Source organism: Scleropages formosus, chromosome 16 (genome assembly GCF_900964775.1).
Source record: "Scleropages formosus chromosome 16, fSclFor1.1, whole genome shotgun sequence".
Taxonomy (NCBI): Eukaryota; Metazoa; Chordata; class Actinopteri; order Osteoglossiformes; family Osteoglossidae; genus Scleropages; species Scleropages formosus.
The window spans coordinates 5,480,824-5,596,887 of record NC_041821.1 but is presented as its reverse complement, the minus strand read 5'-3'; the positions used below and the strand labels follow the sequence as shown (position 1 = coordinate 5,596,887).

At 46.2% G+C, this 116,064-nt stretch overlaps 6 protein-coding genes across 13 annotated transcripts; 4 read left to right on the top strand and 2 right to left on the bottom strand.

Moving 5' to 3' along the window:
• The first annotated feature begins 51,342 nt into the window (after nt 1-51,342).
• Nucleotides 51,343-64,147, top strand: psip1a (PC4 and SFRS1 interacting protein 1a). Of its 6 annotated transcripts, none has more exons than XM_029258938.1 (17): nt 51,343-51,363; nt 52,318-52,410; nt 52,936-53,012; nt 53,149-53,287; nt 53,407-53,517; nt 55,142-55,225; nt 56,823-56,885; nt 56,990-57,053; nt 57,150-57,246; nt 57,475-57,679; nt 57,779-57,882; nt 60,976-61,031; nt 61,491-61,561; nt 62,146-62,247; nt 62,372-62,573; nt 63,122-63,221; nt 63,304-64,147. In XM_029258938.1, the coding sequence occupies exons 2-17, from the start codon at nt 52,339-52,341 to the stop codon at nt 63,332-63,334; spliced, it is 1,578 nt and encodes a 525-aa protein (XP_029114771.1). In that variant the 5' UTR covers nt 51,343-51,363; nt 52,318-52,338; the 3' UTR covers nt 63,335-64,147. The 6 variants fall into 6 exon arrangements, with proteins under 6 accessions (XP_029114771.1, XP_018591465.1, XP_018591469.1 ...); XM_018735949.2 differs by lacking the exon at nt 51,343-51,363 and adding an exon at nt 51,573-51,851; XM_018735953.2 differs by lacking the exon at nt 51,343-51,363 and adding an exon at nt 51,575-51,851 and having other exon boundaries at nt 57,782-57,882.
• snapc3 (small nuclear RNA activating complex, polypeptide 3) lies at nt 62,581-69,515 on the bottom strand. Of its 2 annotated transcripts, XM_018735955.2 has the most exons (10): nt 69,174-69,515; nt 68,947-69,018; nt 68,547-68,628; nt 67,238-67,342; nt 66,950-67,099; nt 66,760-66,842; nt 65,871-66,029; nt 65,684-65,791; nt 65,141-65,314; nt 62,581-62,901 (listed from the first exon to the last, which is right to left on the bottom strand). In XM_018735955.2, the coding sequence occupies exons 1-9, from the start codon at nt 69,428-69,430 to the stop codon at nt 65,167-65,169; spliced, it is 1,164 nt and encodes a 387-aa protein (XP_018591471.1). In that variant the 5' UTR covers nt 69,431-69,515; the 3' UTR covers nt 62,581-62,901; nt 65,141-65,166. The 2 variants fall into 2 exon arrangements, with proteins under 2 accessions (XP_018591471.1, XP_018591472.1); XM_018735956.2 differs by lacking the exon at nt 62,581-62,901 and having other exon boundaries at nt 64,174-65,314.
• A 2,322-nt stretch (nt 69,516-71,837) lies between these two features.
• Nucleotides 71,838-79,139, top strand: LOC108924418 (tetratricopeptide repeat protein 39B-like). The gene is made up of 19 exons (XM_018735740.2): nt 71,838-72,096; nt 72,772-72,806; nt 73,130-73,234; nt 73,925-74,056; nt 74,299-74,375; nt 74,755-74,822; nt 75,051-75,115; nt 75,264-75,366; nt 75,551-75,616; nt 75,805-75,913; nt 76,248-76,315; nt 76,398-76,457; nt 76,564-76,725; nt 76,920-77,011; nt 77,093-77,213; nt 77,564-77,675; nt 77,798-77,915; nt 78,338-78,454; nt 78,662-79,139. Exons 1-19 carry the CDS (start codon nt 72,052-72,054, stop codon nt 78,756-78,758), a joined length of 1,752 nt encoding a protein of 583 aa, XP_018591256.1. The 5' UTR covers nt 71,838-72,051; the 3' UTR covers nt 78,759-79,139.
• A 485-nt stretch (nt 79,140-79,624) lies between these two features.
• On the top strand, nt 79,625-88,020 carry dnajb14 (DnaJ heat shock protein family (Hsp40) member B14). The gene is made up of 8 exons (XM_018736104.2): nt 79,625-79,816; nt 82,046-82,220; nt 84,677-84,822; nt 85,218-85,406; nt 85,902-85,987; nt 86,104-86,213; nt 86,414-86,586; nt 87,113-88,020. Exons 1-8 carry the CDS (start codon nt 79,684-79,686, stop codon nt 87,235-87,237), a joined length of 1,137 nt encoding a protein of 378 aa, XP_018591620.1. The 5' UTR covers nt 79,625-79,683; the 3' UTR covers nt 87,238-88,020.
• Nucleotides 88,021-90,771: 2,751 nt separating this feature from the next.
• On the top strand, nt 90,772-92,953 carry pla2g12a (phospholipase A2, group XIIA). Its single transcript, XM_018736052.2, has 4 exons — nt 90,772-91,284; nt 91,774-91,850; nt 92,308-92,473; nt 92,620-92,953. The coding sequence occupies exons 1-4, from the start codon at nt 91,050-91,052 to the stop codon at nt 92,736-92,738; spliced, it is 597 nt and encodes a 198-aa protein (XP_018591568.1). The 5' UTR covers nt 90,772-91,049; the 3' UTR covers nt 92,739-92,953.
• Nucleotides 92,954-93,678: 725 nt separating this feature from the next.
• On the bottom strand, nt 93,679-104,700 carry LOC108924565 (calcium uniporter protein, mitochondrial-like). Of its 2 annotated transcripts, none has more exons than XM_018736050.2 (8): nt 104,252-104,700; nt 96,118-96,187; nt 95,730-95,900; nt 95,539-95,643; nt 95,181-95,341; nt 94,884-95,090; nt 94,481-94,597; nt 93,679-94,377 (listed from the first exon to the last, which is right to left on the bottom strand). In XM_018736050.2, exons 1-8 carry the CDS (start codon nt 104,363-104,365, stop codon nt 94,300-94,302), a joined length of 1,023 nt encoding a protein of 340 aa, XP_018591566.1. In that variant the 5' UTR covers nt 104,366-104,700; the 3' UTR covers nt 93,679-94,299. The 2 variants fall into 2 exon arrangements, with proteins under 2 accessions (XP_018591566.1, XP_018591567.1); XM_018736051.2 differs by having other exon boundaries at nt 94,884-95,087.
• Between the last annotated feature and the right edge of the window lie 11,364 nt (nt 104,701-116,064).

Below are 116,064 nucleotides of genomic sequence, written 5' to 3'. Positions count from 1 at the left end.
CGCTCCTGAGATCTCCGCAGTCCCGGTGACAATGGAAGCCCCCCCAGGCCCCTGTCCTTTCCACTGCTCCCTGGAAGGAGGAAGCGAGGATGTTATTATTATTGTTACGTTATTATTATTTCATACCTCAAAAGGGCCCAGGCTTCACCTCCCAGCAGCACTTACAGGAGCGCCATTGTTCAGCTCAGGGACCGCGCTCCATATCCCCAACGGAAGGGCCTTGTTGTTGTTCTTGGCATTTTTTTAAAAAAAAAAATCCCTGCTCTTAGGCCAAAACATCTCAGGGTACCCAGCGAACTCAGGACAAAGGTGTCACATGCGGAGAACATAATTTCTACATCGGTCGCTGCAAATACGAGCAGCCCTAACGGTCGCAGGCGTGTAACACACATCCGGTTTGGCCTACGCTCCTAAAACACAGCTCGGCAAGTCCGAGCAGGGCGACACAGCTCCCGCTAACTACCTCAAGTCGAGCACGATGCTCCTTGAGGGAGGGGGCTCGTCTGCAGCGTCCACGCGCCCTGCTGACATCTGAGTAGCTAATTAGGGAAAAGAGGCGCGCGGTGACCTTTGGGCGGAGTGATTGACACGGACAGGCAGGTACGATCCCTAACCTTCACAAATGCCAGGAAGCACCTAGATTGTCTGCCACAGCGGACGGCAAGGCGGCGACCATCGCTGAATATTTAACATTTCCATTCGTACGATTTCCTTCCCAGAAGACGAACAGAACACGTACGCCCGAGTCTCCGGTGTTGGCTTATCAGTGATAACGGTCGAAGTCTTCACTCCAGTACATCAAAAACGTCCCTTATCTGTTCGGATAGTTAACGCCTTTCCGAGACCTTGAGCTCAAATAGAATCGTTTCTGGTTATGGATCCTTCCGTGTAGCGTGTGTCCTTAGCGCTATGTGCACATGTTGATGTTTGCGTTGAGTTTTAGTTGACTGTTTTACACGACGGTAAAACCGTGCTCTTGGCCGACTCTCCCGGCAAAGTTTAAACTTCTGCTGTGTGGTCCAAACTCCTCTTCTGCAATTTGTTCGCTCGCTCCGTTGTTAAAAACTAAAAACTCGACGAGGCAGATTAAAGAGTTCCCTCACTCCCCCCCCCCACCACCCCCCTCGTAATCCGGAAGCTCCCAGAAGGCCATGCGCTGAGATCTGCGCCACCGTCAGAGTGATTAGGTGTGGCTGCCGAGACCAGAGTTACTCCGTGGTCTTCAGCTCCTAATTTTATGTGAGTTGCTAAAAGGATCCGTTTGCTTTATTTGCACTTTTATGTCGAAAAACTTCAAAGGATCTGTCTCCTCTTCACTCGTCATCGATGACAGATGTTGCATCTTGGGAGGCGCAGGATCGCACTTTTATTTATTTATTTGCTCTCCATCTGAAGATGAAATATGCCGCATACGTTCTTAAAAAGCGAGGCGATGAGTTATTGGGAGCGATGTATCGCACGGCGAGCCGGTAATGTATTAATTTAATCCTCCTGTTCGGTGTCTCCTATCCCCAGAAGATCAGCGGTAATCAGTTTGTTCCTATCTGCCGGTCTTCGCCAAGGGGAGGGCAGCGCTAATCAGTGATGGCGTAGCGCTCCTCAGCGTCAGCGGGATAGGAGGAGAATGACACGGCGCAGATTTATTACCTCTGAGTCTCCCAGTTGAGCGGAAACAAGCTAAACAAATAAAAACATCCTTGATGAGGAAAAAATGAAACACAGGAAGTGGCACCTGCTTAAATAGAGAAAAATACTTTTGGACTTGATCAAAATTTTGCCAAAGCACAAAGTTGCTGGACTGTAACTTTTGTCTGCAGAAAAATTCTATGTGAAATTTCACACAGGTTGTGTAGTTGTCTGTATTTAGTTTTTTTTTTTTTTTTGAATCTTCAGAAAATTTAAAATTTCTCTACGGTGCATCGCGTAGGATTTGCTACTCGGTCGTCCGCAAAATACTACTTCAGTTGAAACATTAAAAGGTGCAGGAATTTTCTTTCCATCATTTTTTTGCTTGGTTTTGCCTAAATACCATCCCATTTAATACAGCCTCATAAAATTCCTCCTTATTCATATAAAAAAAATATATACAGCCCATAACAACAAAGACAAAGTTAGACAATGAAGTAGTTTTTTTACATGACCGTTAGGAATGACGTTCTGTTTTGGTGTGGCTTCCTCTCAGTGAGAGATTGATTCCCACAAATGTCTACCATGATGGTTTTGACCTTTGAGGTGTCACAGAAGTGACCTTTCACCCACCCTACTACATGTGCTCTGACCTTGTCATCTCCCATAGTTTAATTGGCCATGGATATTGATTGTGTTTCATCCAGAAGAAATTAAATCCACTGTCGCAGTTGGCTTTCATCCTGCATGCATCCGACTTCCCCCCCATTCAGCACTTTTCGTTGACAAGCTGCTCAGGACTAATTCCTCTGAGGAATTAATGTTTCGAGAATAATTCATCTTTTTTCATACGTTCCTTTCAAACCCGTGCTGGACATAATCAGACTAATGTGACCCGTCCAGTTCGTAACAATTTGTTTTCGTTGAATTGGGTTGTAATAATCATGCAATTGTTGTGTAGTTAGGCCATCCAATCATTTATTTAAACCATTCTGAATAGAATGTATTAATTTCTGGATATGTGTTTCCTGGACTTCTGTGTTTTTGCAGTCAGTTTGCAGTGCAGCCGATTGACTGATTGGCCACTGGTTGTTTTGTTATCCAGTGACCTGGCAGCTGGACTATGTTATAAACAGCATCCTTTACATGAGAATGCTGTTTCCATAGCAACGCCTATATGTACAACACACCTGAGCTGGGTGGTGTACTGATCTTCCTCTGTGCTTTGGGTTCTTCAATGCTGCCTTTGCCATGTAACTATATAGAATGTAGGTGGTCAGATGGCTTGATGACTTCCCCTGTCCTATTACATATCTGTGTCCAGAGGGAGTGGGGCTCATGTACTCTTTGCTCTGCAGATAGTGAAAATGATGACACTTCCTGTGTCCAGCACATTAACCTAGACCTCCATTGGCATCGGAGGGCCTCAGTCAACGCTGAGCCCTTTGTTGGCCTACAATGTGGTCTACAGGGCAATCAGGGTGCTAGGGGCTGAGACACAGGAGGCTGAGGCTCTAAAGACCATTGCAGGCTAACAGTAGGAGTGGGCCACACTGATCCAGAGAATTCATTTTCATGGCTGATGTCCATCTGATAACCTACAATTGGGTCTTGTATCTGAAGAGTGCAGATCTGTAATTAATTAACTGGTTTCTTCTAAGTGAATTAAAGACAGACATGACTTTCTAAACCCTAATTCCTCCTCGGGGTTTGTGATCTCCTAATGATTCGTTCCACCGTGTCATCGTGTTCTGTTGGTTGTGTTTTCCGAAATGATGCCGTGACTCCCCGAAGTTCAGCTGATCGCTGCGCTCTTGCCAACTCCAAAGCGGCTGACAGTGCCGAGGAGCGACTCCGATAAGCCTCTCTAATGAATTCCAGCATGCCGGCGGCCCGATCCGGTGGAGAACCCCAGTGTCGAGCGGAGGCTCATTAGCCTATGCTTCTGCCTCACTTGGCTGCTTCACTCGCCATCCGCACTGTTGGCTCGTACCAGCAGCCCAGACAAATTTGCGCTCTTGGGATTCCATTGCGCAGCTGGGTCGAGTTGTCCACTCACTGTGCCACACTCAGCGCTATATGAGGATGACCCCTGACCTGCTAAGGGCATTGTGTGTTTTTTTTTCCCACTGACTTGCTGTAGCCTTTTGAGCCATCAATGTCCTACACCGGGATCAGCACTGTAACTCTTCCACACAACACAACCCAGCCCAACCCAACCCACTGCTCATATTCTGAACTATCTGTTCGTTTTTCTGACATTACCATACGAAGTAAAAGGATTTGTCTTACAGAGGACCACAAGCAGTGTGGTACTTAAAGCCATCGCCTTTTGACTTGGAGGCCCACAAGATCTAATCCCACCTTTTCGCGTGGTACCCTTGAGCAAGGTAAATTTATCCCCTCTTATCCAGTTATAATAGAGTTCTGCAGATGGACTGAATATAAAAAAAAGACGATGAAATAATTTATTTCATTATTTCTTATGGGAAAGAATTCCAATTTTTTTCCTAGCTTGTCCCAAGTTCACCTAAAAATTGCCAGAAATGATGCCTAGTGTCATAAAGAAAGTTGTGCCACACATTTAACTAGAACGAATAACAATCAGCAACATTAGATGTAAAATAAATAACATTATAGATAATTAACGGTAACAGAACATCATGTATAAAATTTATAAATATAATGATTTCATAAAATAGGGGTGCGGTGGCGCAGTGGGTTGGACCACAGTCCTGCTCTCCGGTGGGTCTGGGGTTCGAGTCCCGCTTGGGGTGCCTTGCGGCGGACTGGCGTCCCGTCCTGGGTGTGTCCCCTCCCCCTCCGGCCTTACGCCCTGTGTTGCCGGGTAGGCTCCGGTTCCCCGTGACCCCGTATGGGACAAGCGGTTCTGAAAATGTGTGTGTGTGTGTGATTTCATAAAGGAAATGTACTGTGACAGCGTGTGCAGATGAGCTTGTGGAAGACATACGTAGGGTATATGTCACATTGAAATAAATGAATAATTACAAAACAACGCATGACGGTACAAAGGAAAGGATATCCACAGAAACACGTGAGGACGCAAGGCAGAGTGCTGAGCGACAGAAATGAGAGCATCCACGTTTCCCACAATGCAGTGCATCCCAGTCTCTCACACTGCTGCTTGGCGCAGTTTCCAAACGCGGTCTCCGTTTATCGCACCGGGCCAAATGTCCACGCGATGTGGCATGCCGGATCGCTCCAGTAAAATTTACCTATCTGCATAAATGGGCAAATAATTCTAAGACGCTTAACATTAAGTAACTCTAAAGAAACACGTTCGCAAAGTGGATAAATGTGAATGTTATGGTGGTCAGAGAAAGTCACCGTCGAGAGGCAGAGCTGACCATGAGCAGCATTTATAGCGATGTGACTAAATAAGCAGTTTTAACCCATTTGCCTCGATGACGTATCAAATAAACCGTAATGAATGACAAATATACGAGCTGGTAAATGGGTGGATGCATTACAGGGTTTTATAGGGTTAGAGGTCAAGGGGGGGAACAGGTTTAAACAAGTCGGCCGGTGGATCCCGACACACTGTCCGGGAGAAGCTCAGTCTTTGACAGGTTCGTTTCACTCCTCGGTAATGATTTATGGAAATGGAGGCTAAACAGTGGTGTCACGCGCTGTGGAGTTGCTTTGGCGCTACTCTGAGACTCCGGTCCCCTCCGCCAGCCCCCTGTCCGTTGTAATCGTGGCCATGACAACACGCGCAGGTCGCCCCAGATTAAATATTTATGTCGGCGAGTGCTCACGGGTGATTGCTATCAACCCTGACGCATCTGTCTGTCTATACTCCGTGTCCGCTGATCACCATTAATTAATATTCATAAACACCCGAACGTTTCCAGCCGAAAGTATATGAAGAGGGCGATCTCATTTCGAAAAAGATTTTTTTTTTCAAAAGGAAAACCCACTACATGGCTGCAAATATGAATAAATACATTATTTAAAGAATATATTAATTTGAATATAAGCAAATTGCATTCATACATTCTTGATTTACTTAACTTTTAAGGATGGAAAAAGTGGCGCACTAAGCATTTTATGGACTTGCTAACCATCAGAGCCCATGAATCATACATAAATCGGCCCTTTGAAGACATGGGCCCATCAGGACGGCGAAAGGATCCGGCTTTAACAATCAACGGCAGGATTATAGGCAGATTGTGAGGTGAGGGACATACGGAGCACTTCTTCTCACCGGTCCTCCTGAAGGAAGCCTTTGAGGTGGTACCATGCTGGTGTCACACCGGTTTGCACCCCTTCTGGGCGACCAAACATTTTACAGACCACAGCAGGCCTCTGAAAGGGATCTCAGACCACGGTGCTCCCGCATTTGAGGAAGGACCCGTGATCTCCTTCTGGAAGGACATCAGAGGTGGTGTTCTTGACCGCGTCGCAGATGACCGCTGGAGGAGGTGTCTGAGACCACCACGCGGAGAGCCCTCCGCCTCCCGCTTGACCTATTCTTTGATATTTGACCGGTCGGTTGTGAGATACTTGCTCTTTCGAGCCGAAATGCCACCGGGGCATCATGTCAGCGCCTCGACACCCCCAGCCTGCACAGCTTTCGGCTTTGGAGTCTTGCAGGATCCGGGAGCTCAGGGCAGTGGCCCCCACGAAAGAGCTATCAGACACCGGGAAGCAGCGTCCAGGACTCCTCAGGAAACAGGAAGTGGCATCGGCTCTACCCGGCAGCATCGGTTGCCGTGCTTCCCTTACCCTCTCTCACCATCAGTATCCTTCAGCACTTCACAAACGGCAAAGATCACCGGTGTTTTTTTCTCCCGACTTTCCCCAACTTGCTCGTCCTCACCCGGACCAGACGCATCAGCCTGTCCCATCATCTTTCGACAGACACTCCGAATCCCGTTAAGAAGAGGGGCAAACGGACCCCCCCCCTCCCGAGAATCAGAGTGACACGCGAGCGGAGCGGGTGCGGGGGCAAGGCCGGGGGGGGGGGGGGGGGGGGGGGCGGTGGGGGCAGCAGCCACATCATGTCTGGTTTGCAACCTGCTCAAAGTTTGCAGCTAAACGCTCGTCTCGGGCCGCGCTGACAGCAGCGGAGTGGGCGCTCGGTCAAGCATGGCGAGGCTGCCACGAAATGACAGGAATCATTGGCATACATTTCAAAGAGAGCCCGACGATCCCATTAAAGTGCCACATTCCCGCCTTTAAACAGACAAGTATGAAACACCTCTGATAGATAGAGTCTAAAATGGCTTATTGATTTTTTTTTTCCCTCCTCTGTTTTAAGGACATTGGAAAATTACCTAATTCCTCTGTTCCTTAAACTATTAATATAAAAAAATACGGTAACCAAAGGTTTATAATACAGACATTTTTTTGGCGAAATCTCATCTGCACAACTAAGCTGATCTTCTAGAGTTTTTAAATTTAGCAATCTTCCAGGTCAAATACATTTAGCTGCTTCAATAACTATAATTTGGATAAAACTTGAATTATGGCAATTTATGCAGAAATACTGTTTTCACAAAACTTTCTCCAGTGAAGTGGAGAAAAAGGAAACCTTTCCAGTCACAAAGCTTTTTATTTTTCTGTCGTTCGCCATTTAACAAAGATCTGCTTATAAACAAAAAGTTGAAATACGGATGTGTTGCGTGGACTGTCTGAAAACATCTAATGGGTCTTCACGGAAGTTGAAGTCTCAGCACCACACGGGACCGGTTGCTGACTACAGGAGATGGAAAGGTCTCCAGAACACTAAAAATGTCATGTACCTCTGCATCTTGGCAACCTTCCCTGGTCGACTTTAGTGACACAAATACGACCTCAGAGAAATGAGGAATCTTCCAAAGCGAACTGGGAACGTTATGCTCCTTGGAGGTTCTGGATGGGCCACTTTGTAAATGGAAACACATCGGATCACGATAGAAACACGCGGAAAACACGTGCGAGGTTTTCCGAAGAGCCGAGACGGGAGAGGCGGAGGGTATTTGAGTAGGCGAGGGTGCCGAAATGGGCCGGTTTCCCTCACCGAAGGCGCCCAGGTAGGAGCGGGAAGTACGCCGTCCTGCTAAAGGGCCATTTCTGTAACAAGCTCCTCCACGCTTGACCAACTGGCTGTCCTATTACACAAGGTACGTGCCTCCCTCTCCTCTTCTCTACCTGGTTTCCTTAGACTAAACTCATGTTTCCAAAACTGCGCACGAAACTTCTTTTTCTGTCACAGAGGAGCCAAGCCATGCGCTCCGGATGGAAATCGAACCCGCAGCGGGACCCTCGAAGGAGACCATCCTCCGCTTCTAAGAGTGCCCCAGTCTAAATGAAGGGTTTCGTGAAGACAAGCAGGATGAAGATAGAGTTCCGGCCCATTGCTCCACGTGCGGCGCCCGTGACGCGAAGCCGCCGAGGAGGCCGAGCTACCTGTGCGGGAGGAACAGGGTGTCAGCTGGCGCAGGAGCACGCTTAGCGCAAAGGCAATTATCTTCACGGAGACCTAATAGCCATCTCTCATTCGACAGGGATCTCATGTCTCACCCGAGGTCTGAATATCACTTAGTAGAGGGGAATGGCGAAAAAAGTGTCCCGTGTCCGGATCGAGCATCAGAACGGAAATTAAAAGTGAGGTTTGAGAAGATAAATGGCCCCTTCGCACCACAGAGACACCGTCAGCGAGACGCGGATGGAGCTGCGCCGCAATATCGGGGCAAGGTTCGCTCACAAAACACCTCGTTTTCAACCTAAAGCGTTGTTGACAAGCGGTCGAGAAATGAGGCCGCGGCCACTCTTGAGGTGGAACTGGCAGACGGGTAACGAGAAATGCTGCAGTACAACGTATTCGGATGGAATAGCGACTTACCCAAACTGCACATCTTGCTAATTCGCGGTTCACCCCTTGTGCAGCACTTCCCTCGTGGAGGAGCCGTACATTTCAAAACACGTCTTTAAAATACACTCACTCCCCATCTTACCGACACAGCTGGGACCAGGAGCCTATTTGTAATTGCAATTTGCAATAAAAACTTAACAGACATCCCTCTATTTTCCAGTTAGGTTGTGTGACAATCCCAGATTTGGCTAAAATAAAGAAAAATCGGTTGTAAGACACTTTATTTTAGGGATTTTATTAACTGTGAGCTACATCGAAATGATAAGGGGTGCGGTGGCGCAGTGGGTTGGACCACAGTCCTGCTGTCCGGTGGGTCTGGGGTTCAAGTCCCGCTTGGGGTACCTTGCGACGGACTGGTGTCCCGTCCTGGGTGTGTCCCCTCCCCCTCTGGCCTTACGCCCTGTGTTGCCGGGTAGGCTCCGGTTCCCCGTGACCCCATATGGGACAAGCGGCTCTGAAGGTGTGTGTGTGTGTGTGTGTGTGTGTGTGTGTGTGTGTGTGTGTGTGTGTGTGTGTGTGTGTGTGTGTACATCGAAATGATGGAAAATGATATTAAGATATGTCGTCTTATTTCAGTGCTGCTTGTTCACCCATTCGTCCCATAAACATACGTAACTTGCCAGCTCTTGCTGGTACTGATCACAACACTCTGGAACCTGAGCCATAAGCAGTAAACCCTGTGGGAGTCGGTTAAATGAAGTCGGTCCCACACTCCTGGATGCTCTTTACTTCCATCTAGTGGCTGGGAGGGTGAATACAGGTGGCATTTGCTATGCTGCAACCTGAAATTTGAGAAAATAGATGAATGAAGAATATGGAACTGAAGACAAATAAACTAGAGGGCTGTTTGTGCATTTGGGAAATCATAACTCGACCGTCCGAACCAGTGCATACGGAAATATTCTTTACCGCCCCCCACCCCCCGTCCTGCACACAGCAATAATGCGAACAATCGAGGCCTAATTTTAAGGGCTTTTTGAATATGTGCGTATATTCCTGTTCCATATGTTCTGTAATGTGCTCAGAGTAATGTGGGGAGATCATGAATGGGGAGAAACAGGAGCGGCTAATGGGTACAAAGGAATCGAGTGAAAGGGTGAAAAAGTGAAAAAATGAGAGCTAATGTGAACAGTGAGAGTGCGCGGGGGGTGGGGTGGGGTGGGGTGGGGTGGGGTGGGGGTGCTCTGGTTATCCACGAGGGCCCGGTGACAGGGCGCTGTCTCTCAGCCACACTTGAGCGCTTCCCGCTGACACGCGGCTGTCAAGCCGGCAGCCCCTCGCCGTGGCCCCAGCATGCTCTGCAGCCTCACCCAATTAACTCGCCTGCGCTTGACACCGCGGCGCCGGGTGCTGTAATAGGTGGTCAAGGTGCGGCTGCGGAAGGGGTTAGGGGGCGGGGGCGGCGCTCTCGCATACCCTCTGACCGCTCGGCCGCCCGGCGGGCAGCTTGACGGCCTTCCCTTTCCGCCTCCGTGACTCGGCCGCATCGGGCTCTCCTTTCTCGCTCTGACTGGGGCAAGGGGAGGAGTGTGTGTGTGTTCCCCGCAGCCCAGGTGTGTGATTGTTCTAACTGTTCAAAAGGTTAAGGTTGAAGGCCCTGGATGGAAGAGGCTTGACCCCCCCCCCCCCAGCAGGGCAGCTTTATCAAGCCCAGGGCGATGAGGGCCAGCGAGTCACGGAGTGTGGACGTACGGGTCGGTAGCCACCACTACGTGTCTCCTTCTGTCTCTCTCCACGCATTCAGATGACTTTGCAGGACTCCCCCAAACCCTAAAGGATATTCTGCTATTTATCAAGCGGTGGCCTGAGGTGTCGCCCCCCGGCACAAGAGCGCTTTGGGACGAGGCCAACGCTGAGACATTCTGCGTGCCGTTTGGCTTAACACAGAGCATGGGCAGCATTTCACACCCAAGCGAACCGTTCACATGCCAGTTGACTAATTGTACAAACATGGATGAGGTAACAGTGGCCGACACTGAAAATTAGTGATTTTCACATATTACATTTATTCGTTTAACTGATGACTTTCTCCAAGGCAACTTGCAATGTTAAGCCACTCGTAGTTTTTACCCATTTACACAGCATGTTAATTTTGGAGAAGGGGAGAAATTTAGAGTGAATACCTTGGTCAAGCACAGCTATAAGTGAGATTCTAACCTGTGAGCTTTGGGTCCAAGGGCAGGAGTTTGAACCATTCTGCTACCAGCCACCCATCATTTTTGGTGTGAATTAATGCGAACACACACACACACACTTTCGGAACCGCTTGTCCCATACGGGGTCACAGGGAACCGGAGCCCAACCCGGCAACTCAGGGCGTATGGCCAGAAGGGGAGGGGACACACCCAGGACGGGACGCCAGTCTGTCGCAAGGCACCCCAAGCGGGACTCGAACCCCAGACCCACCGGAGAGCAGGACCCGGTCCAACCCACTGCGCCACCACACTTCACACTAATGCAAGCACATTTATACAAATAAAAGAACGCAATCGGGGCCGCAAGATCATGTAGCTCAGTCACGGTGTCTCGGTGTTTATTTCAATGAGTGACATATTGATATTTGTTACGCTGAGCATCATTTTTACCTGCACTCTGTCTCAGGAAGAAGACAAAAATCAACTAGGAAGAATCCAAAGACAAGAGCTACACAGTCCCTTCCTAATAACGCGAGCGGACTTAGCCGAGGATCACGGAGAAGGAGGATTTACGCAGCGAATAAGCATGAGGGTGCTCACGCAACGAGGCGTGTTCCCAAACGACACTGGAAATGCAGCTCGGATGCCGTGAGATGTACTCGACTCTGTGATATTTGTATAAACCCACAAACACCACACTCTCCGTCACCCCAGGTCCCTGGAAAAAAAAAAAGAAAAGAAATGGAAGCAAAAATGCGGACTCAAATAATTGCTCCCGCTCCCTACAGAACACACAACCCTCCCCTGACCAAAAAATAATAAAATTCCAAGCGACCGAGCCCTCTGGCATCCCGAGTTTTTAACGGTATCGATCTGGGGTATTGACCGCGTGCCAGATGCGGTCGTGCCGTTCCATAAGCATCCTCGAGCTGCCGGGAGACGAAGACCGCTCCGGTTCAGCCCAGTCTTCTCTCGTGAAATTCAAAGGGGGCCAAAAAAATAGCGTGGAGGTGCAGCTGCCAGACCACCGAAGAGTGGAAGGACAGAGACGGCGGCCCCCACCCTTCGGTCCCCGTTCGGTAACCAAAATAAGTTCTCGAGTCGGGTGTCTGGTTGCTGCTTCTCTTGGACTCGACGCCGCGCAGCTAATCAGTGCTGCTTGAATTGCATTACACGCTCATTGCGGAAGCGCGGGCCGGGGATTACTCGGCGCTCCTCGATAATGGCCTCGGCGCGCAAAGCCATGGGACCGAACCTCACGAAACGCTTCTGGTGGGTGGGGGGGACGTTTGGTGTGGCATTCGGCTCCCGAAGTGAAGACGAACAAAAAAGGAAGGACTCGAGGCTTTGAGACGTCGTGTGGACGGGCTGCCCGGGAACGACGGCGCACCGCGGAGAGCGAGTCCAAGCAGGAGAAGAAGCGCCGTAGCGCTCAATAACCAAACCCCGCAGCAGCGGCTGCGACAATAATAGCAATATCTTATATGCATTAATTATTTATTCTTTTAGCTGTTGTTTTTCTCAAAGGCAACTTACGGGTGCTTTGTTTGCTCACCAGCTTGCAATGATTTACCCGCTTACACAGCTTACTGTATCTAAGTACCTTGCTCAAGGGTACTGCAGCAGGAGTGAGGGTTCGCACCCAGGTCCTTTCTAGTTCAAAGCAACGATGCTGAACACTACACTACCTGCTGCCCTGAACTGCCTCTGTTCCCTATATAAGTAGTAAAGTACTCTATGAATCTCGCTGATGGGAATGTTTTGCGGTACTGCGTACCGCACTGGACGCCGTTCTAAGGCAATCTCCGAATTCAGAGCAGTCGTTCTCTGCGGTGATTTTTAATTTATTGGAGAAAGCAAACTTTCTTCAGCGCTCAGTGTTCTGCAGATTATTTATCGCCGCAGTCATATCCCGCTGCCTCTATTTTAAAGACAAACGCTGCAAAAACGTGTTTGCCTGCTTTGTTTTTTAGCCACTGAAAATCCCCCTCTGTGAAAACAGAGGAAAATGTGTTCCCTGATCAGACCGCTTGGCAGCGCCGGCCTCTGAGTTTCCCATGAACTGGGGATATTCTATGGAAATGTCACGCCTGCTAAATAATTTTAAAATTTGTCTGTAGGCCCATCTCATAAAATGTGACATACAGTTGATACCATTCAGTCACTTACAAAGAGAGGTGTGTACACTCCGTCATACGAAGGGCACTCGGTAGCATTCGAACCCAGCTTTTTACACGCACTCGGCCAAATGAAGTAAGCAGAGGCACGCGGTCTAACTACAGCACCCTGTGCTCAAAAATATAAATTTTCCGCTTTAATCACACCGTTACCAAAAACCAGGAAAACTGGTTAGACTAAATTATTATTAAATGATTAAATGCTGATAGTGTCAACACAGCAGATCCAGAAGCAGTAACTTTATCATTAGGGACTTGGAGCGAGGATCCTATTTTTGTTTGTCTCCTGTTTCCGTTGTGCCGCGTAGCGTAAGTATTAACACCGGCGCGTTGTCTGGTGTGGATTCGAGGGATGTAAGAAACGCTGCGTCTCTTGCACGGCCTGCAGGCCCGGGAGTTTGTCAGATGAATTAAAAATAACACGGCCCACCTGTGGATGGGAGTCTGTTTAGGGCGCCGACACTTTTTCAAAAAGGAGAAACGGGAGGCGGCTCCGAAGGCCCCCGGCACCCGGCACCCGGGAGAGGCTTTCGCTCGCCGCCGTTTCGTAACGCGGAGCGCGGCGGCCGCCTTTGGTGCCGGCCATGCCGCCGTTTGAAAAGGGCGTGTTTGGAAAGACGGGGAAGCGGCCGGCGCGAGTCATTCAAATTGAATGAAACTGGAGCGGAGAAGTGTGGGCCGAGTGGCGTTCGGAGCGCGGCGCCCTCCGGCCCTAAGAAGAGGCGGGCGATTGTTGTATCTCTGCTCAGCTGGGGGCTCCTCCACCTGCAGCCGCCGCCGTGCTGACGAAGCGGGGGGGCGCTCCGGAGGCTCCCTAGGGGGTCGGGGCGATCCCTGCGGAAGGCCACTCCCATCGACCTCAAGGTCGATGTTATAGCAAGCAGGGGCGCAGCTTGAACCCGAGAACCTCGGTTCGTGTGGAGACTTAATCAAATATGCAGCCAATATATGCAAAAGTTGTGAGAATTTTTTTTAATTATATTTTTTTTGCAGCCGACCCTTTAAAGGAAGATTCACCACGCAAAACACCCGCCGATGAAAACTCATCTCGGATCGTATCGCATCGTAAATGGTATGGCGAAGGCACGCTTTCACGCTCGCGTCGGGCCGTTATAAATCATTGAACAAACGGCGATGAGGAGCGGCCGCCACACCCTCCGGCTCTCCCCGGCGCTCGCTGGCTGCCCGCAGGCCGTTTCTCACATCCATGTCAGCAGCGCGGCCAAAACACACCTCTTTCTCAGACTCTCCGAAAGCAAAATATACAGCTCGCTTCAAGGGAAAGTATTCTGGAATAAAATCTTAGACGCTAAGTGAACATTAAGCCACAGACGGAACAGGAAGGGGCTCATTATTTACCTCGGGATCTTACCGTGCCGAAGAGCCGAGGGAGGAAAAATAGGGTGTGTGGTCCAAAAGTCCCCAACTCTTGAGGCTGTTTTGTCAATATTATATAGGTGCCTATACTATGTTTACCGGGGTATATGTTAATAATTATACACCGTGGACTTCCATGTGGAACTCTTTAATATAAAAAAAAATTGAGAGAAAAGAATACATGAATTGGAAGTTCATTTGTAACAAATGGGAGGGAGAGCCGACGTGGCTGCGTTGAGACTGCGACCGCAGACCTGAAAGGAACCGCCTTGCAGGAAAGGACCACAAATCAAGGCAACTTAATCCCCCTTGTCACCAGTGCCCTTTGGTGGCAGTAGTGCTGACACAGGGAAACGGAGGAAAAGTCTCCCAGAACCTCCTCCACCGTGCGGGCGGGCGAGTGGGGGGGGTGTTCGCATCTCACGTCTCCGCTTCAAACTCGCCCAAGACGCGGTCCGTTCGCTTTTCACCCAAACGCTGGTTTCAGCTGCCCTTGCGTTGTTCCTTGGGACTTTTGTTTGTAACGTGTTCTAGATTTATGTGATTTTGCGCCTCATTTCACTGACCTGTGCGGTCGGATATCTTTTCTAAAAGTGTTTTAGATCCGTTTCTAAAGATCCCTCCGGGGCCTTGGAAGCAGCCATTTTCGGCCCAGTTCCTTAACCGCGGCACCACCTGTTGGCACGATCTGAGCCGTGCATCCCGAATGCCTGAGATGTTTATTTCCCCCAGACATGCAGTACATTTTCATCCATCGTTGAGACGTTTACTGCCGTTGTAACCGGTTGAAACAAAGAGTCCTGGTGAAAGAAGACACCTTGTCTCGCTCCCCAAGTGTTTGTCCCAGTCCAGTCCCGAGCGCTGACGTGCTCTCTTTTCCATTCGGCTCCTTTTCCTCCCAGCCGGGCCCCTGTGACTCCTCTTTCTTTTCCATGTCATCATTTTTCGGCGTGCGCTTGTTTGTTTGTTTCTGCAAACCACATGTCGGGGCCCCCGCCCAAGCCTCTGGGGCAACAAGTGGCAGCCTTCCGTTTCTGGTGAGAGGTGGACCGGGGGGGGGGGGGCAGGGGGATCTGCTGTGAGACCCCAGCGGAGGGCGGAGTCCTCCGGTCTCCCATCAGGGGCCTGTCGACAAGAATTTAGCGCTGCTTGTAACATCTGAACCCTGCAGTGTGGCGGGCGGGTGGAGGGGTGCGGGGTTCGGCAGAAAACAGAAATGTTTCTCCTGTCATCAGAGGGCGTCCTCCTCTGTCATGGACCTCATGCTACTACCTGTGGGACACATCAAGAGTGTTTGTGTTCTCCTGAGCACCCCCACACCCCGTAACCCCACAACCCCCCCACGCACACACACTCCAGCTCTTTCCCTTGGCTGTCCACCCTGAAGGCCGACACCAGTCACAGGGTCAGACCTGTCCCATGGTCGGCGCCTTGGTCCCCTGCCCATCCCCCCACACCCGCCCGGTCTTGATTAAATCAAGCTGAAGGCTGCTGGAAGAGAGCAAGAGAGGAGAAGACCAAGGAGAGCTGCGGACCCTAGCCCCCCCAGCGACACACCACTCCAGTCACACCAGCAGATTTTCCCATAAAAAAGTAAAAGGAATAACGTGTCATTCATGAAGTGGGAAAGCAAAGCAGCGCCTGGAGAAAAACATATAAATCTGAACTGGGCTAAAGGACGGAGTGAGAAGACCACGTCTGCGTTCGTGCTGAGAGAAACAGGACACTGAGGGTCAATAGGCCTATTGTGTTGCACAATGGAGTAAGGTCAGAGGTCAGTTCAGGATACCATCTGACATGTAGGATAAGAACATTAACATTTCTTTTCTTAGTGCTTGTTATTTATAGAGTATTAATTAATAGTATTCATTTCAATAGCTAATACTCGTCAAGTGATACATGAGCAAAATATAATTGACAAAAGAAGAATAAATGGAACTGAACAGACTTTTCCGAAGAAAAGTATGTCTGACTGTTACAGTTAAAATTTTTGTAAAATGGAAAATATAAGAAATGTGAGTGTATTGTGACTGTAAATGTGTTTGTGCATAATAATAATAATAATAATAATAATAATAATAATATTGGTGGAAAGGGCACCAGCATAAGGGAGCGAGGCAGGCGGGAAACCTAACCCCATTAACCTCTCCATCCGCCAGCCATCAACCCTCTCGCTCGCCAACAGACTTGAAAACGCCACTTCACGTGCTCTAATGTAAACAGGCAGACTAGAAGACAAAGACACCGGCAGGCAAGCTGTGCTTCCTCGAGGGCGGTGACACCACAGAGGTGCGTACGCTTGCACCCGTCCCAAGCAAATGAGCAGATAAGGCAAGGAAAGAGAGCGGGCCATTGTCCCGCTCCCACCCAGAAGTCCTCCTTGTAATTTGCACACAAGCTCCTTCCACCTCCTTATACCATGATGTTTAAATTAAAAAGGTCAGGGCTGGTGGGTTTTAAAAAAAAGGAAGAAAAAAACTGTTTCCTGTACATAGTAGAAAATTATTTTCTCTGGACAGTTCTGAGAGCCTACATCCTGTACTGGAGTTCTCTAATCATCACCAGTGCAATTTACAATGAGAACACACAGCGCGCCAGCTCCGGCCAGCTCATCTGTTGACTTTGGCCTGAGCTCCTCCTCGCACCACGCACAGCTGCCACCGGAGACCAGGCGACTCAGCAGTGGGCTTTGCAAGGGCTGGGGTCGGGGGGGTGGGGGGGGGGGGGCAGCCAGGCAGACTCGCACACATCTGTGCGCACACACACGCCCAAATACACCCATTCATAGACACACATATGCATGCATTTACATACAATCATGATGTATCAACACATGTAAAGCCATAGTGCATACCCGCATACTCGTATAACCCGAACACATGCGCTTACTGCCATATACTCACAGATACGCATCATATGGACAAACACACGCAGGCGCATGCTGACACACACCCTCCCCAGTTTGGCTGCAATGTGCCGCCGCCGCAGCGTGAACAGGAACCCGGTCGCTGCCCTAAACGCAGGCCCCCTGCCGAACAGCACTCGCAGCGTCTGAGTCGCTGCAATGTGCTCCTGATTAGGTGGCTTAATTACAGCTGTAAAAACAATGTTGATTTAGGCCCTGAGGTTCCACAGTGTGTCACATGCCATTAGCTAACCTTGGAGTGTAGCCATTGTCATGCAACCCTTCCAAATTCCTCCCCTACCCACTGAACCCAACCAAGCCGCCCTCCTCCCTCTGCTTCTCTTCCCTCTTGTGTTCACGGGCCGTGCGACGCGTTTATTTTCAGGGGGCCGAAAGGGCTGCAAACAAGCAGCGGTTGGGTTTTGGCTGGGGGTCGGGGGGTGTACAGCTGCCATTGTGTCAGGAGGAGCAAAGTGAGACCTCCAGAGATGGTCACGTGTGGGCCCACGGGTGAGAGCAGGAGCGCGGGTGTCTCGCTCCTCCAGCAGGTGTGGATTCCTCCTCATCATGCTAAAAGGCTCTTTAAGTCCAATTAGCTGTGCTTTTCTCATTTTTCCTAAAAATATCCCATGTAGGAATGTTTGAGCAGAGATGTTGACATTCCTGCAATTTTACTGGTTCATTAAGTCCTTGGGAAGGACCTGATTCTGCAAGACTGAAGTGTAAATACCGCTCGCAAATCCCCCCTTATTATTACAAATTCCAGCAAATATTGAATACATACACCGTAATCTTGTGCTGCTAAACAGCAAGTTTCTTGAATGGTGTGTATTTAATGCTGAAGGGTGGCATTTATCTTTCACTGTGCAAACAGTGCTGCGGAAAAGTGCAATTTGTCCTGTGATGCGTACCTCTCAACATCACAGCACCACACTTTCCTCTCGGAAATCAGGAGAAGCCAGTCTAACCGGCAGCCAGCCATCGCTACTGTGAATTGTAATCCTTGGATTTAAGGCCCAAACTACAATTTATATTTTTTCCTTAATTAAGGAATCCAAAAACAAATCAAAAACGGGATATCATTCCAAATAAGAACAGCATTTTCCACTTCTCACAAAATCGAGCTTTACAGTCCTCATTTCGAACAACTGTCTCACATCAATGCAAATGAAACACATTCCATCCTACAACCCAAAACTCTCAAGCTGCACTTAATCAGCAAAAAAAAGAAAAAAAAAAAAACAGATCTCAAGTGCAAACTACCTTAACATTAATTCATGCAATAGCCTCCTTTTAGGTCTATAACCCAATACTTTCTTTCAATACTCACTATTATTAACCGCTTATCCAAGTCCTTTAGGTGTGTGTAGTCAGTACACCCTTTAGGTTTAGAGTACGTGTATATAATGACCGTTGTAATAGTAGAGCGTTGTTGGTTTTATGTTCCATCCAACATGTTAGAGCGCCACCTTGGACGACACGCTGAGTCAGCACTGCTTCTTCTGCCTCTGTGGTCCACATATCATCTGCGTGCCTCTCTAAGTCGAGCCCTCAAAAGCACACGGCCACCAGGAGGGTCGGAGGCGGAAATTCCAGAGAGCTTTCGGCTCGCGAGTTTATGGGGTCGCGCCTCCCTGCACACCTCTTTATCTCTCACTCGGCGAAAGCCCACCTCGCATCTCTCTGTGGGAGTCCCAGCGAGCCATCGCCGCTGCTGCCTGCAGATCCACCCACCGATCTCCCATCTGAGCCCCTCGTCCCTTTGAACTAAGCAATAAACACAAAATGCCAAGTGAATTCTGCAGTGTTTTATTCAGAGCCTGTGTCGTAGGAACATCGACTTAAAATAATGTATTTTTCCAGAGAACACTTTCTGCATGGAACACTTTTAGCACATTTCTTGCTCTACGATTGGGGTAACAGGTGGCGTAGTGGTTAGCGCCGCCACCTTGCACCTCAGGAACACGTTTAAATCTCACATCCTTTCATAGCACCCTTGATCAAGGTATTTACCCTGAACTGACATAGTACAAACTGATAAACTTTAGTTCCGGTTTAAGTGAAGAAAAGTGCCAGCTAAGTAAATATAAAACAGCTGCTAAGTAGGTCTAGTAATTTTGCACTAATCTCTGAATTTCATAATAAAATTAAAAAATCAATCTGTGTCAGGTTTATAGAGCTGGACTCTTGTCCTGCAGAAAAAAAAAACGTGTAAGATTGCATCAGCTCATCCGCCCTTTCAGCCTGCGACCATTTCATTGTGTCTGTTTGCAGAATGAATAAATAATGAGCATCCCAATTTCACTGAGGTATGCTAATGGTGTGAAAAGTATGACCTTAACAGGACAACATTTCAAAACAGCACATTTTCTTATTCTGCATTTCTCACCTTCTTGGTTTGCATATTCATGGGGCAACTCGCTCAATGTCTTGTCGTATAAACCGCCATGCAGAACGAGGGGACGGGGGGCAACTTCAACGTTTCCCACCGCCAGATGTAATTCGGGCCAAAGGAGACAGCTGATGTAATCCAGCAGGCCATCGGGTCGCATGGCAGCGACTGTCTCCTCTCCATGTCCACCAAAGCCAGAGACACCGCTAGACATAACCGGTAGGGAAACACATCGAGTGATTTCCCAAACCCCTGCATGTCTTCATTAAAAATCTGCGGTATAAATAACCCTAATGACTCTATTCCCCCCGTGACAGTGATGCGTGACAGTTATCCTGGTGATGGGTTCCCCCTCCACCGCACACCCCAGGGGTGTGGTAACACAGTCCCGTGGATCAGCCCTTTGGCCGCATTGCGCTCGGGCAACCTCTGCCTAGCAGCTGATAGTAAAGTCAGTAGAGCTGCAGGTTCAAATTCCACCCTAAAAATTGCCCAGCTGTACAAATGGCTAAAAAGTTAGTTATAACTGCCTTAACAGTGTGAGTTGCTTTGGAGAAAAGCGTGAACTACATGAAGAAATGTAAATGTAGTGGTCTCCCTGTCCCGGGGGGGATCTTCCGATGAAAACCAGAACGTCGGTACCTTACCGTGCCAGAGCGAAGAAAGACAACAACAGCAGGCTGCAGGGACTCTTTGATACTCTATACACACAAACACGATTGATCCGCCACCGCTCACATGGAGGGGAAAGTCTATACTCTTCACTAATAGCCTGCAGGGCTGCAGACTGGAAGGTGGGATTGTCTGCTACACACTGTGGGACAGGCTGGAATCCACCTTTCTCACCAGGCTTCATTTTAAGGGTTACCGACGGCCTCGGGGGAGGTGGGTTGACGAGGCTGCGGTCCGGACTCCCGGTTGCACCACGAGCGGTCGCTTCCAAGATGAATTATAATTTGCCAGGGTCATTCTTCCAGGTGAAGTATCAAAGTCGTGCGTTTCAGGTGAACTGGTCGCTCTGAAATTGTTGAGTGTGTGTGTGTGTGTTTGTGAGAGAGAATGAGTGTGCGTGTGATCACTCTACAATTGACTGGCATCCCTTCCAGACGATCATATATTTCCAGAATAAACTCCGAATCGCTGGGACCCTCAATAGGACGGCGCCTGGATTTGCAGAGGCCTCTGCCCGCCCGATTGAATTTTTTCGACCAAATTTGACGCGTACCCACTCGCCACAATAAATACTGACTGAATGTTGACTACAAAAGAGAACTGAGTGACTGTAAAATGCTGTATACAACAGTACACAGAATATCGCGAATTACACACTAATTGCACAGAACTCTGCTTTATTCCTGCCAAAATTCTCAAATAATAGTGTCTTTTTCTACACTATTGGCAACTGCTTTAGAATAACACGGCAACATAATAGAGCTATTATGTTGTTATAATGCTGCTATTATATTCAGTTGACTTTCCTGGGACACTTTATTGAGAGATAATTACTGTACTGTAATTTACAGCAATTCACCGTGAGACCCTGGGGGGAATTAAGTCTAGTGGTAAAAATATTAATGTTAATAAAAATAACAGTATTACTGGAACAAAATATAGCTTGCTACCAGCTGTGACAGTCACTTGCAGTTAGACATTCAAAAATAGTGGGGACAAGTTCGGGAAGATTTTTTTTAAATAATTTTCAATTTCTAAATGCGTTCTCTGGCCTTGAAGCCAACGCTTGATTTTATTTTTTTGTTCTGGAAAGGTTGTTAGATACCACTGAGTACTCTTATGGTAAATTCACAGCACCACAGAGTTAAGTGTTAGCAAAAAAAAAAAAAAATGAAAATAATTATTTGGCAACATTCCAGGGTTAAACAATTTGACTGGCGCAGCAAGATGTTCAGAGGAATAATCACGTTCGCGTCGGTGACCCCAAATAATTTACCAATTCATGTGCAACAAAGAGGCTTCATTTACACGGCTACAAGACTTACTTTAAATGACATGATGGGTCCTACCATTCACAGAGACTTTCCTGATGTGTAGTACGTGTGCCATGTTACTGAATTACATTTTTTAATAAATGTTTTTAAATAAATGTTACCAAAATCTACACATCTGCTCAATATTGGATGAAAAAAAAAAAAAAAAACGTTGTTTTATTTAACCGTTTTATTTATTTATCTGGGTAATAATTTAAGATCTTGGAAGTATTTAAATGCTGGGTGGCAGTGTTTTTTTATTTAATTTATTAAACTGTCCAGGTATATGTGCTGCATGTTGTGATAGGAACTAGAAGCCCGGCTACAGACGGCCTCTTGAAAAATAAGACATGGTGGTTAAAAAAATGACGAGTGTTGTAGTTTTGAAATGGAAATTAATTTTTGCTTTCGCGACCTGTCGGGGATGATGGTAAAAATTACAGGATATATTTTAAATATTTTTATGTTATGATTCCAAGCACAAAATGGTATTACTATAGACTGTACATCTGAAAAATGTTCAAGAGGCTGTGAAGTGCAGGAGGTTGTGGAATTAATAACACATTTTATATAACTTCTCCACTTCAAATTTTTGTTTATGTGATATAACAGTTTTCTCTCATTTAGCCTGTTGAGGCTTTATTTATGATCTGGTTTCTCACACTGTACAGCCCGATGAAGTGTTTGTACATTCTTTTTAAACTAAAAAAAGAATAATGAATATCCACAGTAGCAGTGGAAGTGTAAATTCATTGCTCAGCTTCTACTCTGCAGTCTGGATTTTTTTTAACAGTATCCATATTTTATCAGTGACACATTTTGATCAGTTGAAAATACAGTAATTTGGAGTAAAAATAAGTTAATTAGACGTCAGCCTAAATTATAGCACGTCGGCATCTTCACAATTGTGTAACAACAATAAAAAAGATTGGTCTGACGTTCCCTCCATATGTTCCGAAAGCGGTGTCAGGACTGATTTTTTAGCGCAGTCCCAGCTGACAGGGTTTCCTGGGAAAAATATATATTTATAGGCGCGGAATATTTGTTCTATCAAATCCCTTTAAGCTCGAAATTGAACGTTTTCTCCAGCCTCCTGCTTCTGAAACGTATCTGATATTGAGGGTGAAATGTTTTCGGTGAAAAAATGCAAAGCAGCAAAATCCCTTTATATGAAGGCGAGACTGGAAACACTCATCACCAAGCCGCTGAGTTGCCCGTCTTTTCTGCGTGTGAAGGAAGTGTACCTGCGCAGGACATATCACACATTGCATATTACCGTGTAATATTTTACTGTACATTGTAAATATGTAAAAGCACCAAGTAACAAAAGTGGATATTTACTAAATCCATTTTTTGTGCTTATAAACCTGCCCTTGTTGGTCTGTAACACTGGCTGTATAAAAACACTAAATAATTAAACACTCAAGCGACACATGTAATTGCAGAAGGTTTATCCACTGCCTCATATTTATTGCTCTCATCAGACATCTCGTGTCATTTAATGTTCTCAGACATCACTTTTCTTTTGTCCACCCCGAGGTTTGAAGAGCACACGTCGGCCCCAGGTGAGGACCCCATCGGGGGGCTGACTGTACCATTTTTGGAATTAATCCGCACCTTTTTATTACAGGTCCATCAGGTTAATCTCTGCTGATCCAAACCTGTTGGCATTTGGCGCTTTTTTTAAAAACAAAAACAAAAAAAAAAAAAAACGCTTTGAAAGGTATGCGGAGCATCTCCTCAAACCTGTCCCCCCTGAGAAGTGTTTTGATAGTAAATGTCAGTGATTTATTCTGTGCCCCGGGTCAGACAGTCAGCCTCCCCGATGGGGTCTTCAGCAACATCTGGGGCCGATGTGTGTTGTTGAAGCCTCGGCTCGCGCTAAAAGTACATCCCCACGTCCAGATGTTTCTGACGGACGAGGACGTGGAATGCGGGGCAGTGGATACATTTTCTAAAATTGTTTGACGCTTTTGTGTTTAATTATGTTGTGTCTTTAACCGTTAGAGACCAAAAAGGGCAGGTTTGTAATCTGAACAGTAAGAATTAGCTAAAAATACTGTGAGGCTCCAGTTTTGAGATGTGATCTCCGAGTTATCTGTCGAAGGCCCTTCTCCAGATATCTGGTGACAAGCTGTGCTCTTTCAGCTCTCCGTGCGACTCCTCCGATGCCATCGCCGTGGAAACGGCTCGCTGAAAACCCTTTTCTTTGTTGGAGACGAGACACCCCGAAGCACGGCATTCGCCGTCAGGCAGGAGACGTGGCCTCGTCCACTTGTTTAACGAGAACTTCAGCTCCGACGAGTGACCTCCTCGGGGGTTTTCTTCATACCCCCCAGGCAGCCCGGCCGCGCAGCCCCCCCGCCCCCTTCGGCCCTCGGCGACATCGGCCCCTGACAGCGCGATGTGCTGTTTGACCCGAGCGGAGGCAAAACAGCATCAATGGTAATTCCCCTTCAAACACATTAACTGGGATGAACTAGTCCCACTGAGCCCGCTGAGTGGACCCACATTGATCGCAGGACCCTGAAATCCATGAATAAATTTAGGACTAATTGATTTTTTTTCCTCCAAAATAAATCTGTAATTCTAAGCCCAGTCTGTCGACGTCGAGGAGGGAAACCGACCCTTTTTTCTCCCGCTCAGAAATGAGAAGGAAATACATTTACAGCATATTAAAAAAAAAAAAACACTCCAAAGTTATCTCAGTTGTCAACCTTCCCCTGAATCATTTCCTCCTCTTTCACCCCAGTGTACTTTACTACAGTATATAACCTCATCATACAGGGAGCTTGATAAAAGTCAATACATGTAATTGACTTATCCAAGTCAATATGAAGTCCTGTTCGTTGTTATGAAGCAAACAAAGAAAACTCATCGTACGGGACGGCCGAGGCGCAGCCCTCGAATTTAACCCATTAAGTCCTGCGGCTCTCACCTGCTATGTAATTGCTTTCAATGGGGATTGAGCTAATGGCTGCGAGGAAAACAGTGTCACATCTGCATTACAAGGCGCTCACTTTCATTTGCCTCCCAGTTAAGGGCTCGCACTGTCGATACCGGAATGTGTTTTGTACCCGACTCACTGGTCGGCACGGCGACAGCGAAAGGCTTGAAATTAGACGCAAGGTTGGGAAGGCCCTTGAACCTGTGGCTATGCTTAAAAGGCAGACTTAGCGATGCTGGGTCCGCCTGTAAGAGCAGATCATGTAGCGGAATCAGTGACTTTACTGCTCATTCAGTTAACGTTGAAAGTATGTGTCCCTTGTGAGCATAAATATTGTCCAAGATGCATTAGCGCATAAAAGACGCCACTGACATTGTGACAACATTTTGCAAGCACAGCATCGAAATAGTGCAATAACTAGATGATAACAGAAGAAATGTTTCAAATGTATCATTCAGGGAACCAGACAAGAAAAAACTCAAAACCAGATATTAATAATCCTAATTTCACTGACCCCTTTCTCCAAGGCAATTCATATTTTCAGGTAATCAACTTTACAGTGACTTGTCCATTTATATGTGAGGGTGGGTGGTTTTAGTGTGGGAATTCAGGTTAAGTACCTCCATCAAGAGTACTGGAGGGGACTCGAACCAGAGGCCGTGCGATGCAACAGCCTCAAACACTGAACTACTTGCCGGTCCACTTGGTGTTCTTGCCCTCGAGTCTGAACCCAGAAAGACGCTGTATACGCAGAGAGATCCTCGAGTCCAACAGGAGAGTTCGGGAGTGACGGTGCGCTCCGTGCTGTGCCGTAGCAGCGGACCATTCCAGTGTCGCAGTGCCACCTATTGGACAACAGACCCCAGCAAGAGTGGTGATGGAGAAAGTCGCTCCGGAGCGCGACGGGTTTGCGTGAACAGCCGGCTGGACGGTGAAAATAAAATATCCGAGTAAGTCGTGTCAAACGACCTCTTCCACCCTGGACAGGAAACGCGAGTTGAACAGGAATAGTAACACACTGTGATTGATTCACATGGGTTTAATTCAGCTGATGGAACCAATCAATCAGAAACAGCATTGAGTCCAGTTGGCTTTAGACGATATCACGTTATTCCACCAAAGCCGTTTTGATGCTCGGTTTGAATTTCGAGAGGCACCGAATCAGCCAGTTTGATGGACAGAGGGACTCGGTTCACTTCGAACCGCCCCTATGCGCCCTCTCGGAATTGGTGGGCTTGTACTGTCAGCATGCAAGGCTGTGCGTCCCGGTCGACGCTGAACACCGTTCTCGAGAGTCGTGGAGCCGGCCGTTCCCGCTCTTCCTCGAGGCCCTCAGACAGCGTCGACCTGTCAGAGCTTCCTTTTATTGCATTTTATTTATTTGCATCTAGCACGCGTTCTTGAGCTATACACTCTCTATTTTTGGCTCCATTTCTTTATTCCAGTTTTTTCTAGGCTCTTCTTTTACTACTTGTATGTTTGCTGCTCCAGCCTCACGCTATTTTTCCGGATCAATAAGGTTTCTATCTATCTATCTATCTATCTATCTATCTATCTATCTATGATTCCTCCATGTGAAGGACAAATAATCAAGTTAGTGGAGGAGACAGACAGCACTGTGTGGTGGTAATAATAATAATAATAATAATAATAATAATAAATGCTCCTCAGCCCGAGACCCAGGCCGTGAACCATACGTGACAATGACCCCCCCCCCCCCCCCCCCCCCCCCCCCCCCCCACACCCCTCATGTGAAGACTGGCCTCCTGCGCCAAGCAGATACACACTCGCATGCAATCCGCAGGTGTTCTTTATTACAGGGCAGCCCTGTCTGGCGATGAGACAGCGTATCACACAGCAACTTGTCACGCTCTGATCCAGAACTTCACCTCCCTTCGAGTTCCTTCATTTTTTAACTTGCGCAGGGATCTCATTTCACCTGTTTGATACCACCCCTGCGTTTTTTAATAGCGGGCCCTCGGACCGTGGTTTGCTCCTCTTTATTTGCTTCGCTCCTCCCTTGTTCTTATCTATTTATTTATTTGCAAACTTTGCAGGTCAACTTAATGAAGGTCTGCCAAAACTTCTCGGTGCACCAGTTTGGCCTCCGTCGATGTGTTACGGTGATGTTTTCCACTGTTGTTTCCCTCTCTCTTTCGCTGAGGCGTCAAGACTACGAGGTACAATTAAGAAAAAAATTCTTCTGTCTAAAGATGGCTTTTAACGCCCCGATGTAGGTGTAGCTTTAAAAGTTTGCGCGCGTCTCAGAATATTCTTTAGGCTCTTTTCCCGTCTTTTTTGAGAAACCTAGGCAGATAAAAGGAAACACTCATGTGGATTAAAGTGCTCAGAATGCATCAGCGTCAAACCACCAGAGTTTTTTGCCTTCTACATTTTTTAACCGCAGTCAATAGATCTAAATATTTCACTGCACCCTCGCCAATTTATTGTTTGATGTCTAAAAACTCGGGCGGAATGAAAGAAAATTCATTAAAGTCCAGGACCCGAATGGGCTCCGAGGGTCTGGCTCGAGCGGGGGATTATCGACCATTCTCTTTCTTCTGCGACAGCGGCCACCGGGGAGGTGTCGGGCCATAAAGGTGCGCCGGGGTGCGTCGGACACGTCGGGGCCCCGGGGTGCATTCAGGTGCGTCGGCTGTGTCCGGGTCCAAAGGTGCGTCCGGGTCGGGGCGCAGAGGTGCTTCGGGAGAGCGGCTGATATCTCCGCGGAGGTGGAAACGGGCAGGCGGGGCGCTGGTCCAGGGACGGCCGATCATATAGTACAACACACAACAGACACCTCCGGGTACGATAGGTGCGGCCGAACTTATTCTCCAAGCTAATTAAATACATAAATACACCGAGAGAGGCCCTACTTCACATGTGCGTTCCACCCCGCATCACAATTAATACTGTATAAATGTTGAGGGAGAGTTTCTGGATGGTTCACCGCGGTCCATATTAAGGGACCGCTGATGTGGGATGAAGGAGAATGAAGTCTGGAGAGAAAGATGTGATTGATTTACCTCTCGAGGAGGTTGGAGGAGAAGCCGAGCTCGCGATTCCCCGCGCAGCGGAAGTGCGAGGCGCAGGCGTCAGTGCAGATACTGCAAACGGCGTCCGCGGATACGAGTGCTCCTTTCGTACCGAAACATCTCCAACTGGCGCAATTCTTCCGTTTACGGAAACAGTCGAAAATGCCTAAAATTACTCCATAAAAACGTTGACGCGTCTCCTTATTCTATTTATGAATGGTTGCGGGATATGGATTATTTAGTCTTTTAACAAGCAGTAAAATCAAACCAGTATTATAGGCAATTTAGGGTCATTTTTCAATTTTTTTGTTTTATTTCACTACGGCCTACTGTATGCGCACTGTTAATATAAAATATTTAACAAAAAGTTTTATTCTAAAAGGTAGAAAATTTTAATTTCGTGAAAATAACAAAAGAAAATTTTTTTGTCCGTGTTTTGTCCCCTCTTTCCTCGCAGGGCTGACTCAGATCATTCGGCTTTTGGGTCGTTCCCGGAGCCAGACGGAAGGTGATGTGGTATACAGTGAAATTGGAAACATCCTCTCTAATGATACTTTGTCTCTTTAACGATGTTTCTATCGGACAAATTTCATATTTATGTCATATACAGGCCACATGTAAAAATCACAGAGAGCAGCCATTAGTACAAATACAGTAAAATACAAGGTGAAAACAGAATTCAAACATACCTGCATTAAAATCCTTATAAATAATATTATTTCTTCTTTATAAAGTTCAGCCTGTATTTCCTATAATGGAACAAAATCATTTATAGGTAGCAAAGTCAAGCTTTTTACTCACAAATGAAAGGGTTTGAAATAAGGAATTTATGGAATTTATGGAGAAAGCTCTTTAATGCACCGACACCATTTTGCAAAATTCCAACAATTTTACGAAGACAAACAGACTGCAATCGATGCGAAATCTGGTACAAAGTTGAAATAACACATAACAGTATTAATCTGTACTGTGAGATTAGTTAATGCAAAACTAAATGAACAACAATAACTAAAGTTTAATTGCTATAAACATTTTCGAAAGTGTAAAATTCAACATTTGAAACATAAAACCCAGCTGTATCATATTATGTTGAGTAATATTCTATTTTTTCCCCTATCGAGACATTTTAACATGCTAAAATCCTTGCAGTAACACCATTTAGAATGATTATTCATGACCAGGTAACATTTACAACATTTTTAACTGTCAAAACGGCTGACTTTGAAGCGGGAGGGGAGCCGTGTTTAGTATTCCTGACCCTCATTGAATAGGGCAAATGCGCATCGTGTACCAGCGTGTTTTGAACGCGGTCCAAGGTCACTCGGGTTCAGCCGCCTTGAACCTGAGCATTTGTTCTTCCCCGTTCTCTTTGACAGGCCTAACGTTCGACACCCTCATCAACGCTCAGCTTCTCTCCAAACACCAGGCGCAGTGGGGCGGGGGGAGGTTGGGGGGCGAGGGGAGAGCTGCGTTTCCCGCATTGACTGACAGGGTGGATTGAAAACTTAACCTGATCTCCTCAAGGCGGAGAAGAGGCTGGGGTAAGACCGCGCTATAGAGGGGAATGCGAGCCAATTCAACATGCAGAAACCCTTCTCACCCTAACACCAGATCCCGGGGTGTCGGATGCGATGACTCTAAGGTGTAAAGTCTGCTTTTACTCTCTCCCGCTAGACCCCGACTGATCCCAGATATATCCTTCCGTAAGTGGTGTCACGTGGCTCCAACTTGAGGATGCTTCCCGTGATCAAAAGTTTCTCTGCAACTTTATGATGCAAAGCAAGAAAGAAAATGTGCCGAGACCTAAGAAAAAATGTATATGCATTCACAAAGAGGGAAAAGAGACAGCACGTTCCGGACCGTAGACCCTTTAAACCAAGTCGGCAAACGATCAACCTCGCTTGTGTCGGGAACGGGGAGAGAGAGCGAGCGAGCGAAAGAGAGAGAGAGAGAGCGAGAGAGAGAGAGAGAGAGAGAGAGAGAGAGAGCAAGGCTGGTTTCGCAGATGGATGCTCTGGGGTGTCTGCGGGAGCCTTCACCACCAGCACCACAAACCACGGGGATTTTTCAAGCCCAGATCTGCGGACATTATCCACTGCGAGCTCCTCCGGCCAGCTCCTTTGTCCTATCGTACCCTTTGTGTGGGCCAGTGTCTTAGCTTTAATCCACCCGCCAGCACTAACACATAATACATTCCAGCCAATGGGAGGCCTGGAGAAGAGCGTTGCTGGAGCTCCAGAACGGCTGGCTCCACGCATACTGGGGGGGGGGCGTTTAGACGTATCCAGATAGACTGGTCTCCAGAGCCACCGATTCTGTGCTTTCTGAGAACTGCTCATGCGTTGCACACCCTCTATGAATCCTGCATGGACACAGAGGGACACGCTGGGTTTTAACTGCTGATTCGGCACACTGGTGAAGGAAATATGCTAAATAACTTCACAGCCCCCCTCCAGGAGACACGTCATCTGCCGAACGGAACCGAGCGTTGCGCCGTTAATGGAACTTCACGTATAGACACGTATATTTAATGGGTTTACTGACCGGTGCCCAAAATATGCTGATTAAATTATAAGCTTTTTCATTTTTAATTAAAAAAATCAAGGTAAAACACTGTAATTAGCAATTATGTAAGGTAACGTGATTAATTTTCGATGCCGCCTGCAAGGTAGGCTTTAAATACAAGAAGTCAAGTCCACAGGCAGTTCAGTTCTTCCCATATGGTGCACTTCTCCAGCTGTCTTAGTGACCGTGTGGGCACACGCGTGTTTGTCAGTGTGTACGTGTGCGTGTGTGTGTGTGTGTGTGTGTGTGTGTGTGTACGTGCACACTTTAGACACCTGTCCTCCATGTGTGACAAAGTTCATGATTTGGATGCAAGTTCCATGCATGCTGAGCCCCTGCTTGTTACCAGCAAATGAGATAGAGATGGGAATGAAGATGAAGGTGTATATGGAGTTGAACAGAGGAATGGGAATGAAGATAGAGATGGGGTTAAAGATGGGGATAGGAATGAAGATGGTGGGAAAGGGGATCAGAAACCCATTGGAATCTGAACTTGGGGATGCAAAGGGGAATGAAGATGGAGACTGGAATGGGCACTTGAATGAGAACGGAGCTGGAGGTCAGGATACTAATGGGAATCGAGACAAAACGGTGCCAGGTTTTCATCATAGCTCCCCTTCCTCCAACCGGTCATGTCACCCAGATGCTTTCCTCCTGCAGATGCTCGCCCTGTTGTGTGAGAGGAGGCGGAGGAATGAAGAGGGACGGGGAGTGGCTGGGGCAACGGGTGGGAGGTGGGAACAGACAGGTGAAGCCATCTCTCAGGTCACATTGCTGGCAAGACATCAAACACACGCCAGTCATAACAGAGTCCGTCTTGGATCAGCCACTGCGGAACATAGCTGACGGTGCTGAGGGGGGTGGTCACGTGTCGGGCTCTTTCTCAGCTGCAGTTCTTGGTACCGAAATGATTGTGTGCAGCTTAAATGAGCAACCTAAATGTGCTCAGAAAAGGCCCCAATGTCCCATTCATACTAATGGTGTAACTCATGTAATGTTCACCATCCTTCTGCTATTTTTAATGTAAAATGAATTTAAATGAGCCCAGTTTGGGCTCAAGGATGAGAAAATCAGTTGCTGAAATTATTTTATGTGTATTTGTCATTTCTAATTAGTTATAATTTATAGTTTATAATTTAATTATCGTTTATGCACTTTTTTTCCGGAACATTCCGGTACATACTGATATATAAGCATCAAAGTCAAAGTGCAGAGCATCGAGAGCACAGCGCAGTCAGACTCTGGACACACCTTGAGTCTGTCAGTCAAAGTCAGCCTCACGCCTTGACTTTTCCAGGATCCTGCTGAGTCAAAACATCAAATGGGTCCAACGATCATCCGGTGAGCTGCTCTGTCTGTCGTGTCATTATGTTTAAGTTCATCTACTAGACAGGAGGTTTATCGTAAAATATAATCCGCTGTAGTGTAATAATGTTTTGAACACTAAAGACTGAGCAAATGACAAGCTGTGCTGCCAGTATGTCTTGCAGTAAATAATAAGAATAATAATAACAATAATAATAATTAATAATGAAAAAATGATGCTGAAAATAATAAGAATAAAAATAATAAAAACAAAAAAATGATAATAATTAAAAAAAAAAAAAATAAGCGAGGTGTGCTGTTTGGGTTCTTACATTACCAGAATGGGCCGCAGATTGCGTATCGTTTAGAGCTGCTTCCTTGCACTTGAAGGGCCCTGCTCCACTTGTACTACCCTTGATCAAGGTACTTTCATACAGTAAAAATTACCCTGCTGTATAACTGGGTAAATAACTGTAAGTCGCTTCGGAGACTAGCATGAGCTAAATGAATAAATGCAAACGTGTAGGGGGCCCCGTCGCCGTGACGAGACCTGGAAGTACAGAGGACCGACACTCCGGCAGCGTTTCGGGGGAGAATGAGATAAATCAAATTTAATAACTAGGCTCCTAATTGTCCCCTTGCCCCCCCCCCCCACCCCAACACACCCTCCTACCCCCTTATCCACGCACCCTCCCATCCCACCCCACACCCCCACGCTGAACTCTAATTACGCGGAGATCTCTCCGGCCTGTCACCTGATATTAAGTTGTCGGAGTCGGGCGGAGACAATCAATAAACATTTAGTGTGGAAGCGAACGAGGATCCCCGGCCGGCAGTGGGAACCTCCAGCAGCCGAAGCCCCCCTGCTCATGAGTAAGCCTCAGGGAGCAGCCGGAGTGATTGCAAAGCAATAATCCAGAGCGCGGCTCCCGAGCCCCGGGGCCCGAAGGCCTCGGCGCGCTCCGCAGCGAGAGGTGAGGCCGGTCACCTAATTACAGGGCTGCTCTCACACACAGCGGGCATAAGCAAAGACAGACCAATTAGGGCGAGAGGGAGATAAGGGCAGTTTTATTTGTATACTAATTAAACCCCTGATGAAATTAAAGGGGAGGCCCACAGCTCAGTAATTGTGCGTCTGAGAGAGGTCGCTTTAGGTGCAGTTATCTCGCGAGCGCAGCCTTGAGAGATAGCGCCTTAATCCAAAATGGAGTCCGCCGCCCGCACCGCGGGTCCCGGGTCATTCCATCCCAACCGGAGGAGGTTCACTTTTTGACAGAGGCCTCATCAAAGACATTTATTTGTCTTGTCGCCGGCCAGATGTCACGGAAATGGGACGGTCATCCGAAGGCGTGAAATGTCCAGGAAAGGTATGGGCCTGTTCTGCAGGCGGACCGCTCGAAGTTCATAAACAAATATCGTAATCGTTGCGGAGCAAACGGCTTGCGTGTTGTGCTCCGCTGGGGGCATTTCGAAGGATTTCATTTAAGGGCACCAGCAATTTTCCTTGTTTCAGCATTATCATCATTTTAAATATATCTGCCATCTTTTCCAAGGCAACTTGCAATGTGGCATTTGTGCTTTAAGATTCTTACAATTACGCACCCCTTCATAACTTTGGGGAAATTTTTACTGTTTAAATGCAGGGTAACGACTTTGCTCAAGGCTACAGCAATAGGCACAGGGAGCCGAACCCGGACCCCCCGGCTGGCCCAAAGCCCTCTGTTGTTTCCAGCGCTGTACTGAAATTTCATATCGTAGATGCACATCTGTGGACGTGATCAGGAGCTGCAGGGAAACACGAGTGGACCGAGAAGTACACGGAATTTATTTCCAAGAAGACTGAAATCGGAATTACAGATTGAGAAATTATTTAGGTTACTCCGAAACAGAAAAAAAAGCATTATCGCTTCGAATGACATGCAGAGAAGGTGAGAGAAAAGAGCAACATATGTTTATTACCCGATGTCTTTTCATGCTAACCGCGTTCCCTGTGAACTCCGAGATTGGCCCGGTCCCGCTCGTCTCTCCGCTAGCGGTTCATCCCTTATTAGAGATTATCTTCACAGGGGCCCCCTGCGAAGTGTTGTCACGGCCAGCCGCGCTGCGAGGGAATCAAAGCCCCTTCCCCGCCGCGCTCTGATCGAGCTCCATTTCATCTCCGGCACGAAGGAAGCCGCATGTGGCGGGAGCCCTCGAAAAGTCGAGTAAATCCCGGGACTCGACAGTTCTCAGCAGGGGGAGGCCGTGTTTCTCAACGCAGGGCCGAATTTAGCATGTTTTCTCCCCTTGCCTCAAATTGAAATAATTGCTGGCAAGATGAAAATATTAATGATGTAATAAGGCGTTAAGGGGTAATCCAGAGCTTTTGCGAGAAAATCTGGGATAGGCGGTAAAAGCAGAGAAAGAGAATAAAATATGAGGCACCAGAAAACATTTAGCACATCTGCTGGCCTCCCCATGCAATTTCTACATCCATTCTTAACTGAAATATCTATAAAACCGGCACAGCCTCTAGTCCGAAACAGTTAAAAGTGCAGCGGTTTTGGACTAAGTGACTCATTCAGAGAAAGCGGTTTTTCTTGTGTTTGGGAAAATCTGGCAGTTTCGTGGTCTGAAAGTGAGCTGTCTCGCATGGACGACGCACAAAGTTTGGAAATGAAACCCCGGTTTACCCCCGATGCCGGCACTAATGCTAACGCTAACGCTAGGGCTAATGCCAGCGCTAGCGCTAGCGCTCTGTTGCTAGCCATAGAGTATCTGTGCTAAGTCTGCACTGCTCTACAGCATCTTCACCGGCCTCAACTCTGTCTACAGCTCTTGTTCACTCCGAGTCCGTCAAAATGTCTCCTAAATCCACAAACGTAGATGTAAATTTAATATCGTCCTTCTGACACCTGCTTGTGTTTCTCTGCTTTGAAGGAAGGCGAGAAAAGACTGAAGAGCCCACGATGACCTCCAGAAGTTGCTCTAAGACTTTATGGTTCACTCTGAAAGAAGCCGCCGGTGCCCTGTAAGGGATCGAGAGCATGTCGACGCAGCAGCCCACCTTGCCGACCATCCGTCCCCCAACCTACCCCCCATTTCTCTCGTATTTATGTCTGAACACATGGTTTTATAGTTTAGCTCCAAATGTGGGGCAATTAAAAATTTACAGGCCCGATTACCGCGTTTCCCCAGAAGAGTCCTAGTAATCACCCTGAGTGTGTAATGAGTTTATGGCCTCCGAACGCCAAACATGTCCTCCTCATCGCTTCCCTCCTCAAGGCCACAGTTATCAGCCGTGTCCAAAGCGAGCGCACGAGATTGTCGGGGCTCTTAATATTAATTAGCATTTCTGCCAGACTGAGCAGGGGCTTGTGTATTATTTCATAAGAGCCCACCTTCTGGCAGCCGTGTGAAAGACCCCCAAGTCACACACACCTCCCCATTAGTCATGTGTTGTCATGTATGTAATCCAGGGAGCTCAGGACTGGATCCCATTGAGCCCAAGGCTGTAAATACTTTAAGCTCTTAGGTGCTCTCCAGGGGTCGGTGGGAGGGTGCATTATGGACGATTTATTGACCGTTCTTTTCAAGTCCAGACAGTTTTCTCGCACGGTACGTCATTTGGGATCCATCGCAGATCTGCAGAATTAACCAAAAACGGAGCCGGTTGGTATCTTTTTGCATGCACGCCAACGCAACAGCACACACGTACACAAACACACGTACACACTCTCGGCAGCTGAAGAAGCCCGCCGAAAGCTTGCCCGGACCACAGATTGTCTTTTGGGAAGCATTGCTCGCACGGGTGCCCATGAAGTACTTTAACGTACTGCACTTCAAAGCCTACAGCAACTTTTAGCTCTGAAACGTGAAGGTAATTTATGATTTTTTTTTTTTTTCTTTAACACGTACTGTTCCTTTTCGTTTGTTTGTTTTTTCATTCGGGTCCAACAACGGACCCGTGCGGCGAAGCGCGGAGCCGTTCTGCTGCCATCGCAGCCGTGCTACAGAGCCTTTCAAGTCCTTCCTCCTGCGCAGGGGCTCGCACAGTTCACCGGCCCTCCCCGTTTCAACCTCGCAGCAGGACCTGCCACCGGCGCCAGAGTTAAAGTATCGATCCCAGTCACAAGATCCACACTTGCGTGAAGACACGTGCTGAGGAGCCCGCTGCCTCCCAGCTCCATTCCGTGGGAGCAGCTGTCCGGCGCCCTGGAAGACGGACAACCCCTGGAGGCACTTCGCCAAGGGCCTTCGAACCAGTCCTCTCAAAGGCAGACGGAGACCCTGAAAGGCTCCCCTCTGCTTTTCTCCTCTCCCCAGTCTACAAACACTCAATATGGAGGAGAGCCATTTTGGCATCGGTAGACAGTGGCGGTCTCGGTGTTCTCCTTAAAGAAAAAAGTAAGGACTCTTTCATATGCATGAGCTGCACTCGAGATCCTCAGGCCAGGAGTAGACCGAGACCTCGATCCAGGATGAAGCGCAAAAGAGTAACGCTTTCGTAAGAAACTGTGAGATTTTCTTTACTCCCACTTTACCGACCACAAAACTCCAAATGCAGCATCAGGTTTTTTTTTTTTTTTCCCTCTCTCTCATTTATACATTTGAATTTCACCGCATGAGGTCACAGATTATTAAAAAAAGAAAGGAAATGAATTTCAATGTCTTTAAACGGGCTCCTCCTCAGGTCAGACCCAAAATCTAAATGGGTACCTCCGAATCTTACATCGCGTTGTACATGAGAGTATTTGTGCTACTGAAAAAACAGAAGCTTTCACTGATATTTAAGACATCCTAATCAAAGCGAACGTGGGCGGGGGAAGTGGATGTGGCTGCCAAAGAGACCTCTGCAGCTTCCATTTTCTGCACCTCGTTCTTCCGTATTCCCACGCCGCGGAATTTTGATTGAGTTTCAAGTGCGGAGGCTGTTTCCGGCAACCCAAGCTCGTTTATCTGCCGCTAAGGCCACCGCAGCCAGGAGGCGCTCCGAGGCCCGTTAATTCTTTCGCCTTCGTCGATTTTTGTCTGAGCCCATTAATAACCCCAGTCTTATCTCAAATGCCAGATTAAACTCAGGCAACTCTCCAACATGCTAAGAGTGTTTACCTCGCTTGCGTGTTTGTTATTTTTATTCTTCCTGTGCGGACAGTAAAAGGTGTGTTTGTTGAGAGGTTGTTCACCTCTGGCGAAGCAGGGCTTTGCATTTGTTTTGCTCATGCAGGGCAGTCCTGGGGTTGCCGGCACAATCCGCAGCGGGACCGTCATCGGCGCACGTCCTGTCAACGTTTGGCTTCGAGCCGCCATCAGCCATCAGGTTTTAATGACGGTGCTGGACTTTTCGTCGATACAGACGCAGGTGGATTATGTCCTAGAGAGGTCCCGGGACGCTTTGATGGAGAAAGCGGGTAGTTAGTGGGGAGGGGGCCTTCGGACAGGTACGTTGCCTCACGTACCTGCTGCGTCTCGGCGGTCGGCGCAGTTCGGAAGTCAGCAGAGAGAGAGAGGAGTCTACCTGTGCCCTACCTGTCAACGATCCCTTAATTATTCATGTGGCCCTTCACATGTCAGGAGCGCGCAGACAAGCCGAACGGCGGGATAGCGGATAAATCAGCGCGGAAATCAGGGCCGATGCCAAGCTGCAGCTGACGCGCGCTCTGTTCTCGGGCCGCTTTGTTGAGCGCGTGGTCGGATGCCTTCGCTTCGGCCCAGCCCACGGTCCCCGGAGCTCAGCTGCGCTCGCGCGGATTTCATCATTCCCTCCCATCTTCTTGGTTTTCAATATTAAAATAAGCACCCTTCTCTTGGGCTGCGCTGTTCGCTTTGTGGCTCCATCAGATTGTCCGAAAAACCGCGTCCGTTTTGCAAAGGGATTCCACGAAAAACACGTCTTTCGGTTCGATTCCGAACAATTCCCTTACGAGGCAGTTGTAAAATTCATTTAATAACACATATTAAAATTTGTGACTATCTGTTGCGCTTAGTGTGAGTTACGAGTGAGCAAATGAGTGTGTGTGTGTGTGTGATTGTCCTGCAATGGGGCGGAGCCCTGCCCAGGTTATGCTTGAAAGGGCAGGTTCTGCACCACCACAGCCCTGTATCAGAAACGCAGATATTGATAACAAATTGAGTAAATTGATTAAAACACGTTACGATTTTCAAAACATCTCAGAAGTGATTTTCCACTAGATTCACTAAATTGTGCTGCAATTTAGGAATGTTCAACAAAGAGTTTGGAGGGCCAAAGGAGCAGAGTGTATTAGCAAGTTTATGACATTAATATGTTACTATATTCATCCGTGAAAGAATTTTTTAAAATCTCTAAAGCGCACGCAATGCCTTGGAATGATTTTACGCTGCATTTTGGCATCGGCTCTTCTGACATTTGCCTGTACGGGGTCGTCTTCGGTGAATCCCTGCTGGTCGACCTGAGACACCGAGGCGCTGCTGCAGGGAGGGATTCTGGGAAAAGTGCCTACATCTCCGGATAACAGCCTTACAACAGAAGGTCCCGGGTTAGAGTCCCCACTGATGCTTTACTACCCTTGATCAACATACTTACCCTGAACTGATACAGTGAAAATTACCCTGCTATATAAAAGAGCAAATAATTCTCAATAGGTAAGATAACCTCATATTTTAAATTGCTCTGGAGAAACGAGTCAACTCAATAATAGATAATAACACATCTTGGAGTCTGTCTGATGGCTATGAACCTGTTGCCAACCTGAGCTTGTCTCTCCTGCACATTATAGTATTGCAAAGCACAAGTTCATTATGCTTCATTTCCTAAGAATTACGTAAAAACAACAGATATTGTTGTAAATAACCACACATTGGGATTAAATATTTTTTTAACAGACACTTACAGAGGAGTGGATATATCTACTGGTATATATTGAGCTGCTGTCACATTGTAACAGATTCCATGTTCGAATCCAGGTCGTCTAAGCGTAAGAACAGTGGGTTGTGTTTGTCTTGGACCACTTTGTATGCATCCTATTCCAAGCTATCAGTTTTCATTTTCAGCTACATCAAGTAGTCCTCTGAGTTGGACCCGCCATGACTGACATATATCATTACCATGTCCCGGAGCAGCCGCGTGTTAAGCCGAGTCCTCCCTGACCCGGCCGACACGGAGCACGCACGGTCCGCGTTCCGCAGCCGTCGCCGCGCCTCTGAAACGGGCAGCGGTGTAATTTCTGCAGGAAACGCAGCTTCTGGGCTGTCGATTTTCCAGGCCCTCAAATCCCATTTCCTTCATTTTGGGGGATGTTATTTGGTGAAATGGAACTGTTTCCCTTGGCCCCAGGTTTCTTCCCATCAATTGCTAATAATTGCGAAGAGACCACTCGTCATCCAGAGCCTTTTTTTTCTGGAACGTTCCGCTTCAGTCTCAGTCCCATTTTCCCCGAGCGCCTGTTATTACTTCAGCCGATTAAACATGCTCTTTGTTTCTTTGTTTCTGGGGCATGGGTCTACAGCAGGACGGTCGACCACGCTCAGACAGGAAGGCAGTTTCTGCCATCCCTGGATCACATCTCATTGCCTGCCTTAGACACGTAGGGCCTCGGATCCGATGCCAAGGAAACTTTTTCTCTTTAAGAGGTGGATGCTAGTACCTGAGAAATGCCCTTAGGACTATTCCCTTAGATCTGCCAAGAAACATCGCAGGAGATTTAAGGGTTACACACCCTCAGAGACAGTGTTGCTATTTGTCATGGTCTTACACCACGGTCTTACACCGATGACGCAGTGTACTGTTGCACCTTTTCATTACTTAGGGATCAGTGCACTTCTCCTTAATCCTTCCCAATATTGAGACTCTCAGAAGCCGTACTGCATCCTGCTGTGTATCTGAAGGTACACGTGAAGTACACATTGTGCAGTTGCTCCCTGACTTATGAACTTAATTGGGACCAGGAGTTGCTTTCTAAGTTGACAAGTGCACGAGTCCAATGTGACATAGAGCAGGCAAAGAGCTCCTCATCAATTCTATATGCAACTACTCGTGTAAGGAGATATCAGACTGAGGGAAATTTGGGAGCACGGTTTGAAGTGGTTTGGTAGCTCGCATTTTCTGCAAAAAAAAAAGTAGGTACTCGGAAAAAAGTTCTCCTCACCAAAAAGTTCATTTCTCAAAAGAGCTCCAGTCAAGGAGCAGCTATACTGCAAACTTTCCCAAGGCAACCAGCTAGAGATTTTTTATTTTTTAGTTTTATTTAGCTTTTTTTTTTTTTTTTTTAAAAAAAATGCCCCCACGTGAATAGCTGTATTTTATCCAAGTTACTTAATTTTATTAAACTCTTTTAATCAGTGTGACACAGAGTCCTGCAGAATGGAGCACATGGGATGACACATAAGGGACAATAAAAAAGAGCAAAGTGGAAAAAAAAAAAAATGGTTTTGTGAATGTGCGGAGCTGAAATAAACCACCTGGCAACCGAGGAAAGGAAAACGAAAAACCAGGTCATGGAAATGGGAGGAAAAATAAACCCTGTTAGCTGCCCGCCACTCAAGGGCATCCTAGTGTCTTCTAATAGTGTGTAGGATGCTTCTATCAACGTATATAAAAGATTATAAATAGCATGTAGCCATTAGTTGTTTAAACTTAAGTAATGATGAAATTAAAGAATGCTAAATTATTGATACAAGTATATGTCGAACAATCTGGAATTCCATATTTGTCCGTTTAAAATCCAAGGTGCCGTTTGACATAAGAAGGAAGTCATCGCTTCACAGATACGCTGTGCATTTTCACTCTGTTTTAGATTGCGAACACATAGTCTTTGTCTTGCTTTTCCGGTGCATTCTGGGTAGCTGCTCTCGATGTGGGCTGGCTTTGGCCACCTTCCACTTGCAGCTTACGGCTCTTTAGAAAACAATGCCAGCGGTGCGGCGTCTGCGGAGACGCGTCAAGGGTCAGAGGTCAGCGTCGAGAGGGGGGGCCGAGACACCAAACAGCACAAAAACACAAAGGCGGGGGAGGAGGCGAGAGGACGGACACCAACGGGGAACAGCCCGTTCTCGCTTTGTTAGCGGGAGTTCGGCGCTCGCCGTGTCTACGGCTAATTATCCCGTCACCGCGGCGGCCGGGGGCTCCTCCAGCATGTGTAACCATGGCCCCGCATCCACGTTCGGGCCCCGACAAGGGGGGAACAGGGATGATTACGTGGCGACCCTTCGCATGGGCGGCACAGCTCCAGGGCTCGGCTGCTTCATCAGCAAGGCCTAATTTATGTCCTGTTAATTAGGTCCCCGTGGCTGAGGCTGGGCGGCAGCACCGCGACTCCCGTGAACAGAAAGACGAGATGGAGGGAAGGCTCCACACAGACATCACTTACATTATCCTGCCCTCAGCTATGGCATCAAACCGAGGTGAAGACGGCCCCATAATTAATGCTGGTGAATAATTAATGTGGAGCGATCCCGTGTCCCCCCCGACGCTGGTCTGTGGTGCGAGAGGATGCGGAGGGGCTTCCCTTCCTTGATGAGGACGGGTGTCATTGCCTGGGACCGGCAGCACACAGCTGCTCTGCTCCGCTGCGCCGGCCTGCCTCCTCATTAGCTGGGGCCGGGGTCGAAGGTTACGACGGTACCCGAGTCCTGCAGGACGGCACCGCAGCTCCGGCCCGGGGAAGCGGCCCAACACGGCCAGACCGCGGTTATTAGTGCGCAGCCTGCTACCGGGCAACGACACGGGTCCCGGAGAGGGGTCAGCCCCCGTCCTTCCTCCCGTCCCCCACGGATACGAGCACGAGCACGAGCATGAACGCGAACGCGCGCCCTCTTGCACAAGCACGCACGCGTACACGCGCAGGCGTGCAGACAGCATGGACCTGAAGTGTGCGCATGCATCCAACAAAAGACTAATGAAAAATATACACCCAGGTATAGTTTGCATTTCAAAGCGTAGTTAAAACTCGTTCCACATCTGTTAAAACGTCCTGGTCAGGCCTCTTTGCTTGATGAAAGCCAATTAATCACGGTAATTACCATGCTTTATGTAAGAGTGCAGACATTGCAGGCAGATGTGCCGCATTTCAGTGTTCAAACCAAAAAGCTGGAAAATCACATCAGGCATCTGAATGAAAACTCGCCGCTACTGCCGCGTGCTTTAACTCTATATTTTCAAGGTCCGTGTCCAAGACCAACGTCATTTTTAAAAAATGCATATAGAAAAGTGTACTTCTCAGGTGGAAAGTTTCACACAGTTTAATGGTATGAAATAAAAACATCTGCAGTGAGAGAGAGATTCCAATGTGTTAATAAGAGACGACGCACCCTTTCCAATAGAGGGACAATTTAACCTAATTTTAGACCTTTAAAGTCCCTATTATTTACCAGAATTTTTCTTATTATTTTTTTGGAAGCAGTGCACTGTTCAAGCGCTTGTTTACGATGGTGCTGTAAGAAGATGAAACCAAGTGACACCCAACCGATGCATTATTTATGTTAGCTGAGGTGCCAGAGGGGAGAAAATGGTATTGGAGAACATTCCTCTGACGGGCAGGCCAACAACATAGTGCTTTTTTCATTTCTTAAACATATAAGCTATAAACTACCCCGAAGACATTTAAATTGCTAATCACTGCATATTTTGAATGCCATATAGCTAATGAATTATTTAGACGCACCGCACGCACAGGCACTATAATTATTTAATTATGAGAAAATCTTGTTTTTTTTTCCTTTTCCTAATCTGACCAACCTTGAACACGAGTCACATTAATCCACCAGCTTTTTTAAAAGATGGAACTATAATTACCGCAGCAGATTTATTGCATAAACGAGATCAATATCGGTGAGAACTGACATTAGTGGTCAGAGGGGGATTCTGCAAGGTAGAAGCTCTTTGAAAACTGACAAAGAAATGAATTTTCCATGCTATGGCCATGCTTCTCGATATAGATAAATAATATTGACATACGTAAGTTTGTCTTTGGTCAACGGGAATTTATAACAGCAGAATCTTTAACCGCGGGATGTTGCTGTTTCCATGGTTTCATTGTGCGTGTCTCAAAATCATTTGGTTGCCCATTTATTGCATCAATTCCTCCTTTTTGGCCACAATTAGTCCAGAGGGGAGGCATTAATATTCATTGGTTGTTAAGCATCGCGCAGTGTCATTTGAAGCTGTTTTAATGGAGTGTTTGCTTCCTCTATTGATATGTAGTCTGACAGTGTTGCCCTCGTAGAATCTAAAGACATAGATTAACAGCTAATGTTCACTACATCCTAGTTTGTAGACCTCTTCTGGGAAATAACTGTCTGCCTGATGAAAAATGGCCTCTGTCGGCAGACCTCCAGGACCCTTGGGGCCCCGGGAAGAAGGGTGGGTTTTGCCCCAAATGAGCTGCCCCAGGGTGGTGATGAACAGAACCTTGCAGCCCATGGGCGTCCAACAGAACACCAATCGGCACAATTGCACTTCCGTCCTTTGCAGCATCTCCATAAAGACAAGAAGCCAAAACTGTTCATTGTCTTGGTAGTTTGCATTTAATTATCATATATACTTCAGGTACAGCTGTATTATAAATACCCAGCTGGAGTCCACAGCGTAGATATATAACTATAATGTATACAAACATACGTTTAAATACTGTGAATATATGACGTAAATATGCAGACAAATAGCATCTGCTGGGGGAACTATGGACTTGTATGGAGAAACAGTTTGCCTGGCATGTCCTTTAACACGTCAGTTGGCGTCTAGTTCTGTCAAAGTGGTGAGGAGTATTGGAAAAAAATGCATTCAAAATCTCCGGACCCCAGGCCAAAAAGCAGAGAAACATACCCTCTCTTCTTTCACTACCCTCAGTACCGTAACCAGTGAACCCAGAGCACGGGAAGCCAGCCCAACACTCATGGCAATTCCAACAGTCTAGACCCAACCACTTTCTGTGGAAATAGTTTGAAGAAATTAAGAGCGAGAGCCAGAGGAGATCAAATGTTGACATGAGCTTCTTCTGCTCTCTCCTTGCACTGGATGTAACTGTTCCGCCAAGATGGCGAAGCCAAAGTGATGCCTATTGCCAGTTTCCACAGCGACACATCCTCAAGAAGCTGCCTTGATCTCCACATTGCACCCCCCTGTACAGCTTCTTGTCTTCTACCGCAGTACCTTTGCCCAGTCTGAGAACTTGAACTTAACTGCCCGAAGCAGGCATAGCAGGTCACCAGCATGGATTCCAGACACCACCTGGGTCGTGTTGGGGTCTGAGCCAAGCCAACAACTTCTCCCCATGTCTCCCATATTGACCCAACATGAAACCAAATTGCTTCGCTCAGTGCCATCAAATCTAATTAACTTGATTTTACTACAGCTTAATCACCAGATTGTCCAAGAGCACAGAAGTGTCTTCTGCCTCCCCATCACCCGACAACAAGCGAAAAAAGTGAAAGTGAATGACTGGTTATTTAACCTCAGTTAAGTAAGTGTAAGAAAGGAAACATGTTAATTTGAGAGTAAACCATACCAGTGGTTTATTTGTGAGATCATAACAAATAGCTGTACATCCTCTGATGGCTGGAGACTGGTAGAATCTTCTTTTGCATCCAGGTCTCCTTGCAAATGATACCTTGAGTCTCATCAAAGTGCCAGTCTGAGGTGGGTTTGGTCTGGTTGGATTGGAACTGACCTGATTGGACCGATTGGGCTGGGACTCGCCTGTCTGCTCTGGGTTTGGCCAGGCAGTGCTGGGTTTGGACTGGCTGGCCTGAGCTTGGCCTGACTAGACTTGGAGTGGCCTGTTAGAGTTGGGTTTGGTCTGGTTGGACTGAGAGTCATCTGATTAGGCTTGGATTCAATTTTCTGCATTGATTTTGACCAGTCAGTTTTGGGTTTGGCCACGTTGGACTCAGTATGACCTGGTTGTACTGAGGCTGGATTGTCTGCTCTGGGTTTAGCCTGCATTTAGTTGAGTTGGGTCGGGCAGGATTGATATTGAAAAGTGGTGTATGAAAGCTGTTCAGGTCAGAAAAGCACATTCAGGTCCCACTGCTTTAGGGCAATGGTAGGTCAAGAACCATCAGGTTGGTCAAGAACTGCCAGGTAGGTCAAAAACTACCAGGTAGGTCAGTCGGTGGATGGCCTACAAGGGCATCATGCTGCAGTTCAGTGTGGCCCCTCGCCAGCTTGTTTTTCATGCCACCTGACAGTTCATTCTTCTTTCCATCAGGGAGCTTTGTCTTGCTGCCATCTCCATCCCTCCAATGGGTCATGTGACTTTGGCATTTGCCCGATTCCAGGTCAGCAAGTTTACTGCATTCCTGCTTGCAGCCAGGCTCCTCTGGTGGGATCTGGCAAGTAGATGCGGTATTATCCCCGGGTAAACTGAGGCCAGCCTCCAGCCTCGGGCAGAGTCCCAGTCTTGCAGAATGAGGTGCGAACATAGGCTATGAAAGCAGTACGCAGAACACAAAGGGTAAAGGTAACAGACACAGGAAGAAAGAAGGTATGAAACCATCTTTGGATGGGAAACACTGTAACACGGCCATGGTGGTATGACTCGCATTCCTAGTTAAATCGGTCCTCTTGCTGTTAATCCCTTGCGGCAGGCAGAGGGGACATCAAGGACAGAGGACAAAATGTTTTACAAGCGGCACTAACTTTGCCGACGCGCCTGGTCAGAACGGGAAGACTGATCTCAGGGCCATTTCGGATTTTGTTCCCTCCAATTAGAACAAGCCTCCCTTTTTCGCAGATCACAGCCAGCGTGAAATGACACCAAACAGCAGCGATGTGTAATTAGCGCTTGCTCCTGCGTGCGTGGACTTTGATTTATAATTCAGCATCGCTCCCAGTGCTGAGGGGGCAACGTTTCTCTGAATTAGACTCGCTTTGGGAAGAGTCCATGCGGGTGCGAAGGGAGCAGGGAGGGTGTACGCAAGTGCGCTCTTTTGAGGTGGTTCAGAAGGAGAGAATACCTGACGTCCACTCCTAACTCGCTCCCCCGAAGGCGTTCCATCACCGAGTTGGAGCTCGGGCATGGAGGAGCGGCCAGCTGTATGGCACGGATCGCTGTGCCATGTCACGGCTCATTAAGTCTGATTACCTAAGTCCTTGAGGAAGTCGTTGGTGGACCACATACCTGGACACCTTCCCGTCGGGTGGTGGAGGGGGGAGGAGGTTCAGATCCATACCGCTTCGCACGTCTGGAGCGAACACGTGGAGCACGGTGGCAGTTTGGATCAGACCCCTGGGGGAGTTCGGCCAAGTCTGCCCCCAAGCTGGGTAAGCCCTAGATCTCAGATACATTTCTGGCCCCCGATCAGCACCTTGGCAGGCTGCTGGTTCCCGTTTCCTGCCCGCCTCCCCCTCCCTCCATCTCAGTTACAGCCTCTTGAATTCCAACATGTGTGATCAGCATCAAGTGAGGGATATGTAGGTGGTCCAGGCAGGCCCCTGATGCACCCATACTTTTCCTAACCAGCGTTTCTGTCCCTCGCTTGTGATGGTTTTGGCTTCTGGCTCGATGGTTGGAAGCAGAGGGCCGACCGGCCAGAGCCTCTCCGTGGGCACAACCAGACCCAGACCTCTTCTCAGCTCAGGAGGTCCAGAGGGGACGTTCCAATCGGCAGGGCCACATTGGTTTCGGGGCAGAAGTGATGTCACAAGTGCTCTGGTGCTTACTAATCAGCTTAACATGTACGAGAGAAGCAAACAAACTGCAAGGACATCACGCACAGCAGTTAAAACGGAGTTCTCCACGTGCTACACCGAGCAGAGCCCAATAACCTTCACTGACATCTTATTTTGTCTTTCTGCTTGATCTTTGCATTTCTTTTTATTGTTCCCGCTCCTAATCTTCTCACAGCTTTCACAGCAAGTTAAAAATGCCAACGGCTGCGACTGTAATTGGGAACATTTCATTTGAAAGGCTGCTCTCGCCGCGCTCGCTGCAGCGGCCTTGGGTTTGATCAGGGTAAAACCCTCATTGCGCCTCTGTTTATTCGCGAGCCCCTTTCGGTGGAATAATCTCCTGATCACCTCATATTCTAACTCCCTGTGAACAAAAAAAAAAAAAAAAAAAACAGCCTTGATGTGCTGATGTTACGTTTTTGCCCGGGTTGATCCTTCGCAATCCCCCCCCCGCACCCCCGTGCCGCTCTCACACACTCGGAAAACAAACTCGGGGCCGCCTTTGATCGCGCCTTCCCCGCCGAGGTTAAACGTCTCCCATCCTGACAACGCGAGGCCTCTGCGGCGCTGGATACACTTCCTCTGCCCGTTCCAAACACGGTGCTCCCAGATCCCCCCCTCCCGACTTCCCATCCAAACGCACCTTTCATGTTGCTCCAGTCCAGGCTCGGGCTGTAAGCCCCGGACTTTTGTTGTCTCCTCTCTTGTCGATACTTTTCGCCCAACGCAGAGGAGAGGCCAATACTCCGGGTCTCCATCGCTGCTCCTCTTCTAATCCTATGCTCTTCTGCACAGCTCGTCGATGTGAAGGTTGTCAGAAGGTGAACGGGACTCGATCGGTGAAGTTTTACCCCAACGGGACGCCTGCGCCATTGCACTGCCAGCGATCGCTCTGGACCTTCTCACCCAGATAGACTTGGCCTTCTTCACATGTACTTTTACTCTTTTGCCATGTGTGTTTCTCCAAAGCGACTTACACTGGTTTATGCATTTATATAGTTGGGTAATTTTGACTTTATCTATTCAGGGTAAGTTACCTAACCAAGGGTACCACTGCAGGAGGTGGGATTCAAACCCTGGAACTCCTGTCCCCCATAGAAGCGAACAAGTTTCGCTTTGGAAGGTGTGAGATGTGAGAAAGATGTAAACAATGAGGAATTACTGTTTTTATCATAAATTAATCCTATATCAAATCTTTTTCAGAATTTACTGTAGTTGCTATAGTGTCACTACAGAGTGTACAGTGAGAATATACTCTCATTTAAACACTGAAATCTCAAACCGCTCATATTTTTTCACACAGATATATTCTAATCATTTTAAGGTTATGCTCAGAAGAAACTCACATGCAGTGTTATGGTAACGCTGTCACCTTGTAACGTAAGGACTTGGGTTCGAGCCCCATTCCCACTCCAGCACCCTCGATCAAGGTACTTACCCTCAACTGATACAGTAAAAATTACCCAGCTGTAGAAATGGGTAAATCAGTGCACAAATTTGACATTGCAAATTACTTCAGAAAAATAAATTAATGAAAAAATTACAATAATTGATTAATTAACCTGAGTCTCTTTCTAGACAACATGTGTAAAAGTGATATTTCCTAGAATCCCCTGTACGGCTTGGCCGCAGCGGTACGTGTGCCACGGGAGTAGACGGCCAGCTGACGCCAGCTCTGTGGCGCTGCAGCTGCCCAGGGTCTCGTGAGCGGCGCGGAGCGACGACGGCGCCCCCCCCAGGCCAAGGTCCCGGCCCATAATTAATACGCCGTTGTATGGAAGCCGAAGCGTTTGCCTCGGAAGTGTCCCACGCTGCCCTCGCCGAAAGGCTGACCTCCAAGCAGCTGAAGGTTGCCTCGGAATTTGGCTCGCGCCGAGCCCCACATCTGCTCCCCTCGCAGGCCCCCCCACCTCAGCTGGATGCACGGCCCAGCAAGAGAGCCCTTCCCCGTCCTGTCTCGCTGACCCCGTCGTTTATTAATCACTCAGCGGCCGGCGGCACCCCTCCTCCCTCCGCCGGCGTGGTCACCGCACCGCTGCGAGGACCGCTCCAGTCTTGTCATCAGATCGCACCCCATCGAGAGGTAGGGGGGGTGGTGGGCAGGGCCCTGGCACCCACAGCACACACCGCCCTCCCCTCCCCCATGCCGAACGCAGCAGTTGTGTTAGCGCTGACAGAAGCATCTGTCATCCAGCGCCTTCACAAGCTCGCCTGTGGCCTCGGAGCCCCCCTAACCCCCTCAGCCCCCACCCCGATGTCCCGCGCTGCGAGACTCGCATTTACACCCTCACAACCCCTTGATCGCCGACCTGTCCGTCAGCCAACGGCCAAATGACGGGGGGCGAGGATCTCGTAACGCAAAATCCGGAACGGTTTGGTGCGGATCTCCAGCATCTTGTCGAGCTTCGAACTTGACAAATCATACTAGTGTCTGGAGGAAGAGAAAAGATGTGGCTGTGCTTCATATTAATATCAGTGACAAAGTATTTGGAAGTCACTGCTGCATTCTGATTGGCTGAAATGACTTCACACTTTGCGGCAGCTCTGGCTGCCGCTCGAACAGTGAGGGTCGGGACATGATGCTTTTGACCTGACAGGTGATTATTTAATGATCCTATATCAGCCCCCCCAACACCCCCCAACCCCACCAACATGCAGAAAAGGCTGCCAGGAGCCGAGGCGCATGCCAATCGCCAGGGTCTCCGGAGCGGGCACAACTGGTCGTCTCACCTCGCTCCCCGAAAGAGGAGGGTTCGAAATGCTCAAGGACACCATTACTCACTTGTACCCAGGGAAGGTGTCCTTTGCGGGGCCGTCCTCTGCCGACAGCATCGGCGGCATATTCCGGATGCGCCTCGCAGAGCCAAAGACAGCGGAGCCCACGGCAGGAAGGAGGACGGAAGACGGCAAAGAAGGAGACACCAGCAGGTCTCCACGTCCTAAACGAAGGGCCTCGTAACGAATTCGTCTGCGCGCACATCGTCGGCTCGCCCACGTGGCTCCGCGTAGACGTCCCGGCCAAAAGCAACACGTCAAATTGCTTCCAGAGACTGCTGAGCACCGACAGGCGCTTGGGGGCATAAATGTGCCGCAATCAGCCACCCTGATTGGAATATGAATTTGGTTTTGTTTAATCAGCTTTGAGCTTTTGGTTTGTGATGGTTTTGGCATCACTGTAATCATGAGTTTGAGGCTAAACAACAATCTGTTGGAGTCCAACTTCACACTAAGGTGCAGTATTCCTGCTGGTCTGGACTTATTATTATTATTATTATTATTATTATTATTATTATTATTATTATTTACCCTGAAATGGACTGGCGTCCTGTCCAAGGTGTATCCCCCCAGCCTTTCACCCAGTGCTTCCAGGATATGCTATGGCTCACCGCAACCCTGTTCAGGACAAGCGGTTATTGACACTGTATAGCTGAATTAGTATTAGTATCAATATTAGTATTACATACTTCATTTACTATTATTATGTGGTGTTACTTACTGAGTCTATGGTGATGCAGTGGGTTGGACCAGGTCGTGCTCTCCGGTGGGTCTGGGGTTCGAGTCCCACTTGGCGTGCCTTGTGATGGACTGGCGTCCCATTCTGGGTGTGTCCCCTCCTCCTCCAGCTTTACACCCTGAGTTGCTGGGTTAGGCTCCGGTTCCCTGCGGCCCTGTATAGGATGAGCGGTTCAGAAAGTGTGTGTGTGTACGGAGTCTATTTGCCCATTTATAATTTTTACTGGAGCTCCTCAAGGTGAACACCTTGATCAGTGGCACTGCAGCAGGAGCAGAGAGTGGGAGGTGAACCAGCAACCTTCAGGTTACAAGTTAGGAATAAGACAACATTATACCGGAGGAAAGTGAGGGGCAGTTGAGCAATTCGCCTGTGAAATTGCTCCGTGCTCATCGTCACTTCTCAGAGAAGGGGTGGGGGCGATCAAGGGCAAACAGCTCGCTGCCATTACCATCCAGTGTCCGTGTCTGAGGTCGCGACCCCCGCAGGCCTGGCCACAGTCCAGCTGTCCACTTTCAGCTCTCCGGTCATCAATCAGCCCTTCATCGGACACACCCAGCCCGTCATTCGGCACCTGCCTCCAGCCACCCCTCAGATCGCACACGTGTCCAACACAGAGGTCATCAGCAGAGGTCAACTGCTCCCCAGCCGCACACACAGCACCCCCACCTCTCAGAGACAGGGATACTGCCCAAAATATTACAACACATAGTTTACTCTTCGTTTAACACCCCGTTCCCTTCTCCAGCAAAGCGGTACATGTAATATCTGATGTGTAATTTAAAGGTTTACTTATGGTGATCACTGTGACCCTGCCTCAATGTAGGCGGTTATCAACAGTCCGATTTATGAATATGAATATGATGATAATTATGATGATGATGATCCCAATACCACAGGAATAATTTCACATTCTTAACACTCTGGGGATTTATTTTAGGGCTTTTCCTGTCAAACAGCTCATAGACTGATTACAGTACTTCATAAAACCACGTGAATTGTTGAGATTACTTATATTTTGTCATATTGAGGAATGACCACAAGATGGCGCTACAGACTACAAGCGGAGCACACTGTGAAAGTAATGTTAATAATCTTTACCAAAACAGACCTTGAGCCACACTGAAAAACCCTAAATACGAATAATAATGCATTTTTTTATTTCTACATTTTAAATGTGATTTATAATAATTTTATTTTCATTATATTAAGCTGGTAAAAATGTGTCACCCTTGACCAAATACAAGTTACTCCACTAGGGGGAGCTGTTGTATCGCGTTACCCTATTGATTAAAGAATTGAAGTAGTGCGCTATCGGTTGAAAGTTTTTCAGGTGTTATTTTTAATCTTTGCATGTTTTACTCTCTCCATTTTAGAGGAGTTGGTACCTAAAAATAATAGAAACAAATACGCAAATATATTAAAATAGTGAATATTTCAAGAGTATTTTTGTTGATAAATAAAAGTACGTCGACCGATTGCTACATTATATTTGCATTTATTCTTTCAGCAGACGCTTTTGTCCAAAGCGACATCTCAGCAAAAGTACAATACTGCATGTATGTATAATGTTAATAGCAAGGTACAGTAACGTTTATATAGTAACACGTCGCTCCATTAAAAGATATTTAGTTATGGACTCATCGGCAGCGTGAATGTTCTCTGCGTCATCGCGCATCTCCGCTCCTATGACGTCATTTACGTCATGACGCAAGTCTTTCCACGTGATAACATCTTTCCCGCGTCGAGTATTTGGGTGAGGCAGTGGAGTGTGAGTTCCGCCCTCCTCGCACGGCCCCCCCCTCCGTCCCTCCTTCCTTCCGCGCGCACGTGCGCTCCCTCGGAGAAGGTGCGTCTGAGGAGAGTGTGTGCGGCGTTTGTCAGCTCGCCCGCGCGGGTGCGTGGTGGTGCTCGCGCCGGAGCCCGTCGTGCTGAACCGTTGCTGTTCGTTTGCATTTAAACGAATATTCGCTCATCACTGAATAAAAAATACACCGCGGAGTTTGTGCACCCACCGCAAACGCGCTGCACTAACTAGATGTTTTATATAGAAAAAACTCCCCCCCTCCCATTTCTAGCTGTCTTGGTGCAGTCGTGGCTTCTGCTCGGGAGCGCGCACGGCGGTGCGGCTCACTGGCGAGCGCTTTGAGGGGCGGGGAGACTCGCGCTGGTAAGCGCGCGCTGCTCCAACGTCACGTTTCGCGCGGCTCGCGTGCGAAACTCAGACACACGCGTCGGGAGACGGCGCGTCCCCGCTGCGCGCTGGCCAGCGACTCCGGGGGACAGGGACAGGGACAGGACGCGAGGACGCGCACGCTGGCGGAACATAATCAGCTGCGCAACAGCGGAGAGGACGTGGTTCATGTAGGATCGGGGTTCGCAGAGGTGGGTGGGGGTGTCGGTGCTCTCGTCATTGACGTGATGATCGCGAGGTGTCTGACGTTTGCAGTCAGAGCCCCGTGCCTCGTCGCGCGCTCGTTTGTGTGCCCGCGAAGGTGAGCGCCGCGCGACGGGGGGCGGGGTTTGGGGACGCTGGCTCGAGGCGAGTGTGCTGTCCGCGTGAGCGCGGCCGCTGGGAACGGGATATTCCGCGGGAACGGGACGCCCGTTGCGCGTTGCCGCGTGCGCCGTCCGCGCGGCCACATGTTTAAGTGTTGACAGCGCTGAGTTGTGTCCCGGATGTCCGCCACGAGCCTCACGGGTTTCTCTCCGCCGCCGGTGTCGTTCACGTGAACTTGAGTGTGACTGAGCAGTGAGTGACCTCTGGTCTCCACCTTAGGAGGGATGTGTTCATCGCTGCTCTTCATCCCTGATCGTGTGTCCTACCCCCCACCCCCACCCCCACCCCCAGGGGTCGTGCAGATCTCCCACCATGAGTCAAGAATTCAAACCTGGAGACCTGATCTTCGCCAAAATGAAGGGTTATCCTCATTGGCCGGCCAGGGTGAGTAGGTGGTCCTCCTCTGTACAACAGGGTAATAGTGGATATTACTGTTGTCATTATTATTATTACACTGTATTTACGTTCATTCGTTTAGCTGACACTTTTTTCCAAAGCAAATAACAATTTCAATGTACTTACAGTTATCTACTATTTATACAGCTGGGTAATTTCACTGCAGCAATTTTTTGCTCTGGTAGTACATGTACTACACCTGCAGGTGAGATTCGAACCTGCGACCTTTGGGTCCAAAAGGCAGCTGTTCTAACCGCCTGTTTATCTGGCACATTTTTGAAAGTGACTTACAGTCTTTGATTACCCATTTGTAGAGGAGGGTGATTCTTGCTTTGTATGTTCAGGGTAAGTACCTAGATCAAGGGCACTACAGCAAGAAGTGGGATTTAAATCCAGGAATCTTTGTTACCCATCAGATATGATACATTGTGTATGTTCAGATGATGCAGTGTTACAACAGTGTGTCTGATCCCTGTGTGTGTGGGTGCGCGCTTCTCTCTCCACCTCCTCCAGATTGATGAGGTCCCTGATGGCGCCGTTAAGCCGTCCAACGTCAAGTTTCCCATCTTTTTCTTTGGCACGCATGAGACGTAAGTGTCGGGGGGGGGATGGTGTGATGGTGTGTCTCTCCTCCTGAGCAATGACAATGAGGTAAAACAACGTGGGTCATTTAGTGGAAATCTACCACTCGTTACCACGTTTGCGTTTCGGTTCGGCGCTTTCCAGGGCGTTCCTGGGTCCGAAAGACATCTTCCCATACTTGGCGAACAAAGAGAAATACGGCAAACCGAACAAGAGGAAGGGCTTCAACGAGGGGCTCTGGGAGATCGAGAACAACCCGAAGGTGGAGCTCAGCGGCCCGAAGGCACGGTCACTCCGCTCACGTTTCTTAATCCGCTCCGTCTGCTTTCGAAATTCATGACCTTCCCCTCCGGTTTCCACGTGACCCAAGAGTCGCTTCCTGTCTTTTGGCGCCCGGCACAGGTGCAGTCCCCGGGGGTGCCCGGCGAGAAGGACTTGGACAGCGGCCCGGAGCAGGACGAGGACAGGGACGCGAAGGCGGAGGAGAAGCGGAGGAAGCTGTCGTTGAGTAAAGTAAGCGCACCGGCCGCTGTGCAGGCCTGCATCGCGTGACCCGGTCGGGTCCTTCCTGGAACCCCTCCCCCGCTCTTTGGAGAGGGGCTGCAACTACCGTTGTTCTTTATGGGGGAAGACAAATAATCAGTTCCTGGGGGGGAAAAAGTCATTTAAAATCAAACACCATGATAATGATGGTATAAACATGTTTTGTAATATTTAACAAATATTGTTTTTGCCTTATTTTTAATGGTTAAGTATTTTTTTCATTCATTCATTATTAATAACCGCTTGTCCGGTGCATCATCACAGGTACCGGAGTGATCCAGGGTTCAACACAATAAATAACATCGTCTCTGGTTTTACTCAAAACGTTTATGATGTCAAGACATAAAATTCACTAGATCGCTTACCATGTTTCACTCTGCAAAGCACACAGACACTGTACCACTAGAGGAGCAGGGCGGCGTTGGAAACAAATGTTTGATCCAACCCCCTGCTGTAGTACCCTTGATCAAGGTACTTAACCTGAAATGGTAGGGTGAAAATTACTCAGCTGTATAAATGGGTGAATCACTGTAGGCTGAAGTATGTAAAAGCAATGTAAGTCATTTTAGAAAAGGCATCATTTAAAAGAATTAATAATTGCACTTATACTAAATCTCTTCTTTCAGCTGCAATATTATATTTACCGAATGGAGGGCTGTGATTGGTGGAGATGCTCAGTGTGAGGGTAGGTAGGAACAATGTTGCAGTGTCTGTATGTCTCGCACAGTGAAAGACACCATAGGCAATGATCCAAATACCTGTTGTGAAGGTGTAATGACTGTATAACTGGGTAAAAATGCTGCTGTGCTAAGTAATAAACCCACTATATGAAAAAGGGTGTATATCTTATATTTTATATATCTCATGGGCAGTTGCAGCAGGTGTTCTTTGTCCAGGATCCTTTGATATGTGGAGTGAGTGTAGAGCCATGGCGTTCTGTCCACCTCTAGAGTAGACCCACAAATGAAATATTTTTGCACCCACCCCCGAAAAACAAAAATATTCTGGCGCACCCTCAACTTTATGAGACAGATGTGCGTAAGATGCGATTGGTTGCATTGTATGCCAACTGGTACCTGTTAGACGTACAGTCGTTTGAGAAGCTCGAGGTTTCGGGGTCCGTCCTGCATTGATGAACTCCCCTCTGTCGGAGTGAACGGACAGCAGGTGGCGCAGCGGTTAGAGCTGCCGCCTTAGCCTTGAAGTGGCAAGGTTCGAATCCCCTCCAAAGCCATGTCAGTGAATGGTGAGTGGATTAACGATGTAAATTGCTTTGGAGGAGAGTCGAAGAAATGCAGCGCATGTGAAATGTAAGTACGTGGGAGAGGTTCTCTCGTCCGTAATTTTGAGGGAAAATCGCGATCGAGATTGAAGTATAAAAATTACGAGTGCCTTTCTCCCCCAGGTCACTGCCCTGGGGTTGTTTGTTATGTCCAGTGTGGTCCGTGTTCCATGATGCTTCTACCCCAAGCTCTAACCTTGGTTCCATACCTGCCTTCTCGAGGAAGCGTAGCGCCACGGTGGGGGTGGGGGGGAGCAGTTGTCGCGCACTAACCCCACGCCATGTGGCGCTCTGTGTTTGGTATCACCCCAGGTGGCTGGCAGTGAGACTGAGCAGGAGGTGGCTGCAGGGTCAGGGGTCATGGAGGGCTCAGAGCCCATGGCTCACACTGAGGACGTACGTACGTTGCATGCATTGTCAGGACCCCCCCTGTAGGGGGCGCTATTTTCTTAAAATATTTCCGTGTTTGGCACATCCTCAATGGGGGGTGAAGGAGGGATCGCATGCAACGTAATCACTGGTGTTGGGGTGACCGGAGTATCACTTTGTTTCGTTTGGGTTGTTTGGTTTTTTTTTTTTTTTTTCCCTTGAATTTTTTTTTAAGTCACTGGGCTGGTTATGGATTTTCTCTCCTTTTACTTCAGTTCTTTCCTTTTCTGGCGGTTCTTCCCTTGCAAGCAGAGGAGGACAGTGAGTCTGCATTGATTTTTTTTTTTTTTTTTTTGCCTTATCATTTTACCCGAGTTGTGTTTCATGGGGGTTGTCCGCTGTACGCCGTGGTCGCGGTGTTTGCTGGGTGCTCCTAAACCCGAAGTCTTTGGGGGATCGCAGCGGCTGACGGATGGCACACTCATACAAATGGTCTAAAAACGAAATATAAATGTGTTCAGTAAAATTTCTCATGTGAAATTGGAGCAGTATTGATGTGCGGGAGCTGTACCCAATGCAGCATCGCCACGAGTCGCACCGTGTTTAGCCTGCAACGCACAGTCGTGGTTCGGCGGAGTGTGTGATCGTCATCGCTGTTTCCTCCAAGCAGGTGACCCTTCCCCTTCGATGCTCCACAGAGGAATGTCTTCATGTTTTGTCTGTTTAACGAGGGGCGCCGTCGCCGGTCTTCCGGTCCCATGTGCATGACGTCGGCAGTATGTCGGGCGCCGCATGTGTTCTCTTCTGTGTTGCGTTTGGTTCCCGCGGTTTTCTGTTGTACTCGACTTTTCTGAACAAAAATGAATTTCAGAAATTATTGTACTCGCACACACTTTTTTTTTTCTCTCTCTCTCTTTAAATGAATTTTCTGTTGTTTGATGCAGATTGGTTCAGTTTTGTCTGTTTATACAACTTTCTGTATGCAGTTTTACCAAAGGATTGTACCACAGGGCCTCACCTGGAATTTGATCCAGCAACCTTCAGGCTGCAGCTCCATTCCTGTGGCCTCTACAGCACTGCTGCCAGCGATGATTTTTTTTTTTTTTTTTTTTTTTTTAATATATAATCTTATTTATTTTTTAAACAAACTCAAAAATACACATAAAAAACAGAACTCCCAACTGATTCCAGCTCAGGCTGTTAACATTGCAAATGTTTGTTTGCACTTGGACGCCACAAAAACAGATGATCGCCATGGATACGGACCGCTTGTACAGTACGTGGAGCGGTTCCGTTAGGGCAGAGATGCATGACAAGGCCTAACACACTTTAATGTTCATAAATACAGTATATGACTTTAAGAACGTATTTGAATCGCAAAACACTTCGCATCTTTGGCGTACCGTGCACCGATCGGGAGTCGAGGTTCCGTGTCCACCGTGTTCACATATGGCATTTCATGGTAATCGCTGTGTATTATTGAGTATTCTGGAAAGATCTTGTACAACAGCAACCCACTGATTGACGCTGAACAAGAGCCAAACTATGCTCATTTTTAATTTTATAATTAAGCGATTAATTGAAAAGGTTTTTATGTAATAACTGATAACTTATTTGTTTCTAGGACCGAACGCAAAAAGATCCTTTGGAGTCTCCAAGCAAAACCAAACGGGGCCGGAAGAAAAAGGTCAGTGACTGGCCTGTTCCGCTCCAGTCTGGTTCCACCATATAGCTGCACTATCAGCGCTGACATCATGCATTTCTCCTTTATTTTTTTTTAAACACCCGCAGAGTGAAGTAGAGCAAGATTTGGAGAAAGATGACGCCGCCATCAGCCCAACTTCCAACCCTCCAGGTAGAGCTCGGTGTTTCCGGAGTTCCGATCGCCGCTCTCGCATGCGGCCACCAGGTGGTGCTGCGAACCCTAAGCGGACCGTTCTGGTTCCCCCAGGTGGCGAGACGCACGCCCCCAAGCGCCGCGGCCGGAAGCCCAAATCCGAGAAGATGCTCTTGTCCATGCAGGACCCCCGCAGCTCCGGCAGCGAAATGTACCCTCCCGCTTCCCACCTCAACGCTCTCTAGTGCCGTAGTTGCGCAAATGGGCCGGCCTGATGAGGAAGCGAATGTTGCATGTGTTCAGTGCTTCGCACATTTAGCGGCATTCTTGGTGCTTCCATTGCGTGTGTGTCTGAGTGTGACATATGAGCAGAAGGTCAAGGGTCAGGGGGGTTTGGAATCCGTTAGCCTGCAATGCCTACGGTGCTGTGTCCTGTCAGGGACCCACTGGAAATGGAGAGGAAGAGGAAGCGTGCGTCGGAGGAGAGGTCCAGGGGCCTCAAAGGGGAGGAGGAGAGGAAGGTGGATGGCAGGAAGAGAAAGGACGATGACAGGCCCAAGGACCTGGATGGAAAGAGGGAGCTGGAGCCAAAGAGGAGGAGGAACACCAAGGAAGGGAGCTCCTCTGACACCGAGGACGAGGAGGTGAGTCGGCATCTGGGTCGGAACGCGCTGTGTGTGTGTGTGTGTGTGTGTGTGTGTGTGCACCTCTGTGTGATTCTCCCCATTTCACCTCCCCTCAAGCAGAAGAGCAGGAGGAAGCGCAGCCTGGCGCTCTCCCAGCAGGGCTCCACGGAGGCTGACCGTGACGACAGGAGGCGCAGGCAGGATGAGCAGAAAGTTGCCGAGTGAGTGTTACCTCTGCTCCCGACTCCACACCCCCAGCCCACCCACCCGCTGACCGCTGGGCCCGGAGCGCGTGACTCTCTAGAGATGATCCGTGATTCCGATAACAGCGCTGACGCAGATGCCTCCATGTGACTGGAGCCACTCCGAGTGTGACGGGGAAAATCTCTCAGCTTCTACACATTACCCCTTCATGCAACTTGACTGTGCGCCACAAGTGCAGGGTTGATTACTGTCGTTCAAGTTGTGTAAGCAAAATTATGCAAACGAAAGCTGTCAGTGAATGGATCCATTTTTTGTTAAATCACTTATGGATTTCATGAGAAATTGGATGAAAACATGATCTGAACAAACAGCCGTCGAGTGCAGATACACTCAGCCCTCAGATAGGGGTCCTGCACGATGGAAAACTTCTGTACGGACCTGCTTTCGAGCAATGTGCTCATGATTCAGTACAACGGCACTTTCGCCCATTACACGGTCATCTGGTTTCCACAGAGAAAGGAGTAAATTGATGTAAGAACACAAGTCCCTTTTGTTCTGTCGTTTCAGCCAGTGGCAGGTTTTTAAGTGAAACAATTTACATTTACTTAGCAGACACTTTTCTCCAAAATGACTTCCAACAAACTCTATGTAGTGTTATCAGCCCACACACCTTATTCACCACGGTGATTTACACTGCTAGATACACTACTTACACTGGGTCACTCATCCGTACATCAGTGGAACACACGCACTCTCTCTGTCACTCACACTATGGGTGAACCTGAACAGCGTGTCTTTGGAGTGTGGGAGGAAACCAGAGTACGTGCCACACAGGAACGGGGAGAACAAGCAAACTCCACACAGACTGAGAGGGGATTGAACCCACGGCCTCTCACACCACCCAGGCTCTGTGAGACAGCAGTGCTGCTTCCTGTACCACCATGCTGCCCGCTTTAGTCTGTGCAACACAGTTAGTGGCTTTCAGGATTTCTTGTACAAAATTTAAATGAATGAAATGATCATAAAAGGTACACACGGTAAAAATTATTAATAAAGAAAAGGTATTTGTGCTTATTGTAGGATTATAACCAATGCTTTTCAGAAGAAAGGAAACTTCATAGGCGGCGCAGTTGCTGCACAGCATTAAGGCTGGAGTACAAACTGGTATTATGACAGCTTGGAAAAGGTACAACATTAAAAATGCAATGTTTAAAAGCAGGTGTTGTTTTTTTTTTTTTTTATTTTTTATTTTAGTGCTTCAATGTGTTCCTGTTCAGCAGTGTGTTTGCAGCACTCTTGTTTAGTTCCCAAACAGCGCACCAGCTTTGGATGACTGTTGTATCGCGTTCTCTCGAGCTCAAAGACTCAAATGAGAAAGGCACAGTTTAAATCGCAAGCTGTCCAGGAATAGGGAAAACAATGGCTTTCTTACAGATACACTTGGATATAAAGATAATGAGACTATAGAAAAGACTCCATGCTTTGCTGTTGTGTGGGGTTTCCTCAGCAGAGGAAAGTTCAAAATCCTAAAAATCTGGAGCCAAATAATCAATTCATTGGACAAGTGATGACTAGGAAAGAATGAATGAAAATATCACATTAAAAGACAAACTAGAAGTATATGCTGGTATTATTGCCATACATAAAAATACTTTTTATTTTAATTAAGTGGGAATTTTTGTTTAGAAACAATTTTTTCCCTTTTCTCTATGAAATAATGACACTTCTTTGCAACAGAAATTTGCCTGACCATGGTGATTTCTCGGAACCAACTACAGTCATGTGCCGCTTAACGATGTTTCGCTTAGCAACTGACTGCATACATGACGGTGGTCCCATCGGATTATAATGCAGCTGAAAAATTCTTATCGACCAGCGACATCATAGCCGTCATAACATCGTAACGCGACACGTTACTCGCGTGTTCGTGGTGGTGCTGCTGTGAATAAACCTACTGCGCTGCCAGTCATATAAAAGTATAGCACATACAGTTTTGTATAGTACATAATACTTGATAATGATGATAAAAACCTACTGTATGTTACTCGTTTATGTATTTATTATACTGTACTTTTTACTGTTATTTTACAGTGTGCTTTTTCTACTTATAAAAAAGTTTACTGTAAAACATTATGCTGTGTTACGCTGGCAGCAGCGTCATAAATCTGGTGTTTACCGCGTCTCTTGAGTGCATCGAGGCTATGCCATCTAGGTTTGTATAAGTACACTCTATGATCGAGGCTATACCATCTAGGTGTGTATAAGAAGACTGTGATTGAGGCTATATCATCTAGGTTTGTATAAGTACACTCTATGATCACACAATGACGAAATCACCTAACGAAGCTTTCTCAGAACATATTCTCATCATTAAGCGACGCATGTCTGTAATCCCATTATGTCAGACGGGTGTTTTTTTAATTAAAAAAAAGCACATTATTGATTCATTGATACAATTCTGGTATAAGATACATTTTATTTTCTTCTAATAGAATTTTATTACGCCTAACAGTGAGGTTATATTGATTTTCACTATTTTCTTATAATGAATTTATGGGTTGATTATGCAGAAAATTCCTTGGTACTTGGTCCCTATTAACTAAATGTCAGATTATTTGGTTCTGTGTTCATAGTTTCTGATTCCGATATCCAGAAAATTCAGATGGCACAACAAATTTATGACTCCGGCCACAGTGGTACAGGAGATGATAGGGACACACCATTCTTTGTGTGTGTGTGTGTGTGTGTGTGTGTGTGTGTGTGTGTGTGTGTGTGCGTGTGTTAACTTACATGCAGACGCAATAGAGGAAAACACTACTGCTACTTAATCACATGAAAAAATGTAGTTAAGAACTGTCGCCTTGCTGTCAAAAGGCCTGGGGTTCGAATCCCACCGCCTACTATTGTAGCCTCAGTACAATACTTTCACAGTACTTTGAATGCTGTAATACGAATTACTCTGCTGTACAAATGGGTAGCTTAGTGTAGAAACTTGACATTGTAAGTCACTTTGAAAAAGCATCATTTACATGAATAAATAATCACGTATGCCTTGAAGTTGTGTCGGCATCGTTATCTCCAGTTGTCTAACAGCCAGTTTCCCCCTCCAGACACAACAAAGAGGATGGAAGGAGACTAGATGACAAGAAAGGAGACAAAAAGAAAGGTCGGTGTCTGTTTTCCAGTGCTTTTTGTAGCAGGACTTGCCCTTGGGCGAGAAACTGATTACTGAATTTAGCCTTTGTAGCCTGAGCACATGGCCAGCAGGTGGCGTAGTGGCCAGAGTGCCTGCCTTGCACTCGAAGGATCTGGGTTCAAATCCCTGCTCCTGCTGTTGTACTCTTGATCATGGTACTTATCCTGAATTGATACAGTAAAAATTACCGTGCTGCATAAACGGATAAATAAATATAGGTAGTTTAGTTGTACAGCCTTGACATTGTTTTTTTTTTTTTTTTTTTTAGGAGAGAAGCGTAAATATGTCTACTAATAAGATGCGTTAATTATTTAAAGATGGTCAAGACTTGTAAGACTCTGTTACCTGTCTTGTGGGGTAAGAGAAATTTAAATTTTGAATTATGTTTATAATTTTTGTTTTTCTGTTTTTTTTTTTCTGTATCTGTAGACATGTCTACAGAATCAAGGCTGCAGAGGTTGCATGGAGAAATCAAAATATCGCTAAAGATTGATAACCCCGTATGTATGGCCTTAAAACATCTCTATTAAGTACAAATTTATCTTAGATGCTTCGGTTTCTTTTATAACTAACTATATAGTTGGCTGTTAACACAGAAACTGAAGCATGAGTGTATTCTGCACGTGGTTTCAAACAATAAATAACCAAGACCTAGGTTGTTCCACACATACTTGGTAAGCATCAAATAAAGAGCATGAGACACTTGTCTAAAAAAAAAAAAAAAGGCGGGGGGGGGGGGGGGGAAGCAGAGCTCAGTACAGTTAATTTTTGTAAATCTTATTTTTCATGCTTTGCAGTAACCAGTAAATGGTAGATTATCTTCCAAGGAAGTTACAGTTCTGTGAATGTGGGATCACACCACTTTGGCCCTGTGGTCCCATGTGAAACCCTGACTAATCCCAACACATAATGCACCTTTTTACATTTGTAGAGGTTGGGCTATAGAGAGACAAGATAGAATGAGCACAGAAAGGCCCGACTGTTTGTAACCAGAGACAGGGGCTTGTGCCCAGTTGTCTCCAGCGACACTGCACATTAAGTGTAACGCCCGTTCTGAGCACGTGACACGTGTTTCCATGTGCAGGATGTAAAGAAGTGTCTGCTGGCGCTGGACGAGCTGAGCAGTCTCCAGGTGACCACGCAGCACCTCCAGAAGCACAGCGAGCTCATCGCCACGCTGAAAAAGGTGGGCGTGGCCTCCGCGTCGTCCATTCTTCTTTCCGTTTATCCCACGAAACGTATCAGAAATTAAAGATTAAAATTGTCACTCTGGGAGGTTCTGATCTCTGAATCTGTGTGTGTGTTTACAGATTCGCAGGTTCAAAGCCTGCCAAGACATCATGGACAAGGCCACCATGCTCTACAACAAGTTCAAAACTATGTTCCTGGTGGGCGAGGGCGACTCGGTCCTCAGCCAGGTGCTGAACAAATCCCTGGCGGAGCAGAGGCAGCATGAAGAGGCCAAGAAGGGGGCCCTGAAGAGGGCAGAGCAAGCCAGGGAGCAGGGCACAGGTGAGGTGCCTGCTGATTTGGGGAAACCACACAACCAAAAGGTGGAAGGTTCGTGTTCCAAGAGTTGGCCTAGTCATCCATTGAAGTTCACTAATAGACCCCAACCCTTCGATTTATGAATGTTCACAAACTCCTATTGAAAGCTGCTTGTTTATTCCATAAACGTGTGCAGCGTTCCTTGCGTTGATCATCAGCACTCAGGAGCACCAGACATGAGTTGTAAACACTGTAGAAGAGAGGTGGATTAAGGTGGTCTCACACTCCTGTTGTTTGGGTGCAGTTTGCTGCAGGCAGGTGGCTGGGCAGGTAAACACAAGTCGGTACATTTCTGTAAAAAAAAGAGAAATTTTATAAACGCATTTGATAGAAGTTTTTGTACAAAAAAAAGTTTTGAAATTTTTCATTTGTATGCTGTGGAGTCAGTGTTCCAGGCAGTTTCACTGTAAATACAGCAGTAACCTTTGAGACGGTGAGCACTCTGGATCAGCGTCTCACCTGCAGAGAATTAATCGTTATGTGCCATGGCTGTTCTGTCCCTTTGGCTCCAGATAAGGCGGTGAACGGCGAGGCGAGTCCCCAGGAGGTGCGGCAGGAGCAGGACAAGGAGCCGCAGCTCCCGGAGGACAGAGACGTACCGGCGGAAGGGAGGTGAGAGCAGAGGGGTGCTCTCGCACCGCACACTCGCACCTTATTGTAAACATTTCGTTAATGTCTTTTTATTTTTCAACAGTGGTACAAAGATCCAGGAGGAATCGGCCTGAAGCGGCAAGAGGGCCGCAGAAGGGAGGCAGCAGCACTGTTCCCGGAATAGACGCGCGCATCTGAGTCCCCGCACGGTTCACCGCCCACCCACAAACTCAAACTAAACCCTCCACCTCTCCGACAGGGTTCCATCTGTTCTCCTAGACCTGTTCCACCTGGAGCGGTGCAGCTGTGTCAGTCTACACGTTTCATAAATGTGAACGATAGCGTCAGCCATGGTTGCTTTAAACAGCGACCACCCCCACCCCCCAATGCGTTTGGTCTAAGTTCAGCATATCGCTCTTCCACCAGTGTTCCGCATTCACCTCAACCGTTCTTGTCCTCACTGAACAGCCCTTGCATGTCGGTGTCTCCGGCCACATGGGCCACGTACTGCTTGACAGCCCAGTTTTTTTTCTGTAAAATACATTTCGTAGTCCAGCACTGGACCCTCGCCAAGTACAAGTAGCACCAGTGATGTAGTGGTGCACCGGACAGCTTCAGCTGTATCAGGAGTGAGTTGTCTCGTTTATTCTTGGACAGAACGTCAGACCCCAGCACCCCATCGTCCTTCGAACCCACAAGCTTCTAGTGCTGCCCTGTAGCCTGAGCCACTCCAGCACTGTAGACCCGTCTCTTATGGACAGGAGGGATACAGTAGTTTAGAAAGTGTCTCCATCATCCACTTAGTGTCCACACGGGTCACCGCTCCCTCCGTCCTCTTGATTTAGGTGTACATTTCTCTCGTGGTCACTTTAGAGAGGCTGTCCTGCAACAGCGTCTAGATAGCGTGCCAATGTTCACGTTGCCATTAAAGTGCTTTCGCTTTTTTGTGTTTCAGTTGCAGGTGGTGTATGTGTTTTTTTTTTTTAAAGTTAATTTTGCTACACGTTTATGTAAATAAGAGTATTTTTGTGCCTGTTTCAGAACCGGATATGCCTCATTTAATAAAGGGATTGGTACATCTCAGGCTGCCTGGGATGTCTTGTTCTTGACGGGTGTGTGCGAAGAAGCGGTAAGTAGCCGTGGCCATTTGCACATGGACCCCACTGGTGCGGTGTGTTATTTCCATCTGCTCCAGTGCAGGGTGAAACAGCAGGTAACGCTGGTGCTTCACTGCTCCTGAGATGTGAGTTCAGACAGATGTGGGAGGAACAACTGCTGTGTTTGCGAGGAGTTTCTACATTGTCCCCCTCTTGGCATGGGTGCCCATGGATCAAAAGCCAGTATCATTCAGGCAGGTCTTTCTGCAAGCCTATTAGTAATTTTTACCCTGTAAAAAAGGTACCAACAGGCCAAGTAGGCTGGTGCCTGATCTAAGAACTCTTCTGAACCATTACAGGATGTATTGCTGAGGAAATGACAAACCTTTAATAATGGGATGTGTTACTATAGTGAAACCCAGCACAGGGCCACACTGGATGTTTGCAGGGGGCAGAATGGGATGAATGGGATTAACAATGACTTGTCCAATGCAAAGTCACAGAGCTTTGGAACCAATCCAGAAAATGTTGGGTGTGAGATGTAGGACATTCCCTACAAACTAAGATGACAACTCACATCTACAGGCAATTCAGGATAACCAGTTCACCTGAAACATAGATCTTTTGATTCTTGAAGGAAACCAGAGCACCTAGAAGTAGTCCACACTATTAAATTCATCCAAATGTTGATCCAGGCTATACATCAGAAGTGTTTTATTTGCAGTAAAAAAAAAAAAAAAAAAGTCAATATTTACATTCAGATCTCCCATGTTTCACATCTGCCTTGTAGAGCAGTAAAACATTCAACAGAAGAACGCTGCACAGCAGTAGCAAATATATCACCTTCCTCATCTGGGGCAAGGAGGACATCAGTTGAACGCTCCCGGGTCGACGTATGGATAGGCCAGAAAGTGTCCGAGTTTGTTCCCCTCCTTGTCGTAATGTAGCGTCCGAAAGCACATGTCACAGAAGAGGCAGGGGTCCATTGGCGCCAGGTGGTCATCGGTGGTCAACCACCTACGGAATGGAAAGACCACAATCAACATAAGATGCAACGTCACTGCTGAGGCAGAGGATCTGGGAAAATTAATGTGTTCCATGTTTATGGAATTGGCCTTGAAAGGCAGTCTAAAACAGTACTAGGTCAGCAAATGGCATAACTGTTAAAACCCTTCCCTTGCACTCAAAAGACTTTTGATCAAATCCCCGATCCTGTAGTATCCTTGATCAATATACTTATCCTAAACGGCTGCAGCAAAAATTACCCAGCTGTATAAATGGGTAAATCACTGTAAGCAGCTTAGTGTGGAAACCTTATATGACCTACTGTCAGTCACCTTGGAGAAAAGTTCCAAGTTATGAATATATAAGTGTAGCACTTCGTACCTGCTGATGTACAAGTTACACACTGAGCATTTTCGGGTCAGCATCCTGTGCTTGTAGATAAGGAGGGGATAAAGGTTCTTATCCAAACAATCGTCCCGATGTGCCAGCCTAGGGGAGATGAGGAGCAAGGTTTTAAAAAAACACATTTCTATTGGTCAAATACAATAAATTACCATAAATATCTCACCTTATATCTGTGATGATCACAACATGCTCACAGTCACCTTGATGGCAGTAAAGGTAAGGGTAGCCTATTTTCACAACAAGGTCGTTGAACGTGGTCTCCTCCATCTTGGCCGACCGGTACGTGGGGAAGTCGTGGGACTTGGCCCACTCTATTGTGCTCCTATGGAACAAATCAGCAGCCTCTTAGCAAAGCACAGGCACTCCTTTTCCACACCAGTGAGCTTCCAAAAGGCCCTACAAAGTCCAGATCCATCCATCTCACTTCTAATGTGGGGCAGTTCACAAGTGTGAACCGAAGCTCTTTAATCTTGTACTGTAGATGCACCGATCCACAGTCGAGTGCGTTCATCAGACAAGAATGCCATTCTTGCTTAGATGGGCCTTGTGATGCACAACTTGACATTTCAGCACTGGAAGTTACAGGCTGCAGCTCTCAAATTGATTCTGCAGGGACCAAGTCAGGCCCTGCCCTGCCTACCAGCGCACGGAAACCAGGATAAAACGATTGACACGCTGGGGCAGAGCAAACTCAAACGTCATCAATGGTTAGCCAAGGATGACTCCCAAGAGGCATGACCACTGTGGCATGCTAGGGGGGATGAAGGGTTTTTTGTGAGGACACCTTAGGGGAAGAGCTGATGTTGGAAACAGACGTCAGTTGGTGTAAAAGACAACACTAAAGGTACATGACTACACAGAGGCCTGGTTCTCATGGGACAGGGCGCACACACACAACATTCAAGGACCAGAGAAATTACTTCTTCCACAGTGTCGGGAAATGGGTAAGGCCATGTCTAATGGACCCCAAAGATCAGCCCACACAGATCGAGACGCCAAATTTTGCATCTCCCAGCATAAATTTAGAAACCATCAAGATCGCGAAGACGTACTTGCTGATGGCAGTGCATTCCGGGTAGCGCATGTCATCGTAAAAGACTCCCTCAAAGAAGAAAAATGCCGATTTGTAGAGGTCCTGAAACACAAATCAAGAAGAGGCGGAGGAGGACGCATCAGGTTCCATCTCTGCGTTTCCATTTGGCAGAGGACACGACAACTTGCACATGCTCACGGGAAACGCACCTTGCTGATGAACTCGGGGGCCATGTCTGGCGTGCTGCTAAACTCGCCATACACTTGCAGGTCACTCACGCAGCATATGGCGTCCCGCAGCTCGCTCAGTTTCTGCGAACCCATCACTTGAAGGGTCATGTGATGCCTGCAGAATTTAAACTGGCGGACAGTTTTGAACATAAGGCACCCACAGCCAAGACCTCTCTCCTTAAATCACATAATATTCTCCCACAGTGGTGGGTATGTGCAAAAGGACTTTATTGTTGTTTTTAATACGGGTGAACGGATGGTAGTTACCGCCTCGAAAATCACTGGGTATAAAACGTTCACAGTGAGAATAATCTCTCCTTCAGGCACCAGGAGTTCAGGATCCATAGGCCTCCTGCCTATTGCCAGATTCTCCTGAAATTATTTTTAAAAAAAAAAAATAAAAAAAAAATGGAATGACAGGCGATAGAACTGTGCTGACATTCTGCATGCAGTTCCAGCAAAACTGCATTATTTCACTTAGACAATAGTCCACATCTCAGAATGTATTCATTACCTTCCCACTATAACTACACTATTATTGGATATTATTTATTTGATGCTTTTCTCAAAATAACATTGCTAGGTTTGAATACTAAGCTACTTACATTTCCCCATTTACATTTCTTCATTTAGCAGACACTTCACTCCCACGCCACTTAGTATGTTAAGCTACATACTGTGATTTTTCCATTTATATAGCTTGTTCATTTTTACTAGAGCAATTTAAGGTGGAGATAAAGGCAGCAGTTCTAACCACTATGGTACCCACTGTGAAAGTTTTACTGCATCAATTCAGGGTACACTTACATTACATGTATGCATTTAGCTGATACTTTTCTCCAAAGTGACTTAAGACTTACAACTATTCACCCATTTAAACAGCTAGGTAATTTTACTGGAGCAATTGGGGGTAAGTACCTTGCTCAAGGTCACTACAGCTGGAGGTGGATTTGAACCTGCAACCTTTGGGTCCAAAAGGCAGCACCTCTAACCATTATGCTACCAGCTGTCCCTGCACTTTCACTAAGAGTACTGTAGCAGGATGGGGATTTGAACCCTGAAACACTACGTATTAATAGCCTGCATATTTAATATAAGCACCAGTCAAAAGTTTGAGTACACATTTCATGATCATCTATTGTTTAAAGTGCATAACTGAGTATCAAAGTTGTAAATTTCGAATGAAAATGAAACTCTTGCACACATCATTGACGTGACCTCCCAAAGCAAACGCGAACGATGTTAAACGTCGTCAATTATGAAAAGAAGCTTTTTGACCGGTACTGTATTTACTCCTACGTATTCCAAACAGGTGGCTGGGGGTGTGGTGGCGCAGTGGGTTGGACCGCAGTCCTGCTCTCCGGTGGGTCTGGAGTTCGAGTCCCGCTTGGGGTGCCTTGCGACGGACTGGTGTCCCGTCCTGGGTGTGTCCCCTCCCCCTCCTGCCTTATGCCCCGTGTTACTGGGTAGGCTCCGGTTCCCCGTGACCCCGTATGGGACAAGCGGTTCTGAAAATGTGTGTGTGTGTGTGTGTATTCCAAACAGCGCCAGCGCGATGCTGTGACGCGAAGCTCACGAGTTCACTGGCGAAAACGTCCTGTTTGGCAGGGAAGTCTCTGCGGAGGCTGTCTTTATAGTCCTGCTTCCTCTTGCGGAGCCTGTTGGTACAGAACAAGCAGCAAAGCGGCTCACGCAGGAGCTGATGGAGTGTTTTTCTACAATGGAGTTGCTTGTGCGTTCGTGCGTGCGTCTGTGTCAGTCTCATCTCATGCAGAAGGTATTGAATGATGATTTCAAGAGTTCTGCAGTGACAGCATGCAGAGATATGGAACATAGCTTGCATATAGGAGTTACACAACAGTAGATGGGGAGAGTGTGTGTGTGTGTGTGTGTGAGAGAGGCAGAAAGAAAGAGGTGTCCAACTTAAGGTCAGGACAAACTCACAGAGACCAACAGAGAGACGCGCGCGCGCTCACCTGACGGTCTTCAGACTCGAGTCGTGTGGAACCACATCTGTCCGAACGTCTCCACCTGTCAAAGAGTCTGGACTGTGTGTGTGTGTGTGTGGACATAATTAGTTTTAAAAGATGAAATGCAAACGCACAGACGGGAAAACTCGCCGTTTAATAACTTATTTGTAATCTCACAGCCTGCAGACATGCGCGAACTGTGAACGAAAGCGCAGAGAGAGAGACACACACACCTGCAGATCACCCTGAGCTCCTCCATCGTCTCCTCGGACAGTTCCAGCTCTCGCGCCAGCTGCGCGTGCTCCGCGTCCTCCTCCGTGTCCTGGTAGCAGTAGAGCGCGGGGTCGAGCTTCTCCCGCCACAGTCGCCCGAACGCGGCCACGTGAAACGCTTTCGTGTTCTTGTCCTCCCACTCGTAAGTCGGCACATTCTCCTGCGCGTCCGCACGGTCTCCATCCCCCGCTCCGCCGCCGCTCGCAGCTGCCGCCATCTTTCCTTCTCGCGAGACGACGAAGACGCTGCGTCACGTGAGAGAAGCACACGCTCTCGCGGCCTGCGCTTGAAACCAATGGTGACGTAGAGCGGCAGAGGGAGCTGCGCGTGCAGAAACACACCGAGAAAGACACCTGTCCGTCCCTGTTCTCATTTGCAACGATTTATAAATATTTATTTATTTACATAGAAAAATAAAAGCATATATTCAGTTATAAGTACACAGAATGTAATGTTGTGTGTTTTTCAGTGTATATATATTCTCCGATGTTTTGTGTTTCTCGTCGTTCAGTAACCCTACAGAGAAATTTGGATGAACACAGACGTACATAAATATCGATATATTATAATTATCAGTGATGTTTGCGCTCCACTGACTAACATAAGTGTACAAGTGAATTTTCCTCATGGGCCACCTGCGTTGACAAAATTCTGCATTATCCTGTTTAACCACAACTAAGTAATTTATGATGAAGTATTTTATTGTTCCTTCTATTACTTTTCAGCTTCATACTAGGGTGAATATGAAACCAAACGATGTATAAAACATATGGTTCCCCACCGTTTGTAGTGTTATCTTATTCACGTCACTGTGGCCTACAACATATTTAGGAGATGATCGAAAAGAAGAGTGTAACTGGATGAAAGACATTAAATCACACATTGCTGCACATTTTCACACAGGATGCTTGTGCCATCTCGTGTGCTCGAGGCTGGTCTTCCCAGGTCACGTGTCTCGTTTTGTGCTGCTCAGCAGATCTCAAGGGCACGTTGGGGTGGTGCTCCATCCATCCGTTCACGATCAATAACCACTTCAATGGAGAGCCGCAGTGGTCCACAGACTTCTGGAAGCACAGAGCACGGGGCAGGGAACACCCTGGACAGGACACCAGTTGATCACAAGGCAATTTCACACACACACACACACACACTACAAGTAATTCACCAGTTTACCTGAAACACATGTGTTTGACCTTTGCACGAAACTCAAGCCATGCAAACCCATGCAAGCTCCACATAGACTGAGCCGGATTCAAACCCATGACCAAATTCACACCTCAGCACTACCTGGTGGGGGGGTTATGTAGATGGGATTCAATGGGTGGCAGACAGATTTTTGTATAAGACTGTCACCTGGCTGTCTGATGGTTCCTGGTTCAAATCCCACTCCTGCTGTACCTGCACGCTTGGTGAAGGCACTTACATTTATTCATTTAGCTGACACTTCTTTCCCCACTTGCAATTGACTTTTCAGCTGGCAGTGTTGTGTTACTTACAATTATTTACCTATTTTTACAGCTGGGTAACTTTAATGGAGCAATGTAGGGTAAGTACCTTGCTCAAGGGTACAACAGCCAGAGATAGGAATTAAACCAGCAACCTTTGGCTCCAAAGGCAGTAGCTTCAACCACTACACTACTGGCTGCCCCAGCTGCACTTGCCCTGAAATGATACAAGACTTTTCTACTATACAAATAGGCAAATCATTATAAAGCTCATCATGTAACAATGACAGTTGCCTTGGAGAAAGAAGTCAGATGATTTAGAATGTAGTGTTTTTTAATCACACTCTGTAAATTGGGTATCCTTCTATTTTAGCAGGAAACTAGGCAGGATTTACAAAATTTGGAAAGCGAGAGCCGATGGGTCATCCAACCCAGAGCAGGAGGTGGAAGCTGCATGATGGACGGCTCTCAAGGACCTGGCCCTGCCCTGAGTGAATAATGAGGGCCAGCTGCACCCACTCAAGGCCATAAGGAAGGAACATAAAGGCAGCTGGCAAGAAGAGTAGGGGTAGCTGGTGTTCTTGGATGGGCCATCTGGAAGGCTGATTTTCTAACAGAGGTGGTTGGGGGTTGTTTTTTTTTGGGTGGCTTGAAAGGCCTGTTTCTGTGCCTTCTGGTTTCCTAACAATCCTGGTTGTTGTGGTGGAAGTCATCCTGTGCTTTGGTCTTGTCCATGCCTTGGCTCTGCAAATTATCACAAGAGCTGTTTTCTTTTTAATTATGTTGTTAACCTGTTTGTGGAAGACTTCCTAAACTGATGAGTGGTCAACTAGTGGGTCCTGCCAGAAAGGTCATCACTTGTACAACTGTGTGTATTAAAAGATCACATCCTTTGAAAAAATCTCTCCACTTCTAGTGCGTCTTTCTTTCAGTGCCGCATTCATTCTTTTCATTTAATTTTTTTTTTTTTTTTTTTTTCCCCTCCCCTCTTCTTGCGAAAAAATTCGCGGCAACGCACGGACACTCGCACCCATTCTTCTCAATTTCCATCTGGGGGAACACGGTTTATAGATTTAGACCTCCTTAGTAGCATTTGTGATTTTCCGCGGTGGCGGCCGATAGTGGGAGCGCGTGACGGGGACTCGCTCTCGTGAGTCCACAGTAGGTGGGCGTGCCCTGGGTGTCTGCAGGGCCCCGAGGACAGCGCTTCCCATACGGTTTCGGGAAACTTATTTATAGGATGAACTGAGTGTTAGGCGGGGAGGGAAGCGCAGAGGCGGGCGCGCGCAGGTGGATCGGTCTGCAGCGCGCGCGTTCCTCCGCACGGCATTAACTTGGTTACCTGCGCGCGCTGAGTTCTTTCTATTAAAAGTTGCCTTCTCAGAGGATCAGCATGACGCAGGAAAATAGCGGGACTAGAAACGCACATGTGGATGAGGTAAGGATGTACTGGTACCCTGTTAAACTAGTAAATATAATTCAATAACGCGGCACTGCACGTACAGAACACACACGAAACAAGTGCCAAGTGGCAGTTATTTGTGAAGGAGAAGCAGCTGTAGGTTATAAACTTACAACGACGTTTCGTTGCTTTAATGTGCTTTGTGGCAGGGATTATTTTCGTTGAAAAGTAAGATTTTCCGTGTCGTAGTGCTCCACTGATAACATTTCTGCACTTTTTGTCAGGAGGACAAGTATTGAAATGTGATTCCAGGCAAAGTGCGATAGGGGAGAAAATTACATAAACTGATAAAGTACATATAAAGTTTTGATGAAATGATTTTTGCTTAAAACTTTATGTGAAACCAGCCTTTGCGGTGGGACTATCTGTCCTTAGGCTGGAGAGTGCGCGCGCGCATCCTTTTCATCTCCACACAGTGTCGTTCACCATGCAGTTTGTGAACACAAGAGTGTCAGTGTTTCGGAGCAGACAGACGGAGCCTCGGTGTGCAGCGTGTTTAATCCAAACCGACGCACCGTGGACGAGATGATTGAGCTGTGATCCACTGCAGCAGCTCTGAGTGGTGCTGGGAAAGCATCACCCTGAATCCATCTGATCTCGCACAAGTTTCCATGAACATGATTGACAGTGACCACTTCTACTGTTTTTTAGGAGAGTTTTGAGGATGCATTTGAAGGAATACCTGAGTAAGTATTACCTGGCAAAGGAAGAGCGGCCAGTCTTGTCCTTCCTCTCCTTGCTATTTAATATTCAGAACCAGAACTAATATTTTTAGTGCTTGTAAAATGATTTTTCCTGTGGGATGTTTTCTTGTTCATGCAATCAAGTATAATCTAGTGAAGAACTGAAGTTTAAACTTTCTATTTCAGTGGTACTATAGAATGACCCCACCCAGAGTTCTGGTCACTAGTCTTTCTCTGTTGTATTACTGCAGTTTTCTGAAATTCTTGAATGCAATATTTTCTTGCATGTTCATATTTTAATACATATACATCTTGCCTTTTTTCAGAGCATCTCAGATGGACCTGAAGACTGCAATACAAGAGTGTTGCATGGCTCTTAGTCTCTTTCTGAACAACAGGTTCTGTGATGCTCTTGACCTTCTGAGACCATGGTATGTCACAAGAAATTAAATGTGGAATCTTTCATGGTTGCTCTTTAAAAAATGCACAATATTAATGCAACTGTAAAAACAATGTGTAAAAGGTTAATCAAAAAAATATGCAGAATAGGCTTACAGATGAAATCTTTATTGATCCCAATGGAAATTACAGAAGGTTTCAGCAAAGCAGTAATAGAGGACACTGATAAAATGGGAATAAATAAAAATAATAAAGTGTAAAAAAAAAAAATAGAAATTGGGGGCACCTGGTAATGTAGTGGTTAGAGCTGCTGCCTTTGAACCCAAATATTATAGGTCCAAATCTCACCTCTGGCTGTAGTACCCTTGAACAAGATACTTACCCTAAATTGCTCCAGTAACATTACCCAGCTGTATAGTTGGGTAAATAACTGTAGATAAACATTGTAAGTTGCTTTGGTGAGAAGCTTCAGTTAAATGAATAAATGTAAAGTAAAATGTAAATAAAGTAAAAAGTAGCATTGGTAGTTCAATACCACCACAGTTGAGTTGTGGGGATATGATATATGATGGGCTCTTTAGACTGTTTTGTAGTGGAATCCTGAGGGGGGGGGAATCACTTTCCTTTGAATTGTTTGAGTTAATTTCATTGCAAATTATTGATTTATCAAACTGTATCCTTATTTTGGGTTTTAACTGTGGCTTCATTGTGCTGGGCTGAAGGGCAAAGAAGAGCATGTACCACGCCTTGGGGTACAGCAGCATCCTGGTCATGCAAGCAGGGCTGACCTTTGCACACAAGGACATCCAGACTGCCATGGAGGCATTGAGGGAATCCCTGGAGACCTGCCAGGGGTACTGTAGCAAGGCTTCCGGGTGGTGATGGGGATGAGGCTCACTGGATGTAGTTCTAGTTCTGTTCTTCACTGTTTTTTCCAGATTGTGTTTTCTAAAGAAAAAACATCGATTTAAAAAACATTGATACATTGTTTAGCCTTTCTAAAACTCTTACCCTGACTTAGAGGAGAATAATGACATTGTTAAATGTGAGAACCATTTATAAGTGTTGGTTGGTTTCTGCTGGCTTTGCCGGGCAGGTTCCGGAAGAAGAACACTGTTGTTGAGACTATATCCAACCTGGTTTACAGACAAGGTGCAGAAAATTTCACTGAAGGTAAGTAGCATCCATGTCAACCTTCTTCAAAGCACATCATCCTGAAATTCTGCAAGTCTCAGTGTGAAGGCTCTCTCGAAATTTCTGTTGCATTTAAGTGCCGGTGGTTTTCACTACAGTGAAAGTAATTGAGCTGTCAAGGTTCTTTGACATTTTCTGAATATCCAGGAACCTTTCAGAGTTAGAAATGAAGTTCTGCGGGAGTAGAGTTACACTGATGGCCGATTTTCTAATTTCTGAATTTCTTTACATGCAGATATGATGAGTACTTATGATTATTGTGTTGTTCAAATTCTGCTTAACAGGTATTTCTGTGACTCATGACAATAACTGCTGCTGTTATGTGGAACTGAGTTAAAGTGGCTTTTCTTCTCTACAGAGGAGATGCATGCTGAAATCTGTTATGCTGAGACCTTGATGCAGAAAGCTGCTCTTAGTTTTGTGGAGGTAAACACCAATTTGCCCGTGTAGCACTGCCTTGGAGAATCAGGTCAGCTATAACATCTTCATTTTGTCTTGGCTGAAGCGTCGTTGGTTACTGTAAAAATTATATACATTTCACTAGCCTTTAAAATATATAGTTCTCTAATTATAGCCATCCACATGTTGATAATCACAGTATGCTCTTCGGATTTGTGTTGCATGGAAGTAATTGTCTATGTGGGTGCCTTGCAGGATGAGAGCATGATCAGCTTTCTCAAGGCTGGGATCAAAATTCGGACGAGTTACCTGATGTACAAGTGAGCAGCAGTTTAGCCATTCATAACTGACAATTTGTTGGCTTTCGATTTGCTTTCTTCGCTGTATTTTGTAATGTCAGAAATTCTCAGCCAGTGTTTAACAAAGTGACTGTTTTAGTCTATTGCCTCTTCCTTTTGTGTCTGCCAGAGAATGCCAGAATCTCTTGAACACATCCCAGGACTTGACAGCCAGTGAAACCTTTAACCACTTTAAAGGAGGGATCAATATGGGGATTGGATCTTTTAATCTGGTAAAACTGCTGCGGTCTGTGTGATCAATAGCTATTGTGTGTATACTTCATTATGTTACTACGCTGTTCCCAGGGTGAACCCCATTGATGTTATGTATTTTACCTGAATACAAATCGGTTAAAAAAAAAAAAAAAACTCAATTACTTCCTTTCTAATGACTCTGTCCTCTCCCCTTCCTGTCAGATGTTGTCCCTTCTGCCCAGCAGGGTCCTCAGGTTGCTGGAATTTATTGGCTTCTCAGGAAACAGGGTAAGTACCAGAATACAGGGACACAAATTCATGCAGTCATTAACTGGAACCAAGAAAGAGCACTCCAGCAGTGCCAACACCCCTTTCTACGCAAGTACAGCGAGAGCAAGTTTTATGCTGCGTTTAGAGATATTTAGGAGATTTAGGGGCCACACGCATGACCCTGGTTGATCTTTCCACCCCTCTAGGAGGTGGGGCTCTCGCAGCTGCGCCAGGGTGCTACCAACCAAAGCCTGCGCTCCATCCTCAGTGCACTCACCTTGCTCATGTACAACACCTACGTGACAGTCATACTGGGTAAGCCATACCCATTTTGGAGCTCCGAAAGTGGTAGGCTACAGAATGGCATCTACTTGTCACACAGTGCTATTCTCACCCATTATGGAACAGAGTACAGTTGACTTGAAGTGATATCATTCCGTTAAAACAAAAAGTATTAAGGGAATTAAAGAATAACCCCCAAAGCATGCTGCCCTCAGTGTCTAAATATAACAGGGAAATCTGATTCCACATAACTGGTAACACAGTTTTTCTGATGAGTACAGAAATCCATGTGGTTGCTGAGTAAGTGGACATGCTGGTTGAATGATTTCACTGTGAAATGTGTATAATGGGATCTTGTTTCTGGCAGGGACTGGGGAAGGTAACCTGGTGGAAGCTGAGGCCCTATTACAGCCCTACCTGGAGAAGTTCCCCAATGTAAGTGGCTACAGAAGCACCAAGTCTGAGATTCAAAGGATGCTACTATGGTTTACAATTAATGCCATGTTCTTTTCTGCAGGGATGCATCATCTTGTTTTATGTGGCCAGGATTGGGGTGCTTAAAGGGAACTTTGAAATGGTGAGCTACATCACTTGTGGACAGTGCCGTTAATAGGGTGGAGGGATTTTTCAGGAAGAGCTAATGGGAGGCGTGACTACCAGCCATCTCCTATCACCTCTTTCAGGCCCAGGCAAAGTTTCTACAGTGCATTGCAATACAGCAGGAGTGGAGGCAGGTGCACCACCTGTGTTACTGGGAGCTGATGTGGATCCACTGCTTTCAGCAACAGTGGATGGAGGCCTACCGCTATGCTGACCTTCTGTCCAAGGAGAGCAAGTGGTCACAGGTGCCTTGATTTTGTGCTTCATGTGCTGGTTCATAGAGCATTTAGCTGTGGTTCCAATCTCGTCTCTTGGATTAGACGGTAACAGGCATAACATTTGATTTTTAAACCTGCTGCTCTAAGAAAAAATGTGAAGTTCTCTCATCTTAGGATCCAATGTTTTCCATTTGCTGCCCTTCCCCCCCCCCTCTTGGTAGGCTACCTATGTGTTCCAGAAAGCAGCCATTCTTAGCATGCTTCCAGAGGAAGAGGTGCAGAAAACAGGGGAGGACGTGACAGACTTATTCAGGTTTGAGAGCTGCCTGTCAGTATTCTCCTCTGCATGCCGGTCTCCTCTTACGCCCTATTTGTTTTCCTGGTGCAACTGCAGACAGGTGGACAGCCTGAGGCTGAGAATGGCGGGAAAGTCCATTCCAACCGAGAAGTTTGCTGCAAGAAAGGCACGTCGCTATTGTTCCCCAACCCCAGTGAAGCTGGTGATTCCTGCATTGGTATGTTGTTCTCTGGATTCACTGTACCTACAGAGCCCCTCTAGAGACATGAACCTGTAGCTTTTCAGTGTTAAATCTAGTTCTTTTAACCATCATGCCAACAGCCAGGTCTCAGCAGTGCTCCACCCCACCATGCATTATATTCACATCTTAAGGCACATCTAAATAATTAAAGACTGAAACAGAGGCATTGGCACAAACTTCTCGTAACGTATGAATTTATTAAATCTTAACATATTGATGTAGGTAGTGTTAATTTGTGAGGCTTATTAAACTGAATATATCTTGGTGCATGCCCTGCAAAGGTGACTTTCGTAGGACTGAGAGCAACTGATTGATTGTTCACACAGGAAATGATGTATGTATGGAACGGTTTCACCATTGTTGGGAAGCGAGCAGAACTGACAGAGAGCTTGCTCAGCACCATCGAGAAAGCAGAAGAGAAACTTCGTGAATACCACAGTGAGTTTGAGGCAGTTTTTTTTAAATCTGTTTTAAATTGTGTGTCCACATATGCTTCTGTAAGTTGTGTATAGCCACAGTGAAACAGATTCTTGTGGTGAACTTTGCTCATCCTGCCTCAGGTCCCACTGAATACTGCACTGATGACCAATGCCTTGTCCAGCTGTTGAAGGGCCTCTGCCTGAAACATCTAGGCCGCCATCTGCAGGCTGAGCTCTGCTTCACACAGGTGATCTCCAGGTAGGAGATCCAAACCAGGTGTAATGGGAGACACTGAGGCATCCATGGGTGTGAGAACTTCTGTATTTCTACTCTAATTGTTTTGGATAGCATACTTTAATCCAGGAGCAAAGGCTGTATTTTCTGTGTTTGGGAAGTTGACACTTCGTGCTTCACTTAAAAGTAAATAGTTTGTCAACCTTCTCTGTAAAAACCTACAAGTGGGATGTTTAATTTGTTTTTATTCTTGCATAAAAAAAAAATTCAGCTGCTTTCATGGACAAAAATGGTCCATGGTCATTTCATAGATTTATGACCTATTCCAAGCCTAGGAGATGTCTCAATCTTTCTTTGTGAAACAACGCCTACAACATTTTAACTGGGATTTAATCATTTGAAATGCAATGGTGAATTTTCTAAATGTTGCTTTTTTTATTTTCTAGTGAGAAGAGAATTAAATATGATCATTACTTGGTTCCCTTCAGCCTTTATGAACTGGGTCTGCTTTATAAAATGCAAGGTGACATTCCAAAAGCAATCACGTTCATAGAAAATGCAAAGTAAGTATCTGTTTCCAGAATGGAAAGTGCTGTGTTTCATCAGTCATTATGCTTACTGAAATATTTTAATGTTTCAGAAGGACCAACTAATGTGAGATGTACTCAAACATGAAAGATCCCCCCCCCCCCCATTTCTCTTATGTTTTCATGGGAAATGAAATGGTCAGTTTAGTAGATCCTCAGTTCTCCTTCATGCATCTTTCCCAGGCAAGACTACAAGAAGTATTCCATGGAGTCAAGGCTGCACTTTCGGATCCATGCTGCTCTTGACAGCATGACAAGCTCTCCAATCATTGCAAAATGACCTCAAGACTCACTTGCCAGCCAATAGAAGGTTATCAGATAAATTCAAAATGTATACCTTAACAAACCAAAACTTTTTAAAGTTAATTGTATTTAGGATTTGGCAGGTAATTAAATTGTGTGGATCCATTATTCTCAGTGACTGTTGTAGGAAACTTGAATGAAACTCTTTTGTCTCCTTTTCTAATTATTGCTTTAATTTTTATATAAGAATATATTTCATTATTTCATATGCTTCCTGGACAGGCTCCAGACAACTATAACCCTGAATTAGGACAGTTTGTAAAAACTGAAAATTTGGAGGCAACATGTCATGTGCTGTAACTATGAAAAATGCTTTCTCTGGAAAAATGCTTTGCCAATAAAAAAAGTTAACATTAAATTTGATCACCTTAAAGTGTGTGGTTTTTTTTCTCCTCTGTAATATTCAGAATTTAAATTTATGATCGGAACTTATGATTTGCATCTATTTACCAAAACAGATTAAAAAAATTACAACAATACACTGTTGTACGGATAATAATGGTCTATATTAACATAACAATTTGATTAAAAACACCACACCACATGAACGTAAGGTAGTCAATCTGACTGAAAAAAATTTCAAACAAATCTTCCAAAATTAATTTTTACAATACATTTCTCAGCCGAAGCCTCATACAGACGCGGACGCTTTACTTATTTTAACATTGAATGAGATAAGATTCGTCACAAACAAATACGTCCATATTATTTTTGAACGATTCCACACAAACCGCGTGTGTATTTAAATATCGCTATTAATGTTATAATTTGAAAACGTTCATCGCATCTTCAAACGCCGAAAGAAAAACAAGGGAAAGTTGCGTCGACGCGAAAGTGCTGCGGCTAAAGCGTCGCTCGTTTCTGCGGTTTTCGTTGAGTGTCCGGGGGGAAGGAGAAGGAAGATGGAAGGGAATAGGGACGAGGCGATAAAATGTATTAATATAGCGACCAAAGCGCTGGAAGCCGGGGATAAAGAAAAGGCGTTGAAATTCTTGAACAAGGCGGAGAAGCTGTATCCGACCGAAAAGGCGAAGGGTAAGATGCTGACACTTGACTTTGTGTCCTCCTGTCCGCCAACCCGGCTTAGCGAAGCGATTCGGCTAGCTAACACAGCTAGTAGTAGCAGCAGCTAATTAGCTATCCAACGCGGGTAAATGCGTAGTATATGGCTTTTATTTACGCCGGGTCCTCGTTTCGTCTTTAGTTTATCATCGAGGAGTCATGGAGCTGTGTTGGGTAGCTGGAGTAGGATGGACGTAATCATTAATCATGATGTTGTTCACGACGTAGTAGTTTGTCTTCGGGTAGCGATGTTGTTGTAGGATCGATCATCATTTGGACACATGATGATGATGATGATGATGATGATCATCATGACGATCATGACTGACAGGGTTAGTTGTACGTTGGAGATTGTAGAAGATGGAATGGATAGGGATCGAGACGATTTCTTCTACTAGTACTACTAGTCTACGTTGGTGTTAGGAGAATCAGAATGCTGAATGGTGTAGGAGTTGAAATGTCTTAGTGATGTTGTGGGATAGTTGGACTGTTGTGCAGGCCTCTGTTGGTAAGTTGGTCATTTTATCCTCTAGGTTTTGCTAAGGAGTGGGAGCCAGAAGTGATGTCTTCCTGATTGGTGGGTAGATCTGGATGGAGTAGTGGTTGGACATTGATTGTGTAGATGATGTGGATGGACAAGGGTCCGAAGCGAAGGGATCATCTAGATTTTGAGTTCTGTCAGGTCCACTGGTTGTTTTCTTTGCCTTCACTGGATTTTTATTTACTGAAATGCTAGCAATGACCAATAAATGTCCTCTTTTTGATGTGTAGGACTCTAAAACCCTTCATCTGGTCCTCAAATATGTCCTTCCTGATTCTTCTTCTTGTGTATAGAAACAGCAAAAGGTTGCTGTTCTGTTAATGTGATTTTGTAATGTCTGTCCTTTCAGTGCCCAAGTAATAAGTAGCCTGTATCATCTTCTTTTCCTTTTTTTGTGCATAAAACCAATAAATAAATAGCTAAAAATAAATTTGATCAGATAGCCCATACATTCACAAATCAAGCTGACTGATAATGTGCTCTGTGCAGGGAGACATCAGTGTTCTCCAGAACCAAAGGGGATGAAGAGTGCTGGATAATACCAGTCTGGTTTATTAATAAGAACAATACATAGGAAAGGAAAGGAGCATCTGTGAAATTCTAAACCTTGTCTAGTATAGCAGTCTCTGTAAGAGTTCTGATAGTGTTATTGTCAGGGTTAAAATAAACTTGAGGCACTTGAATTTGGATGGATAAAACTGAAGGAGGAAGAAGCAAGGCCCGATAAAGGAAATGCTTAGATCCCTTAACACACTGGGAACGGAGTCCATGGCAGCAGGGGGGATTCAGGAGGACGAACCGGTGAGGATTTCACACGGATCGGAATAGGTAACTGGAGCATGCAAGAAGTGAGAGATTAACAGGCCTGAGCATAATCCTTTAATTGAATGATGGTCTCAGTGCTGAGCAAAGAGTAGTGAAGAATTAGCAGAGGTGGAGGTAAGGCCCATGCTGCTGGTATTTCTTGGCTCAAATCTTGTAAGATTTTTGCACTGTTGGGTGATTATTGAAGCAAAGTAAACAGTTCTGCAATTAAAATCTAATTAGTTTGTTTGCATTTCTGTTTTTTTAATCTGACAGCAGAGCCCAGTTTTGTAAGTTTAGTAATATTCTAGGAACAATGCTCTGTTTTTTTCTAAAACAAACAAAGTACAGCTGTAACAAATCAGCACACTTACATTCTTCCATCTTCTGTGATCATTGCTTTATAAGACAAAATGAAAGTTGCTACAGATCATGAACCTCTATATAACTGCTGATGTCATTGGAAATATCTTGCCCGGTTTTTTCCTTTATGGCCACATTCTTCTGTTTAGTGTGTTTACACAACACTACACTAAAGTTGATAGCCATTCCTTCACCTTTGGGACAGAGAATTATGACTTGTCAGTGTACGTACAAATTTGAGTTGAAAGGATACTTTTCTTTCTGAGTCACAGATAGCAAAGATTGGATAAACTTTGACCTAAAAATGTATCTGAAGGTGATAAATGGGAATGACACGCTTTGTTGGTACTGCATGCGGGATCTAGAAGCTGTGGAAGTGATGATGATAGATCATTGTGAATAGACCCTCGGTTATGCTGCTTCGTTCACAACATGAATGAGGATCTTGGCCTGTGTGTGACGTCTACAATCTGTGATCTGGTTGTCTTCTGAAGCACTGCTGGAGGCACTGATGCAGAATGGCAGCTCGGCAGGAAATGGGACCCGCTACAGGAGGCCTCCGGACACCCCTGAAGGTGGCCAGTCCAAGCCCCAGAGTGAGAGCCATGATGTTGGCGGAGGAGAGTCAGCCAAGAGCTTCACTAGAGATCAAGTGGAGGGTGTGCAGAGGTGAGGAGAATCCTCCAGAATCTCCTCGTCTCTCGCCGTCTTTCTCTGTCCACCTTCTCTTGGCTTTGTGTTTCCTAAGTTTCTAATTAGGAGGCTAAGGAATATTGTCCCTTGAAAAGACTGGATATGTGTCTAATAAATGAAAAGGGAGAATGCTCATTGAAGTGTGGCCTTCGAAGGTACACAGAGGCCTACCTGAAGCACTGAGATATTACGTTCTCCTCCTGGCATTTATTATGGGATTGGGTCCAGATTCAAAATAACTGTTGAGAGCTCTGTGTTGTTTTACTAGCCGTTAAAATTAAGCAGAGTCCTCCTTATGTCATATTCAGGATAATGAATAATAGCACTTTCATTTCCTGTCAGATGTTTTTGATGGAATGACATGTTACCATTTTCACTGAAATTGTAGGTAATTTAGTTTAGCATTAGATCACACACACACATTTTCTGAACCGCTTGTCCCATATGGGGTCACGGGGAGCCGGAGCCTACCCGGCAACACAGGGCGTAAGGCCGGAGGGGGAGGGGACACACCCAGGACAGGACGCCAGTCCGTCGTAAGGCACCCCAAGCGGGACTCGAACCCCAGACACACCGGAGAGCAGGACCCGGGCCAACCCACTGCGCCACCGCACCCCCTAGCATTAGATCAATTTGATATATATATATGAGTAATATTGTCATTTGTGGGTCAGATAAACACTGCAAAGCGAGATGCTCTGCACTGATGATGAGGGTTAGGGTCTTTGCCAGCCTTTGTTTAATCTCAGTGTCTGCAGAAAGTGGGAGGGCATTTTGGTAGCTGTGTGTCTGTAAAAAAAAAAAAAAAAAGAAAAACAAAACAGACCTGAGGTTAACTTTGGAAGGCTCTGGTCCTGTATGTTTCACAAGTAGTAAACCACTAAGTGACCAACCTATCTGCACCCCACTGCCAGTAACACTGCTGTCAAAATGACAGTCCACGATAGTCTGAAATCAGTCTATCTCATGAGTCTACATTTTTGGGGTCATTTCCTGAAAGCTGCTGTGGCACACCGGGCCCAGGGACTGACAAGGCGTGAGGTGGAACAGGGCGAACTGACTTTTTTTTTTTTTTTTTCTCCTTTCTTTTTCAGAACAGGAACAAAACATACTCAAACACAAAACAGCAGAATTTGTCAGGAACAGTTGTCAGGATTTAGTATAGTCAGAGCACTACAGTGCAGCAAACTTCAGTCCTCAAATTGTGTGGTCACACCTGACCCTTGTGCAGCCAATAATCCAGGAAGTGGGTGGGGAAGCGCTCCTGCATGCCATAGCCACTATTTAATGCATGGTTCTACAGATATTAGATCAGAGCGTACATCATTACATTTAAAAAGTGTTCTGTTTGTCGTATTCATAAGCATATTTCATGTCACAATCCTGTAACACGAGTGGCATTTTTCTCTCGCATAAATGTTTTTAGTTATAGGACAGGAGTTCCAAGCTTGTGTATCTAGTGTGGTTTGAAACACTCCCAAAACATTCAAACGGAATTTGTCCAGAGGTTGGTTGTCTGGCTGTGTGTTACAGCAGATGTTGAGTAGTTCTTTCCCTCACTGTTTTCCTGAAGGTAAATACTAACGTGCCATCTGATGTCTCATGATGGTGGTTCAGCTCTTTGTCTCTTGATGTTTCCTGCTCCGAGCAATAAGCACTTTGTTATTCTTGCTGTTGCGATATTGATCATCCATTTTTATCTCCTTGAAACCCAATTCACTACTTAATTGTTATATATTGTGCAACACCTTTTTTAACCAGTCGATACGATAGTGGCCCCCTTGATGCAGTCTCCTGCATTTAAAGGTGTCATTTCACAGAGCAAAACCTTATTTTGAAAATACTGACCTGCTTGATGTTACACTGGCAGATTCTGATAGTATAGCACAAATGGGTGAGTTTGTCGTCCTCTCACGCTGAGCTTGGTGGGGTATCGGAGCTGTTGTATTCTCTGGCAGCCGCACTCACTGCAGTGTTGTCAGAGCCAAAGGCATTGCCATGGGAACCCCACAAGAGATGGCCCCATGCCCTTGAGGAAGTAACTGGGGGGAGACTTGAGATTAAAATTGTGTGTGAAACATCTCAGCCAAGCCTGATTTCTGGATATTTGTTGTTGTGCCATCCAGACGAGAATTGTGCCAGTGGTGTTCAAGGAAACCGACAACAGAACATATTATGCAGCCTTAACAGTTTGTTGCACTTCTTTTCCCCCAGTGCTGATTTGCTCCATGAACTTTTTTATACTTGAGATGTAGGTGCATACATGGATTTCAGCAGAAGAAAGATAAGATTGACTTCACGTTAGTAACTGTGACATAATTTAGCATAGCTTATTGCAACTGGTGCATGTACTGTACTGATGTAACTATGTGAGCTCAGTTATACATTTGCCTGTAAGTGTTGTGATTTTATTGTGATTGTTGCTGTACCAGGATAAAGAAGTGCAAGAATTACTACGAGGTGCTGGGCATCGGCAAAGACGCGAGCGATGAGGATCTGAAGAAGGCTTACAGGAAGCTAGCACTCAAATTTCACCCTGACAAGAACCATGCCCCTGGTGCAACAGAAGCCTTCAAAAGTAATCAGCTCCTTGCTTCTGCTCTCATATCCTGCCTATAACGTTCTGTGTTGCAGTAACATTGTTACATAGCATCATAACATTGTGCTAGACCTCAAGTTGAACAAAGACAAAAATTAAGTCAAATTTCAATAGAACTTGACCACTTGTCATAGCTAGATATTTTACTGAAAGTCAGTCCCAAGAGGGACCCTGCTGCTGTAGCCTTTAACTTTACACCCAGTGCATCATTTTATATATTTAGATTCATTAGAATGTGCATTTGAGAATTGTGTTTCTGCACTTCAGTTCTGGTACCTGATGAAGCTCCCATGAAGGCTTTGGTAAGTGAAAATTACAGTGTGAATCACCAGCAAATAACCTAAGCTCTTGTGGCTGCCCTGTGTGTTGCCCAGAAATCGGCAATGCGTATGCTGTGCTCAGCAACCCGGCCAAGAGGAAGCAGTATGACTTGACAGGTGGGGAGGAGTCAACAAGCTCAGGTCACGGCCATGGGGGAGGATTCGAATTCCACAGGGGCTTCGAGGCAGACATCACCCCTGAGGATCTCTTCAACATGTTCTTCGGTGGCGGCTTCCCTTCCTGTATGTCCCATGATTTCATTTAAGAATTTATTTTGCAACACTAAAGTGTTTCCATGGTCATAATCCATATGGCTTTAGATGTAAAATTTTTCAACTCTTTAGACACATGGGTTCAAATGTAACAAGTGTTCTCCTAACATATTATCCATTTTTGAATAGTTGCTTTTTTTACAGGCCTGATAGACGTATTGCACATCAGGTATAGAAACTGCTGAGTATTTACAGAAGTATTGGGTTTCCTGCTGTGCATGGGAACTAGAGGATTTTGCTGCCCTATTTTATTATGTAATACTTTTTCTGGGTTATCTGGTCATGCCCTGTAAACCTCTCCATTTGTGTTGTCTCTTCCGTTATAATCCCCTAAACAAATAAGAGAACTCTTAACTCTCACTTAATTTTACATGAGAAGTTAGCCAAGATGGTACTGGATGTGGTAAGATACAATCAAAATAACCATTTTATTCTAACTGCAGTTGCCTCCACTTCTCTCCACAGCGCACACATTCACCAATGGCAGGGCACAGTACAGTCACGATCACGCTAACCATAGTGGTCGTGAGAGACCGGACGAAAGAGGAGATGTATGTATCAACGTCCAAGGTGCACTGTATGTTTATGGGGTTCGTGTGTGTGTGTGTGTTGCCGCAGAGGCTCCAATTCAGTTGAGTGATTTAGTCTTCCTGTGTGTGTTTTCTAGGGAGGTTTTTCCATGTTCATCCAGTTGATGCCCATCGTGGTGCTGATCCTGGTGTCTATTCTAAGCCAGCTGATGGTGTCCACGCCACCATATAGCCTATACTCCAGACCGTATGTTGGCACAGTGCTGGAGCTCCTCCTGCCCACATCCCCCACCTGCTGTTAAAGCTTGAAGTGCCTAACTACCACACTTTATTTAATTGTGAAGGGTGTTTGAGGTTTTTACATGGCAAAAAAACTAGAATTCTTAGTTTTTCCTTTCATATAGTCCTGTCCTAGACAGATGCACTCAACTTGTCCTGTGTCTCCAGGTCAACTGGACAAACTGTGAAACGGCAGACCGAGAACCTGCACATAGATTACTATGTAACCAGAGATTTCAAGGCGGAGTACAAGGGATCAGCACTACAGAAGGTCGAAAAGGACGTTGAAGAAGACTATATTGCCAACGTAAAAAACAACTGCTGGAAAGAAAGGCAGACAAGTATGTTTTCCTCTGTTCATCCTTCCAATATCCCTGATGTGATCAAAATTCTCATTGCATGTGTGAAGAGCATGTTTCAGTGAATTTACATTTATTCACTTATCAGACGCTTTTGTCCAAAGCAACTTACAATGGATACTATGTAGTGTTACTAGCCCACACACCATATATTCACCAAGGTCACTACACTGCTTACAAGGGGTTACTCATCCATGCATCATTGAAACATACTCTGTGACACTCACACACTATGGGGGAACCTGAACAGCATGTCTTTGGACTGTGGGAGGAGACCCACGCAGACATGGGGAGAACATGCAAACTCCACACAGACTGAGCGGGGATCGAACCCATGTTCTCTCGCACCACCCGGGTGCTGTGAGACAGCAGCGCTACTCGCTGTGCCACCGTGCCAGTGGAAATAAGTTCCCAATTATAATGCAAATACTTTTATTTTGTCATTTGAATGCCTTGGTGCTGCATTGCTATACTGGTAATGCATCCCCTCTCTGCTCCCTCCTTTAAGAAACGGACCTACTGTACGCCGCCAAGGTCTACAGGGATGACCGACTGCGCAGGAAAGCTGAGCTCATGAACATGGAAAACTGCAAAGAGCTGGAAAGACTGACTGACTTGTTCCGTGGGGGATGAGCCTGCTCTTCCTGGACTAATAAAATTGCGTGTGTGTATGTATACATACATAAATACGCACATTTTTTAAAAAAAAAAAAAAAAAAAAGAACCATGAAAATAGAGGAAAAGTTATACAGACCTAAGAAAATACTAGATGAAAACATTAGCCTTGTTCATCTAGACTGACCTATCCCTGATTCCTTCTCCCTGGAAACTGCCTTGCTGCACCTCCATGAATCGAAACAAAGATCAACTTCCGGTTCCTATGGAGCACTACCAATGTGTTTTTCTGTAATAATGTTTTTTCCTTTACTTAGGATGGGTTACCTTTGTGAGGGGGAAGCGATCAAGACCGTGAATTAGCTTTTAAGGCACAGTGTTGTGTACAAGAAATCACAGCTCTCTTCTATATTTGTTTGGTGTACTTGCTAAATGTCATGTTGATATTTTTTCCTGTGTTGTATATGTTTTCTTACCATTTTTGGACAAGTTTTGAAGGAATGCTGCCTTTCTAGACAGACTTTTCAGAAAGAAATGCTCATTGTAGCCTGTAAGCCTAAAACACTGAAGCTGGGAGCCTTGTTAATAAAGAACTATTCCGTAGCAAAGGAAAACATTGCATATTAAGATTTGGGCCTAGTTGCCGTATCTTTGATCTCCATGGAAGATGCAGATTGAAACCATATTAATTGTGTAAATATTTTAATTCTGAATGTTTGATGCGGCAGAGGAGTTATTTAAATATTAAGATAATGAGGTAGATCTTCATTGCCTGACAATTTGAATAAAGTTGGTAAGTTATCACACCTGTTGTTTCCTGGGAAAAAGCAATATTTTCATGTTCTTACGTAGCTGTCATTCATTGTTGCTGTGTTCTTTGATGCTACTGTGCTGTTGTGAAAATGTTCAATTTGGTATGAAGCAGATAACATCTAAAATACCACATGATCACCCTTAGAGCTTTTGTTGTTCTTCATGGGTGAGTTTATAATTATGAAAGAAAAAGTGAAGCTTAAAGCCTTCATATACAGTGGAGGGAACTGAAACAAATACTCATATAATCTCCACACGAATACTAGCCATAAATACGTATGCACTATACCAGATTATTTAGTTAGTTTAGTTAGTTTCAAGTTTGTCATAGATACAAGTACCATGTACATGTATCGAGAAAATCTTCCTGAATCCTTCTCCACAGACTATGGACAAAGACAATAGAAACACTGCACAAACAAAACAGTGAGAGTGATTACTGCAACAGCAATAGCAATAAATAATGGTAACAGTAGTAACAATAATGCCAGGTAACAGTCAGAGAACTCAGAACGAGGGAATGAGAATGCTTGAAGTGGCAGTGTAATTTACCAATGTGCTTGGGTGGAGCAGTCCAACTCTAGTTACTAAAGGTAGCACATTGGTTAGTGTTGTATACTTTTACAGCAGTGGGGTAAAAGCTGTTCCTGTACCTAGCTGTGCGGGTTCGAATAGACCTAAGCCGTTTTGCAGATGGTAGGGAAGAGAAGAGTGCCCGTGCAGGGTGACTATGTTTTGTCATGATGCGCGTCGTCTTTCTGAGGCAGCATGTGGTGTAGGTGTCCTGGACTGTTGGTAGCTGTGTGCCGATGATTTCCTGAGCCGTTTTGACCACCCTCTGTAGGGCTTTCTTGTCCTGTATGGAGCAGCTGCCACCCCAGGATGTAATACACCGTGTGAGGACGGACTCCACAGCACACCTGTAGAAAGTGGTGAGGACTGTAGTGGACGTCCTGGCTTTCTTCAGACGCCTGAGGAAGTGGAGGATTATTTATGGACTGATTATGTTTAGAGATGTGCATTATTTTCCCCGTGTCTGTATGAGTTTTCTCTGGGTGCTCTGGTTTCCTCCTACAGTCCAAACCCATGCAGTCCCAGTGTATTGGTGCCTCTAAATTGCCCTTAGTGTGGGAATGGGTGAGTCACTGTGTGTGGCTACCCTGCAATGGACTGGCGTCCTGTCCAGGGTCGTCCTGCCCCCCAGCCTCATATCCAATGTTTCCAGTATAGGCTGCGGATCGTATTTTCAGATTCAGATTTTCAAAAACCTAATCCAAAACAAGCCACTTCCATTGAAATCATATGGATCCGAGTCGTATGAAAATACTTGACCAACAAAATGAGTTATAATTAAATATACTGAGTTGAGGTGCATGTGTAAATAAATGTACACAACCACTGTAGTTACGAGGATTACAGAGGAGAAGGTGGGTGGCACACTTGTCATTTTAAATGTTATCTTTATGCTGTTTCTTCTTATCTTTTGTACTACTGTGTTGTTGATTTAAAAAATAAAAGTACAAAAGTGTAATAACAAGGAGGTGTACATTAAAACACGTGGGGTGCAGCTGGTAGTGTAGTGGTTAGAGCTACTGCCTTTGGCTCCAAAGGTTGTGGGTTTCATTCCCCACCACTAGATGTAGTATCCTTGAGCAAGCTATGTACCCTAAATTGCTCCAGTAAAATACCCAGCTGTATAAAGGGGCAAATAATTGTAAGCTTGTGATAATTGATACCTTAACAGTGTAAGTTGCTTTGGAGAAAAGCATCAGCTAAATGAATAAATGTAAACTGCTGTAAAGCTCCTGAAGTTTGCAGATGACTCTACAGTTATTGGCTTCATCTAGGATGGTGATGAGTCTGCATGCAGAAGGGAGGTTGAACAGCTGGCTGGCTGGTGGAGTCAAAACAGTGGAGATGATTATGGATTTAAGGAGGAACCCTCCCCCTCAACAGCACTGTGTCAGTTGTGGAGTCCTTCTTGTTCCTGGGTCCAACAATCTCCTGGGATCTGAAGTGTGACAGTTCTATTGACTCCATGGTGGAAAAGGCCCAACAGCAGATGAACTTCCTTCGCCAACTGAAGAAGTTCAACCTGCCACAGCATCTGCGGATGTGGTTCTACTCAGCTGTCCTTGAGTCTGTCCTATGCACTGCCATAACGGTCTGGTTTGACTCGGAAGCCCAATCAGACAGAATTAGGCTGCAGAAGACGGTCAAGACAGCTGAGAGGATCATTGGTGCACCCCTGCCTACCCTTCAGGTCTTGTATGAGACCAGAATGAGGAAGCGGACGGGCAAAATGATCACTGATCCTGGGCACAAACTCTTCACGCTTGTCCCCTCTGGCAGGCGTTACAAAGCACTGTCTGCCAGAACAAGACACAAGAATAGTTTTTCCCCTCGGGCCATCACCCTCGTGAACAGCTACACTCCCCTGTAGGTCTCCTATGAGTACAATATATCCCTTCACTTTTGAATGTACTTTTTTTTTGTATTTATTCTTTTTACTCTGTAAATATGCTATGTATTTATTCTGTGTGTCAGCTGTCTCGTCTATTGTCTCTAATACTGAAAGCACCAAAGCAAATTCCTTGTGTGCCTCAGCACACTTGGCAAATAAAACCTCATTTTCATTCTGATTCTGAGAGAATGAGAAGCTGAAGACGGAAATATTAAAACCGACGGAAATGGCTAAAGGACCCGGAAGTAGAAATGTTAAAGTGAGCGACACTATTGCTACAACCCGGAAGTATAACTATAGCGATGTTGCCTGTGACTTGAGCAGTAGCTACAAGCCTGAATGCGTTCGGCTCGAGAACGAGCAGGGGAGCAAGCCGTATAAGTAAATTAAGCCGTGTTTATGTATTTAACTCATCATGTATCTGACTTTGAAAGAAAGCGGGCAGGCTGTTCCAGTTTAGCTACAGCTAGGTAGCACGCAGAACGAACCCCGCGTTTTGCTCTACTGAAGCAGGCGCACTGACTGACTGACTGACTAACTCTGACAAACTATCATGATCATGCACTCCCTGCTGCTTTGCGTGTTCGCCGTGCTGTTGTCCTTCGGGTTCGTGAGTCGCGTGTGTTCCTGCAAACATGATAATTCTCGCGGGGAGCCCGAGACCCCGGACTGGAGGATGACCCTGAAGACCATCCGGAACGGGGTCCACAAAATAGACACGTACCTGAACGCAGCGCTCGACCTGTTCGGGGGAGAGGACGGCCTGTGCCATTATCGTTGCAGCGACGGTGGGCTCCTTTTTTCACCATATCTTCACTTATCTTCTGGATTGGACCCTTGTTTGCCACCACTGATCTTTACTACTCTTTTCTGATCTTTTCTTTACTTACTACGCCTTACTAACTTAGGCGTACTGCACTCCTCCATTACACTTTAGTGCTCTTCTTCTTGCCAGTCTCCGCTCGCCTTGTTTCCCTCACTGATCTGATGTCTTCCATCCTGGTCTTTACTGAGCAGAACAACACACCTGATGCCTCCTAAATCCCAATCTGTCATCGCAATGTGTGTTACAACATTGAATGTAGAAAATAAGCGCCCTGGTCTCCCAAGTCCCTCTGATGTCATTAATAATTATCTGGAGATCATTTAGTATACATTGTTCTAGCTATTGTGAGAAATAAGTTTCTGGAGTTGGCTCCTGCCGTGCAACTTGAATGTCAATGTGTCTGAATATTTTCTCTTCTTTTCCTTATACATCTTTTCACTTTTCACCCCAGGTTATAAGCCTATACCTCGACCTAGATATAAACCACCACCTCCTAATGGTTGCGGATCTCCTCTGTTTGGGGTTCAGGTATAGTTACCAATAAAATAACTGGCAGTGATATGAGTGATTGGAAAGGGAGGTTCAGTTACTGCAAGCAAAATATAGTTTTTTTTTTTTAACAAATTTTTCCTTAAATTGATCGATTGAAGTCCACTGACTGTGGTAAAGGAACTGTACGTGGGGCTACAAGGTTTCAAACTGTAGTCCCCTCTGTTGTACCCTTGAGAAGGGTGCTTTACCTAAATTTCTTCAGCAGAATATCCACCTTGATCAGTGGATAAAGTCAACACTCATAAAGCTGTGTCTGGTTCTTTGGATAAAAGTATACTCTTCACAAATGATGTAATGTAAGTCAAAGGTCACTCATATTTACTGAAGGCATTGCAACACATTTATACCTAAGCAAATATGAGCTTACCTTGGCTTCTGGCAGCTTCATAAAGCTTTTTTTTTTTTCTTTTTTTTCCTTTTTGCTTTGCTCTAGTTCGACATTGGCATCCCTTCAATGACCAAGTGTTGTAATCAGCATGACCGCTGCTATGACACTTGTGGCAGTGACAAGCACGACTGCGATGAGGAATTTCAGGTTTGTTTGGAAACCATCTGCAGGAATGTGCAGCGGACATTGGGCTTGTCTCAAAGTGTGCAAGGTAAGTACTAAATTTTGAGAACTCTTCTCCTCCTCCCCCCCCCCCCCCCCCCCTTGCATTGGCACTTCTGAGTATTGATTTCCATGTATTGACTTCTGAATGTTGCATTAAGGCATGCCTGTTGATTGTTTTGTCCTGTCCCGCAGCCTGTGAGTCGGCCGTGAGGCTTCTGTTTGATGCTGTCATGCACTTGGGATGTAAGCCTTTCCTGGACAGCCAGCGGGCTTCTTGCATGTGCAGGTATGAAGACAAGGTAGAGCTGTAAGAGGAGCTCTCTGTGTGGGCTGGCTCAGTGGTGGACATCAAACCTTTTCTTCACGGGAACGTGCCTCAGAACTCACACTAGCAAAGCTGTCAGTCCTGACTTTTAACAGTGAGTGTGTGACCATTTATTACACACTCAAATATTCATCAGTATGAGTTTTCCTAACATCATTGATTTCTGCCTGGGTGTACATGTTTGTTTACCAGGTTTGTTGTGCAAAGGTTCTGTTTTTTTTTTTTTTTTTTTTTTATTTTTTTTATTAAATGCAGTGATGAGTGTTTTTGCCTTGTGGGGATGGGACTTGTTTTATTGATCACAATTTGCACTAAACCAAGACTAAACATGTTAAGTATTACAAAGTTTAGTCCCAGATCAGGGATCTATATATATATATGTGTGTGTGTGTGCGTGTGCGTGTGCGTGTGTGTGTGCAGTATGTCCCCCTCCCATGTCCATGTTTGCTATGCAGCATAGAATGTAATCCCTTCTCAAGTGAACAAAAACATCCCCTTCAAAGCATTGCTGTACACTGTTAAGCATAACTGGAACTGAAAATATAGTAAAAAAACATAACACTAAGAGTTTTAACTGTAGCATTTGCACTACATCTTGTAGGGATTTGCCATTTTATGCAGTTTTTGACAATGTTGAATGTGATTAAATATTGAAATGGTAAATGTAAACTTGAAATTAAATAACTAAGATTTATAGCACCTTTTACCCACCTATTCTCCCCCAGAATGTGATAATTGCACTACAGTTTTATCAGATTAAATATGCTTAAGAATAAAAACTGTTTCTGATTTACAGAAGCAGGGCCATTTAAACAAATGCTCAGATTATTCTTGATCTGGAATACTGCAGTGGGGTGTCCTTACTGCCCTCTTGTCTTTCAAGTACACTGCCTCATTCATCATGTCATGAATGATCAAGTTACAAATTTTCAAAGATGGGAATGTTTCCAGTTTATTTTTGAATGTTCATTCCAAAGCTGTAATAGGAAAAACAAGTTTGGTTCTGTACTTCAATCAGCCCACATTTTAGTCTTTTTCCTGACAAAAGATATGTTTAATAATCCTTTGGGCTTCTCTTTCTTCACTAATTGTTCTCTGGTGTTAAGAGTCATGTGTATTTAAAGACTCATTCACTGAAACTTGATTTGGTAAAACAAGATTTGTTGATATTTACAAAGAACTGTGCAGTTGGAATTTTTTTTTTATCAAGTGATTGGCATGGTAACATAATGGCTCACAGAAGAAAGCTATTCTGTTAGTACACAGTTTACTCCAGTGTTTTTTCTGAAACTTCCAAGCCATCTCGTAAATGATACTGAAGTTATGTCACTGAAGTTGGAAGTTGGGAAAGAGAAGCCACCATTCTATCAACAAACTCAATAAAATGTGGCAATAGTGGACTGTGTCCTTGAGTGAATGTTTGTGTTTTGGCAAGACTCAGTCTTTTCCAGTTTGTACACTTTTGCGTATTAATTAGTTACTATCAGCATACACACGTGTGTTTTCTGTGGCAACCAGGTTGCGGGAATGTGTGTTGTCCGATCTCTTCACGGGTTGGCCTGCACTTGTTCCACGGGAAGCCCCAGCTTGACTGGGCTCCTCAACCGTCGAAGGTCCTCCTCCACCTGATGATGCACAAAGGAAACATTGGCAGTCATCTCCACGACCAACCCTGCGTGAGTCCAGACCACACATGTCCTCGTAAAACACGTAAAGACAGTACTGTACCATAGACAGTTCCTCTTTCAGCCGGTTGTACTTCTGTATATTGAAGCGCTGCTTCTTGGCCCCTTTGTAGAAATAGTGCAGAAACTGTCTGTCTTTAACATCTGGATACACGTAGTCCTGAGGAAAGCAAGCAGCAGCATCATCAGGCCCCATCTTGTAGGTTGTGCAGAGTGACAGGTAGATGCTGAGCTCAGCAGCCCATGAAAAGCATGGGGGAGAATGTAGGCACACTGAACAGCAGCACCCTTGTCTTACTGCATCATTAACCTGCATCTCAGTGAGTGGTGTGGTGTTTACGTGAGATTTTACTCCATGTGAACACCCAGAACTAATTATTCCTCTGACTCAACCCGAGTAAATCCAAAAAGAGTCATAACAGGTATTCCAGACATAAGCGAGGTACCTGCTTAGTGAGAATGTAGTACGCAAAGATCCCAATGCTGGTGGAGTAGGTGAGGAAGTAGGTGACAGGCTCCATAATGTCCCAGGAGTACACCCACCAGGTGAGCCAAGCTAGGGCGCCGGTCTGCACAGACATCAGGGCTAGGCCGGTCCACAAAACCCTGGTGGTTTTCAACTCGGCCCTTTGAACAACCTCGTCCTTGGCCTGCTTCGTGCACACAAGACAACACGCACAATTTAACAGAAACAGAACTTCCTGCTGAGCTCTCCGCTCTGTGCATGGCCCATTGGTGTCTACCTTCTCCAGCGGGGTGAGCTCCTGTCTCAGGAAGTCCAGTCTCTGCAGCAGCTCTTTTTCCTTGCGCAGCTGGTGGGGTGGTAGATGCATGGCAGCGTACAGCATATGGACAAGGGTCTTCATGTCCTGGATGTCTGCTGCACGTTCAGAAGATGACTTCTCTGTCCCCCAAGAGAGCACAGGGAGTTGTCAGAATATTGCTAAATGCACCTGAGGACAGTTTTGCTTTCAGCAGTGGGGGTGTATTAAGATAGAGGTACTGTTGAGCACTTCAGTTTAGCGGAACCAATTAGCAGTGACCCCTGTGGGCAGGTAAAGCTGAAAATAGAGAAATCGTAGTGTGTTACTGCTCAGTTACCGGGGGTGGGGGAGTGCACACTGAAGGTGATGTCGTTGATGAGGAGGTGGAAGTCTCCCTTGAGCAGGCTGTCAATGGATGTGGTGCCAGACACCTGGTCCCCACCTAGAAGAGGGTTTGAGAGCCCGTGAACTGAATGACGAGAAAGGACGACTCCTGACCAAAGGGTCGCATGCGGAGCAGCCACTCACCTGCAGTGAGAACCACGGCACGATGGATTCCAGGGTCTTCCTTCTGAATGTCACGTAGGAAGTCTGTCACATCCATCAACATGGGCCGCAGGAAGAAGAGGCAGCGCTCGTTCCTGGAGGGCAAGGGTACTGCCAGTACCGGGCGGCCATGCTTGTACTCTACGGAAAGATCTGCAACACAGGTCAGCACTTAATGCACAATAATGCTTTGAAGTCAGATTTTGCTTTGTGTCTGTTAAGCAATTGAGCCCTTGCTTGGGAGTATAAGTACAGGCGTAAATCATGCATTATGGCTTTTCTCCAACAACTCTCTATATTCTGACAGTCGAGAACTGAAGGCTTAGCGATTCGGTATTATTTTTGCTCAAGTGTTATGGCATAACCATACCATTAGAGGGAGATAGTGTGCTGTAGTAGACAACTCTGCCCGGTGCCCAAAGGTGCCTCTTGGAGAGAATCTGAAATCAAGGGAAACAACATGATGCTTTGTTTCCCCCCATTCATTACATGTTATTACACACAGGGAGAATTCATTTCTGTGCCTTTCTCTGCAGACAAAAGCTCATCATGTGCTCCTTAACAGAGATCCATAATTTTGGCACTGAATATCATCTTTCCTGATAGGTTGCTCAGTCTTGATCATAGGTGGTGCGTCATACTGGATAGTGTCCAAATAGCTCTGAGTCATGCCACTGAATTTCTAACACGATTTACTCCATGGAGAAGTGCAAGACACACTAGAGACTAGACACAAGTAGAAAAGAGCTGAACAAACATAGAAATACATTCATTTTCAGCTTTTCTTATCCTTCATGCAATATTTTAGTTTTTTCAAATACATCAATATCTGAAGTTCTTGCAGCCCTGGATAGAACTGGGACTTTCAGTTTGCTGAGGACAGACTTACATGAGAATGTTGGGCTTTTTTGAAGAAAAGAAGCACTAATGTGTGTAATTTTCTCTTAACTGTACAGTCCTCAGTCGCCAAGGTTGCTCTCAAATCATTGTCTGGTCTTGTTTACACAATTTACCAGTTTATTAAACTTAACTAAGTGAAAAAAGTAATTTTGCCATAAAGACTCCTTTTCAAAAGTTGCTTCATACCTAACAGGAGTTTTGTAATGAGAAAGGTTTAAAAAAAGAAAAAAAAAAAAAAAAAAAAAAAAAAAAACTGTTGATTGTGGTTATAAAATGTGTTCTTTGCAAATAAATTAAATTGTGGAAAATGAAAAGTAACACAACTCAAAAAACTACCCCATAGAAATCAGGGAATTAATGATTGGAAATTTAATTTTGCTGGTCATGGGGCATTAGCACTAAGCAGGATATTTACCCTGTCACCAAACTGTTTCATGGAAATATATTCAATAAAAATGCTAATTCACACAAGTCACACCTGTTTGTTCTAAGTGAGAAAAATGAAAATGTTAATGAAATAGCCATCTCCGCTCACACCCCCATGATAACTGCCTAAAATACAGTGGAACAGAGAATATAATCTTTCTCATAAATTATTCTATGATGAAGAATTTTTGACAAAATGAAGCATCCCTCATATTCAGCAGGCGCTGTGCATTTAGTAGTAGGAAATACACAGACAGACATTGGCCAAAAACAATGAATAAATAAAACCAATGTTATCAGAGAATGAAAAAACCAAATGATCACTTACAAGGCATAAAGATGATGTATGATGAGCTTTTCACCCTGTTTTCACATGGCTAACAAATGAAGATGCACTTAAGTAGTCACAAATAGTCATCCTTGACAACATTAGTGGATGAAGATGTGTGTGTCATCATACGAGAGCTGGAAATTATCATAAGTAATTTAAATTTTTTGGGAGGAAAGGGATTGCAATAAATCAGAGGAACCAAAAAAAAAGAAAAAAAAAAAAAAAAAACAGAAATCTACCCAGAGGAACTGTCTGCTACCAATGTCCAACCTGCCTGCTGCTTTCCAGAAGGTCACTCATTCCATATCCAACCTGTCCATGATTCTTCAGAAGGTCACCATGTCCATGTGCAACCTGCCCTTGGACCTCCAGAAGACCACCCATGTCAAACCTGTTCGCAGTCTTCTAGAAAGTCACCGTGTCCATTTCCAAGACATCCACGTCCAGTCTGCCCTGTATTTCTCCAGAAGTTAACCCTGTCTCTGCCCAAACCCACAGTTCCCTAGTCAAGGTCCAGTCTGAAGTACGGGAGCAAAATATTGTGACATGCCCATGACACTGCTGTCACCATTATCACCATATGACAGTTAGGCACACTTACATAGCAAATCCACCATGCAAATGACACTGGGCAGGTGCTTCCTTGTTGGGCAGATATGAGAAAACAGGTTGAACAGACAAACAGAAGAGCTGCAGGGGAACTTCTCAGCATCTAGAGAAATGTTCTCACACCCTTGAATTCTCTGTCGCACTGGGGGTGGATAGACGCTGCAGCAGCAGATGCATGAGCCCAATGAAAATGAGGGTATTCTCCTGAGCTCTAGCTCTTCCTGGACAGAATAATGTTAGTGGGGCTGCTCTTCTTTATAGACTGTGGCTTTTCTCATTCGATTTTGTTTAAATGACAAAGAGAATGGTGGCTCTGGTGATCACAGAAGAACAGACAAGTAAAAGACCAGATGTGAAGGGCTCTGAAGGAAAACTGAACACATGCTATTTCCCGCTGGTTGTGCAGGGGATGTACTGCAGCCCCCCCCCCATCCACTACTTGCTTTGTGTTGTAGAAAGAAGCCCTGAGAAACTGTCACTTGAAAGATGTAAGATTTTTTTTTCTTGACAACAAAGATAGTAGTGAAGTAGTGTACAGATTATGCTTTCACAGACTCAGAGGGAGAGTTCATTGCTGGGGTGCATTCGACTGTGAATAAAGGTCATTATTTGGTAAAGGTCATTAGTGGGTGCAGCTGAGGGGAGGGGAGATTTCATTGGGATTTTTAATGTTGAAGGCTCCTTGGAGGCCTGACAACCTCTGCTGCAAAAGTTGGAGAAAACAGGATTTCAAAAAGATAGACATTTGATTTGATTTGATGGGGCACGAAGAAGCCAAAAGGCATCAACAGCCGATTGAATAGGCCAAATGAGTTTTTAGGAGAATGACATTAGTAAATGCCTCATATTACATTTTCACGGGACTAGAGCTTTTTGTCCAGAGTGTTTGTTCAGCACCACGTAATGAGAAAAAGTACACAAAATGCATGGCTAAGATGTTTGCCGCCATTAAGCAGCCAAGTAATTTGTCCCTTCGCTGTAATAGCAACACTCTGTATGCCAAAGAGCCTCTTAATGAAAGTTAATTCAACACCCCACTGACTACAGGAATTTTCAGGAATTACAAGCATTTAAGCAAATAATTGTAAACGCTTACAAAGTACTAAAACATTTAGCAAAATTAGACACAAAAATGTTTCCATAAAACATTTGTGACTATAAAATCTGGAATTTCAACATAACATAAATAATAATATTAATAAATTAAATTCATTTATTTGATTAAATGATGAGAAAATAATGTGATTAAATCATGATATTTTAAGAAATCTATCAAGATGGCTTTTATAGATCAACGAATTACTGGCCACATAAGGATAGAGGCACTATAGCGGGTGACGTTAAATAAACAGACTCATAACCTCAATATTGCTGGTTCAAGTCTCAGTAGGGGTCATACTGTAGGACCTTTAAGTGAGGCAGCTTTGTTCCAGTAAAAATACTCAGATTTGACGTATTTAGACAGTTATGATGATCAAACAGTGACTAAACCTGTTCTTACCATTAATATTTTTTTCAAGGGTCCAACAGCAGTCTTCCTGCTAGGATCTGAATCTCAGTTCCCATCACCATCCAGCATGACCCTTTTTTCCCCAGATACTTGAACAGGAAGGCTTCATTGTTACCAACCAGTTGAAGACAAAGGTCTGTAAACCCTAGACGAGTCTCTCAATCATTTTTCATGTGAGGTGTGAAATAAAGCAGCTCGGAGCTGCACAGTGCCCACCCTTGAACATACAAGTTCAGAATTTCTCCTGGAGGAGACCGATAAGAAGGCAGCAATCACCACAAATGCAAGCTCCTGTCAATTCCAAGAGCCCTGCACAAAACTGGATAGAGTGCATCTCCGCCCCCTCGCCGTGAAATTGGAGACAGATTATTCCTCTCAAGCGATCGATGTGAGCAGCATGAGGCAGCTGTCACATGGCCCTTGAATGATACATGGGCTGAAGAAGCATCAGTACTTGTCAACCTGGCAGCTTAGTGGGATGGAAAGTGTGCATCATTGGGTACACTGCCACTAATAAAGGGGGAAGGGTTGCACACACGCACACCCACAATCGTGTGGGGCTGCGCGGTAATCACACCCGTCAAGGTGATGGACCGTTTCATTTCCCCACCAACACTGCAGGGGAGCCGGATGTTATAACTTTTGCCGCAGTGAAATATCACCTCTCCGTCTCCCCCTGGTCTCAGGCCTGAGCAATGACCCCCCTAGAGTGGTGGGGACTCGCTGGGGAATGAGTTACGAGTATAAGCCCCTGGGGAACAATTGTGAGGTATGGACAGAGGATCCACAGTGGTGTGGCATTACTCACTCCAGTGAATCCCCAGTTACCGTCCAGCGCTGAGGACCTCATCCGACCAGCTAACTCAGTGCAGGGCTGATTCAAACACAGGCGTGTGCAGCCGTCCGAACTGACAGCCAAACCGCAGACGTACGTCTCAGCGAACAATACGAAGGGTGCGTTACATCGACAGGAGAGATTTGGATGCAGACACGATCCCTGAGTACAGTCCCCCACCATATGAACCAGTATACATTAATACTGGTATTTATACTATTTAGATACATATACTTGTCTCACAGTACATATCTACAGACTGCATGTATACAGCATGTGGATATACAGTATTAGGCCCTACAGTGTAGATACACACAGGGTATATAGTGTGAGGCTCTACACCATCTGGCTATTTAACTTTGAGGTTAACAGTGTATAGGTGTGCAATGTTATTCTCTACAATGTATAGATATACAGCTTGTGGGTATATAGTCTGTCGGTGTATGGCATGTGGGAATATAGTGCGAGGCTCTACAGTTTAAGTAAATATCATGTGGGAATATAGTGTGAGGCTTTACAGTGTGTAAATATACAACGGGTAGGTGTGCAATGGGAGGCTCTGCAGTATGTTGCTATGCAGTGTTAGGCTCTGCAACGTGTAGGTACACAGCATGCGGGTATATAGTTTGAGGCTATACAGTGTGGTCCTGCACAGTGTCTTGGTGTTTAGCGTAAAAAAAGTATGTGAGAAAAGTTTGTCTACGCAGCGCAAAGCGAAATGCAGCACTAATGTGAAGCACAAGGTTCTTCTATTGAGTTACTGTGAAACCGCCCACGTTCCCACATCCTATCCCTACCGTTTCATCTCCACGCTCAACACTCGTCACCCAGAATGCTTTGCCCCACTCGGACTTGAACCCAGCGTGATCTTCTTGCCAAGGCGCTACAGCTAGCGGGGTAACGTTGGTCAATGTTCGCAAGTTGCAGCACGGGTCTGCTCCCGTCTGCCCTTCGTGATCATGGCTTCAGAGGAAACAAAAATACAGCCCTCGTGTGAGGCTGTGTCTCATTGTGGGGAATTATGGGAAATGCTGAGCTGTAACAACAGTGATCAACCACACCCAAATGTGCAGTTCCAGAAGTCTGTCCCTGTTTACTCATGGTTATCTCCTCTGGGTTCATTTGTGAAATTCATTGACTTAGGTAACAATAGCCTGCACTTTGGTAATATTAATATCACATTTACACTTTGGTGCACTTTGTATCTTTATGATACAGAGGTGAAAGTGAAAAATTATTCCAAGTAAATGCGGTGCTGGTGTTTCCCTGGTGTCTTCAGCTGGAAAATTCCCCTGGACATCATTTTGTACCTGTGCCGTCCCTTTAATGTTGAATCTCGTCATCAGACCCTGCAAAACTAATAAACAGGATGTCTGTCTGAAAACCGCGCCACTGTCAGATATCAATCTAAGATTGTTTTGTGAACAGCACACAATATTCAGGAATAAAATGCAAAAACAATCAGCTGCACATCCTCCTCTAACCCAGCAAAAAGTGAGGTGTGGGATGTATTTGTACAATTTCTACGACGTTATCGAAGCTCCACCTTGGAACGCGGCATCACTTAAAAGTATATAATGTTTTCTGTGATGTGCATTAGGACTCAATATTGCAGCATGTACAGTTTAAGAGATGCACTTAAAAACAGGTGTTCTCTACAGTGGAAAATAATGAATGGCGACAATAAGGTCACACACAGCAGTTCCAATGTGGTTTTCAATGTGAATGTATTTATGAAGTTTGGGACAATCATTCATGCTTATCCTCCCATCATGCAGGAGAGGTGTGACCACTTGCCCCTGGTGAGCTGCCGGGCTGACTGGTTTTCCTTCTAATGTGTTTGTTAAGAAGACGTTTCCATTTGTACAGGAACTAGCCTCACTTGTTGTCCCAGGTGTAAATTCATGGATGACAGAAAAATGACACTGCAGCTCTCCAGATCTGCAGATTAAGAGCCTTGATGCAGGATCAGCTGGAAAAATCTGCGCACGCTCAAAGCTGCCCCTTGCTGTGTTATGGTCTTAGGAAGCATGACCGTTCGGGACCTGGCGATCAGTCCCTCAAAGCAGAACGCAGAAATGCAACAAGTAGTTCCAGCAGATCATGCAGCTGAAGTGTTTCATAAGTCAATGAACAGATTAACTTGGGCCTGGAGCTTTAACTGCAGAGGCTGTTACAATGCAGCGTAATTTTTTTTGCGGCACATGCAGGCCTCAAGTGAAAGGAAGCACCCTTGCAAGCCTGGTCGAAGTGTTACACCTCTTCACACATTCTTAAATTCTGTTTTTGAACATGCCTGCCAGTGATGAAAAATTTACTTCCCCTTAATTTACTAAACTCATGGACAACAGACCAATTCAGTATCTAAATCTTTACATCCGTGGAGATGAGAAGCTGCACAAGGCTCAGAATTTCATTCAAATTACATACAGTAATTTGTGCATCATGTTTTGTACCAGTATACTGGATATTAATAATACACGTTAATAATAACCATCAATTAGTCCCCTTCACCAACTTTGCTGTTAGGATGAAATCATAACAATATATTTTCTCGGTTAATGCAGTAAGCTGCTGCACTGTTTAACATGGTAACTGCAGCAAAAAATACCATACTGAGCAAAGGAAAGTGGCATGGGCATTTTACATTACATATTATATTTTGTGTTACAATAATGTGGTTTAGCAACCTGCTGGGAGGAAGAAGTGGAATTCATCATGAGTCACTGATGATCTTCCGTGTTTGTGTGCAGCATGAGATGAGAAAGAGGGAACTGAGAGGGACGGAAGCCCAAAGTCAGTGCTATTACTTAGAGGGCTCCGACTGAATTCATTACCAGAGCAGCACTTTAAACAGGACGCCTGATCCAACGAATGTGTCCGAGGAAACAATCAGCGTAATTGCACATGGACATTCACCAAGGAGCACAAAGGCAAGATAATCAAAAAAGCGATCAGATGTGTGCACATGCTGACTTGCACTTTTACAAACCAAAAACACTGGAAACCAAAATGGAAGTAGAGCGACAGACTGCTGAGGCTGCATTCTCAGTAGCGCTGTATTTTTAGCAGGGTATTGTTACTTGGACTGGATATTTTGTTTTGCTGTATTTCTAACACAGTTTGTTACACTGTATCTTTAACAATGTTGATTGGTGGTCTGTTGGGTCACACTGTATCTTTACAACTGTTTCTGTTTGTTTACATTTCTTTATTTAGTAGATGCTTTTGTCCAAAGCCACTTCCAATGAACTATGTAGTATCAGTCCACACACCTTATTCACCGTGGTGACTTACACTGCTAGATACGCTACTTACACTGGGTCACTCATCCATACATCAGTGGAACACACACACTCTCTCTGTCACTCACACACTATGGGTGAACCTCAACAGCATGTCTTTGGACTGTGGGAGGAAACCAGAGCACCCCAAGGAAACCCACGGATACACGGTGAGAACAGGCAAACTCCACACAGACTGAGCAGGGTTCGAACCCACGTCCTCTCGCACCACCCAGGCCCTGTGAGACAGCAGGACTTGTTTGTTGGATCCCACTATCTTTAACACACTGTTAGTTCGTTACACTGTATCTTTGAAAAGGTTGATTGATGGTCTGTTTAGTTATTGTATCCTTACCACTGTTAATTGGTTAGTTGCACTGTATCTTTAACACTGTTTATAACTATTCGCTGGTTTGCACTACATCTTCAGTGTCGGTTATTACACTGTGCTGTCTTCGAGATCAGAGGCGATGACATGATGAATGTAACACCGCACTCTCTCTGTCACGCACAGCACGTGGACCGACGATCCCGTGGTTCAGACCGGAGGGTCTCTTCAGGGGATAACTTTTTATAAATATTTGTAGAGATCAAACATCTGGATCTTACCTTTGAGAAGATTTCTTTTGTGGTGGTAGAACCCGGATCAGACACTTTGTAACATTGAAGGAAACATCGGAAAAGTGGAGCCTGGAGTTTGCCGAGCCTCAGCAAAGAGCCCATCGCTGCAGATCACTCCGCCCACATAGTGTACACGTCCCCGCAGCGAAACCGGGAGAAACAGGCCAATTTTCAAAGAAAAGGATCAACGGCTGGGAAGGTGAAAACACAGAGGAACCGCCCGTCCAGCCCAAGCCTGCCGCGAAGCCCACTTACGAGCTCCACCCAGCTCAAAGCGCCGCTCAGGCTGAAGCTCCTCCCACCGTGGCGGTCCTGCCAAGTTGGAGCCACATCATGTTAGTATCTCCGCCCAGCAGGTGGACGGGGATTGGCTGCCATTCTGAAGCTCCGCCCATCTCCGTTCGCTCTTCAAATACAAAGCCCCGCCTATCCATAAACTTCTCCCAAGCCTGAGCCCTGCTGTCGTCCTATTGGTCGACGTTTATTCCACACGTCCAATCGGAGTTGGCGGAGAGCCGAAGTTTACGGTGCCGCGAGCTGCGGAAGGACGAATGAAAAAATAAAAATAACGAAAAAAGCTGCAGAAGGACGCGATGCGTGTTTGAGTCGCTCGGAGGCGGAAGTGCGTTGCGATGGACGCGCTGAACTTTTGAGACAAGCTGCTAAACCAGTCTGAACTTCAGCACTGTGTTTATAACTGTACTTCAGGTGCCCACGTGGTTTGAGAAACGTTCCTTACTACACGCAGATGCGCAGCGCTGCTGCCTCACTGCGTCTACATGGGGCGAGAGAACATGGGACCCGTGATGGGTTCGATCCCCGGTCAGTCTGTGTGGAATGTGTGTGGGTTCCTCCCACAGTCCAAATTCATGTAGTTCAGGTGGACTGGTGACGCTAAATTGTCTTTGCTTTGCCGGGGGGGGGGGCATGTCCAGGAAGTACCCCACCCAGCCTTGCTCCCAATTCTTCCAGGATAAGGTCCGGTTCAGCGCGATCCTGCCCAGGACAAGTGGTTACTCTAATATGGTGGATGTATATGTACTATAATAAATGCTCACTGTAATATTGTAACGACCCGCGTTACTGGTGTTGGAGCGGGAATGCGTTTATTGTAAATAGTTGAATTGTGGGTAAATTGTAACTAGAGGGTTCAACCACTAGGGCAATTTATGGGGACACTAATGGGGTGACTGTGTTCGGGAGTGTCTGAAGAGGAAAAAAAAAACACTACAAACAACAGAAAGTGGTGTTGAGCGGAGGGGTCGATAGGTTCTGGAGGAAGTTGGGTCCTCAGATTGTGAGTGTTATTTCCTTGTGTTCAAATAAAGGTTTGAGATGAACGCTGTCGGTGCGTCCTTTTTCGCCTCATTCAAGCCTACGGCACTATGGGCCGCAATATAAAGTGTTCGCCATAGTATATAAATGCTCGGTTTATTGTAGGATGTATTCTCTGTAATTACTTTACAGAGTCAAGATTAAAGGGTAAATTTTTCTTCGGAGCCCTAAAAGCAAGTGGGACAGTGCAGAAGCTCAATAATAAACCACACACACACACATTGGCATTAATCTTAATATATTTATACACACACACTATATAGTATATTTTTAGTTTATTCTTAATGTAATCAAACTGTTTGAAATTGCAGAAGGCTCTCGTTTTTATTACTGTTGCCTGTCATAGTACTGCTGTGTATCTATGTGTGTGTGTGAGACAAATAGGGGTGAGGGTGCTGTCTTAGGTCAGCCGTTAATTTTTCCAGGTCAGTTTAGCATTAGTCGCATGGAGCGGCGCGGTTTCTGCCGATGGCTGCTGTTTATTAATGATCCAGTTGGATTTTAATGGCTTTTCCATCTCAGTGGCTTCATGACTGCGAGATGAGCGGTTTCCTGGCCTTCGAAGACAGTGCGGTGTGACCCTGTCGCCAGAGCATCCAGTGTACCGGACTGTAGGCCTGCAGGTGTCACGCTCTTATGTCGGATACCCTCCGCTCCTGGAAGCCAACATTTCTCAAATGAGCAGGAAAATGAGGAAGGCATCACCGGTATATGCTTGGCAATGTAAAGGTAAATACCAGTGGAGTGGCTTCTCCCCTAGGGAGTACCCTGTCTTGCACCCTATTATTCTAGGGTAGGATCTGCACCATTGCTACCCTCCTTTGGACCCCTGGTTACCAGTAAGGGATTTGTTAGGGCAGCTGCTAGCATAGTGGTTACAGTTGCTGTGTTTAGATCCAGAGGTTGCTGGTTTGAATCCCAACCGCTGTTGTTACACCTTTGAGCAAAGTGTATACACACACACACACATTTTCTGAACCGCTTGTCCCATACGGGGTTGCAGGGAGCTGGAGGGGGAGGGGGCACACCCAGGACAGGACGTCAGTCTGTCGCAAGGCACCCCAAGCAGGACTCGAACCCCAGACCCACCAGAGAGCAGGACCCGGGCCAACCCACTGCACCACCGCACCCCCCTTGAGCAAAGTACTTACAGTAAAAATTGTGCCTTGGTGGTGTGAGAGGACATGGGTTCGATCTCCACTCAGTCTGTGTGGAGTTTGCATGTTCTCCCCGTGTCTGCGTGGGTTTCCTATGGATGTTCTGGTTTCCTCCCACACTCCAAAGACTTGCTGTTCCGGTTCCCCCGTAGTGTGTGAGTGACAGGGAGAGTGTGTTCCGCTGATGTATGGATGGGTGACCCAGTGTAAGTAGTGTATTTAGCAGTGTAAGTCACTGCGGTGAATAAGGTGTGTGGGCTGATAACACTACATAGAGTTCATTGGAAGTCGCTCTGGAGAAAAGCATCTGATAAAGAGATAAATGTAAATGTTATGTAAATGTAGAAATTACCCAGGTGTATAAATGGGTAAAAAATTACGCATAGCTCTAGGTGTTGGCTGCTTTGGAGAAAAGCGTCAGCTAGATGAATAAATGTGAATAGATGGATGTGAGTGCGGCACCACAGGAAAGCCTGCAGGTCTGACAGATGGGCCTCTGCGGGGGACACTTGAGCACGCGGCCGACTGCAGTGATCGCGATGCTCAGGTGTCACAGTGTCCTGCTCTTTCCACTGACACTGAGAACATGGAGAGAAAGGACTTGGCCACCGGAGCCGTTGCTGACATCCGTCACCAGTACGGTACGATCTCCAGACACTGGGGGGCGAAGAGGATGCGCTGCGCGCGCAGCCTGAGGATCAATCGCGACGCGCGATACGGAGGACTAGGTCGCCCCCTCGTGGCCGTGGGCGGTATGCGGCGCGCGCGCCGACGTGTCCGTGAAAGGTGACGCGGCGCGGGTCAAATGCATTTCTCAGCACGTGTCTTCATTTTGAACATCAGTGAACAACAGATCCGAACGTTTAGGCTCTTTAAAGGCAAACAAAAAGTGCGCAGCTGTTCTCCAAGTGCTCACTGACTAATGACCACAACATAAATTCATCCGTATATAATTATCATTTATTCCTTTAACCCACGTTTTCCTCCGAAGCCACTTACAATGTGTTTTTTTTACCCATTTATACAACGGGGCAACTTAAGGTAAATACCTTGCTCAAGGCTGCTACACCTGGAGTGAGACTTGAACCCACAACCTTTTGGTGCACAGGCAGCAGCACTGATTCATACATTACTTATTTATTCTATTCATTTAGCTGAAGCTTTTTTCCAAAGCAACTTACCTTGTTAATCTAGTTACACTTTTTTCACTCATTTATACAGCTGGGCAATTTTGGATAAGTACCTTGTTCAAAGGTGATTCAAACCTATGACCTTTGGGTCCAAAGGTGGTAGTACTAACCACTACACTACCAGCTGCCCTACTTGTTGCTGCTACTTATTTAAATATATTAATTGATAATTATTTATACAATTGTAATAATTACAGCATTTTTATCTATTAATTTAGATGTACAGTATATTAACTTATAATACTGTATATCGTCATTTAATATAGATGTATCCAGTAGTATAAATTAAATAATTTCCAGAAAGACAATTTCCTTAAACATGTAACATGACATATGTGAACGAGTCCAGCCTGGTAAATTTGCATGCCAATATACAGTAATTCAGCCAATAAAGCAATTCAGCACCATCGGTCATATTGACAGAAATAAAGCAAAGGGGAAACATATTAATGCACAAAACATAATGACTTTTGGCAGCCTTTCTATCTTACTGGTAATTTGTTGTTTATTCAGACCTATTCTTTTTACTCCTTTGTATAGCTTGGTGTCTTACCCAGGAAATCTGGGCGAGTACATTTTTTCAGGGGTACTGCAACAGGAGTGGCGACTTGGATCTGTAACATTTAGATTACCAGTGGGTTCCCACTCTGCCATCTGCTGCTTCCAACAACTGCTCACTGCTCTGCAAACCCCCAGGAGGCTCCTAGAAGGAAGATGCTGATTATTTGCCCCAGAAAAGAGTCTTGAACCCACATACAGGTGTGTCGGCCTAAGATGCTTACATGAACATCTATTCGCTAAAGGTGCTCTCTGGATCTCCGGCTAATGGCAGCAGGAGCTATATGTTTCGGCACAGATGATATGTTCCTATAGAAATGTTTGCTATGGGTTGGAACATCAAAGGCGAGCTGGAACTCGGAGAAGTTAAATTCTAATTAATAATCCAGACGGAGAAGGAGCGCATTGTCAATAGAGGTAAAAAAGTGAGAGGAGGGCGGCGGATGTTTGAAGTTTGGAATAAGACAGAACTGGAGGTTACGGAGACCTGCAGATGCCTCATCCCTCACCCCCCGCTGTCAGTGCTAACAATCCCAGCTCCTAATTGACCGGCTCCAACTCCCCCGGGCTCCTTGTTATTATTTATTAATAATTCAACGCTAAATTATTTACACTGCGGAAAATTGCACAATTGCGTTGCGCAGACCGAATGAACTGAGTCCTGACGGTGCTGGCTGACAATAGCAGAGCTTTGGACACACAGGGATTTTAATGGACGCTTCCTCCTTTGGACAAATTTCAACATGCATTGATGTGTTTATTACTGTATTATTATTATTAATGCTGGTTATGTGCCCCTTTTATTCACATTGACTTACCGTGTTTTGTTTGTGTTTATGCTGCACCTGGGCAATTTTTGCTGGAGCGGTTTGGGGCTAAGTACTTCGGTTAAGGGTTCTACAGCTGGAGCCGGAAAGGGGTTCGAACCAGCAATCGGGTCATCGGCGCTGTCAGAGTTTTTATGAAACTCGCACAATGTTGTTCATGACTCCATATCAGTTTCACTAGGATTCGTAATAAATTCATAGTAAGAAGTCCATGAAACTGACATTTCACCAAATAGAACTCTGAGAATGTGTCAAAACAAACATTAAAGGCGCTTTAAATTTACCCTAAAGGTAAAAGGCCCCATTGATTAAGTACAGTGGTCGTATTGCTTAGAAAAAGAATCAAATGTCAAATTTCCATCAATATCGTGAAAATATAATAGTAAAGACACGATTACAATAATTAAGAGGTGATGACAGAAAGTTAAATTCTAGCTGCTTTCAAATAATCTGCTGAATCTCTTTTTTTTTCTACCATCAACAGGACTTTGAGCAACATCCTACTTCCAGAAAGTTCCAGCGAGGGGCAGTGAGAGACCACCATTATCACTGAGCTGCACTCAGGGTTCGAGTTGCTGCTTTGGATTTTACTCAGTACAGTATGTGAGGCGCGTGCATTAAAATATTGATACTATATCTTTATTAATATTAAATAGAGAAATATGATCTGCACCGATAAGACTCTTAAATTGGACACTCGGTGCAAAGTTAATGTATTTTTTAGAACTTATACACTGTTTACATTAAAGAAGAAACTTTCTTGCAGAACTTTGCTCTCAGTTTTGAATCCACATATGTACGTTGGACACCTATAATGATGCTGTCATTCATATTTTCATGTGTGCTGTCTTGTTTGGTTGGTATTTTGGGAGGGAAATGGTTTAAAAGGGTGTTTTGCCTTTTAGAATAAGAATTGTGCCACTGTAATGGTGTTACACACCACATTACATACCACATTTTTGTTTCTTGAACGTTCCCCATCAGGGCACGACCATTGCCTTGCAATCAAAGGACCCGGGTTTGAATCCAACTCCTGCTGCAGTACCTATGGGCAAGGTACTTACCCTGAATTGATGCTGTAAAAATTACACACGCTGGCTGAAGCCGCTTGTCCCGGGTGGGGTCGCGGTGAGCCGGAGCCTGACCCGGCAACACAGGACATAAGGCTGGAGGGGGAGGAGACACACCCAGGATGGGACGCCAGTCTGCCGCAAGGCACCCCAAGTAGGACTCGAACCCCAGACCCACTGGAAAGCAGGACCCGGTCCAACCCGCTGCGCCACCGTACCCCCCTTACCCAGCTGTAAAAATGGGTAAATCAGTGTAAATAGCATAGTGTCCAATCCCAAGGTTATAAGTTGCTTTGAAGAAAAGTTTATCTGTTCAAGTCTAAGTGACGAAGTAACAATATTTCAGTGTTTTACCGCTCCACACTATTGAAGCTACGCTTCCTCTCGGACCCTCACCCATATGGGTGGGCAGCAACGGGAGTTCCCTCGAAAGGTTCACTCTGACATCAGCCGCGGAGTCGTGGGTCTGAAGGTGAATTCGGGACCAAGTGCACCCCGGGAAGTTTCGGGAATCGTTCCAGTCCGTTCCGTTGTTTCCCTGCGCGCGCTAATGATGCGAGGCCTCCTCTGGAATTGATTTGTGGTGCGAAACACCAAGCAGACCCTCTTCCCACACTGTGGCTGCGAACGGGCCGTCCGCAGGGACCCTTTCGTCAGAAGATGCGAGACAAGGCCCGTATAGATCGCCGAAGCCTTTCATGGTTCTGGCTTTGGGGAACGGGAAGGGTGGGCTCGCTGCGAGATGGTTTTGAATTTTATATACATATGTGTGTGTATTTTTGTAGCCATCACTGTAGTTTTCACTTAATCTAAGTGTACATCAAAGCGAGCGTGTTCTCTTTTTACTAACGTCTCTATTGGTCCTTATTACCAAAGTGCTCATAAATGCCTTGTGGGAGCGGCGGAAAAAACAAACACCAAAAACAAACATGTTTGCTTTTATCTTGCAAATAACTATTTATGCTGATACAAATTAGTTTTTTAGAATAAGTATTGCATCTGTGTCAGAAAACGCGTGGATATAAAAAGACATTGTGAAAAATGTTTATTTAAAATGATAAAAAAATAATAATAATAATAATAATGCAAAAGAAGGGTTGGTGCTCAGTCCTTGTTGCTCTGCTCGATGTTTGGGGAGTGCGATAGTGTGTAAAACTTTACTTGAGTCGACGCGGTAAGATAGCGTGGTTTTATCGGGAGCCGTGGTCCCACGGAAGAACTGCCGGCGTTGCGACGTGTGACATTGATGAGTGACTTGTTTTGATTTATTTTTGATATCCCGCTGCTCAATATGATTTTGGGTAAATAAAGTGACTGAGTGACTGATTCCTGCCCCGCGACCCCCACCCGCTCCCGGCTCAACCCTCCCATGTGTTTCTGAAACAGGCCGAGCGTAAACAGAGCGCTGAGGTTTGTGAGACGGGATCCAAGCTGGTGCGGCACGGGGCGCCTGACGCCATGGGGGGGGGGGGTGGTTCTGAAGCTCGAGATGGTGAATAATTGAACAAAGTGAGGCTGGGCCTTCTGAGGGCCGATACCACGGCCTAGGCTTTGAAAGCAGGAGGGGGGCGCGAGAGAGAGAGAGAGCGGGAGAGAGCGAGTGAGGGAGTGTCATTCCGCGACCCCCTCCCCATCCTGCCACCTTTAGGGGGTCCCGCCAAGGCCTAGTCTGGAAGGTGCGTGGACTCGTGTTCTTAGAAGAGCCACATGGCACCGAGATGCACTGCGACAGGGACCGTCACCAGCACACGAGTGTGAGCAAGGCCCACGGAGACAGTGCACTCTGACCCGGGGCCGCTACCGCTGCTCGCTCGGCGCCGGCTCACCTTCCGACGTGTGCGGGAGGCGTGTCCCGCATCCCTTTCCCTCCGCAAACAACAGGAGGCGACAGAGAGAAGACGGCGGCCGATCCCGTCCCGCTCGTCGGAAATCGGCCGGAATATGAAACGGGAATTTTCAAAGACAGATGGGGCACGAGAGCCCCGCTGGGCATGTGTGGAGAAATCAAACTGCTGCGGACGTCACGCACCCCGATTGAAGTTTGGCAGCGCTGGCCTCGCGTCGCCCAGCGATAGGCCGCTTCATTAGGGCTGTCAATTAGGGGCCGCCACTCGGAGGTGCCCTCAGGGCTCAATCAATGGCAACTTCCACTGGAATGTGGCATCAAACGCACAATGGGGAGACCTAATGAAGCTCGGGAGGGTTGCAGAACATTTCTCCCTTCTTTCCTTTCTTTCTTTTTTTTAATTAATCGTGTAAAAAACATCCAGTTCGCTCGCACGTCTCCGAGATGCGTTTTTCTCCGGTGGTCTTTGCGCGATCGATTCAAAAATTGACTTCCAAAGTTACCGAAACACTCGCTGCCGCATTTCGCCGTTAAGCTTCTGAGATGTTTCCGGAATGTTGGACCTCAAACACTAGTGGCTTATATTAAAGAAACATAAAGAAATGTTGCTTAGCGAGGCGTTTGTGGAAAGCGGTAGTAAATTGTCCTGTATTGAAATGCGACTTAATGACAATAAAAAAACCTTTAAAATGTCGAGTTTTACAGGAGCTGCTGCTCGGTGCGTGTAAATTACAGTGAGGCGTCGCACATTAAAAATACATTAACCCCCCAAACAAACGAGGAGCTGGAATCTGGAACAATAACGTTTCCACTGAATCACAAAATTTGAGACGAAACTTTAAAAAAAAAAGAAAAAAATTAAGCAACCATACAAAATAAAGCAAAACAAGAAAGTCTTTGAAGAAAAGTTACCCTGCCAAAGTTCCTTAGAAAAATATACATCGTCTGCCGAGTCCCGTTTCGGGAGCCAGAGCGGCCCTGCAAATATTTTGAGAAAGTGGGGAGAGATGAAACGAGGGGGAACAAAGGGGCCGGGCGCTGTTGTGGCGTCGCCGTGGTCCCGCCCTGGTGTCTCTTTGTGTTGGGTCCAGCGCTCCCCCCCCCACCCCCCCGGGTCCGTCGGGACCGTCGCATCCGCGTCCGCACCTAGTTCCGATCTCCACCTGCAGCCTTCCTCTCCGTGCCCCCCCACCCCGCGCCCGCTACATCCCCCCCCGTGTTCCATACCGAAATGGGTCGGACACGGGGCCGAAATCCGGAGCGCCGCCAGCGGAGGAAACCGTCTCTTTGCCGGAAGAGTATCGTCTTGCAAACATTGTGCGTTTCGGAGGACGAGTTCCGGTCAACCGTACCGTCCAGCCTGGCGACCTTAAAGGAAAGTGGGAGTTTGAAACGCCAGGTTCCATGACCACAGGAGGCCGTCGGGGTTCTTGGCGTAACCGCGCGGCGCAGTCGATTGCAGTTTGAAGTAAGTGCGTGTTATAATCTGGCCGGCGATTAATAGCCGCTTTCCTGTCCAACGTCAAGTGGGAAACAGACTCAGATGTGCGCAAACGTGGCCGAGCAGCGAGCTTCCCGCTCACGCGGCGCCGTCCGCGTTCGGCTCGGCCGAGTCTGCGTTTGGCAGTACTAGCGACTTCGCCTAGGGGGCGCTGTAGGCAGCATTAAAAGTTGCGCAGCTGGGGAACAAAGACATGAAGATGCTTCCTGTGCATGTCCCCTGCTCGCGAATGAGCGCTCCAAATGGACGTGGATCAGTGTAACATGAGGTTTGCATTTCCACAAAGTCGCTGGTGTAGAAGCAGACAGTGCGACCGCAAGTCGCGCCAAAGAAACTGCGGAAAAGTCGCGACCTGGACATGAATATAGTGAGAAACCCAATGACTTTTTCCTCTGATCGGTGGACGCGAATATCCGATCACTTCCCGTCGCACGTTTGGAATCGTACGACACACCGGTGACCATCCTCCGCCGAAGTGATGACCCACTTTTAATCTCCTCCAAACTCAAAGCCGATCGTCTCGGAAGTCATTGACACCAATCATACGAGTTCATTCCAGCCGGTCTGTGGAGTTTCACTGAAGACTCTGACGGGTTTTAACCCTTCGTTTGTCTCCCTCCGACTACTGGAGAACGTCAGAGAGCGTTTGTCTCGATTGCGGTTCCGTCCTCCCAAAGTCCCCCCCCCCCGCTCTCGTCTCTTTCACAAACAGCACTGCAAGGACCCGGCTCTGGATTTAGAAGAAATAAACCAAATCTGTAAGCAATTTCCTCGATTTCGCCCGCGCTCCTCTTAGACCACTGTGAGCAAGACGGCCTTTTCGCCAGAGTAGGAATAAGGCGGCATCCCTCTTAAATGAAGGCGTTCGAGTTAAATACATAAATGGATAGAGGGAGGCAAAGCTTGCGGATTACCGCGGTAAGACAGGGTGGTCTTCAAGCCTCAGCAAACCCCGTTAAACTAGCGTGCAGCTCTGTCTGTGAGGCGCGCTGCAATATGAGCCCCATAAATTGGCGGCACAATATAGGGGATTATCCCTCGTGGGGTCTTTTTTTGACCAGCGCCTGGTGAGAAACCTCAGGTCCTCTCTTCTTCGACCGTGTGAAAGGCAGCACTGACCAGGGAAGGAGGACGCGTGAAGGCGGGGGGAGGGGCCCTTTTCTTCTGTGCAAACTCATGTCCGCCTGGTCCCCCAGCCCAGCAGCAGCAGCAGCCAAGAGAGGCTGTGTGTTTGGATTGGGCTCAAGGTCAGAATTTAGGGGCTCTATCCTGGAAGGTAATCCTCCGTGATCTTCCCTAATCTGTCACAGATATGCTGCAGTATTGGAGGGAGAGCTGCTGGAGGAGGGAGTCTGTGGGGGGAACTGGGGAAAGGGGGGTAGGAAAAACTGGATTAGAGCAAAACGTCTGCATTAACTCTGCTGCCTTATCTCTTAAATGCTTGGAAAACAGCTTTAGCTTGTACACGGGCGTGCGAGGCGGGCTCTATGGTCAAGCCAGGGAGCTGTGGAGGGGATTGCAGCAGATTTTTGCCGCCGCCGGGAAACGCTAGCGGTTAGTCTCGGCCGGAAAGTGCAGCGGCGCCGGCGAATCGGCACGAGCGCGTTCAGGCGCGGCTCGGTGTGTGCGGACCGTCGGATGCACCATCTCGAGAGTTCTGAGAAGACCCCTCATGGGAAAACATCTTGGGTGTGAAAATCTGGGCGCAAGAGACGGCTGCGATGTCTGATCTTGCCCCTGTGGTTCCCTGTATCTGAGCAATGTGTCATCACCATGAATTCCCATCGTGTCCCATTTATAATTACTGGTACAATGTTTACTGGGTTTTTTGCCCAGTGATCTTCACTGGTGTGTGTAATTATTTGTCACATGGCCTTATTTGTCTGTTTTTTATTCGTACGTCTCACTTTTGTCTGCGCACGCTGAGGGAGGTCTGCGGCCGAAACGCATCCGCGGTTCAGTTTCCTATTCATGTCCACGCCGTAGTGAACGAATATCGACGCAACTGCAAGCGCTGGTTTGCTTTTTATTTCAGTTTTTCACACTGAGTCAGTGCTTGGGTGGTACAGCGAGTAGACCTGCTGCCTCACAGCACCTGGGTGGTGCGAGAGGATGTGAGTTCAATCCCTGCTCGGTCTGTGTGGAGTTTGCATGTTCTTCCTGTGTCTGTGTGGGTTTCCTCCAGGTGCTCTGGTTTCCTCCCACAGTCTAAAGAGATGCTGTTCAGGTTCACCCACAGTGTGTGAGTGAGAGAGAGTGTGTGTGTGTGTGTTCCACTGATGTATGGATGAGTGACCCAGTGTAAGTAGTCTATCTG

Bases quoted from the DNA above. Each gene is read 5' to 3' on its own strand.
- psip1a (XM_029258938.1), top strand. From the start codon at position 52,339: ATGAGTCAAGAATTCAAACCTGGAGACCTGATCTTCGCCAAAATGAAG. The intron at 57,054-57,149 runs GTAGAGCTCGGT...TGGTTCCCCCAG, and splicing joins CCCAACTTCCAACCCTCCAG to GTGGCGAGACGCACGCCCCC. The intron at 61,032-61,490 runs GTCGGTGTCTGT...CTGTATCTGTAG, and splicing joins GAAAGGAGACAAAAAGAAAG to ACATGTCTACAGAATCAAGG.
- dnajb14 (XM_018736104.2), top strand. From the start codon at position 79,684: ATGGAAGGGAATAGGGACGAGGCGATAAAATGTATTAATATAGCGACC. The intron at 84,823-85,217 runs GTAATCAGCTCC...TGTGTTGCCCAG, and splicing joins TGCAACAGAAGCCTTCAAAA to AAATCGGCAATGCGTATGCT. The intron at 85,988-86,103 runs GTATGTATCAAC...TGTGTTTTCTAG, and splicing joins GACCGGACGAAAGAGGAGAT to GGAGGTTTTTCCATGTTCAT.
- snapc3 (XM_018735955.2), bottom strand. From the start codon at position 69,430: ATGGCGGCAGCTGCGAGCGGCGGCGGAGCGGGGGATGGAGACCGTGCG. The intron at 69,019-69,173 runs GTGTGTGTGTCT...ACACACACACAG, and splicing joins GAGCTCAGGGTGATCTGCAG to TCCAGACTCTTTGACAGGTG. The intron at 65,315-65,683 runs GTACGAAGTGCT...TCCATTCCGTAG, and splicing joins TGTAACTTGTACATCAGCAG to GTGGTTGACCACCGATGACC.
- LOC108924418 (XM_018735740.2), top strand. From the start codon at position 72,052: ATGACGCAGGAAAATAGCGGGACTAGAAACGCACATGTGGATGAG. The intron at 74,057-74,298 runs GTACTGTAGCAA...TTTGCCGGGCAG, and splicing joins TCCCTGGAGACCTGCCAGGG to GTTCCGGAAGAAGAACACTG. The intron at 75,116-75,263 runs GTGAGCAGCAGT...TGTGTCTGCCAG, and splicing joins ACGAGTTACCTGATGTACAA to AGAATGCCAGAATCTCTTGA.
- LOC108924565 (XM_018736050.2), bottom strand. From the start codon at position 104,365: ATGGGCTCTTTGCTGAGGCTCGGCAAACTCCAGGCTCCACTTTTCCGA. The intron at 95,901-96,117 runs GTATGGTTATGC...CCTGTGTTGCAG, and splicing joins CACACTATCTCCCTCTAATG to ATCTTTCCGTAGAGTACAAG. The intron at 95,091-95,180 runs GTAGACACCAAT...GTGTGCACGAAG, and splicing joins AGCTCACCCCGCTGGAGAAG to CAGGCCAAGGACGAGGTTGT.
- pla2g12a (XM_018736052.2), top strand. From the start codon at position 91,050: ATGATCATGCACTCCCTGCTGCTTTGCGTGTTCGCCGTGCTGTTGTCC. The intron at 91,285-91,773 runs GTGGGCTCCTTT...TTTTCACCCCAG, and splicing joins CCATTATCGTTGCAGCGACG to GTTATAAGCCTATACCTCGA. The intron at 91,851-92,307 runs GTATAGTTACCA...GCTTTGCTCTAG, and splicing joins CTCCTCTGTTTGGGGTTCAG to TTCGACATTGGCATCCCTTC.